At 34.1% G+C, this 139733-nt stretch overlaps 18 protein-coding genes, 2 non-coding genes and 2 pseudogenes across 28 annotated transcripts in view; 17 read left to right on the forward strand and 5 right to left on the reverse strand.

Annotated features, from left to right (window-relative positions):
• Positions 1-4812: 4812 nt before the first annotated feature.
• On the forward strand, positions 4813-5673 carry LOC145593839 (uncharacterized). Its single transcript, XM_081650208.1, has one exon. It carries the CDS (start codon positions 4813-4815, stop codon positions 5671-5673), a length of 861 nt encoding a protein of 286 aa, XP_081506334.1.
• Positions 5674-23273: 17600 nt separating this feature from the next.
• LOC145596337 (small nucleolar RNA Z105) lies at positions 23274-23345 on the reverse strand. The gene has a single exon (XR_014103182.1). It is a non-coding gene; the product is annotated as a small nucleolar RNA Z105 (small nucleolar RNA).
• A 68-nt stretch (positions 23346-23413) lies between these two features.
• LOC145596361 (small nucleolar RNA Z161/Z228) lies at positions 23414-23514 on the reverse strand. The gene has a single exon (XR_014103204.1). It is a non-coding gene; the product is annotated as a small nucleolar RNA Z161/Z228 (small nucleolar RNA).
• Positions 23515-24959: 1445 nt separating this feature from the next.
• On the forward strand, positions 24960-29966 carry LOC145593831 (indole-3-glycerol phosphate synthase, chloroplastic-like). The gene is made up of 10 exons (XM_081650200.1): positions 24960-25192; positions 26255-26515; positions 26587-26763; positions 27421-27495; positions 27584-27628; positions 27709-27873; positions 28340-28418; positions 28550-28632; positions 28752-28820; positions 29448-29966. The coding sequence occupies exons 1-10, from the start codon at positions 25019-25021 to the stop codon at positions 29529-29531; spliced, it is 1212 nt and encodes a 403-aa protein (XP_081506326.1). The 5' UTR covers positions 24960-25018; the 3' UTR covers positions 29532-29966.
• Positions 29967-31460: 1494 nt separating this feature from the next.
• LOC145594555 (allene oxide cyclase, chloroplastic-like) lies at positions 31461-33412 on the forward strand. The gene is made up of 3 exons (XM_081650871.1): positions 31461-31993; positions 32083-32207; positions 32782-33412. The coding sequence occupies exons 1-3, from the start codon at positions 31777-31779 to the stop codon at positions 33184-33186; spliced, it is 747 nt and encodes a 248-aa protein (XP_081506997.1). The 5' UTR covers positions 31461-31776; the 3' UTR covers positions 33187-33412.
• A 1068-nt stretch (positions 33413-34480) lies between these two features.
• LOC145595643 (uncharacterized) lies at positions 34481-41438 on the forward strand. Of its 3 annotated transcripts, none has more exons than XM_081652060.1 (8): positions 34481-35588; positions 36880-37164; positions 37919-38044; positions 38373-38453; positions 38798-38855; positions 39053-39124; positions 39201-39346; positions 40998-41438. In XM_081652060.1, exons 1-5 carry the CDS (start codon positions 34646-34648, stop codon positions 38824-38826), a joined length of 1464 nt encoding a protein of 487 aa, XP_081508186.1. In that variant the 5' UTR covers positions 34481-34645; the 3' UTR covers positions 38827-38855; positions 39053-39124; positions 39201-39346; positions 40998-41438. The 3 variants fall into 3 exon arrangements, with proteins under 3 accessions (XP_081508186.1, XP_081508188.1, XP_081508187.1); XM_081652062.1 differs by having other exon boundaries at positions 38382-38453; XM_081652061.1 differs by lacking the exon at positions 39053-39124.
• Positions 41439-49862: 8424 nt separating this feature from the next.
• On the forward strand, positions 49863-53233 carry LOC145593829 (uncharacterized). 3 transcript variants are annotated; one of them, XM_081650199.1, is made up of 5 exons: positions 49863-50184; positions 50351-50395; positions 50510-50836; positions 50918-51126; positions 52838-53233. In XM_081650199.1, the coding sequence occupies exons 1-5, from the start codon at positions 49971-49973 to the stop codon at positions 53048-53050; spliced, it is 1008 nt and encodes a 335-aa protein (XP_081506325.1). In that variant the 5' UTR covers positions 49863-49970; the 3' UTR covers positions 53051-53233. The 3 variants fall into 3 exon arrangements, with proteins under 3 accessions (XP_081506325.1, XP_081506324.1, XP_081506323.1); XM_081650198.1 differs by having other exon boundaries at positions 50921-51126; positions 52826-53233; XM_081650197.1 differs by having other exon boundaries at positions 49864-50184; positions 52826-53233.
• Positions 53234-55308: 2075 nt separating this feature from the next.
• Positions 55309-61136, forward strand: LOC145594465 (uncharacterized). Its single transcript, XM_081650771.1, has 9 exons — positions 55309-55670; positions 56627-56673; positions 56761-56863; positions 57144-57230; positions 57411-57494; positions 58971-59024; positions 59282-59362; positions 59577-59622; positions 60907-61136. Exons 1-9 carry the CDS (start codon positions 55395-55397, stop codon positions 60960-60962), a joined length of 834 nt encoding a protein of 277 aa, XP_081506897.1. The 5' UTR covers positions 55309-55394; the 3' UTR covers positions 60963-61136.
• A 2094-nt stretch (positions 61137-63230) lies between these two features.
• Positions 63231-64310, forward strand: LOC145595778 (transcription factor SRM1-like). Its single transcript, XM_081652199.1, has one exon. The coding sequence runs from the start codon at positions 63246-63248 to the stop codon at positions 64170-64172; it is 927 nt and encodes a 308-aa protein (XP_081508325.1). The 5' UTR covers positions 63231-63245; the 3' UTR covers positions 64173-64310.
• Positions 64311-66482: 2172 nt separating this feature from the next.
• LOC145593841 (uncharacterized) lies at positions 66483-72258 on the reverse strand. The gene is made up of 12 exons (XM_081650209.1): positions 72033-72258; positions 70953-71050; positions 70754-70840; positions 70430-70595; positions 69705-70313; positions 69060-69220; positions 68779-68976; positions 68612-68702; positions 68362-68530; positions 67479-67586; positions 67247-67343; positions 66483-66552 (listed from the first exon to the last, which is right to left on the reverse strand). The coding sequence occupies exons 1-12, from the start codon at positions 72243-72245 to the stop codon at positions 66483-66485; spliced, it is 2067 nt and encodes a 688-aa protein (XP_081506335.1). The 5' UTR covers positions 72246-72258.
• A 1565-nt stretch (positions 72259-73823) lies between these two features.
• LOC145594567 (RHOMBOID-like protein 9, chloroplastic) lies at positions 73824-76695 on the forward strand. 2 transcript variants are annotated; one of them, XM_081650885.1, is made up of 7 exons: positions 73824-73887; positions 74433-74959; positions 75153-75342; positions 75437-75602; positions 75744-75914; positions 76006-76160; positions 76260-76695. In XM_081650885.1, the coding sequence occupies exons 2-7, from the start codon at positions 74470-74472 to the stop codon at positions 76528-76530; spliced, it is 1443 nt and encodes a 480-aa protein (XP_081507011.1). In that variant the 5' UTR covers positions 73824-73887; positions 74433-74469; the 3' UTR covers positions 76531-76695. The 2 variants fall into 2 exon arrangements, with proteins under 2 accessions (XP_081507011.1, XP_081507010.1); XM_081650884.1 differs by lacking the exon at positions 73824-73887 and having other exon boundaries at positions 73976-74959.
• A 1391-nt stretch (positions 76696-78086) lies between these two features.
• Positions 78087-79505, forward strand: LOC145595989 (membrane protein PM19L-like). Its single transcript, XM_081652418.1, has 2 exons — positions 78087-78231; positions 79016-79505. The coding sequence occupies exons 1-2, from the start codon at positions 78099-78101 to the stop codon at positions 79417-79419; spliced, it is 537 nt and encodes a 178-aa protein (XP_081508544.1). The 5' UTR covers positions 78087-78098; the 3' UTR covers positions 79420-79505.
• Positions 79506-80640: 1135 nt separating this feature from the next.
• LOC145596186 (protein PLANT CADMIUM RESISTANCE 2-like) lies at positions 80641-82011 on the forward strand. Its single transcript, XM_081652613.1, has 4 exons — positions 80641-80779; positions 81027-81098; positions 81223-81435; positions 81929-82011. Exons 1-4 carry the CDS (start codon positions 80641-80643, stop codon positions 82009-82011), a joined length of 507 nt encoding a protein of 168 aa, XP_081508739.1.
• Positions 82012-86469: 4458 nt separating this feature from the next.
• On the forward strand, positions 86470-88390 carry LOC145595566 (cell number regulator 10-like). The gene is made up of 4 exons (XM_081651980.1): positions 86470-86623; positions 87012-87083; positions 87289-87501; positions 88087-88390. Exons 1-4 carry the CDS (start codon positions 86542-86544, stop codon positions 88158-88160), a joined length of 441 nt encoding a protein of 146 aa, XP_081508106.1. The 5' UTR covers positions 86470-86541; the 3' UTR covers positions 88161-88390.
• Positions 88391-91921: 3531 nt separating this feature from the next.
• On the forward strand, positions 91922-92774 carry LOC145595212 (protein PLANT CADMIUM RESISTANCE 2-like). Its single transcript, XM_081651593.1, has 4 exons — positions 91922-92060; positions 92156-92227; positions 92338-92550; positions 92698-92774. Exons 1-4 carry the CDS (start codon positions 91922-91924, stop codon positions 92772-92774), a joined length of 501 nt encoding a protein of 166 aa, XP_081507719.1.
• A 3035-nt stretch (positions 92775-95809) lies between these two features.
• Positions 95810-97080, forward strand: LOC145595211 (cell number regulator 9-like). The gene is made up of 4 exons (XM_081651591.1): positions 95810-95999; positions 96144-96215; positions 96364-96576; positions 96770-97080. The coding sequence occupies exons 1-4, from the start codon at positions 95885-95887 to the stop codon at positions 96841-96843; spliced, it is 474 nt and encodes a 157-aa protein (XP_081507717.1). The 5' UTR covers positions 95810-95884; the 3' UTR covers positions 96844-97080.
• Positions 97081-99959: 2879 nt separating this feature from the next.
• LOC145595210 (protein PLANT CADMIUM RESISTANCE 2-like) lies at positions 99960-101096 on the forward strand (annotated as a pseudogene). The gene is made up of 4 exons (XR_014102924.1): positions 99960-100196; positions 100305-100379; positions 100504-100716; positions 100855-101096. The product of XR_014102924.1 is annotated as a protein PLANT CADMIUM RESISTANCE 2-like (transcript).
• A 97-nt stretch (positions 101097-101193) lies between these two features.
• LOC145595209 (ultraviolet-B receptor UVR8-like) lies at positions 101194-105529 on the reverse strand. The gene is made up of 11 exons (XM_081651590.1): positions 105407-105529; positions 105164-105308; positions 104847-104957; positions 104687-104747; positions 104231-104346; positions 103903-103988; positions 103532-103733; positions 103039-103092; positions 102565-102675; positions 101843-101899; positions 101194-101535 (listed from the first exon to the last, which is right to left on the reverse strand). The coding sequence occupies exons 1-11, from the start codon at positions 105433-105435 to the stop codon at positions 101329-101331; spliced, it is 1179 nt and encodes a 392-aa protein (XP_081507716.1). The 5' UTR covers positions 105436-105529; the 3' UTR covers positions 101194-101328.
• A 1695-nt stretch (positions 105530-107224) lies between these two features.
• On the reverse strand, positions 107225-110658 carry LOC145595213 (14-3-3-like protein). Of its 2 annotated transcripts, none has more exons than XM_081651594.1 (5): positions 110581-110658; positions 109075-109582; positions 108852-108974; positions 108276-108392; positions 107225-107554 (listed from the first exon to the last, which is right to left on the reverse strand). In XM_081651594.1, exons 2-5 carry the CDS (start codon positions 109552-109554, stop codon positions 107501-107503), a joined length of 774 nt encoding a protein of 257 aa, XP_081507720.1. In that variant the 5' UTR covers positions 109555-109582; positions 110581-110658; the 3' UTR covers positions 107225-107500. The 2 variants fall into 2 exon arrangements, with proteins under 2 accessions (XP_081507720.1, XP_081507721.1); XM_081651595.1 differs by lacking the exon at positions 110581-110658 and adding an exon at positions 110534-110555.
• Positions 110659-112196: 1538 nt separating this feature from the next.
• On the forward strand, positions 112197-116001 carry LOC145595422 (uncharacterized). The gene is made up of 3 exons (XM_081651832.1): positions 112197-112343; positions 113148-113295; positions 115462-116001. Exons 1-3 carry the CDS (start codon positions 112289-112291, stop codon positions 115538-115540), a joined length of 282 nt encoding a protein of 93 aa, XP_081507958.1. The 5' UTR covers positions 112197-112288; the 3' UTR covers positions 115541-116001.
• Positions 116002-120296: 4295 nt separating this feature from the next.
• On the forward strand, positions 120297-121373 carry LOC145595688 (putative carboxylesterase 17). Its single transcript, XM_081652103.1, has one exon. It carries the CDS (start codon positions 120301-120303, stop codon positions 121327-121329), a length of 1029 nt encoding a protein of 342 aa, XP_081508229.1. The 5' UTR covers positions 120297-120300; the 3' UTR covers positions 121330-121373.
• Positions 121374-123040: 1667 nt separating this feature from the next.
• Positions 123041-139733, forward strand: part of LOC145595219 (protein SWEETIE-like) — a 31065-nt pseudogene continuing 14372 nt past the window's right edge. The window contains exons 1-25 of the transcript XR_014102925.1: positions 123041-123219; positions 123484-123691; positions 124282-124388; positions 125443-125679; positions 125753-125842; positions 125930-126017; positions 126246-126310; positions 127126-127230; positions 128018-128107; positions 128202-128282; positions 128911-128979; positions 130573-130698; positions 132255-132358; positions 132881-133013; positions 133091-133197; positions 134221-134331; positions 134437-134604; positions 134739-134825; positions 134992-135085; positions 136922-136990; positions 137098-137220; positions 137311-137379; positions 137475-137579; positions 137742-137830; positions 138871-139027. The product of XR_014102925.1 is annotated as a protein SWEETIE-like (transcript). The remainder of the gene's footprint in view (positions 123220-123483; positions 123692-124281; positions 124389-125442; positions 125680-125752; positions 125843-125929; positions 126018-126245; positions 126311-127125; positions 127231-128017; positions 128108-128201; positions 128283-128910; positions 128980-130572; positions 130699-132254; positions 132359-132880; positions 133014-133090; positions 133198-134220; positions 134332-134436; positions 134605-134738; positions 134826-134991; positions 135086-136921; positions 136991-137097; positions 137221-137310; positions 137380-137474; positions 137580-137741; positions 137831-138870; positions 139028-139733) is intronic.

Consider the following 139733-nt stretch of genomic DNA (forward strand, 5'->3'; position numbering starts at 1 on the left):
TTGCATTTTACTTAAAACAACGAGAACATAAAACTAACATAATTTTTTTTTTTTTTTTTAATTTTTTGGTAAATATATAACTAACATAATGACATAGTGATATCCAAATATAGAATATCATTTTTATAGTCCATGTCATGCATGTAACATGTTTGATAGTTTGGTCGATATTATGAAGAGCAAAAACAGTAACGTGTGATTGGTTTAAACCCTAAACGAATCAAGAGACGTATAAAAACAAGGGCCCGGGCCGGGTGGTCGGTTCTTGGATCAATGATTAGGATCATACACCCACACCCAAATCTACTTGCATCATGTTATGCATGCATCATCATTTTATTCATATATGCATGTATTTTACTGTACTATTGCATTTAATTTCATATGCAACTATATGGCATTCCATACATTCACCAAACCAAACCCCCAAAATAATATTATTGATCCCTTTTTTTGAAATTTGTAAATCTTCATGCTTGTAGGCAGGGAGCATATAATTTAATAACAAAAAAAGTTAATAATATTGTAACAATAATAATGAAAGTACGAAATCGATCATTCGATCAAAATTATGACAAAAAAATCCCAGTAATATGTTATCAATACAAGTTGAATTGTTTAATTTAATTTATTGCATATTTATATAATACGGAGTATTTATTAATAAGTTATTAAAAATATTAATAGTCAAAAGTACCTTAATTGAAGACCGTATAAATAATCTCTTATTCTAGAAAAAGGTAAAGCCCTATATGCACAAATAATTATGTATTGAGATGTATGGAGTACATATATATCCATATCATATTTAGATGTTTTGGTATGTTGATCAACTACAAACATTTAGTAACTAGGTTTCTCTTTTTTAATAATCAACCACCTAACATACGAAGGGAGATTTGACTAGCTTAAATTAATTATCTTTAAAATCAAGTAGTACTTGATTTAATAGTAAGAGTAATATTTTATGACATCATAGTTGTTGAATCCCATTGTAACCCACTTATGAGTGTCCCACATTGGAGAAAGAGGAGAGAAGGTTTCACTTTATAAGGTAGAGGAGTACCTCCTACTATTGCCAATTGGTTTTAGTATGGAAGCTCCAAAGCCTTGTTTGTGGCCCAAACTCTCCTCATCCTTGTTCGGGTTGCCCAGTCCCATTTCATATTGTTTCGAAATTTAACAATAGTTGGTGACCTTGTGAATAATATCGTCCTAGTTCATGCATTTTGGGGTGGAGTTTCTTTACATTTAATTTCTCCACCCCTCGCTCAAAAATATGGGCCTTAGCATGCCCACTAATCTAAGCAAGTTTGGCTTGTGTAGGAATGTAAGATACCAGTTCAATAAGACAACTTCTCCTTATAATATGTCATATACGTATAAAATCTCATATCATTTCATATACATACAAAATCTCATAGCATACATATACGGAGTATGTACATTTGCACATGATTGTCTACGGTAAGTTGATCAACATGGAAAATGGTGGACCAAGTTATGGCCGAACTGTTATACAGTAGGGGTAAAATAATAATGGTAGATAGTTTTAGGTTTATTAGTGCTAAAAATATGTGGTGTTGGGTAGTTTGATGAATGATGATTGAAGCAGAAAGAAAGGAGGCGCACGTGGGCATGACAACAACGCTATCTAATTTGACTAGTCGCTATTTTGTCGCCACTCACTCAATCACACTACTATCAGCCTATACTACTAGATATACGAGTGTTAATCTAATTGGATGGACCAATTAATCAACTACAACTATGTTGTTTTCTTTCTTTTCTTTCTTCATCCTTTCTTTCTTCTACATGTGAGAATGTATGAGACATTATCATCATGTTTTTTTTCCAAGTGTTACATCAATTATCTTATTGGATCTCTTTGCTTTATGCTTATCCATAAATAATTAATCAATCTAACTTAACTAAGGGTCTGTTATCATTAACTGAACTCAGCTGAACTGAACTTATTAGAGCTGAACTGAAATGAATATTTTGTAAGAGAAGGAAATTAGGAGCTAAACTAAACTAAACTTATTAGAGCTGAATTGAACTGAACTGAAAATAAACATATTAGAACAGGCCCTAAAGACATTAACTGATTTATTGAACTAAATTAACTTGTTTATGAGAGAAGAAAATTTATAACTGAAATGAAATAAACTGAACTAAACTGAATTGAAATTAAGTAATTTGGTGTATGTAAGTTTATGAGATAAGAAGATAAAAATCAGGCTCTAAAAGCTTCAAATCAATATAATAGTGGTACATCTAAACGTCAATTATTTTTAAATTTTTTTGACACACAATTATTTTTAGTTTAGTTTGCTTACCTTTAATTTTTAAAAGTTGAATCTAAAGTCATGTCTACATCTAGGGTACCTTTATGTTTCCTCATACATCAATTATAACAGCAGTGATATTGATGATTAGCATTTACTTAGAAACCTAGGGTTCTTGTAAGAGCTTTAATTTGTTTTCATCAATCGACTTCTACTATTTCAATTAATGAAATAAACTATAATTTACTTTTGATAAATGTAACATACTTTTGCCGAAAATACTTACTTTCAATGAACATAATTCGAACTCATTACAAGTAATGATGAAATCGTAAATTATATGTACATTTTCGTAAAGCTACTTAAGGATTTTACTTAATTATTCAAATATTGATGGATACCACTTTATAAGATCATGAATAATTATGATCCTCCATGCCCAAACACATTAGAAGAAAAGTATGATACACGATATTTATTTGTTGACATAATTTTCTGCAAAATAATAACTGAAAGATTGACCTTCACAAGCAAAAGAAGCCAAACCATGTGAAATTGGAAAGAAATTCCACATAACATTTAAGTTATGGAGGGGCCAAAACTAACAGTAAACAAGTAGAGTGGGTTTACCTACAATTGACAAGCTATTTGCTGCAAAGAATGTGCACGTGTGAGTGGGTTGTATCCCATATAATTTGGGAAAGACCTACCCTTAATTATAGAGGTCTATAAAGATTCAAGTCCCACAAATATAAAAAATAATGAAGGAAACAAGCAAAGAATATTAATTAGCTTAGGGACCTTCTTAATTACCAAATTTAGATAATTTATGGCCTACTTGTTTTAGTAATTATTGGTTGTCATTTGTTCTTTGTATATTACAATAAAATGGTGTGTAAATTATATAATTAGACCTCATATATAAATAGATTAAAGTTTGTTTTAATTAGCTTATAGGAAGACTCACACTTTTAATAGATTGTGACATACATATAACTAAGTAACATAATAAAACATACAATTCATGACACACACACACACACCAAAAAAAAAAAAAAAAGAAAAAAATAGTTTACAAAAATGGCAAGAGCTAGAAGTATTAAGTACTTAGTATAATTTAAGTTTTCTGATGATAAATAATTTACACACACGTGTACAGCACATTGTAGCTTGTAGATATGACTAATTGCACGCATATTTGATCTTAATCGGAGCTTCTTTTATTTCTTTTCTTCACTCAAGCTTGTAACATGTTTATTATTGCAAGTTACAATATCACTTTTGTCTCCAATATAATTCTTGGAGATGCTCTAATAAGATAAAATTGTCCAAACTCGTGTTTGAAAAAATAAAAGGAATTACTACCCAAGATCTAAAAGCTCAACCTGTTGAAACCCATTGTAGTCCACTTATGAGTGTCCCACATTGGAGAAAGAGGAGAGATGGTTTCACTTTATAAGGTAGAGGAGTAACTCTTACTATTGCCAATTGGTTTTAGTATGAAAAGTCCAAAAACCTTGTTTGTGGACCAAACTCTCTTCCTCCTGGTTCAGTTGCCCAGGCTCATTTCACATTGTTTCGAAATTTAACACAACCTTTAGCTTTATTTTTATGCTGCATGCCTGTATGTGTACCTAGATTGCAAAGAGAATATGTCCTCCACTAAGGGCACCATATAACTTAGTAAGCTATTCCTTATTATCAACTCACTTTGATAGTATTCCTTATTTTGATTGATTTAAAAACATGGCAAAATTAATTTTGAAATTTAAAGCCAAAATATTTACTACTATATGACAAATTATCGGGCAATAGTGGTTTTCCTAAAACCTTTATTATTTCAATGGCTAATTTCAGTTTGATTTGACAATGCATTTATTTTTGTTTAACAAAAAAATAAATAAAGGGTGTATATTTACTTGAATATATGTAATGAGGGAGTATTTCAAATCATCTGCTGAATAATTAATGCTCTTATTTTGTGTTATTGACTTATTGGTCACAATGTTTTAAACTTGCAATGGTTATACGTAATATTAAATTTTATTTCATGAGCAAATTTAGGGTAAAAACATCTCTCACACACCACGCACCAAAAATTTCATACTCCGTATCTGTAATTGTTTTTTCATTGTGATTTTTGAAATATTAATTAATGTAATACATGGTTTCAAAAAAAAAATTTAATATAATACATATCAATTACTTGCATAAAAAGTCGATCTAGCAAAAGAAAAAATGAAATTGTAATAAAGTAACACATTATTAATATAATTAATCTTTGGAGTTTTTTTTTTTTTTTTTTTTGACACAAATCTTTGGAGTTGGTAACCCCCATAATAATTATTTGTGATGTTAGCTTAAGTAATGTAGAGTATTGCTTCTTCTAAAGTGAGGAGGTAACATCGGCTTTTAGGGAGGTGAGGGATGACATGGACATTGATCTTCAATTCTCTATTCTTGAATTGGTGAAATCAGTTTCGAAGGGTGAGGAGGCTGCTCCTAGTCAGCCCCCGAGGGAGATATGAGTGTTGTGGCGTGGAATTGTAGAGGTCTTAATGATCCACACTCTCTTGCAATTCCCTATCTAGTGTGGCTCCAACGTTCTAAGCTTCCCATGTTTTTGTTTGTATCGGAAACTAAAATGAACTTTGATGATGCGGCGGATAGTTTAAGTGTTCTAGGCCCTACTTCCTATTTTGGTTGGAACTCGGATGGAAGTAGTGGGGGTCTCTTAGTTTTAGTATGGTCTAGTAATGTCGTAGAATGCTTGTATTCCTCAAAAAATTTCATCCTTTGTAAAATTTATGAATGCAATGGAAGGTTTAAGTATGTACTGTTCTTTTATGGCGAGCCTAGAGTAGAACATAGAAGAATTATTTGGGAACAACTTCAATGGTTCCTAGAAGAGTTTAAAGATGTCCTAGTTATTGGGGACTTTAACCAAGTAGAGAGTTTGAGTGATAAACTGGGAGGGTCTACTCATATTAGAGGGATTGATGCCTTCCTAGATTGGAGGTTTAGTAGCAACGTCACGGAGGTTCCTTTCTCGAGGCCTAGGTTCACATGGAGTAATAAAAGGGATAGTAATGAGCTCATTTTGGAAAGGCTAGATCGTGCCTATATTACAGAGGATTGGTTCAATCACTCCCCTGATGGGAGAATCATACATGAGCCAATTGTATGCTCTGATCATGCAGCTATTACCTATTATGATAAGGCTATTTCCTCTATTTCTAATAGACCCTATCAGATTGAGAATTGGTGTCTTGCCTTCCCAGAAATCAAAGAACTGGTGAAGACCTCTTGGATGGAGGAAGTGCAGGGTTCACATATGTTTCAGCTCTCGAGTAGGGGTGAGCACGGATCGAATATCCGATCCTAAACTGAATTTCGGATCGGATATCCGTATCCGAAACTGAATTTCGGATCGGATATCCGTATCCGAAAATTCATATATTTGATATCCGTATCCGATCCGAAATTATCGGATATCCGAATTTTCGGATATCCGAAATATTCGGATCGGATAGCTCAGATATCCGAAATCTGACACTTTCAATAACTTTTTATTTTTCCTGTTAATTTAATGGCTAAATTTATTTTTTTAAAAGACAAATTGATATTATATATGCTAAAATTGAACTTGAGCAAGCAAATCTGTACATTTCAAACCAACAACAAAAAAAATTCTGTAAGCCTCTAACAATTCTCTTAAATAAGTAAGTTGATTGCAACTGAACAAGAAGAAGATAAAATTGACTAAATATATAAATAAAAAAACCCAACAAATAATTTTCACAAAAAAAAAATAAAAATAATCTTTACACAAATCAAAGAAATTTCAAATAAATATGCAAATAAATTTCAATGGACTGAGAATTTGTCGACTTGTCCTTGGTGTTGCGGGTTGGAATCTCGAGGATGTGACCACCCTCAGTTGCGTTTCATATGACGGCGGCTGGAGGAGGGTGGTGCGTGGGCCGAGGGGTGAAGCGACCGTGAGGTTCGAATGAGAAAGCCGGTTTGTTGGTGGTTCTTGTGGAGGAAAATTGAGGAAAATTCAAGAGGATGAAAGGTAAGAGATAGAGTAGCTAATAAGGGCAGTGGGGTTGCAGAGATCCAAGAGAAATAGAGGATGAAAGAGGACAAGACATGGGTTTCACTGGTTTTTAGTGCTTGAGGAGAGAGAAGATAGTGGAGAGAGGAAAGAGTCAAAGAGGTCAAAGAGAGAGAGGAGGGGGGCGGTAGATTACTAGGTTTAAGGAATTATTTAGGTTTTTTGGTTTGGGTTTTGGGCTTTAGGGCTATTTATTTGGGCCTTTGGTGGAATTTAGTGATTGCTGACAGGGTATGTTTTCGGATTTCGGATCGGATATCCGATCCGATATCCGATTTTTTTCGGATATTCGGATATCCGAAATTCGAAATTTCGATATCCGATATCTGATCCGATATCCGAAAATTTCGGATCGGGTATTCGATCCGAAAATGTTTTCGGATCGGTTATCCTAAATTTTCGGATCGGGTGCGGATCGGATCTTCGGATTATCGGATAATCAGATAGTTTTGCTCAGGCCTACTCTCGAGAAAGCTGGATAAGTTGAGATCCAAACTCCAATACTGGTGTTTGGAGAATAAAAAGGTTTGGGGTATCAACTGGAGAAAGGTTACTAAAGATCTCCAAAGCTCAGGTATGAATGTCAACACTCTTCAAGAAGGGGTTAGGTACATCCAACGCATAAATATGCTCATTCCAGAGAGTCAGCTGAATTTTAGTTTCTGGAAACAACGGATGAAGGCTAATTGGGTAAAGTTTGGAGATTGTCCAACCCCGACCATGTATAGAAAGGTTAAGCAATGGCAACTGTCTAACGAAATCCTTACTCTGAAAGATGATAATGAAGCCTGGGTAGAGGGACAAAAGGAGGTGGAAGAGGTCATCCTAACCTCAATCAAGGATATTTACAACCCCGATACTAGTGCTAGTCATGGGGAGGACATTGATCTTCTCCTCCGTCAGCTGTACATTCCCTCTCTTTCCGAAGAAGATAGGGCTTTGTTGGATAAGGGTTTTACAGATTGTGAAATCAAAAAAGCAATGTTTGACATGCATTGCTCTAAATCTCCAGGTCCTGATGGTTTCACGGTGGAATTTTTCAAAACTTACTGGGAGGAGGTAGGGCAATTAGTGGTTGATAGTGTGAAGCAGTTTCTGAGGTCAGGAAATATGCTGAAGGAATGGAACCAATCTCTGTTAGTTTTAATTCCAAAGGTGAAGGTGCCAGAAGTTGCCAATCAGTTCAGACCTATCAGCCTTTGCAACACAGTGTACAAGTGTATCTCTAAATGCCTCGTGAATAGGCTAAAGGTGATACTTCCTAGTCTCATTACAGAGAACCAGAGTGCCTTCATCCCAGGTAGGTATATGGAGGACAACATCCTCTTGAGTCACGAGCTTATGCACCTCATAAACTCAAAGAAAGGTTCAAACTTCACAGCAGTAAAGATTGATATGTCAAAGGCATATGACAGGGTGGATTGGCTCTTTCTTCTTAAGGTCCTACAGGCCTATGGTTTCTCTGATCACTGGGTAAAAATGATTTCACAGTGCATCTCAACGGTAAGCTTTAAATCTGTTATTAATAGGAAAACTTCAGATTACTTCTCTCCTAAGTGCGGTCTAAGACAAGGGGACCCTCTCTCCCCGTATCTTTTTATCTTCTGCATGGATATCCTGTCAAGATTGTTATCTCTGGCAGAGGATATTTACCTTTTTCAGGGGTTGAAAGCTTCACGAAGGTCTCCCTCGATCTCCCATCTTTTCTTTGCAGATGATATTATGCTCTTTTTCAAGGCAAATGAGGCCTCTTGTGAATGTATCACTGACATTCTTCAAAGATTTGGGAAAGCTTCGGGGCAACAGTTAAATCTTCAGAAATCTTTTGTCAAGTTCTCTTCAGGGGTTAACAATGAGAAAAGGTTAGCCGTGAAAGAGAGCCTAGCCATGCCTGAAACTGGAAATATGGGGATTTATTTAGGAGCTCCGGTTGATATACAGGGGAAAAAGAAGTCTCACTTCCAATTTTTGGTGGACAAAGTGTCGGAGAAAATTTTATCATGGGCTTCTATGCGCCTCTCTCAGGCGGCAAAATTAATCCTTATCAACACTGTGCTTATCAGCATGTCCGCTCATGTCATGAAGTGTATGAAACTCCCTCAAAGCATTGTAAACAAGATCGACTCCTTAATTACTCGGTTCTGGTGGTCTAATAATGGTAATAAAGGTTTGCACTGGGTAAGTAGGAATGTCACCCAACTCCCGAAGAGTATGGGAGGGTTAGGAATTAGAGGCTCCTCAGCCCTAAATGATGCACTCCTCTTCAAACAAGCAACTAGGATGCACCAAAATCCTCAACTCCTTCTTTCGAGGGTCCACCGGGGTTTCCAGGCATGTGGTATTTGTAATATCTCCAGCCCTTGGGTAAGAAAGGGGACTCTCTCTATGGGTAGGTCGAGCCTACATAAAGTCACCCGAGTTTTTAGAGAAGGGTTTGCTTGGAAGGTCGGGAATGGGGAGAAGATTAAGGCCATTAGTATGCCCTGGGTTAGGGGGGAAATCCCTATTGCAAACTCAAATCAAACTCTACGGGCAGCCTTAAATTGGGAGGTGAAAGACTTCATTGATGAGAATTCTGGCTCTTGGAAAGCAGGGCGGGTTAGGGAGTGTTTTGAGTGGAATAGTGCAAAGTCTATTCTTTCGTTGGAGCTCCCGCATTCTAATGAGGATGATTTTCTCTACTGGAAATATCACCCCTCAGGAAAGTATACGGTAAAGACTGGCTATTACTTCTTATCAAAAGATATGGGGCTAGGAACTTCAGCTTTCCAGGAAAGGGATCAAGATTTCGTAAAGCTAATCTGGAGATTGGATATTCAACCAAAGTGGAAGATTTTCTTATGGAAACTCTTCCATGATGGCATTGCGGTCAAAGCAAATTTGACCAGGCGGGGAATTCAAGTCAATGAGGTTTGTGATCACTGTGGGGTGGGTTTGGAGGACAGCCAACACCTCTTTAGATTCTGTACTCTGGCAAAGGAAGTATGGGAGAACGGCTCCCTTACTATTTGCCATGACTCTCTTGATTCCAGCTCTTTGAAAGGTTGGATTCAGCACTATATCCTGCTCATTTATAGCGAGGATGGTAAACATAGTCACTGTTGTGCTTTGTTTATAGCTACCTTATGGGGGCTATGGAAGTCAAGAAATGAGAGATGCTTCAAAAGTGCACAAAGCACGAGAGGGCAGGTGGTGGAATTCATAGGGCTGGCAATGAAAGACCATGAGATTTTCACTCAACAAGGAGTTTTGACTAGAGAGGTAGAGATTAATAATGGTAACGACCCTATCATACCTCCAGGTTTCAACTATGTTCAATTGGGGAAAGAAAAGGTTGGGTTTGAGGATTTCATAATGGAAGTGGATGGTTCGTGGGACAAGAAGACTACAAGAGCAGGTATTGGATGGGCGGTTAAGGACAACTCCCAGGGCTATGGCATGGATGAAGGTGGAAGACATGGAACGACGACTTCAGCTCTTCATTGTGAAGCTTGGGCTTGCCTTGAGGCAATGAAATGGGCCCAATCTTAAGGTAAGCATGGGATCCTTATCCTAACTGATTCAACCTCCCTTATAAACAATTTACAGGATAACCAGGGAAAAGAGGTTCTAATAACCTGGATGTTAAAAGAGATAAGGAAGGTTGGCCCAATTTTCCAAAGGTGCACGATCCTAAAGGTAAAGAGGGACCAGGTTCAAAGAGCGGATGACATAACTAGAATTTGTCGGATTAATTTGTCTAGTTATTTGTAGTTTCCTTTGCTATTGTCAAAAAAAATAAAAAAATAAAAAAAATAAAAAATAAAAAATAAAAAAAAATAAAGAATTTAATTAAGTGAAATAGTGAATGGCTTCACATAATCACATACACTCCAAAGGACATTCTTAATACGAAGTATATATGATTCATGAAGTATATTACGTAGTACTGCGTAAGTACACATGAATGTATGATGTGATGTATACTCCATTCTAAGCAATCATCTTCATTTATCCAATCAAATCATGGGCTACGTGATTTCCTCGCTTAATATAAGTTTTCTTCATATATTCAAGGCAGATTAGTCATATTAATGGATTTAATATAATATGCTTGATTAATGTGATCGCGACTCTCGATCAAAGCTAAGTGAAGAAAAAACATTAGAGAATACGGAGTACTACATAAATAAGTTTTAATCAATAAGAATAAGACCCCTATCTATTCACCTTATTTTTGCTGAATTGAAATTATTTTTACTGAACTGATGAAATTATATTTGCAGAAGTTAAAATTATTTTTACTGAACTGAAATTAGTTTTACTTGACTGAAATTATTTTTGCTGAACTGAAATTATTTTTACTAAATTTCTATTATATTTCTTATTTAAAGTTACTAATTTTTACTGAACTGAAATTAATTTTACTGAACTGAAATTAATTTTACTGAACTGAACTTATTTTTATTGAACTGAAATTATTTTTACTGAATATTATTTGTTTAAAGTGAAGTGAACAAGACATATTTACTATAATAATTTCGCGTCATTATTTTTCTACCAGTGTTATTAATAGGTGATGTTAAAAAGAAATGCATTATAATACCAAACTTGTTTTTAAGGTGATGATCAGTCAACTATGTAAGGTAGGTTTAATGTATGACAACACAACAAGAAAGCCATAAATAGCCAAACGACTACTTATCCTAAAATTCACCAAGGACGGTGCCCAATAATTGAGAAGCTTATATCATCCACACTATCTTGGAGCTATAATAGTCGATTACAAAACTAATTATCGGTAAATTAGATATACAATTAATACAAAGAAAGTTTATATAAAGTATATACTTAACATATATAGTTAACAAATATGTAATCTACTCGTAACGCATTACGTTTTACTTTTACACCTAATAAAGTAATTAGAAATGTAATATTTTATCCCTCCTCTAATCCAACATCAGTATTTTAGTTCATATTAGAGCCATTTTTTTCAGTACTGACAAAAAATTGCGAGGTATCAAACAATTTAAGTGAAGCATTAAGCATTTACAACTTAAATATATTTTGGGAAATAATTTATGGCATGGGTCATATCACTAGCTCATATGGGTCATACCACTCATACATGGAAATTAAAAAATATAGAAATATATACCTAATTAATATAATATGAATTATATGGGAGTTCATAAGTGAAATTGTTTGGTTGATGAAATTATGTAAAGTGCAATTTAAGAAAATTTTACTTACATAATGAAAGAAATATCAAACTCTATCTCCTGAATGAGCAATGTAATCATGTAAAATACAACTTTATTAAAAGTACTCTCTTCATTTAAATATTTTCTCGTTCCTCTTATAGTCTTATTTTTACTTTCTTAATAGAGTTGTATTCGATAAGTAATTAAGTATGATAGGTAGTTTTGTTCTTTACTTGTAGGATTGTATATATATAGAGTAATTAGAGATGATGAGGGTTAAATTGACTAGAGGAAATTGATCAAACTTTGTGGACAATTTAAAATAGAAAAGCAATCTCTTGTAAACAAACTAAAATAAAAAATGATATCCTGTTTTAGGAATGAAGTGAGTCCATTTTTTCATTTAATTGTCAAACCAAGGAAATACGCGATTATGACATAACGGCATATTATCACCATGCAAAATAAGGTCAATTTTCATTAATTTCAAGTGCCATTCAACACATCCATAGATATACTAGGCCCTTATTAGTCTCATTAGTCCCGACTCATATATTTTGCTAGTATAATTATTGTGAATCCGACTCATATATTCATTAAAACATTAACGTGAAGATCATTTTCTCCATAGATGGGACCATTTATTGGGTTTCCACATTTATTTTTCCATTTGCTACGAGTAGAACTTATAAAATTTAAACATAAGAAATACAGTATAAAATACGTTTTCTCTGTCTGCTTGCCAATCCCAAGACCATAAGCCACGAGCATGAATTACATAAATCACATAATGAACCCATCATCACTGTAACAGTGAGCACGAGATTTACATAATGATGCTCTCTTTTTCTAGCTATGATTGCCATGAAAATTTGGAATAATAATCACAGTAACTTGAATCACAAACTTTGACAGTCTGAACGTACAACTCATAAGTAACATCCAATACATACACCCGAATGTAAAATAGAATTTGTATATGAATTTAGAGTGAATATTGTAGTAAAACTGAAGTGTTTTGAACAACCCACGCTAGGTTTTAGATATATCCGAATGTATAATATTAGTTAAGGAAAACCAAAGTGTAGTACGAGCATAGTTTTAGATACACTTGGATGTATATGTATATAGAGCGGATCTTATAATAAAATAGTGGATAAATGAAGTGTTCGAAAGCAGAAATTAGCCATTGTTACTGAGATATTCAATCATATACAAGGAACAAAAAAGAGTCAAAGGAGCTAAATAATAATAATTTAGCAACCTTTCCTAAAAATGTAGCAGCTAGCTAGAATCACTCTTTCCATATATACAATTGGAAATTCTAAATTAGACAAAAATCACCCCCTAAAAATTAAGAAAAACAGAGGAAAACAGAGGAATTAATCATGAGAACAAAGGAGCATAACAATACATCTTCTGATAATATAAAGCCTTCCTCTTTGTTCACTCAAAAATCTTCCTAATTTTCTGCTTGAAATTCTTTTCTCAGAATCCTTCATCATTCTTGAATTACCCATAATAATAATTTTTTGTTGTCTTGTAAAGAGAGAAAAAACAGAGGAAAACAGAGTATGTATGTAATGTGAGAGAATTTGTTTGTGTTTGTAATTGGTTTGGTTAGAAGTAATTTGAAGAATGAAAGGAAAGAAGGGTACTTATAGAAGAAGAGGAGAGAGAAAGTGGTCCAAATGACAAATTACCTAGGGCCCCTACCCCCTAAAAATGGAATCTCTTACCCTTAATTATAAAGACCCCCCCTTCTCTCCTTCCTTTTTTTTCTATCTCTCTGTCTTTCTGTCCCTGCCACATGAGATTTTTATGAGCTTTTAGTGGCACCATTTGGATTTTAATATTAGGGATACATTTCACCTTGACAACTTTCTTACTTCCATTTTTTTTTTTCTTTTTTTTAATACCTATTATTTTTATAACTTGTAGGCTTATGAAAGTATAATAAAAAAACGGTAAAAATTATAAAAAGTCGGTATATATTATGAAAGTATATATTAATCGAGATAAATTTGATTAGACCTCTATTTGAGTAATAATGAGTCATTATGATATATGGTAATATACGAAGTAGTTACTGTTAATAATTTATCAAACCAATTAATACAATTATCTATATCAATTAGCTATTTGTTAATTTCAAATATGAATTATTTCTTTTGGATTGACTAAGGGCTTGTTTTGATTGACTAAACTGAAATTAATGGAATTGGACTGAACTGAACTGAACTTATTGAAGCTGAAGTGAACTGAACTGAAATGAATATTTTATGAGAGAAGGAAATTAAAAACTGAACTAAACTTAAGAGAACAAGCCCTAAGCATGTTAACATAAGTTTGTTGTATATAGTACAATTTTTATTCCTATATTATTTACCTAACAAAACTTATTGTATTTTTTCTTTTAATCTTATTAATCTAGGGTTGGGAAGGAGTTGAGATATACTTAAAATGAAGAAACAGGGTACATTGTTTGCATGAAGAAGATAGTTTGATATTTCCTTATCAAGTCGTTTTACTTATTTTTTGAAATTACTTCACCTTGCAAAAACATCATGGGACCATCGTAAATGTGTAATGGACTAATGGACCACTCAGTAAAACTATTAACCGATTTAACCCTTATCACTTAGGGGTGGTAAAAACATGTACTTTAGTCCTTCACACACATAAATATAGGGAGAAAATTAATGGTCTTTACCCTAATTTTATACTTGAAAAACATCAAATATGTGGAGTAGTAAATTAATTATAATTGTACTTAATCACAGTACTTGAAGGTGAATTGATCGTAAGTATGTTTTAACTTTGTTAATTTTTATAGAAGATGACAAAAATAATTTAATGCATACATCTCAGGTACAATTCAAGGCTTCAAGCGATGAAGAATCAAATGTATGAATGTATGATTAATTGAATTTTTTTATATAGGACAAAATTTAATCTTGGTTACTCAAAATACACAATGCATTATTCACGTGTGTATCAAGTATAATAGCATAGGACATACAATAGCAGATTATTAACAGTTACGTTAACATAAGATACAAAGAGCTACGAGATGAGACATACTTGTTATGTCCACACCTTTTGTTTCTAGTTTAAGAATGATGGTTCAATGAATAGTAACTAGTTTTAGGTACCAACATTACCTTATGAAGGCAAACCACCAAACTATTTCAAACTATCAAATTAAATGCATACAAAAGATATATTTGCATATGGATCATGGAATGGGCATATCCAAAACTTATTTTCTTAGGTTTTGGTCCCCAAAAGCCTTGCTATGCTTGAGTCCAAAATTGACCTACTAACTTTATTAGATGGGTGATCCATGAATAAATATTGAATACAAATTTACTACGAAGTGGCTTTTAGGCTTAGCCTTAGACTACTACCCTACAAATGTCCTTTATTTAGAGGTTAAAATTAATGAAGGGTACCCTAATTTTTTGCCAATAAAGAGTCAAAAATCTCGGCTAAATAAATTATTTAAACTCAAAAAAATCTATTTATATGTATATACTAGTATATTTTTTAAAATTAAAACTATTTTTAGTCTATAATATCTTAAGTTAGTTAATTAGTGTCGTTAGTGCAGTGGAATATTATGTCATATGCTCAATGATTGAAATTTAGATTCCTAAATATAATTTAAGATTATGATATTAATCATAATATAATATATAGTTAAAATAGTAATAGTGGTGGCATGGACAAGACCAATTTAGAGGAGAAGACATGGAGAAGCAGAAGTCATCAATGACAATATAAGAGCATAAAATGAAAGATTCTACGGTTTATTAAGTTGTTTAATTGAATAAAAGTTGGGGGTATTTGCGGCTAAGGAAAAAGAGGCTTTTGACCCTTTGTTTTAAGCTATCAAACCGTTGCATTTGCTTGATTCCCTCTTAAAATTTAAATACTAATTTTTGTAACGTTATGCAAAAATAATTGTAGTTTGTATACGTAACTTTGTGCAAGTACAGTCATACCATACCTCATACAATACTGTATTATGTATTTATGTCGTTGCAAAAGATTTTTAAATATAACAATCGCATTACCATCATCTTTTGAAAGTGATTACCTTTTCGGATTGAATTAGGTTTGCATGACTACATGAGGTATCATAGACGATTATATATGTCACACTCATATATCATATATTCGAAAATTAAATTGAATATAAAAAATAATATTAAATCACATACAATAATATAGATATTTTGTCATCATCGTTATCTATCAACTGTAGATTTTGTGTGACTTTTATTAATGAAATTTAGTGTCCTTTTGAAATTTTTTAAAATTAAATATATTTTGATATATAAAGAGCCACAATATATAATGATGTAAGCGGAAATCGATATAATGATCCTATTGTTCGAGAGTTTACAAACAATAAGGGCAATAAGACAGGGAAAAAACTTAACCCACAAAATAAGTATGCATGCAAATAGTGAAGAGTGTAACTCATTTACAACAAAAATCAGATTCTCTCTCATTCCCATGCATAATATGACGACGGCTACAAACATATAACATATTTAATCAAACTTAGGATTATTTAATGAAATTTGCCTTAGAAATGCACACCCTTTACCCCCTAATCTCTAAACATGTTTTTACCTCGTGCTTAACCCAGTAATTCAGACGTAGCTAATTACATCCCTCCTTATTACATGTAGATATGATGTAATTAATTCACTTAAGTTTTAATCTAGGGTAAAAGGGGATGCCACTTCTTCGATTAATTTTTTATTTCCCATTGTATCTGAATTTTTTTTTTAAATTATATTTTTGTTCCTTTAAGCTAGTACTATGCAATGCATGATACGGAGTACCTCATAATTAATTTGTGTAATGATCCCAATTATCGGGAGGATCAATTCATAATTAAGGTATTTTGAGAAGAAAAGGCCTGCATAATACTAGTATTATATTGCGGGAAATAATAATAAGTAAGGTAATTGAGATGTAAAATAGACTATAGAGTATGTACGAGTAATCAAGGTTTAGTAACTACGTACGACGTACGTGTATAAAAGCTATACTACGTATATGAAATACTTTATACTTCGTATGTATGAGCAGTGTTTTTTATATTTCCTGTCCAAAAGAATGATTCCCTCTACTCCTAAGTATTTGACCCGTAAATACTGGACCGAAAAAACCGTGAGAATTGAGGTATGATTAGGGTCCTTCTTATCATTAAAAAAAAAAAAGTGATTTTAATTCTTTTACATACTTGATACTTCGGTATATGCTACTCGTACTATGCTAGATAGAATGCAACATGAACGAGCTATTTAAGTACATATAGCCCTCTACCTCTTCAATGAATACCGATATAAATATATAGACAGTATATTGCATGAATCATACAAAAAACAACTTGTTATTTACTTTTTGATTACCCTGTTCAAACTGGTCACTACATTAATTAACCATAATATAATATCATGGGAATTTAAAAGTTTATAAATTCTTTTGTGATTTGGGGTAAATAAATAAACTATACATCCATTAAGTTACAAAACATATTGTTAATACTAACTTTCAACCATGGAATAATACTAGTATTAATTTTTTTCCGACTTAATTATTAAATGCAATCAGAATAGCTTTTAAAGTATGCAGGAATTTTCTAAAAGTTGGATATATATTCTCTATATATAATGGTACGAAAAAGGATTAAGATTGTACTTACATCATAATTTCCTCGAACCATGTATGCATGTGTCTTGTTATTTAATTACTATACATTGTTGACGACAAGCTAGTACCAATGATTTGAGAAGTTGCAATACAAGTATACAACAATATTTTATATGATATGAACTTATACGTACGGAGTATATTATTTTGTCAATAATACTCCCTTCGTTCCTAAAAGTTTATAATTTGACTCGAATTGCCTTTTTAATTTAATATAAACATATCTTTAATCATTAACATTCATGGGTATGTAATTATGTATAACATCATAAGTGAACGTTATTAAAAAGAAATATTTACATTATTAAATCTTATAATACAGTCTAATTTTATATATTTTGACCACATAAGTAGTAAGTGTTGATAAATTAATCTTCCTAGTTTCTATATCGAAATGAATTGTAATTTTGAAATTGCATGTGTAATATATTGAAAAAAAATCAATAACCATGTCGGAATGAAGTATAATTATGAAATTGCATGTATAATATATTGGAAAAAATCAATTAAAAAAAATTAAAAAGTAGTGGATGAGCAGAAAGGGAGGAGACAATGGAAATAATAAGAAGACAATAGAGATTAGATTAAGATAAAAGCATGTGCATTAGCAGACAGTGGGGTAGTTACGGTCCAAAGATGTTTCCTTCTTCTACTACTAATGTTAATTTTTGTTACCGTATAATAATGTTAAGGACATGTCAGCACGTGATTACCTCGTGATAGACAAATCCCTTTTGCCATCCTTATATAGAGTATAAAACCATAAGAAAATGACTTGACACTTGTGTGGTGTAGTTTGCTCTATCGATCGAGCTATTCATTTGATAATCTACCCATATATTATTTATGTAAAATTATTAGTATAAAAAGTCAAACATTACACAAGTCATACTAGAGTAGATTTACAGTCTAAGCTATTTACAATGTAAAAATTGAAAAAAAAAAAAAAAAAAAAAAAAACCTAATCAAACCTCAACGTAACCCCCACAACTTAGGGCCTGTTCACTTCAGCAACCAGTTTAGTTCAATTCAGTTCCTAATTTCCTTCTCTCATAAAATGTTTATTTCAGCTCTATTCAGTTCAATTCAGCTCCAATCAGTTCAGTAAATGTGAACATACCTTTAATTCATTTGATCTATAAATTACAAGATAAACACTTAATATTATAAATAAGATAAGAGGATCTCTATTCGGATCTGCCGATCTAACACTGAACTGCAGCTGAAGACGAGCTCGTCTTCGGCACGGGCAAGGTCCCCCCCGAGGGGGCTAGGGGGGTAACGGTCCGATTAATCGGCGCGCCTATTAATTGTATCAATTTCCCCTCCCCGCCTTTCTATTCTATAATGGTAGTTTTGTAACCAGTATGGAGCCGCTTCTTCGCCCGACTTTCGTCGGTAGCTTGGGAACCCCCTCCTAGGAGGGGACCGATGATCGGCCACCTGTGGGACCGACTCCCGACCAGGAAGTACCGGCAGCTACTCGGCCTTTTTCTGATCAATCTCCGCCTTCTTGTGCCATAATCGGGTTTCCTCCTAAGCTGCTCAACTGAGCCTTGGATCTTATTGCTGTTTTTGCAGCTCTGCCAAGCATTTTGTTGAACAAATTAGGGACCTAGATTTTGAATTTTTCCAAGAATGTCTACTCCTTTTCCGAATCCCCACAGACCTCGCATGCCCCAAGAATCCTTATTACGGTTTCTTCAACCCGACTGAGCTATTGTTTTTGCGAACTTCCTTCTTGTTTGCTGTTTTTTTAAAGCGGAAGTTCACCTGCTCATTTAGGGAAAGGAATGCTTGGGGGGTCGTAGGCTTACAGCACAAGGATGGGGACGCTACTCCCGCGAAACATTCGGGCACTCCTTTCTTCTAACTCCATGTTAGCAATCTTCCTCCTAGTCGTGAGAATCTACCCCCGCGAAGTAGACTCCTCCCTGGTTCTCTATCGAGATCTACCGCTTTTCCGAGGTAATGGATACCGCCCCTGGCGTTCGCTTTAACCTAGATGAATGGTTGAGCGCGCCCCTGATAATTGCGTCGTGCTCGTAGCTCGATCGGAGGTCAAGAGTGTGGTCCGGCGGAAAAACAGAAGTCGTCCGTATCAAGTGATACGTGAATTGCTCAGTAGTGCTTCGCCACTACCGTCGATTGTGCCCCACACCCATGAGTCACTTCATTTTAGGCGACATTCCACGCACAACTCGCAGGGCAGGTTTGGAACCCTACCCCAGACCTGGTTACACTCAATTGACAGGATTCGAATCCCATACATCAAGGATATGAAGTATTAACCTTAATTACTAAGTGAGTCTATGTATCGCGCCTGGCCCATATATGATAGGTAGAGTCTTACATGGTCTTGTTGTATTAATTAGTTGTTTACTTTGCTTCATATGAGAACTAAAGATTAGGCAATCTTCTTCGTTTTTAGTCTCCAAACATCATAGTTAATCAAATTATTATATCCTAATTAATCTTGCATTGTTTAATTAGAAGATTTGTTGTACCAACACATTCGTACAACACCGTATGATTCATTGAACAGAGGTTTTCAGCATCTCTTGGTATGAGAGCCAAATCCTAATAAGTGTTTAACACATATTATAATTGGACGACTAATCTTCAAAACATAAAATTTAATGATGTAAATCCCAAAAGATTTGGCATCTAAGGAGGGATTTTCTTTATAAAATTGCTAATTATTTTGTTTAGTAAAATTTTTTAGTTTGGGAATGTAATGTAGATTCACTAGATTGCATGTTTATAGTTTTCTATGGATGGCTGGCTTATTAGACTTGTACAATAATACAACTGGCAAAGATTGTATATATTTGAGTTTGCTTGTAACTCAAGTAGTCAACCTATGGTTATTGATGTTTTTGGTTCCACGTCAAAATGATGAATAAAGGACTGTTCTTTTCAGCTTATTTTTAGTTCAGTTCAGTTCAATTATTATCTTAATTTCCTTCTCTTATAAAATATTCAGTTCAGTTCAGCTCCAATAAATTCAGTTCAGTTCTTATCTTAGTTTCCTTCTCTCATAAAATATTCTGTTCAGTTCAGCTCCAATAAGTTCAGTTTAGTGTAGTTCAGCTTAATTCAGTCAATCAGAACAGACCCTAAGTTGTTTCTTATCATAATATTTAAATTACATACTCATTTACATGAAATTCATTGTTATGTCGTCTCAGTCTCAACTCTCTATAATTTATCAATAAGGTTGATCTTTTAAAAGGAGTGAAAATAAAATCACAAAGTAATGAAAACGTATTTATGTTATCGTTATTACACTTATCTCATGTCTTTTTTTTTTTTTCTTTTTTTTCGATTTTTATTTAAGTTAGAATGCTATTCAGTTTAATGTCACTCTTAAATTGATTAAAGTTACCCAATAATTATAATTTGATGTACATTAGCATTATTACACACCTAATGTACACAAAATTATTGGAGAAAATTTTATTTGTAATTACTTGATAAGGCTTTAAACTCATTTATTCTGTTTTCGAAATAAACGGCTCATATATCAAATATACTAGTCTTTTCAATAATATACAATTGTGAAATTTAATATAATTTTTAAATGTTATCACTTATCAGAATAGAATCCTTTACAAAAGTATTATGTGACATTATTGGAAGGGAAACAAAAATTTAATAGGAAAATATATCCCACAATCACAATGACCAAAAAGACATAAACAAAAGTGCATAATTTAAAATTAAGCACACAATTACACATGATAAATACAATAATAATGAAGTAGAAAATGTTTAGTGGATGGATCTATTTATTAGTCCGTAGTTTATAGGAGTACTTTAATCTTTATTAGTAGCTCCTACTTCATTAATTCATTGGAGAATCTAATTACGTACAATATATACTACTATAAAAGAATCATAAATCACAAAAGAGTTGTCAGAATAAGAACATTCTACTTCACAGTAGAGAACTAGAGACATACCTGTACCAGACTTGGCAATTTTGACAAAAACCCGATGATCCGACCCGAATGATCCAAAAACATTGACCCGAAATCAACCGATCTGACCTATACCCGACCCGAAAAAGGACTTGGCCCGATCTTGACCTAATACCCGAACTGACACCACCCGAAGTTGATTCGATTTGAAATTGACCTAAAGTGTTTGACCCGAACAGACCCGGTACCCAAAATTGACCCGAACAGGCACTATACCCAAAATTTCTTGAACTAAATTACCTTGTAATTGAACCTAAAATGTCTTGTACAAAAAATAACTCAAATTGTTCATCTTCAATCGTAGCTAAGCTCGTAACATGAATTGATAGTTTTAATTATAACAATAACAAAATATGTAGGGTTTGTTCATATTTACTTAATTTCAGTTCAGTTCATTTCAGTTCAGCTTTAATCAGTTCAGTTCAGTTCAGTTCAATTCTGCTCCTAATTTTCTTCTCTCATAAAATTTTATTTCAGCTTAGTTCAGTTCAGTTCAGCTCCATTTAGTTCAGTTCAGCTCAGTTTAGTAAATGTGAACAGGCCCATACTCCGTATAAAATTATTAATTTGAGCATGATTCACAAATGAAACAACCTGAACATGACTTGACCAGATTTTGAACTAACCCGAATATGACCCGAACATACTTGACCCGACCCTAACATACCCACCCTGAAATTGACCCAACCCGAACTCAACCCAAACTCGAATCGACCTGACCCGACCTATATGTTAATCGACCCAAAATGACCCTACCTAAACCCGTCCCGAATGACCCGAATGTTACATGATGTACTTATATTTTGTATTAATGTATGGTATATAATACAACATTTGGCCCAGTTTACTATGTGTAAAATACATTTCTTTGGGTTGTATATTTATATAGGCCCAACCGGTGATCCAAATATTAGTACTACTATAAAGAAAAGCTTTAAGCAAAATTTTAGCATAATGTCTTACTGGCTACCCCTGCAGCTTGGTGGCATCAAAGTGATGTAGTTCTGAGCCTCAGGTCAGGGGTTCAAATGCTGGTGAGTGGTGGTGGTTAAAAGGTGGTGGTGTTTAATTAAAATAATAAGAGGTATTTCTAAATACCTTTCTTTTTCCACCCAAAATCAAACTTCACTTTTAAAATTTACATTCGTTCCTCTATCAGTTTACTTTTTAACTTTACGTTCGTCTTCGTATCAGGTTAATTATTTAATGTTAAACGTATCAATGAAAACTTTTCTATCATGACGATAAGATTGGTTTAAGCGATTAATGTTACAAGTAGAATGTTGGATGCAACAATTTAGGGTTTTTTCTCATACGTTGAACTTCAGTTCAGCTCCTAATTTCCTTCTCTTATATTCCAAAGTTCCAACTAATATATAACGGAGGTAGTAAAATATTCATTTCATTTCAGTCAATGAAAATAGACCCTTAGCTTGTGCATCATATACTTGTTTTAACTTGATTGTTTTATTAAAAACATTTAAAGGAAAGGTAATTGATACTAGTAGTACTTCACTTATACAGTTATACTTCATACGCTTATTAATTTTAGATTTATATAATTATGTATAAGTTCATATTTTATTACTGTATTATTTAAATTAATCATAATTAGTTTATTTTGTTAGATTCGTCGTTATTATTTTAGCACTCGACACTCGTATACAAACTATACGAGTACAGTATTTGATTACAGACTACAATACGAGACGTTATTACAGGTAACAAACCCAATCATGTCCTAAAAAAACGGAAGTATAATTTTCATTTCTTGTAAATTTATAGTTAAACGAAGTTTTTTTTAAAAAAATGGCACTCAGAATGAAAAGGACTTTTCAATGTAAGTTTAATATCAACGATCCATTGATCTCATCCAACGAGTCGATTTGATCCTCATCGTGCCATTTTCTTTTATGTTTTTTTCAAAAATTTCAATTAAATTAAAATGAAATAAAAGGAGCATTCAGTATGAGTAGGAGGTTTGAATCCATTCATGAATTTGTCGGATTTATATATAAATTCATCATCACTATGCTCAATCAAACTATAAAGTTATAATCAACCCAAAAAAAAAAATAAAAAAAAAAATAAAATAAAATAAAAAATCATCAGAAAATAGGATTGAATGCATCAAAAGACGAACACATAAGTTCTTCCTTCAGACGACCGTCGTGAGATGATAATCCAAAATCATCACTTGATTTTAACTTAATTAATCTTAAATTAAATGAAAATCGAAAGAAAAGGGAGTAATAAAATGCGATTTGCAGACAATGAAGAAGATGAAGATTGAAATTGAGAAGAGGAAGGAATATAAAGAGAAGAGACGGCTAGGGTTTTGGCATTGAAATTATATTTGATTTGGACTAAATGAAGTTGGGCTAACCTTTGGTTGTTGAGCCCAATTACTTGAGTGAGTTGTCTTTTGGTTCAGTCTTTCGTCAATTTATTTTATGTTTGGTCTAATCTAGGGTATAACCAAATTCTAATATGGCTCGTCTTGGTTCAATGGTTTCATAAAATATTAAGGAAACTCGAACTTATAAATCAAGTTCGGGTTTGGCTTGATAAGATCATAAGAATAATCTAAGGGTCTGTTCTCATTGACTGAACTGAACTGAACTGAAATAAATATTTTACAAGAGAACGAAATTAGGAGCTGAACTAAACTAAACCGAATTTCAACGTAAGAGAACATGCCCTAAGTTTGGACTGATATTGTACATAGTGTGACAAAGCGTGTTCCGAGCTTCTAACAATTTCCTCTACTCATAGATGTGATGCACGGAATCTCCCTCTTCCTTAATTTACACAAAAATAGAAACATCATTGTGGAATACATTGTGGAACAAAGGGAGTATGTAATATCAACGCTGTGTTATTAGAGTTACTCATGAGTCTAATTATTAGAGGCACATAATTACTCATTTAAAAATCAAACATCACTTGGAAATTAGTTACTTTTATACCGAGTACATAAAAAAATGACTTCACATAACCATGGAGTAGGACTTTAGGAGCATCGGGTCTACTCACCTTCTTCCCATTCTCGAAGTGCTTAGCCCATTTACAATTTTACATACTTCGTATATCGGGCTAATTTTGAAGGATTCTCGGTACAATAAGTTTTTGTATCTTTTAGAGCCATTTTCCCTAAATAATGTTGGGAAATTATCTAATTCCCAAATTACAGCTACTCTTTTTTTAGTTCCCATCATGCCGTCCACATCAGTTAAGGAAAACAAACCCGTTTTTTTTTTTCTCGATCCAGCAACAAACCCCTACTTCAAGTGGCGGTTTTCCTCAAAACACCAACAACCCCACTTTTGAGTAGCACACCCAAGTAGCGGTTTTCTAATAAACCCGTTTTTAAAAAAAATTCCCACTGAACCGGTGGCGTGGACGGTATGATGGGAATTAAAAAAAGAGTAGCTGTAATTTGGGAATTAGATAATTTCCCAACATTATTACATTTACAGTTGTTTTTATGATTTTATCTAGCCTGTCCTAAATTAGTTTGCCGCCTAACAGTAGCAAGATTTTGCTGAATATATTTATTTAAATTGATACAATGTCGAATTCTTTAGTATTTCAGATTGTTATTTTAGCAAATTATCCCATAATTCAAAGATAAAATCCATAATTTATATTAATTAATCTCTTAATTGTTCATCTTCAGTTGCTAATCAGCGCAGATTTTCCAGTTCGATGGACTGTGGTTCAGTATCATTGAGGCAATCACTTGTACCAAATTCTAGGGTTTCGTTTCAATCCCTAAAACCCTCCAATGTAACGCCTAATTTCTTTAATTCAAGATCAATTCCTCGTATTTCGATGTCTGATCACAAATTCAATGCTGCCCTCCATGTCCAAGCTCAAAAGGTATCTAATTTTTTTGATTTTCTCTCTCTTACCCTTCATTTGTTTCATTTCATACATTTTTCTTATCCCATTTCATGTAACTTGTATATGTTATGAATTTGTTATAGGAGAATTATAGTTTAATGTTTACATTTTTATTTTAAATTATGGTAGTTAGATTTGGTCTGTTTTGTTATAATTTAATTTGAGAATCATGTCAATTAAATGATTTATTCAGACGCTAAAATAGGGGAAACTATTGCTGCATTAGCTGAGTTTTAGATTGTTCTGCAGTTGTAGTTGATTCGGTGTTAGGTGGCCGAGTAATGTAGCTATGTAGGCTGGATTGAGGATGATTAATTTGGTTTTCTTCTATGGAAGTTGGAGGAATTTCACAAAATAGGGTTTTTCTTCTATGCATTAGCCGATTTTTGAGTCGTTCTGCAGTTGTAGTTGATTGGGTGCCCAAAGGGCGAGTAATGTAGGTTGGATTGAGAATGATTGATTTGGTTTTCCTCCATGGAAGTATGGGAGTCTTGCAAGGATAGCCGATTTTTGGGTCGTTCTGCAGTTGTAATTGATTGGGTGCCTGAAGGGCGAGTAGTGTAGGTTGGATTGAGAGTGATTGATTTGGTTTTCCTCCATGGAATTATGGGAGGAATTTTCCAACTTAGGGGAAAGTCTTGCAAAAATTGTCAAGTTTTGGATTGTTCTTCAGTTGGCAGTTGATCACTTGATTGGGTGCCCGGAGGGCGAGTTATGTCGGAATAATTGAGGATGATTGGTTTGGTTTTCTTGTGAACCTCAATATGCCTTTATTTATTTGCTTTTCATTATTTTGCTAGAGAGCTGCTAGGTTTTAGTATGAGATAGCTAGGTTTTATTATTTTGCATATTGTGGGCGTTTGGTGATTTTTTATGCCACAGAGGAAGTGTTTTGGAAGGAGGCATTTTTGAGTTTTTATATCCTATACTCGAGTTAGTTAGTACTTAGTAGGAGAGTAATCATGTCCAAAATAGAGTTTGTAAGGACATTTAAGGTTTTCAAAGCCTGATTTTTTTGTTTGTTTGTTTACTCTGTAGTCTGGTTCTGGGTATGTATCTGCGGCAGTTTCATCAGTTGGTGATGTTCAAGAGCGTGATTTGAAAATCAAAGAGTGGGAGGCTAGAATGCTACAAGAGGAAATGGCTGCTAGTCAGGGCATAACTATTAGAAGACGGCCACCAGTTGCTCCTCCTTCGGGTTATGATGGTCCATTTGAGGTTCAAATACAGGATATGTCAAACACTCCTCGTAACATTTTGGAGGAGATTATATGGTACAAGGATGTTGAGGTTTCACAGGTATACTAATTTGCTACTTCCTGCCTATAATGTTATTATTAAGTGGTCTCTCACACTTGTGCTCTTATTAGTTCAAGGAAAGAAGACCTCTTGATGATTTGGAAAAGGCAATTGTTGATGCTCCTCCAGCAAGAGATTTTATTGGCGCTTTAAGAGCGGCTTACCAACGGACAGGATTACCTGGTTTGATTGCCGAAGTTAAGAAGGCTTCACCTAGTAGAGGCATTTTAAGAGAGGACTTCAATCCAGTATGGATGCTTCTTTCTCTCTGTTGTATTTTGTTTCATATTACCTTCAATACCACCCCCACCCCCACCAAAAAAAAAGTAAAAATAAATAAAAATAAAAATAAAAAATCAGGATACGTCTCGTATGAGATTTTGGACATTCTTGTTGCTGTGTGTTTTCCTGGGCTTCTCATCTTTTCCTGAGGGTGTGTCTTATTAGATGTAAGGATGCACAATTTCTGCACAGTGATTTGATTTCATATTTTCTGGCAAGATTTCATGTGCTCTTTTCTGAGCTGTTTATTAACTACTTAATTTGGCCTCAGATTTCAAGAATGTATGCTTGTTAACTTTGTGATTAAAAGACTAGGCTTGTTTCATTTATTTAAGAATGTTTTAGTATGACAGTGAGCTACATCAGACTTGGTCACATTGCAATGCCTTTTGGTATTGAGAACTAAACATGGGCTGCTTCTGTAAGTTTACTACGCTGATAATTATTGTCTTTGACTATGTTTAGCTAATTATCTTAATTGGATGTCACAGAGATCGGAAACCAACTATCGACCCCCATTTTCTCCTTGCATATTTACTATTCATTGGGCAGAGTAGAAGTGGATGAATGTAAAAGCTTTTTCTTGCAACAATCAATATATTGACTATCAACTTTTACAATAGGTAGAAGTTGCTAAAGCCTATGAGAAAGGTGGTGCTGCATGCCTCAGTGTTCTGACAGATGAAAAGTTTTTTCAGGTTGAACTCTTGTGGCTCTATATCTCTACTCTTTGTTTATATTAGCTATTTTGTTGAGTCATTGATTTCCTTCTAACTTTATGAGCAGGGATGTTTTGAGAATTTGGAGGCTATACGCAGTGCTGGTGTAAAGGTTGGTATATGATTGTCCATTGCGACTTATGTCCATAATTTGAAGTCATTCATCAATTTAAACTTACTTTTGCTTTGCAGTGCCCTCTTCTATGCAAAGAATTTATAGTAGATGCTTGGCAAATATATTATGCTCGCACCAAAGGAGCAGATGCTGTTCTTTTGATCGCTGGAGTTCTGCCTGATCTGGATATTAAATACTTCCTGAATCTATGCAAGAAATTGGGGTTGGCGGCTCTTGTTGAGGTTTGTTTGCAACGTTCATTTTCGCTCTACCACCGTTGTTTTCCATGATTCTGCTCTAGCTTTAGCTGTTGCAGAGCCTGATATGAGCTGTTATACAGAGTAGCTATTTGGTCCCTCCCATGTAAATCTTGTTTGCACTATGCATTTTAAACCAAATACTGTTTGTCTCTAAAGCTTGACATGGCACCTTTGCATTTCAAAATGTACCAAAAAATCCAAGATAATCATTGTCCTTAGGTTTGAGTAACACTATAATAGGAAGAAGGTATTGTATGTTATTTATACTATAAGTCTTTTTTTTTTTTTTTTTTTTTTTTTAATCAAATACTGAAAGTCATGTTGTTTCCATTTGTTTAGATGATTATTTATTGGTTGGCATATTTTTGTGGTAAATTTCAATTAGATTGCATGAGTCTTTTTGCAAAACACATAAAAAATTCCCTTTGTGTATGCTTTTGCTCTTAAGGTGCATGACGAAATGGAAATGGATCGTATGCTTGGAATTGAAGGAATCGAACTTATTGGAATCAACAATTGTGACCTTGGTAATACTTTCCTTATCATTTTAACTTGTGTTTTTGATTAATTGTCATCTTATAAGTGAAGTGCATAGAATATCCTATGATCAAGAATGTTTTGTCATTCTAAACAAGTTGTACAACTTGCGCCTGTCCAGAGACGTTTAAGGTTGACATTGGCAACACCAGGAAGCTTCTTGATGCAAGACGTCTAGAGATACTAAGTCAGAGAGATATCATAGTAAGTGTTTTTATTGATTCTCCTGTTGCCTGTGTAGTGACTACACTGCTTGTCTTAAATTTCCATCTTTTTTTGGGTTACCCCGGTTTTTTCTCTTATGCCAAACTCCTTGATTTCAGGTGGTTGGAGAGTCTGGCTTGTTTACACCTGCTGATATTAATTATGTTCAAGAGGCTGGTGTGAAAGCGGTTAGTTCTGAAAATTTTGTTGCCATTTAAGTTGATATGTTCCTAAATATTGGGTGCATATTTTTGTTTAAGTAGCTTTGTTTCCTGCAACTTTCTTGCTAGGCCTATATCATGTATGCGATGTAGAGGCTTTCTTATCCTTCCAATCTATAACAGTAGTTAAAATATATATTCTCCCTTTAAGATTATAAACAAGTGCTGTTGATTGGAACCTTTTTTCTTTGAGGAAGGGGAAAAGAGGGGGGGGGGGGGGGGTGATTGTCGTTGGAAAGATCTGTGACCCATAGGGCACACCTCTTCGAAAGCTACAAAAACATAGTTTTCACAATTTCACACCAAACTCATGGTAGCTCAGTGAATATTATCCTTTAAACCTTTTTGTAATTAAGCCACTTTGTGTCATTAAGCCAAACTCATGGTAGCTCAGTGAATATTATCCTTTAAACCTTTTTGTAATTAAGCCACTTTCTGTAATTAAGCCATACTCAAGGTAGCTCAGTGGATATTATCCCTATAACCTCTGTAATTAAGCCAAACTCAAGGTAGCTCAGTGAATATTTTCCTTGTATCCTTTGGTACATTATATGAGTTGTTTTCTGTTTTAAAGATAATTGTTTGTCTTTGTAGGTCTTGGTTGGGGAGTCCCTTGTCAAACAAACTGACCCTGCCAAAGGAATTGCTACTCTATTTGGTAGAGACATATCGCCGTGAGTTGCTAGTCACACAATGCCGGCCAGTGTCCACTCCGAAGCAAGAGACATTCGCGCTGTCTTCTTTAAACTCCCTACAGTGTGCATTGCCCAACAAATGCAGAGCTAATGGTTGTCTGTTTGCCCTGCATCTCAAAAATTCCATGCTGTTGCAACTCTGATTAGATAGTATTTATAAAATTGACGCATGTAACTGGAAAATAAGACAATGCATTAGAAAATAATGGAGGGATACTATTCTTGATGCCTTAGTTAGGTGTTGGACACACTTGAGCTGACCTTGTGTTCTATAAAAACATGTTCTGAGGCGTCACATTTTATTTTTACATGTAAACTATGCATGTTTTGTTTTGCGTTCTAGATTTGTAGCCCTAATAACCCATAATATGTAGCCTCAATAAAGTAGTGTTGTAAAAAAGCATACTCCACAATAAGCAAGTTTTCATATCAATTTCTTCAAGTTTTTTTTTTTTCATTGTATTGTTAGCTTAAGGAAATGATATATAGAACTCTTAAAGCTACATATAGAGAGCTAAAAGTGAAAATAATATATTAAATAACCAATATGTATGAAGTAATTTTGTTATAAACTACTACAAATCTACAATGATATGGTGTATTGATTTATAAAATGGATTAAAATGCTTATATGTAGTACGAGTACTCCGTAATAAGGACTTGATAAGTATGCCTTTCTTTCAAAAAAAAAAAAAAAAAAAAAAAAAAAAAAAAAAGGTTGATGAGTTTTAGATTTTCAGTGGTATTGGGAAGAGGCAAATTATAAGTTGACCTTTTGGAAGACTGAAGTCTATGCATTAACTTAACATAGCTTACGAGAGCATTTATCGCCAATTGGAAACCTTTCTTTATAATCATAGATTCATAGGCTTCAGACTCGGAGTATGTTCAATTGACCTTTGAGTTTTGGTTTTTATTTCATACTTTCATCTTAGTTTTTGAAAAAATACTTTTCAAAAAAAAAAAAAAGGTTTTGAAAAAATAGTAAAATACGGAGTACTTTGTAAGTTTTACTTAATTAATCCCTTTGTGTTAAAATAAATACCATAATTGACTTTTTATACAACACGGAATACTATTCTTATACACCACTTGAACTAATACAGAGTATTGAATATTATTTTATAGTACATAAAATTAAACGTAGTTACACAGATAATTGTTAGAATCTTTCAATGTACAATTTTCGAATATCAACTTTTTTAATCTATATTTATCGGCGATTAAAGATACGGAGTATCTTTGGTTAAAGTTCTAGCTTTACAGTATGTCAATCAAATTAGGATATAATTTAAAACAAAAGGAAATAGAAAATTTCATACAACATAAAATTAGAAAAGAAAAAAAAAGATTTTAAACACAACCGTTTAACTTTCACACTATTTATATAGTGTCCTTATTTATTTATTTTTTTTAATTATAAAGGTAATAAGAAAGACCATACTGAACCGGCACTGTCAGCGCTTGAGTGTAGAGGGGAGAGTAAGGGAATCCCCCTACACCCAAGCATTTTGTAGTTAGTGGGGCTCGAACTTGTGACCTCAAAGTCAAAAGATGAGTTTCCCACCAACTCCACCAAGCTTTGCTTGGCTTTGTCCTTTCTTATTAATGGTTAAAGTTGTATTTTAACACCTATGCCAAATAAATGTAGCCCTTACGAATATTATAAAACGAAGGGAGTATATAAATTATGACAACGGCCGTTTTTCGTTACCTAGCCTAAAAAACACTGTACATTTTGCGAGCACCGGAATCAATAGTGTGCATGTGCTAAGAATGATCCATTTGGCCGGTGTAGAGCCTAAAGGACACCCCCACAAAAAAAAAAAAAAAAAAAAAATCATGCACTCAACCAATTCTAGTTATACAAATTGAATTCAACCATGTTTTTTTGTTGCAAACATAAAATAAAGGTTTTGATTACTGCATTTTACAAATCCAAGACCACAGTCCACCAGTCTACCACTATAATATTAAGTGGGTACTTTGACCATGATTGAACTTCCCACTTTTTTCCTGTGTTTATATTGGTCTGTGCTATTTTGCAACTTTCCCAGATCATCTTTACATTTTTCTCTCTCCTCTATTTATACCTACCTAATTCCACTCTTTTTTCTTCACCAAAATCATCAATTCCTCTGTTTTTCTCTCTCAAAAATTCAAACTTTTTACAAAGTTTCAATCTTTACTGAATTTTATTTACAAAGTTTCAATCTTTGCTGATTAAAATGGCTGCATCATCTTCTCTTTTATCAAATGCTATTTCTTCTTCAATCAAAACTTGCCAAAAGTCTAAATCTTTTGCATTTTCTCCTGCTAAATTTGGTGAAATTGGGTTTAAATCTTCTGGGTTTTCTCTCACTAACAAATCCCTGAAGTTTAACTCTGCAAATCAGCAGTCCATCAGATCTTTTACTTGCAGGAACTCTTCTGATCGTTCAGAAAGTATGCATAAACTTCAATTTTTTCTTAATTTATTAAAATTGATTTTAGACTAATGTTGCTAATATTTGATTTTTGTGGGTAACTTTCAGATGATAAAGTTCATGAATTCAGTGTTTATGAGATCAATGAGCGAGATCGTGAAAGTCCTGCTGTTCTGAAACTTAGCAAGAAGCCTGTTTTTGCTCTTGGTGACTTGATTCCATTCACCAACAAGGTATTAATTTATACTTTGTACTTTTTTCCCTGCATTTTCTGTTTTTAAAAAGAAATTAAATTTGTGTGGAATACTTTTGTTCATGATATAAGCTTTGATCATACTATTTGTGTTGATTGGTTTAGAAATCTAGAACTGTCACCATTCTCACTAGGAATAGTTTGTTTATGGACAATGCACAACACTTTAACTTTTACACTAGTTTACCGTACTTTTAGACTTATATTATGCTTGTTAATGCGCACTTTAATCATTAATATACGAAGTATTTAACTATCGAGAAACTTTTAAAGAAATGGTAACAATTTGTGATAATGATTTTCCTAGCAAATTTTCCTGGTATATTTCTGACTTAATTTTGTATGGATTGATGTTGTGCTTGATGAAGTACTACTCATTTGAAATAAAATAATTTTACCATTTCAAGATTTATGCTTGTTGTTAATCCTTGTTACACAACCTTGGGAAGTTGACTATTATGACTATGTTTTTCTTTACGTAGTGTAAGTAACAAGAGACGGTTTAAATAAATTAAATTGACAAAAAAGGTTACTCATAATTTGTGATGGAACAGTTATACACAGGAGACTTGGAAACAAGGCTAGGAATAACAGCAGGAATATGCATCTTAATCCAAAACAAGCCGGAAAAAAATGGAGACAGATATGAAGCAGCATACAGCATGTACTTTGGAGATTATGGTCACATTTCAATCCAAGGACCATACTTAACCTATGATGAATCTTATTTATCAATCACGGGCGGTTCAGGGATCTTCGAGGGAGCCTATGGACAGGTGAAATTGCAACAAATTGTGTACCCATTCAAGATTTTCTACACATTATATTTGAAGGGAATCAAGGGTGATTTGCCTAAGGTGCTTCTATGTAAGCCGGTTGAGCCTCACCCTGGTGTTGAGCCTTCTCCTGCTGCTAAGGCTACTCTTCCTGAAGCTGCTATCCCTAATTTTACTGATTAATTAAGTAGTTAGTAAATATCATGTGTTAAATGACTTGAGCATCTATCTATGATTTGTACCTTTAGATTTAAGGGTGGATCTGATTTGGTTATGGACTTGTGTTAGTATGTATGTTTTTAGTGTCATCGTTTCACTTAGCTTGTTTCTATTGAATAAATTCGTAGTACTCTGTATTATATGTACCGAATACTTTATTAGAGTATTATTGTTGAATCTCTCTGTTTAATTCTATGTCGTTTCTTCATTAATTTGGTTACAAGTTTATGATAGCTCGATTTTTTTTTTTATGTTATTCTCGATTTGTTCATTATAAATAAAATATCTAACGTCACTAGGATTCATTTTTTTACCCTTATAAGAAAAAACAAGCCTTATTCATAACTATAAATTACGGAGTATAATTGTAAGTTATGAAAGTGAACCTTAGTTCACTTAATTATTCAGGAAGTACTTTCATGTGTCCGTACAATTTTGTTTGGAAAATCAAAAACCAAAGTGTTTGAATCATGGGGAAACGATAGTGGACCTGTGTCAAGTTTATGATTTCATTGTCTTTGGGAAAAAAAGTTGTAGTGCTTGAGAATGATGTTGATTTTGCAATTACAACTTATCATAGGTCTTTTGGGAAAATGAATCTGTGCCAAGAAATATAATGGATTGCCTATGCTGCATTTTTTCAAAAACAGTTATTAAGGAGGAGCCTATTGAAATGGTATTTCTCAAAGGTCAATCTAGTCAAGCTTTACGGTTTAAACTCATTGAGATAGAGGGAGAAGGAAGGGAAGCCTCAACTCCAAAGAGCCTCTAGTAGTATTGATCTCATAACCTTTAAGTCATTATCTTTGCTACGGATGGAGTACATGAATTTACTTAGATGTTGTATGCATACATTATGAACATTATGCTAGGTAGGCGTTTCTTGAACTAAGTAGTATTTGGTATGAGTTTCTATACAAGGTCATGGGTTCAATTCATATTGGATTACCTACGTATCTTAAAACACCCTTTGATATCCACCTTTTAACTAAGGGTCTGTTCTTATTGATTGAACTCAGCTGAGCTGAGCTGAACTGAATATTTTATAAGAGAAGTAAATTAGGAGCTGAACTAGATTGAACTGAAAATAATCGTATGAGAACAGGCCCTAAGTTAAGTTAGTTGCAAAAATTACTCCACCAATAATCAATGTCCATTTGTCCTTAAGCAAGATTAATACAAAATCAATGAAATCCTAAAGAACAAGCTTGACTACAATCAAAACTTTACAACTCAAATCTCACTTTGTTTAGAAACACTGTGTTCTTGAATTACAACAACAAGACTTTCACAAGACCTATTTTCTCTCTCCTTGTTTTTTTCAGATCATCAACAACAAATCAAAATAGAATGTCAAAACCATGTTCAATTTCCTTCTTCATCTTCTTCCTCTGAACTTCTGCAAGAAATCTTGATCAAATCAATGGTTGTTGCAGTAGAAGCTCGCAAGTTCAGCCTTCCTTACCTTTCTGTCTCCTCTCCTAAGGTTACTTCTTTTCTTTACGACCCCAATTCTCTTTCTTTAGCTTTGATGCATTCTGACTCTACTTTCTCTCTCTTCCCTTCGTTTTCCCCCTTTTCAATTTCCAATTTACCCCCACCTCAAACCCTAATTCCCCCTCCTTCTTCTTCTGCTTGTTTTGTGCCCCTTAATTCTAACCCTAACCCTAATATTGTTGATGGGGTTTTGCCAGAAGATGATAAAAGGGTTGTTTTCGTTACTGCTGGGCCTTACAATGGTGGGTCTAGGGTTGTTTTGAGATTTTATTTGTTGGGTTTTGATGGGAAATTTGTGAATGTGCCTCAGATTGTTTGTAGTCAAAATGGGATTAGTTTTGATAGGAAATTGGGTGTAATTGTGGATGTAAGTCATGGGATGAAGGTTATGATTTCTGGGTCGATTAATTATTTGGCTTTGTACTCGGCTTCTGGGGGGAAAGTATGGGTTTTTGGGGTGAAATTGATTGGGGATGGGAGGAGTTTGAGGTTAGTGAAGTGTGCTGTGATTGATTGTAGGTTGCCAATTTCGTCGATTTGCCTTTCGTTTGGGTTTTTGATCTTGGGGGAGATGAGAGGGGTTCGGGTTTTTCCATTGCGTGTATTGGTGAAAGGGAGGGTTGGGAGTAAAAGGAGGTTGAGAGTAGCGAGAGGGAAGGGTGAGAATTCGAATGCTGAGGAGCGGGAGGTTAGTGTGAAAGCCGAGGGGCGGAATTCCAATGTGTCGAATGGGGATATGAATCTTGTTGACGAGAGCAATGTGATTGATAAGAGCATTGGGAATTCGAGTTTATCTAAGGTGTTGCCTAATGGTTATGGTAATAGTGTTCTTGATGGTGTATCCTCAAGCTCATATGCTGATGGAACTGGTGAGTATACAATTATGCAGCATTTATTGGTTAATTTGGTGAATTATGTTTTGGATGTGCACTCTAAATTTAGAAAGATATTGATTATTTAGCTAATTGCTTATTTTCTTAACTAGTAGAGTTTGGTTATCGTAAAAAGAAGAATTTGTGTCTGAATGGATTTTTAGCTTATTGCTAAGCTAGTTAACGCAAATGGCAATGTTCAAGGGAACTGAATTATAACTGTAATGATATTGATGACATATAAAGAGATCAAATTGTTAATATTATTTGAAATTTGTTACTTCTTTGTATTTCGCTTTGCTGTTGCTCTCATGAGATATTGTGTAAATGCTTGCACGATCAATTACTCTTGCTTGTTTGGTTGTGCCTTGTTGGCAACTTGGGATGTATAGTTGTATACCTATGCTGTTGACTGATGCTTATTTGTCATTTATGCCCCACAGTAACACTCTTTTTTGAACTTCCGTTGTTGAATTTTCTGTATCACCAAACTGTTAATCTATTCAGCATCTATTCTGATTGATTTGCAAACATGGCAATAGCCACCAGTTTTTAACAATTCTATGTTTTGTTTGAGACTTTTTTAGCCAATGAAGTGGTTATTGAAATCAGAACAGTTAAAGCTTATTTGAGGAAAAGCGAAAAGGCTTGATTGGCTGTGTGTTAGGGACTTAAGGTGGAATCAAATTAACTTATATAATGGGATCTCTTCATTAGTATGTTCAGGCTTATGAGTTATGACTGAAATCTAGCTGTGGTACCTTATATATGTGATGCAAATTAATTACTCTTCTTGATGTGGTTTAATGAGCGTGCATGCTACCTGTATGTTCAATAGTGATCTGCTAAAGCAGTTATTCTCCATTCTTCAATATTATAGCTTCATTCTCTAAACTGGATGCCCGTCGTATCCTCCAAGCTTCTGTGCTCTGTGTCTCTGCTTATTAGTATTTCATCTGCATTTATTTGTGGTTTAGATTTCTTTACTCTGTTACCTATATTAATTTATTATTACCTTATTCTTTGATTAGTGCTGCCATCCGCCTTTTCTTGTTTTAGTATATTATTATGATTTCTAATGCATTCACAATTGCATCATGAGATTGAGCTTTCAAACAAGCGCTACATACTAACATGCCGATGAAAAAGTTATGTCCTTTTCATCTACACTTGCTACAATCTTGATCTTCATGGAAATATCTTAAAGAGTTTTATTGTTGAAAATTAAATGTTGAAAGTCTTAATGGTGCCATTGGCTACAGCAGCTGATGTTGTTCTGTAACTCCAGTGAAGCCGAGGTCTTTAAAACTTCGTCAAGACTCTGGTGAATGGGGTATGCAGTTTTTTTTGTTCAATGATTATGTCCTTGAAGGGGTTAATTTCAAATTGATGCCATGTAAGAAAACAAAGGCTATTTCTATCCAAGCTATTTCAAAGGAGAAGTTTCTGATTCTGGATTCAAATGGAGTTGTGCACGTACTTCACGTGTCAAACTCTGGCTCTTCTCGAATGAGACAGTTAACTTGTACCATCCAAGTTCAGCATTTGGCTGCTTTTCCTGATGCATCTGCTGGTGTGCTTCCTTTCTACTTCTTTACGCTTGTTTGTTGTTTAGAATTTTTCACAAGGTCTTTCTAAAGTCTTCATCCTCACCCTCACCCTCACCCTCAGACAAGGATTTTTTTTTTTAAAAAAGGAAAGTATGAAAGGGAAGGTAAGAAGGATATTATGAATTTATTTAGATTTTGATAAGGAGAACTCTGAAACTTGTATTTTATACAAGTAAATGATTTCAATTCATTTAAATTAGTAGGAAATTTGGAGGGTTCAATAAATTTATAGCAATATACTGTACGTAATATCATAGTCTTTTTTGTCTTACTGCATAACCAATTCATGAGATATCTCCATTTTAACATTATAAGGTGTATCTTTTTAAACTTCAAAATCCTGAACTAATAAGCTCTAAACTGAACTTTTCGTTACTTGTGAATTGACTCAAGTGAGTTTAAACCCTCTGCTTGGAAATTATTACCCCTACATGAACTTATATGAATCGATTACGGGTGTAATGTGATTTATCTCAACCAAATTTGTTTTGTAAGGTGTCTAAAAAAGGCCTTAGTATGGGGTACAATTAATAGTTACATGTGTCCATCAATCTAAAGCAATGGCATCTGTTTAAAGAGTGTTTATGGTGATATTGTGATAGCAACACTATTTGAAGGTGACATGATGCAGGGTGCTAGTTCCCAATTCGATTAGGATGACATATGCACCCTTTTTTTTTATCCAACTGAAAGTTGTCTTCATATATGATCGTGCAGATTCTCACTCTCTTTGGATATCTGATGGACTAAATTCTGTGCACTTGATGGTTATACCGGGTTCAGATACCGCTGATGAGGAAAATGACAGGAGCAATAATGAAGGAGAGATCATTCAAAGTTCAGGTTTGCACAATGCCACCAATTTATCTTATAATTTCTGGTGTGGGGAAATGAAAGTTATTTACTCCTACTAGGGTTGAATGGATGATGTGTTTATTGTGATTCTCTTTTCATATTGGCCTTAATTAATTAGAATTTGCCTTTTTTTTTTTTTATTTTTGAAAACAATTAAAATTTACCTAATTATGCTCCATAAGCTAATTATTATGATCTCGTGAAGATTTGCTTGGTGGAGATATGTTTTCCCATATACTCCAAAGGCAAGTAATAGAAAATAAAATATTGTAGAATTTTTTTTAAATAATTCATTCTAACCTTCTCGTTCTGCTAGTTACTGAAGTGATATTTACAAGTGAGAGCGTTCAGGATATGGTGCCCTTGGCTGCAAACAGAGTCTTGATCCTTGGTCAAGGTAACTTTGGCTTAGCAATTGAAATACTTTCATTTTGGTGAATGAAAATGTGACTATATGTAATTTGTTCTCAGAAATTATGCAATATCGTTTTTACGCACCAACTCATGCTAGATTTTTTGAAGGAACTTAATTTATTACGTGGTTAACCAGCAATCAACTTACGCGAATAGTTTGCTATATAATTTGCTTGCTCCGCTTGTTATCATGGTATCCACTTCTTAGTAACTGTAGTTATATATAGATTTAAGTAGTATTGGTACTCATTTCATCCATAAAAGGTGGTATATGAGATTTGAGAAGTGGCTTATTCATAAGTACTTTTGTAATTTTCACTTTTTCAGGTAGCGTCTGTGCTTATGGAATTTCGTGAAGTTTCTTATGGCGTCTTTTTTTGTGATGGTAAGCCATCTAAGTATCATATTTGTCGGGTTAATAAGGGGTTTCTTTCTCTTTTGGGTATGGATGTACTTGCTTTATTTTTTTCAATCTTGTTTCCTCTTTCTATCTTTCACAGGATGGAGGTGGTTGAAAGTAGTTTCTTCAGTAATTTATGACACCACTACGTGAATTAATTTTTTTTTTGTTTTTTTTTGTAGGAGAATTTGTTTACATGGTCAAATATCAAGTCTTTTGAGTAATGGGCTCCACAATAGCTTTCTGTTTAGACTGTAAGTTGTTGATTCTAATAGTTCATATATTCTCTCACTTTTGTCTTTGGCTATTCTTATGTTATACTTGTTTCAGGAATCAATCAATGCACTGTATGTTCCAGTGTCCTTTATAAACCTCTGATCTGAGCATCTGACCTTGACTTAAAGTTACTGAAGTTACGAGCTACAGTTGTCATATTTTTCTGCTAGTGTGGCCTTCAGGACTGGGAGCTAGTTCAGGTATTTGGACTATCTGTTCTGCTTGTTTTCCATGTTGGTTAATTTTTTTTTTTACTTGGAATTAGACAATTATTAGCCAGTGGAACTGATGGTAAAGCACTACAGCTGTAAAAGGGTAGGGGTGCTTGTACTCAAAATATTCAAATTTGCAACCTAGAGTTTTGATAAACTTTATCATATGAGATGCATGTATAACTGTATCAGGGACTTAGATGCCATAATGTCCATAAATGCTGGATAGTGCATACTGGATACTATAGCTTAATTTTTACCTTTTCTGGTTGCTTTTTAAACTAGAAATTTTTGGTGGTACTTTTATGTTTGCTGCACCCATCTTCTGTTGGTATTCAGTCGTATCATTAAGCCTGCGGATCTTCGATGAGTGATATGCAGGCTTATTTATAGCCCTTCTGGCACAAGATCTTAAATTAGGTCGATTGCTATGAATTAGTGAGTAAATTATATACTCATTTTGTTTCGTAAAGATGTTTTGGTTTCCACTTCCATATTACTTGCATCTCCAATGTGTAACTTGGATCATAAATACCTTTACCTCCATATAAATAAAAATAAGGAAGTTATGATGTTATGAAAATATACAATTAAATAAATGCAACAAGATTCCACATGATAATTTTTGTCTTATATAATTCACCCTAAGCAAGGCGATTAAAGTTTTATATTTTTGACTACATGAATTGTGATAATTCTTATATACACCTGGGTGCACCCTAGGTAATTAAGTAATTTCCCGTCTCATTTCCAAATCTTCAAATGAGCCATAAAAACAAGGGTGCACCTACCTCTGTGTGCTTTGTGTATGTTAGAATCTCACCGTGTACAGTAAACTGGAAAAATTATAATGGAACGGAGGACATTTTATTCAAATGTATCTGGTAACCTATTCTTCATTGATTTTTTATACTACATATTACTTCCAAAAGGTATTGACGTCAGTAAGTTAAGATCAACAAAGAAAGACATTGTATTTTGTATGAAAGATGCATTTCTACTTCACATTAGACATTTCAAGGAAAAAAGTTGCACCCAAATAATTATGACCTTGAACCAAATGACCTGTTGAACCATCAGTATTAATTTATTCATACTTTCCTGCTGACATGATTCATTTATATTTATTTATTCATTTCGTAGATGCTAAGAAATTAAGAATGGTACTTTGGACTTTTTATTTAAAATTTTACGAGGAGATGAAGTTCACATAAGATTTGTTGTTGGTTTAATTTTTGGAAAAGTCGGTGATTACACTTTTTAATTTGCTTGGTGTCTTTAGGCATTGAGCTAGTTGCAACTTACACTTTTTTGGATAAGAGGAAATAGAGAGAAATGGAGGGGAACAGGTTCCCTTGTTTGGATAAGGAGTTGGGAGAGGTGAGGGGAGAGTGATAGAAGATCCATTTCCCCCCCCTCATTAATTTACACCATCCAATGGAGGGGCCACTTCACCCCTCCCTTTCTTTTACCTCTCCTTCCTTTCATTCTATTTTGCTATCCAACCAAAGTGAGGCTTAGCAGGCTTTCTATGAATGCTGTCGACATGGAAAAGTGATTACTTTTCATAAATTGTTGCCTATAATTTGCTTAGATTACTTGTGTTTTTTTTCCCCTAAACATTCGTGTGCCTTGTCAGGGGAAAGATTATCTGGTGATCAGTTGGATGCCTGGAAATGGAGCAGATTCTAATTCTTTCCACATACTGAGCCCTTATTCCTGTGACCATATGTGTGTGCATCTGCTTCTGGAAAGTTACATATTACAGAAGGCTCGTGGAGAAGAAAGGAAAGGCTTGCCTACTGCCAAATGCCAATGAACACCTGTTGGTAAATACTTCACATCTGTCGGCTTGTCGTTGAAGTAGTAGTATGGGGCTTTGTAGCCTGTTGCTGGCAATTGCTTCAAGGTACTCCTTAATTTAGATGAAACTCCAGATCTATATAGTTGAACCAATTTTAAGTAGTGGAAGTTTGTATCTTGCCTCCCTTTGTATTTGGGGACTCCTTGTTTGTGCTTCACCTGAAACAAAGCTTCATACTTGTTTAAGTTGTATTGGATTGTCATTTTGATTCTCTAATGCTCTTTGGTACATTAATGTTTTATTCAAATTTGGCATAATTTTTTTTCTATATATTGCATCATAAAGATTACTTTATAGCTCTATGCTTGAGAGAGAATGCTTATGGAAACTCAATCAATCAATCAAAGCCTTAATCCCAAAAGTGGGGTCGGCTAACATGAACCAAATTTGATTATTCCGTGTAGTCATCAACATAAATCTTTCTCCTCCATCCCTTACGATCCAAAACTTCATCCTCACGTAAATCCATGCACTTCATATCCTTCCTCACTCCTTCCAACCAAGTCATCTTTGGTCTCCCTCTTCCTCGTTTAATCCCTCCATGGTCCCACTCTTCCACTCTTCGCACCGGTGCACCCTCGGGTCTCCGTCTTACATGTCCAAACCAACGCAGACGATTTTCCCTTAATTTATCTACAATGCCCGCCACACCTACTTTCTTGCGAATAACCTCATTTCTGATTCTATCTCTTAAAGTGTTTCCACACATCCACCTTAACATGCGCATTTCCGTAACCTCCATCTTTTTAATATGCTCTTTCTTAGAAGCCCAACATTCTGTACCATAGAGCAACACTGGTCTTATGGCAGTCCTGTAGAATTTTCCCTTCAACTTTAAGGGAATGCTGCGGTCGCATAACACTCCCGTGGCCGCTCTCCATTTAAGCCACCCTGACTTAATCCTGTGGGTCACGTCTTGATCAATGTCACCATTCTTCTGGATGATCGACCCTAGGTACTTAAAACATTCACTCATGGTCAAATCCTTTCCATCCAAACTCACCACTTCATTGCTTGTCCCCCTCTGAGTGCCAAAACGACATACCAAATATTCAGTCTTACTCCGACTTAGCTTAAACCCTCTAGATTCCAACCTTTGCCTCCATTGCTCCAACTTGACATTAACCCCATCCTTAGTCTCATCCACCAAAACGATATCATCTGCGAACAGCATACACCATGGAACCTCATCTTGAATTGGTCTAGTTAATTCATCTAGAACCGTTGCAAAAAGAAAAGGGCTTAATGCAGACCCTTGATGCAATCCGATTGTAATAGGGAAATCTTTTGTCAACCCTCCGCATGTCCTCACATTTGTTGACACATCCCGATACATATCCTTAACTAGGTCTACATACCTTCGTGGGATACCTTTCTTCAACATTGCCCACCAAAGTATCTCTCTTGGCACCTTGTCATATGCCTTCTCTAAATCAATAAAGACCATATGAAGATCTTTCTTCTTTACCCTATAAAACTCCATCATTTGTCTTATCAAATGGATTGCCTCCATAGTAGATCTCCCAGGCATAAAACCAAATTGGTTATCTGAAATGCTTGTGCATGCCCTCAACCTTTGTTCAATCACCCTTTCCCACAACTTCATAGTATGGCTCATAAGCTTAATTCCTCGATAGTTAGAACAATCTTGAGCGTCTCCTTTGTTTTTATAAACCGGGACCAAGGTGCTCTTCCTCCAATCTTGTGGGATCCTTGTAGCCGTCCATATCTTGTTGAAAAGGTTTGTTAACCAATCAATACCAATCTTACCCAAACACCTCCACACCTCTATCGGTACCCCATCAGGGCCAACCGCCTTCTTAGGTTTCATCTTCCTCAGTGCAATCTCCACCTCTACTCTCCTAATCCTTCGCACATACTCCATGTTGATTTCTTCATCACTCATAGAGGTATCTCCTATCCCAACTCCATTACTTCCATTAAATAATTCATCGAAGTACCCCTTCCACCTGTCCTTGATGCCCTCCTCTTGCACTAGGACCATTTGGTTCTTATCTTTGACACACTTCACCATGCCAATATCCTTCCTTGCCTCTTGTCTTCTCTTTGCCATCTTATAAATGATCCTTTCTCCCTCCTTGGAATCAAGCTTTTCATAAACCTCCTGATATGCCTTTTCTTTTGCTTGGCGAACAGCTGCCTTTGCCTTACTCTTAGCCTCCTTATACGCTGCAAAGGTTTCATCACTCCTACATTTTCCTAAGGCTTGATAGCATTCCCTTTTTTGCTTAATTACTGCTTTCACCTCTTCATTCCACCACGAAGTATCTCTCTGTACCGAAGTTCTTCCCCTTACTTCCCCTAAGACCTCTTTGGCCACTCTTAGGAAACAGTTCTTCATTCGTAACCAAGTCATGTCCGGATCCACCTCTCCATCCCAATCCGCTTCTTCAATTACCTTTTCTGTAAAAACCTTAGCTTTTGCATCCCTTAGGGTCCACCATCTTATCCTTGGTTCTTCTTGTCTAACTTTTTTCTTCGCCTTCTCTTTCAGACGAATAGTTATTGTACGCTCGGGTCAAGACGAATCCATGTGTCCTTGTGTGTGATCATGCGAGCCTGTGAAAGTTTATATTATGCTTTTGTGTGATTGTCAATATGAGGGTTTATTCATGCGTCGTTGTGTGTGACTGAATCGGTGAGGGTTCATCAATATCATGTGTATAACAGCGTATGTGCATGCTGTGCATTGCTCAGGGCCTCAGGCATGCAGAAGCCTGGGACTATGATAGGCAAGCCAAGTAAAAATGTATCTATTTTGCCTCACTCAATGTCTTTTGGCTATAGCGGTTTAGTCCTTGGTCTAGCAACCAGAATGTTTGTTATAAGTTATAAGATGTGAAGACCTAAAGACTCTTAGTCCTTGGTGTAGCAACCAGAATGTTTGTTATACTATACTGCATGAATTCTCGCACTTGCTGGTGCGTTTTTGGGATGTACTCAATTAGTCTGTTGCACCTTTGTAACAGTAAACTGATCTTGCTTGTGCCTTGTAGGGATATACACTATTACTCCTTTGTTGTTAACTGATGCCTCAATTAAACTTCAGCTGTTAATTTTGCATCAGATATCTCTGAAATTATCTGAATATGATATAGCTTTAGGTGCTCCTGAAACCCGAACTTATTTGATGAACTGAACTTATTAGAACTTACTAGTCTTGAACTGAGAAACTTAGTTAGCTGAACTTATTACCATTAAATTCAGATTTATTTACAGTTGTTCCTGAACATAACTTATGAGCCATAAACTAAACTGACCAGTATGCATAATCTGCCACTTTTGAGTTTTGTGGTTTGCTGTTGGTTCAGGAATCAATCTCTGCACACAGCTTGTTCCAGTGTCGTCCTTTACGACCGTCGTCTGATCTGACCTTGACATAAAGTAACTGTAAGTCATGAACCACAGTTGGTCATATGTTTCTGCTAGTGTGGGCTTTAGGACTGGGAGCTCATTCAGGAATTTGGAGTTTTATTTCTGCTTGTTTTTTTCCTTATGTAAAAGCTGCGAAGGTTTAGCCACTTTTAAGACTCAAATTTTAAACTTTTGAACTGAGATGGTTTATATCTGATAAACATCATCAACATCGTTTGAGAAATTTTAAATTTTTAAATTGTGGATTAACTTAATACTCACTATTACGTCCTCAGTTTTTTCGTGAACTGGACGCTTGGGGATCACCATGCGCATGATATATCTGGGTGTATGGTGGATTCTCTGACTCGTGCATAAATGTATAGTGAAATTTGGGTAGCGAAAATACTATTTCTGTGCTTTGAGGAGTTTGAGATAGGTAGGGTGAAAGAAAACAAATGATGTGACAGTAAAACTTACCAACGTATACTACTAGCACAACATTAGCATGGGGTGAAGTGACATGAACATTCTCATACCTGAATTTTCAAAACTTACCCTCCGATTCCCAAGGTTTTCTTTTCCATCATTTATGAAATGTGAGTAGCATAGTACTCTGTTGTCTATCATGTTATTCGAGAATCGATTCTAGGTCTCGGGTGACAGCATCTTAGATTTTAACTAACTGGTTGACAACAGAAAAATAAAAAATTGGGTTAATTTCAAATTTTTTCCTAGTGCCTTTTACATGTGTTAATGTGTAGTAACTTAAGTTGTACGTGTGATTTTCATGAACCGTCTGTTAAGAAAAAAGAGTATAGCAAGATAATCGATTGAAAAAAAAACACACGAGAAGAGGCATTAACGACCAGTAATGGGTCATGTCTAGATAGAGAAATGATGCCGGATTTTTTATAGCAAGTTTATGTTCAAAGTTGAAGGCCTTGAATTACACATTGTTTTAAAAGAGGTCCCCTCCATAAACAATAGGGTGGAATCTAGAATAGTAATCCATATAGATAGGTAATGGGGACAGATTGCATGAGAATCCTTGGTAATGAAAAGGATGTCACTCTTAATAACTTCACTCCGGGTTCCCTCTAGGTTTTCTCCTTGGGAGGGTTTTTTGGTTCCCTCTAGGGTTTCTCCCTTGGGAGGGTTTTTCTAGCCTCCATTACTAGATTTTTCTTCTTTTTTTAAAGGTTTTCCTTCAATCTTCTCCTTCTCTCTCTTTCTCTTCATCTCTTTTCTTCTGATCTCAATTGTAAATTTTTATAGGGGCTTCCATCGGTATTTTTACCGGTGGTAAGCTCCAAAAAACTTTTTAATTGCTTTCAATAAAAGATCACATCTTTATGATGAAGTTTGATCTACTATTAGGTTTAATTTATTTGTTTGTTCGTCTGTCAAAGTTTGAAGATTTAGGGTTTCACAATCTCCAAAAGTGTCTAGAAGGCCATATGAGTTTTTTCACCCAAACAACTATTCATATGTGGATCTCAAGCCGAATTAGTGCTAACTCACAGATTGTATTGCTTCAGATGAAGATTTTTATAAAGGCGATCGTTGATCAAATCTGCAATGTAACTAGTTCTAAGGTGAATTGTATTTGTATTGGAATTTTAGATTTCCTCGGAATTGTTTGTAAGTGCCGTTTGGCTATCTTTCATTAATGAAATCCTTTCTCTTGTCAAAAAAAAAAAAATAACTTCACTCCAATCTGGATATGGTGATTATTGGGTCCATCTTATGGCCTATTTGATTGAACCACTACATTAGACATCCATTTCATTTAGGGACCAATTTCTTTTACTTGCTCTTGTGTGGATCTTATTCATTCTTCTTTTTCTTTCTCGATCTTTTTCTCTCTCAATCTCTTCCCGCATCATTTCTAACCTAGAAAAACTAGGCGGGAATGTCTTTTTCTCAGCTCGTTTGAATTACGAAGCATAAATTTGAAATTAGATTAGCAATGGGCGTACTGAAAAGAAATTAAAAATTCATAGAGTAGTTATTTGTGATCGATGCTTATTAATTAAGTATTACTTTTATGAGTCCGTAATGATGATGACTATTACGTGTTTAAGTAGAGAATTTTCAATCTGAAAGCCACATTAATGAGTGTTCAGTTGGATATTGAATATCATTCTCTTTTTTATTAGCAAATACTCCAATCCCAAACCTTGTACTGTCTACGTAATCTTTAGATCATTTGTAGGTATATGATAGTGAAATAGCAAAACTTCTTACTTTTTTTCAAAATTTGAAGTACCTGGGGAAATTGCAAGAATAACTCAATTATATTAACGTATATAGTTATTAGCAACTTATCACAGGTAAAACTGTAGAATAACATATTCATCCACATGCCACAAGATCTTTATTGAGTTATACTTACATACGTGTATTATGTATCTTAAGACCTTCATTATCTCAAATGTATATGTGTTTCGTTCATTATATCATACACACGTGTACTTGTAACAATTAGACCTCCGCTTAATCAAATTTATAACCATCAAATGATACTAAAACTAGATTAGTTAGTACTTATGATAAGTGACAAATAAAACTTGTATGCAAGGATGCATGACAATCATATCAAAATGAGTCCAATCAATAATAATGAGTGAGTCAGAAATCAAAGAAAAAAGCCTTTCCAGATTGAATGAAGGCAGTAAAATAGCCTGGGGTACATAAATTTCAGAAATCCCTCCTTTATTTCTATTTTAGAGTAAAGTTATTAATTTCACTGAAATTTACATTGCATGTAAAAAATATATGGAGACAAAATTCAACGGTCCAGATCTTTTGATCCTCCAACATAATCGAGTATCAACCACCCATATTTCACTATCATGATGATGACAATCACATGATGCATCCACTTGGCCACGTTATATATTTTTGGCAAATTTTACAACTTTTTTTCTTTCCATAATTTTGAAAACTACTCTACATGAAATAATGCTGATGATATATATATTGCAGGGGATGAATTTATTGGAGCTTATTTTTAAAAATTTATTTTCCACGTGTCATGCTCTAAGCTTATCTAGTACATGATTTAAATTTCCTCTTATCCAACTGAGAAGAGATAACAGATTTCTATAAAATATCACTAAGCTAATGAAACAACAACAATAACGATAGTGTCCTCTCAAACCTTTAATCATGGTAGAATAGGGTTGCAACCAAAAATTGTATCTTCGGTGAAGGTCGATAATATGGTAGTATGATATCCAACCAAAGATTATTATGTTGTTCATGATACTACCATATTTTTTTTTTTTGACAAATAAGATACTACCATGCTGGATAACCAACTTAGGACCTGTTCTAATTTGCTAAATATGAGCTGAACTTAACAGAACTAAACTGATTGAAACTTAACTAAACTAAACTGAACTAAAATAGACTGATTGGAGCTGAACTGAATTGAACTAAACTAGATTGATTAAAGCTGAACTGAACTAAATATATTATGAGAAAAGGAAATTATGAACTGAAATGAACTGAATTGATTGGAGCTGAACTGAACTAAATTGAAAACAAACTGAAGAAAACAGGCCCTTAGTTAAACAATTAAATTTATAATTGAAGTTTCATAAATGATAGTATTTTATCAAAGTGAGGGCTAAAAAACTAATAATGCGTGTAGGTGGCATGTTTGTTTGGGTCTATCTAATTTAACTACACCTAAGAGGCTAAGAGTAGTAAGTTAGGTTATTAAGGTTTTAATTAAGTTTAATTTATTAATTGTTTGTATATATACTATAGTCCATTTATTAAATTACGTGTCATAAGAATGTTGCAAGTTCGTGTATATATATATATGTATAAAAGTATGAGAGTTTAAAGCAAGGTAAAAGATGCTTTTCAATTCATCAATACCCACCTCACAAATTTGTAGCTTAACTCTAAATTTTAATTTATGTCTTATTTTGGATAATTGGATATATGGGTTGGTCCACGTCTGTGTAATATACACATGAATTACATGATTATTAGTACGAACTCTCTATTCGTGGAACACTATACAAATTCTTTTAATAAGATACGAATACATGAGATGTTATAATCATTTGACGTTAGTTATTTTAATGCTATTTATACCTAACTAATTCATTATAAATTTACAACAGTTGGTGAATATTATTGCTTCACCTAAAATTGATAACAGAAAATGAGTTATCATCAATCTATCTAGAAAACAAGGCTCCACCAGCTTAAATTTCAAGTCTTTTCGTGTTTTTAATTAACCAAGATAATTATTCGTAATGTACAACTTCTAGTACAATAATTTAAGTTTCAGAAAGTTCATTTTTTGTTTGCTTACACAAAGAACATGTTGTGCAAGTTTGTTCATTTATTAGATTGCTCAAATAAACCATCACGACGTACAATATATCAAATCATGTCTATAACAGTCACAATAGTTTTAGAGAAGTAAATTAATCCAACTGCTATTAATAGGAATAATTCTTAATTATCTCCCACGTACAAATTGAGCAAGTTAATCATAAATTCAGCAAAATTGAAAGAGATCAAACAAAGAGAAAATGACAATGTAAATTTGACACTTGAATAGTTAGATTATTGAATGCAACTCCGTTACTTGCTTGTATATGTATTATGTTATTCTAAGAAACAAAGCCAAATAGACAAATCTGAATTATTACTAGCTTAGCTATATGTCTATTTTGTAAATATAGGCAATAGGCATACCTATAACAAAACCGATTTATATTGTGTTACAACTTTAGGCCGGCTCAGCTCATTGCATGACAAGATTGACAACAATAATATTGCATGTGGACCGGTGATTCGTTAATACGTAGTGCATTGATTTTTGACACTATTTACCTACTTTTCGATCTTTGATTGTTAAATATGAAATTGGAGACTCGGAGTATATAGAACAACATAGTCAATCAAATCATGTTGGATAAATGGATCTTGTACATTCATTTTAATTAATGTATAACTTTCAAATTATAAACTTTTTACAATAATGTTACTATTAATTGATAACTAACGACATTAATAATCAAAATCATGCATTTATTGAGTAAAATGTACAGTACAAAGTGAAGCAACTAAAATAAATATTGAAGCGAGTACTATATTTACAAAGTATATATTATGATATATAAACAAATATCGTTCTCATAAATGTCATTTTCAGGACCATATTTTTGAACTCAATTTCCCATAGGAAAAATACCGCCTTTTAGTAGCTGGACAATAGTTAAAAGGTAGAGGATTCTCATAACAAACATATACAATACATATTCTCTCATTTCTCTATTTCAAATCATTTCTCACACTCAAAGAAACTAACACAAAAACAAAGTAGATTGAACCCAATACATGGAAGGCTCCCCTCTAGGCACCCAACACCCTAAGGAGCAAGAGTTTAATCTAAGAGAATGGCATCTTCGAGCTCGAATTAGTCGAGAAAACACGAGCTCGAGGAGGTATTCCGCCTCGTATATTAGAAGTTTTAGAGAGGAGTCGGGGACATCGTTCAAGTCCAATTTTACCGTCTCTAGCACTGCCTCCTCCCCCGGCTACAACTTGAAAGGTACGTACATACTAGACTAGTATTCACGTAACACGTTATTAACATTATTAAAAGTTAAAACGACTCTCATTAAGGTTGAGTTGTTTATTGTTTATACTATCTGTCTAACACAATGTATATTATTGGACCGTCTAGTCATAATTTTGAATTTGTACACTATACACAGATGAAATCGACCCTTCAACATACTCGTTCACCACGGCTCTCAAAGGTACGTACATTAATCTAATTAATTCTAATTCAATCATATACATACATTTACAATTACAATTAATAAAATAAGTACTAGCTAACAATTTATTTAATGTTTTTTGGGGGATAAAAGCGTTACAAGCAAAATCAGGATATGTATGGGAATGTTTATCACCAGAAGGGTTTGCATTAAACTCAAAATGGAATGATGCAGAGAGGTTTATATGTAATCCATTATCAGGAGAAGTTCCAATGGAGTGTTTATCAGCTAAAACATTAAGCGCGCGGTCGTTTCGGAGCAATATGGCTAGTAGAGTCACCATGTCCGCACCCCTTGTTTATACTATGCAACCAAGAAGAACAACATACAACAACAACAACCAACCTTCTAAGCCACCTCCCGTGGCGACGACTACCGTGATTAAAGAACAACTTATTAAAATTCCCTCTCTTAAACAAGGTAATTATTTGTATATCTTTCATGTTTAACTAAGTATTTAATTCAAGTTATTTAATTGATTTTAATGATTTTGAAATAAAGAAGAGAAGAATATAATGGGAAGTAAAACAAGGGATGTTGGAACACAAAGTACACCTCCAGAGGGAAGTTCAAGTAGTCCAAGTCCAACATCAACTCCTTCAATTAAAGATAGAAAAATGAAGCATAATTCTGAAGAGACTGAAGATGGAGATGGAGAAGATACTCAAAATTCAAGCTCTAGCATTAATAAATTGAATCCCGTGGAAGAGGTACGTACCATCACCCTTGATCGATCAAATATTATTTTGTAACAGAGGCAGTAAATAATCTTGTTACTATTTTTGTTTTTTGGTTGGTACGTATTTTCCTTTAATAAAGGCGTACCAACATGATAACTTCATATCTGTCTATGGAGTATTTAACAATACAACAAGTTTCATTTAAAAATAAAATATAATTATTTTGGTAAAAATATTTAGACAATTCACCAAGTATATCAAACGTGAAATTTTGATTTTTTTTTTTTTTAAAAAAAGTACTTCATATTAAGGTGATAGTTTGACTTTTGAGTAGACAATTTAACTTCATTTGACATTTCGTGACAAAAATAAACAGCTTGCATGTTTAATTATAGTACGGAGTAATAAAATGTTGAAAAATATAATAATAATATTTCAAATATATACACACTTCAAACAAACTGGCATAAATGAAGAGGCAGACATAGAAATCACTTGATTATTCTCGCATGCCAGTAATCCAATACTTTGATGGAGAAGTGTCCTAAAATTTTAAGGTGTATTTCTCAAGATAAACAAATTTAGGGTGCGTGTATTTCATGATACTGTAGTTCTTTGGGACAGTGTACGTTCTTAATAGGATGGGGACCTAATAATGTTTGGTCCCTAGCTACATACTACTTTGGCCATAAACTTATTACGGGGGCCGGGGGTAACGGCAGTCGGCAGACATGACGTTTTTAATTATCCCATGCTGCTAAATTTTTTTAGGGTTGGTAGGTAAGATGAATGACTCGATTCATTATTATTAGTCCTCACGACCTCACAAATTCCCAATCTAAGAGGAGGGAAGTAATTAATGGTTAGTTTCCATTGACTTGATAGTATCTATAAATTTACGGGAATATATTTGAGAATTGAGGTGTTATACTTATTTCAAATGATCATGTCCCATAAAAATTTTGAAAATTAAAAGAAATAAAATCAAATTTTTTCATCATGTGATGATAAGAAATACTCATTTGAATAAGTAAATACAATGGCTAGAAGTTAAATTTTCTACTGGTACCACATACACTCTATAATACAGTGGGTATTCTAATTTTCTTGTTGAAAATGGAGGGACCATTTATTTTCTCCAATTTTGAAAAAGATTTGGTAGTAGCACCCACTGCACAAATATATGAACCTTTAAGAGAGGGTATCAGTAATTGAAACATTTTCTTATCAAATTATCGATCTCTAATAACTTAATTAATCCGGAATATATATCATATAACAAAAAGAAAAGTGGTAATTATAAAGTGAATATCTCTCTCTCGTCTTTCATCAACATATAGAATGTATGATGTTTTATGAGGTCAATTAGTGCTTATTACGTACGCCGTATTAATATTATTATACTAATATATGAAGAAAAAAAATTATTAGAAGTATTATCTTTATGCACATCACATGCATATGCATGATAGAAATTACACGTAAATAGTATCCATAAAGTAGTTTCATAATTCAAGTTCCTTTCTTTAATTCAATTATCATAGGCTACTTTTATGAAACATTCGAATGAATAATCTAAAAAGAAACTATATACTAATATTTAATGTTACATTTTTACTATATTTGTTTGTAATAACATTAAAAAGCCTGTAACATATAAAACATGCACAGAAAAAGTAAAAGCACGTAACTAATTATTATTTATTTTATTTTTACTGTACTATTGAAGCGCACGATGCAGGTGGAAGTGAAAGTAACAAGAGAGGGAGAAGAAACAAAAAGAAGAACAAAAGAAAGCGGGCAATTAAAAATGAAGAATTCAAAAAAGAAGAATGAAAAAGGGCAAAAATTCTGCTGCCCTTTTAATGTATGTTTACAAATTTCATCATCATGGAGCTGCTTTTCGATCAATAATATGAGAAGAGAGAGACAAATTCAAGCCTCGAGTAATTAATTTCTTTGTTTGAATATAATATATATAAATCATGTCTTATACATTTTGTGATAAGACCAAACCTAGCCCGATCAATATTGTATATTATTATGTATTCAAATTAATCCACTTGGTTACTTGTAATGAGTCTATTGACTCAAATAATCCTTATTTGGATCTCGATAATAAAAATAAAAAGTAATAAGACTAATTTATATAATATTGAGTATTGATTGTTTAATTTTTTATATACATGCTTATTTAATTATTCTACTTGAAGTACTAATAAAAATGTGTTCTATTCACTTAATTTTCAATTATTAGACCTTGTTTTAGTTTATACAAGTATTAAACTTGAAATGTTCTTAGTAACTTTAACATAAACTTATTAGAAATTAGTACTTACGGATAATAAAATAATTGTAATTTTTCTTGAAATATATGGAATACATATAAATCGGGCCAATTGGTTCTTAGAGGAAATTAATGAATGTAGTAAATACATAGTATTATACCTTTATTTTTCAATGATTTTTGAGGCTGAGAAAGTTTGTTAGGTTGGTCAGATAAATTGGAGCAAGAAAAAGGAAAGAAAGCATAAACAATTAATGGGGGGATTATATGAGTGTATGTCTGTTGTAACGAAAGATGTAACACTTTTTGTTGTTTACTAAGTTGGAATATACTCATATACTATTATTTGAGGTCTTCACGTGCTTCTCTGTTACATTTGGTTTGTTGATGTAGAGACTAGTGATTGCAAAAAGATGTTATGCTTTCTTCATCAAATATTCTTTTGGTTATGATTTTATGGATTTATTATTATATTTTAGCCTATGTTTTTGTATTTGTCTTGTTTTAGGTCATACTTATTGTTATTGATTGATCCCTATATTTGTATGCCTTTTAACAGCTTTAGGTTTCTATTTAGCCCTAGTTGATGGTGCTACTTTTTGTATCATCAAAAGGAAGAACATGAATTGCTACTTCTATGTTAGCTAATTTGTCATGTAGGAATTGTTTTGGGACAAAGTTTGTCTCCTTGTTTTAGTGGAGAATCTATATTCTACTCCTAGCCACCTATAAGATCCGAGTGGACATGCTTGTGACTTGTATCGGGGTTGATCATGATCGTATTCGATTAGTACTCATTTTGCTTACGTGTGTGTTGATCAAGCTAATAATAGAATTCTTAGTGTGGAAATGATGAAGGTTTAAGGTATGATGATCATTTTTCTAAACTACATCAAAATTTTTGTTTACAACAACTCACTTCGAAACAACTAACACATATTAAATAGTTATTATTCAAGTCCATGCTACTATACATATTTGATTGAAAAATCTCTTTGGTAATTAAATTTGGGGTTATTGAAAACCTTGTGATTATATATTTTTTTTTTTTTTTTTTTTTTTTTTTTTTTTTTTTTTTTTGAGGAAACCTTGATGATTACATAATGCAGCCATTTACAATGAAGTGACTATAATAATAAACATAAAAAGTATAAAATGGTACTCCCTCTGTCCCTAAATTACATTCCTCTTTCTAGCATTAATTCCTCACATAATAGAGAGAAAGAGGAATGTAATTTAGGGACGGAGGGAGTAATGGACAATACACAATTAACCCAACTTAAGACAGAATATTAATTTGCCTTTAAGACTTGCCTAAACAAACCCATATTCAAGATTTGGTCTGAATATGAAGAGACTCTCCATTTCAATCAGCTAAAGATGGCTCTAGGTTATATCATACGTTAGAGTTGGCTAATTACATCAGCCGTAGTAAGATTAACAGCACACGAAGGACTATACGTTGGCCAATCTCCCAAGGTTGAAATGACAACCCAAGCTCACAGCATAACCATCGTATCAGGTCATCTCAAGCTTATGTGCCTCAATCAACTTCCATTTACATTGACGTTTGAGTCATAGTCATGCCTTATCGTACTTCTCCAACAATAATACGGTCTCTAGGCACGATCCACAGCTTGATACATCATCATACATGGAGACATGGAGTAACACCATCTTCTACCATAGTTGGACCTCATACACTCATACGCATACCTTTATAAAAAAAAACTTTTTGAAACATGAAAAACTCACTGGACTTCCCCAACTTCCATACCCATACAACCCTAAGTCCCTAACCCAAAAACCTAGCATAACAAAATGGACTTTAAAAAGCCCAATTTATTTATTTATTTATTTTTTTTCCAAAAACACAAAAATGAAAAATGAGTAGAATTCCAAGTGACAAGTAATCAAATATTGGCGGTTGAGAGCCGTTAGTAAATTAATTTTCTCTCTCCTCATCTTAACATTACAACCCAACTTGAACACAATCTCTGTTACTCTCAAAATGCCTCTAAGAGCAGCGTCAATGGCGGCTGCTCCGCTTTACGTTCACCGGAGCAATTTTCTCTCTCCTAGTCAGCATCATCATCTTCCTCCTCTTTCTTCATCTACTCTCTTACTAAAAGGTAGTAGACTTAATTCCGACTCTAAACGACGCCGTTTTGTCCTCGTTGCTCAAGCCGTTGATTCTTCGTCTACTTCTTCTTCTCCACCCTCCGCCGTAACTTCCGCCGCCTCCGAAAAATCAATCGTTCCTGATGATCAATTTTCTCTCTCCAAGGTTTTATTTCGTGTTTTAATTGTTAATTTTTCGAATTTGTTTAACCTAATTTGTTGTTGTATTTGAATTTAATGTATTTGGATTGCATTAGTGATGCGAATTTGAATACTTCGTATTATATTGGAAAAAAAACAAATGAATTAGGGTTGATTTTTAATTAATTGTATAAATTGTTTGCTTTTTCTATTTTAAATGATCATATTTCTAATTTTGTACTGTGATGCTAATTTATGCTAGTTGAATTACATACAGCTCGGTTAATTTGATTCTTGAGAGTGTTAAAAGAGGAATTTTTTTTTTTTTTTTTTGATGCAAACGAGGGTAAAAACCCAAAAACAAAAGAGGAATTATGATTTTAGGAGTAAAATTGTGGATAAGTGGTGATGTTTCTGTTCATAGGAAAATTGAACTGTGAATCACTGTAATATATTTGGTGCTGCGTGTGTATACTTAAAATTACTCGAGTAATCGAGTTCATTGTTGATCTTATTGGAGCATTAGGTTGTTCGGACGATGTAGGAATATATTAATATTGAGTTTGGCATGTTTGGAGGGAACAAATGAAATGGAATCAAATGAAAGAGGGAAAGCGTAATGATATTATTTACTTTTATGGATTGTTTGAGTTTTACAACGAATAAGAATGGAAGATAGACAAAGAGAGAGAGATTGCAGAGAGTAACATGATGTGTTATCAACAGGTTGAAGAGGGTAACAAGTGGGTGAATCAGTTACCCTCATACAATGGAAATGCTTTACAAATTCCATTTCTAGCCCTTTTTTTTTTCTTTATGGTTAAATACTTTGTATGCTCTATGATTTTGAATGCCCAAAATCAGCAATGTATTTGAGCCTTTACAGTCATTTAGTGTTAAATTACTGAATGTTGTCTACAATGTACCCTTTTAGAGGATATTCTCCACATAATCTAACTGGCATTACCTTTTACTTTTCAGATTTCCTTTGGTGTCGTGGGACTTGGAAGTGGAGTCACATTACTTGCGTGAGCACTTTGGAGGCCGAATTTATTTATATTCTGTCCAAACATAATGAATTATAGTTTCTTCTAAATTGTGTTTTCTTCGTACAGGTATGGTTTTGGTGCCTACTTTAATATCCTTCCGGGATCAGAATGGTCGGCGTTGATGTTGACTTATGGTTTCCCTGTTGCAGTTATTGGCATGGCTCTCAAGGTGAAATATACTGCCTTACTCAGCTACTCTTATTGGATTGAATAACTGCTATATTTTGGACTTCTATACTAAATCATATTGATAAGTTGCTAAGGGAGTAGATAATGTGGTTGAAATCTAGCATTGTGTTGTAGTTACAAGTTACATCAGTAGAGTTGCAAGTTTTGAATGTTTCAGTGGACCATTTGACATAATTATCTTTACTCAACTCTAACTAGCTTGGAAAATCATGTGTATGCTCTATTTTTTAATCGTGATGTTTGTCATTCCCTTCTTGCAGTATGCAGAACTTAAACCTGTGCCTTGTGTGACATATTCTGATGCTGAAATGGTGCGGGAAAAGTGTGCCACTCCAGTCCTTAAGCAGGTTAGTTTTAGCTGAGCAGAAACTTAAACCATAACTGCAGATTTCCTTTGCAATTTTCATCCACCTTGTGCTGTGACAACCAATTTTCTTTGTAGATCTATGCAATTGCCTCTGAATGGCTAGTTTATCTGTTCTTCCCTGAGTGATATTGGATGAACTGACCCTGCCAAACAATTCTAGGTAAAGACTGATGTTACCAGATTTCGGTATGGGGATGAACAACACCTTGATGAAGCTTTGAAACGGATTTTTCAATATGGCCAGGTGTGCTTTCTTACTTATATCTTGACCTAACACTTTGAAAGACATTGATTAGGATTTCATTTGCTAACTAGGGCAAGGTCACTTGTAGCAGTATGAGCTCTCTTTTATATTGCTATATTTCTTTGTCTGCACTTTATTCTAAATTCTTTCCTTTCTTTTCCCTTCATTCCTGTCCGTGACATGTTGACAAAATACTATACCTGACCTGTGCATATGAAACACCCCCCCCCCCCAATAGACTGTCTCAAGCAGTCCTATGCTTAGTTGATTGGTGCAGCCAAATGCCAGTCTGCATTGTCCATGAAAATTAGAAATCTTCAATTTGATGATTGACATATATAATCAAGCTTCAAGTAAAAAGCGGTTTAAGTCAAAATGAAGCTTTTCGTAAACAAGAAAATTGGTATTACTAATAAAGCTTTCCAGACCCCTGAATATGGTTGAAGGGATGCTATCAGAGTCTCCAAGTAAGTGGATATGATCAGAATATTTCAATTGTAACTTGTAAGGACATATGAGGTGCAAACATCAACTTTATCCTTATCTGGATAAACTGATCTTCCCTATCCATTTACAACCTTATAGAGGGTTTGGCTACAAATTCATTTGTGCCATATGATACTTTATTCAATCACTGGAAAAAATAGTGTCAGACATGTCAATCCCTTACCAGTTATCACACATTAAAGTATTACTTATCTAGCTTTGTTTCCGACTTTCCTGCTGCATGCCTGCATCCAACTTCTATCATATTGGTCGATGGTTTTAAACATGACCCTCAAAAAGCTGTCCTCTGTTACTTTTTGGGGGAATTCTGCTGGGTTGAGTTTGGAGTTCTTTACCTAGCTGAAATTATGAGCTTCAGGTATGGGAAGTCAAAGAGGGGAATTCTTCACAAGATACCATCTATCTGCCAGAACTTGCTTCGTTCTCCATTCTGCCCAATGCAATAGTATCTTTCAGTCCTCTAGGACTTGAATATTTTATTTTATTGCAGTCAATCCAATATGAGAGGCTAGTAAAGATGAAATTTTTTTTGCAATATTCATTCTGAAAACCAATACACATTCTTTTTCTCCCTTTCTTGTTTCTTCGGCCCATAGTTCATTTCCTGCAAAGTAAGCAGTGGTCTCCCCTCCTCGGCTCCTCACCCCCCCCCCCCCTTCTCTCCCACCCACACAAATTTTTTTAATAATTTCGCACCATCAATTTTTCGTTGAAACTGAAGTCGTAATTATTTAGTGTCCCCTGACAGCTTGATTAATGTGCTGTATCCATAAACCATCACCTCCATGGTTGATGTTTTGGATGATCAGGCTAACATGTTAATGTACAAACATCTGCGTTATTGACCTCAAACCGTGTCAACCTGATTATGTAATCCAACTATTGATTTAGCTTTCCAATTCAGTGGAGAGCTTACAAAATTGGACCTGTCACCATATGATCTGTGACTTTTTTTTTTGCCCAATTTAGGGTGGAGGTATAGCAAGAAGAAGTGCCCCTGTCCTTCAAATGATACGTGAAGAGGTATGCTATACATAGCCCTTGTAATGATTGGATGTCTTCTATTGTTTATTTTGAATTTTCTTACTTATGTTTGCAATTTCCTTCCTTGATTGAATTCATCTTCACTACTATGTTCCTTGTATAATAACAAAGTGACACATTGGCTTTTTGGGGCAGTTTGTCATACTATAAGGTTGTATTCACCTATAGGTGGATCCTACGTGGAATCAAGTTGTAGTCATTTTACTCATTTTGGCTGCTTATTCTAATTATCCTAGGTGACTGAAGATGGCAAGTATTGCTTAGTTCTGGCGTTTAAGGCAAAAGATTTACAACTTTCAGATTTTGAACGAAGACAGGTAATAATAAGTGTAATTTTTTGTTTTTCATGGAAATTGCCAATAGTGTTATGGATTTGTACAAACCTTTCAACTCTTTCAGCACATGTAGTTTCTGCTTGAAACTGGCAATCATGTGACTATGAGCTTCTATCTTCTTGCATCACGCTCCAAATCTGTTAGACTGCAAACCTTATGGCTACATTATAGACTAACTCATTGCTTTATTTCTTAGGCAAAATTTGCTTCATTCTTTGGACCAGGGATCACTGCTGAAGTTGGTAAGTGATGCATATCTTTTACCCTTTCTAGTCCAATTTTGAAATCAACTTGAATTGTTTATGATGTTTCACTCATTAAAATACAAAAATAAAGTCTTTGTAGTCACAATGATGAAGTGGTTCTAGCAATTTCACAAAGATTGTGCAAGATTATGGTTTTGGCCTCGCCAAGAAAACTGATTGTTACAGACTCACAGAGGTCTGAAATCTTGTTCTTGGTCTGAAATAAGCCTAATAAAACACCTAAAGACCTAAATTAGGTTTAAACTTCAATAGTGCCAGTATTTTAATCTAAGTAGATACTTGAACAAAAGCTGGAATATACTGAAGTATATTGTCCCACACTCACTAAAAACAAAAAAAATCAACTTAAGTAAATTCTTAAATGCTAAACAATGTCAGTAGTAACGTGTAACTAAACCATGCTTGAAATTTGTAAAGCTTGAAATTATCTGTCTTAAATGCTAAACAATGTCAGTAGTAAAGTTTAACTAAACCGTGCTAGAATCAAGTTCAATCATATCAGAACCAAGCCCCTGGGTCTGGCCATATGTCAACAAAGCCGTACTGGAACTAAGGGGCCTGTTCTGATTTACTGAACTGAGCTAAACTGAACTGAATTGATTGGAGCTGAAATGAACTGAACTAAATTGAATAGAGCTGAAATGAATTGTTTATGAGAGGGAAATTTGAAACTGAACTGAATTGATTGGAGCTGAACTGAAATGAAATCAAGCTGAAGAGAACAGGCCCTAGATTCAACCAAATGTTGTTTAATTACAGTTGTAAGGAACAAATCCTTACGAAGAACTTATACCCTGCATCAATAATATTGAATTTCCACTTAAATAATCTGAAAAACAATAAAGTATTCTGTCCCATACACACCTAAACAGAATTAACCAACTAAAGTCAATCTGTTTACTAATTTGTAAGGTGTAATTATCTGCTTTAAATGCTAACAATGGTAGCAACTAAAGTGACCAGGTTTTACCATATTGGATCCAAGCCCCTGTGTCTGACCATATGTAAACTAAGTAATACTAGAACCAGATCCAACCATGTATTATTATCGTTGTCAGGACTATATGTATAAGTCCTAATGAAGAATTTTGTGCCCCTGTAATCCTGTACTAGTGAGATCTGACTTCCTCTAAATACTTCAGATTGTGCCCAAAGTTTTTTGACATGCTACCTGTACAATGCTTCTGTTAAAAACAAGAGTCTTGAGTTGGTTCTATAGAAACCCTGCATAATGATGTGCTTATTTTTCTTCACTTACAGGTAAAGGAGCGGATGATCTCTACGAAGTTCGTCTCATATCTAATACACAAGCATAAAGGAGTAACCAACAGTTAAGGAACTAGTTCTTCTAGCAGCCTGATCATGAGCCTTGTAAGAATTTTGTATAGTTTGTATACATACCAGATATACTAGCATGTTAATAAACCTGCAGATTATATAATTAACGTTTCATTTATCTATGATATGGTCGTTGAGTTCGCTCATAGTCATATACTTATGTGTTTATAAAATTGTATTACAAGTCTTCAATTATAGCTACTCTGCAATTAGTATGATTTGTTCAATATAAGTACGCCTACAACAGCAAAAATTCTATAGTAAGTGACGTATTGCTTTTTATCAGTTATCACTAATGTAGCAATTAAGTGTCATGTATCACTATGCCTATGTATGCACTAATGAGTCTGATTAATTATGCTATGAAGTTCATTAGTACAACTTAATTATTTCATGTTGTTTTAGCAAACTATTGAACACTATCCATGGTGTTATTATCTGAACAGATTGTTATCATGTTTGATAATGATCTAGGTACATAATAGGAGAGATTTTATACGTATCAAAAAGGATGGGGTTGTGAGTTTTTATTTTTTTAATTAGAATAATGCAACAATAATATTTTATTTTTCAAAGAAATGCCACTGTAAATTGATTATGAAGTAGTGCTAAAAGGGGGTGTTTGAGTTAAAAGGCCTTAAGCATTTTAGAGTAGATAAGTAGATTAATGCAGGATCAAACTGGATTTTCCCTTAATTATGTCTCCAAAATGCATTATTATCTTCTTTAAAAAGAAAATCTAGGTATTTAGCCCTATTCCCTACAATAATTCAGCATTTATATGTTTTCTTAAAAAAAATAATAGAAATGATAATTAAAATTAAAAAAAAAAAAAATCAGCATTTTTATGAAAGAATATCAAATAAGATTAGTGTCTATAGAAAGAATATCAAACAAGATTTTGTGAAATTAAACATGAGGTGTAATTTTTATTTTTATTAAATTTTTTTATTATAAAAAAAAAGTATCTGTAATAATATTATAAATCATAATGGATATTTTTGCAAATCCCAAGCCCACCTTCCAAAATGTTAGGAATAACATTTTTTGTCTGACTCAGACAAATCTCATAACTTTTTTTTTGTAAGGATCACAATTCTAAGGATTACAATATTCTTCTATATTCACTTGGTATTATGATTTCTTACCTTAATTAATAATCTTATGTATACCCACTTTGGACTATAAAATTAACATTTATTCTTAATTTCATTTTCACCAAAAATAATTATCATTATCATCCAAAACATTATCATAAACACATTTTATTTTTTTCAAGTTGTTCAGTGGGAAGGAATCCATCCATTTGTTTAAGGAGAGGTTAGTGCTTGTTTAATTATAATTTGCTTCTATGTTGTCTATTCCTAAAAACAATTTGGGAATTTGTTAGTAAATTCTTTTTTTAAAATCACTCCAACAATCCTTTTTGCACATTGTTTTAAAGCGTAAGAATTTTCTCTCTCAGATTACAATTTACGGCGCTCTAGGAGTAAAATAACATAGTATGAGTAATTGTCATGGAGTAATTTTTTTTTTTTTGGCTAGTAACTTATTACAGTAATTTATATGGAGTAATAGCACTGTTAATTAAATTTTTCCTGTCTTAAATAAGCAGAGTAAGAAGTTTGGTTGATTGAATTGTAATGAATGTTAAAATCAGTACTAATGTTAAGTAGTTTGAAGCAGTGTTAGTATTACTGTATTATTACTTTTTTTTAAGGAAAAGTACTCTTGATAATATGGATAAATGGATAAAAAAAACATGGGAATTAATTTTGAAATTATCATAAGAGTATCTCTTCTAATTGTACTCTTCTAATTGTACAGGTGATTAGTCTGATTACTCATTGGTCTGATAGTCGATATATGTTGATAATTTTGTAAATCTCTTAGTATCTTTGTCTGATAATAACTTTGATAATAACTTAATAAAACAAAAAACATGGTTTTGTCTTTATTTTAATTAAACAAAAAAATAAAGGATGCTCTCTTCACGTATGTTCTTTTCTGGTATATGTAATGGTAGTCACCCAAATTTTATTTTTCTTTTGAAAAATCATCAAAATCTCTTAATTTATATAGTATACATCGCTATGATTCTTATGAATGAGGTAATTAATTAGATATTAGGCTAGTATTCAAAGAATGTGCATAACACAATTACTTCAATTGATAAGAGCCTAATAATCAATTAAGGCAAATTTTAAAAAAGTACACTTTCTAATGTATCGAAATTAAACGTTTGCATCGAGATGGATTAGATGGTGTTGTGCACCCGAGTACACCTTCTAATGATTGAATATATAAGGCAAATATCGAAAAGTATATATCTTAATTTGTTAATAATTTATCGTAACTTTAAACATTATTGTTCAAAAAATTATTATCAGATGGCAAATTTAAGCTCTGTATGGACATGGGAACAAGACAAGGCATTTGAGACAGCTTTAGCAATGCATTTTGAGGACTTCTCTGAAGCTAAGTGGGCGAAAATTGCATCAAAAATCCCAGGAAACAAAACCATTGAAGATGTCAAGCAACACTATCATTTGTTATTTGAAGATATCATGGCAATCGAATCAGGCATGGTCCCTATACCATCATACACCCCTACTGCCAGAGCTAATAATTTCGACGTCCCTGTGACTGTCCCTGTGGCTGAAGAGGAATATGCGTGGGAGTCGCGTAAAGGGCAGGCGTGGTCAGAGGCTGAGCACCGCCAATTCTTGTTAGGATTGGAAAGGTATGGCAAGGGAGATTGGAAAAGTATATCTAAGGAGTTTGTTAAGACAAGGTCAGCTACTCAAGTTGCAAGTCATGCACAAAAGTATTTTAAGAGGCAGGCTAATAGACTGAAGAAAGACACCAAGAGATGGAGCATTTTCGACATAACTGCTCCTACTAATGCTCAACCAGGCATACAAAATTACGGTAGCAGTAGCAGTGGCAGTGGCAGTGGCAGTGGCGGTAGCAACTATGAGTATGCTCCTAAGGGAAATGAAATGAACTCTGCCATCAACCAGGCAATGTTTCAGGAGAGTTTCGTCGAGTTGCAGCCCATGCAACAACAAGTTCCGGTGGTTGTACCACAGGAATATATGTCACCCCCTGAAAGCTGGTGTCTCGAGGATGAACTGGCTGCAGATTATAATGTACAAGAATGTTTGTCGCAACTTCCACCCCTGTGAATTTGTGAGTACCTTAGTTCAAAGTGTTAAGCAGGGGAAATTGGTAGTTTAAAGTGTTAAGCAGGGGAATGGTAGTTTAAAGTGTTAAGCAGGGGAAATTGGTAGTTCAAAGTATAAAGTATGTGGGTATGAACAGAATATGTAGCTTCTTTGAGTTTATGTTTCTAGTTTATTAAGCACATTTTCTTTTAGTAAAATTGTACTTCCTCCGTCCCTAAATTACATTCCTCCTTTCTATTTTTGGTATTCCAAAATTACATTCCTCCTTTCTATTTTTGGTAAAGTTTTTTTAGTAAATCAACTCTCTTTTTCTGTTTTATATTTAATGCTTTCTCACTCATCCTTACCTAATCTCACTCATAATCCTTGTGCCAAATTACAATGAATATGATTGGTTAAAATTTTTTAATTAGGAGCATGTGATTGGTCCTTTTTTTTGGCAAAGGATTGATGACTTGTCATGAGTAATAACCAATCTATCTTTGTACTTCCCATTACATTATCTAATTATTGTTATTTGTTTTATTCTTCCCTCCTTAATTCCCGTGTATATTTCCAAAGAGGAATGTAATTTAGGGACGGAGGGAGTACTAGTAAATGTAATTAGAAGAAATATCAAAGGAAGCTATTGGATTTATGTTGCCAGAATTTAGTTTGTGCATGATTGGTTAAATTGGATTGGGATTAATTATATGTTAAATTGGGCATATTTAATCTATAGAATGGTTACAGGATAGGTAGTAGCTTGTTTGAATCGATGCAGCCCACGAAAGGGTGAAGGGAGTTACAGACGGAAGGAAATTTGTAGGTGCGAACTTAGCAAGACATGTCCAATTGACCCCAGCTTAAAAGTTTATCTAACTTAGAAGTTATTTTACAGGAAAAAGACTTAAAACTTAGGCACATAATTCTGTAAATGATCCTGCCTCATCTGAAAACCGTCATCTCTTTGCTGGATCTTTAAAGACTGAAAAACAAAGCAATGGTCTCTTCTCAAGATCAAACTTTTAGAACTTGTTAGTAATCAAAACTTTACTTGGTGTCATGTTTGCTTTCAGACATCTGAGTTGGTGACTATGAGAAGTGGCTTACCAGCTGCTCAGCGTGATAAGCACACTGACAGCTGAAAACAGAAAAATCAAGCAGTATGAACTATGAAGTATGATTAATCATGTACTTCATAATACATATAACATTTGATTAAAAGAAAGAGAGTATTAATTTACAATCTATATACTCGTATGTAATATTTGGTAGCAAGACATGATAAAAAAAAAAAAGGGGGATATATTGAAACATCTGAAAGTTGATTCCTGTTACGAGTTTTGGAAGCAATTACATACAAAAAGTTGGGAAATCTTCCTGCCCAACTAGGATCCTTAGCCTCACAAAAGCCTACACTAAAAATGGCTGTGCTATTTAGCTACAAGCATATATGAAGTCTAACAAAGTCCTAAAACTGTACTATAGCATCGAGACTAGAAAAGTAATAAGCAAAATAATAAATCTTCCAGAATCATCTCAGGATCATCTTTGATCAGCTATCAAGACTAAGAAGCAAAATAATGTCTTCCAGGATCATCCCAGGATCATCTTTGATAAGCTATCGAAACTAAGAAGCAAAATAATAAGTCTTCCAGAATCATCCCAGGATCATCTTTGATAAGCTATTGAGACTAAGAAGCAAAATAATAACTCTTCAGAATCATCCCAGTATTATCTTTGATAAGCTATCAAGACTAAAAAGCAAATAACAAGTCTTCCAGAATCATCCCAGGATCACCTTTGATCAGCTACCTGCTGAGTCACTGACAAGCAAATATACCAAAATAGTTCATCAACTTTCCATATCCAAGAGACCAAGACTAGCTCAATCTTTTCGTCATTAAAGTGCAGCATTAAGAAAATGAATGTAGAAACTTGTAAGAAAGTGGGATCCTTTTCATTCAATAGAAGGTCATGCACTCCAGTTACTGGGAAAAATGAGTACATATTTTTATAATTCCTAGCTCCTAGCTTATTGTAATACAGAGTAAGAGGATAGTCCAGCAACAAAAGATAATCATGCATCTTGTATGATTACAGTTAAGCAAAAGTTGTTCAATGCTTAAGGTTGCAAACATGATCAAAATTAAGCCTTTTTTTTTTTTTCTGTAGGTAGGGTTAAGAAATAGTTTTCAAGGGAGAGACCATGAAGGAGCATACAGAAGACTATTAGTGTAAGATTCAATAATACAGTTAACAATGCACAGAAGAATGCATCAAAATAAGAATTCATACCAGGTGGAGTATCATCATTGGAGCTTGATTCTACTTAATTTCAGAATCGCTCTTCACCCTTGTTTGATCAGCAAGCTTAACGCGCTTGTATCTATTAAGTCTGCAATCACATTCGATAATTTCATGAAATTAATCTGCTGTTTGAAAACAAGCATCATCCAAAACTATCGGCACAAAATTAAGGTAAATCTTTCTCGAAGGAAAAATTAAGCCTCAACAATCAGAATATACAAGTTTGAAGGTTGAACAACTGTACATACCTTTTGTGATCATGAACTACGAAATACTCAATTATTTGACTAGCTAACAGCCAATTGGTTTGAAGTTTTGAGCACATACCATGAATTTTTTACAAGAATATCATTTGTAGACAACTATCTAACAGTAAAAACAATGAAACAAGCATTCATAATGTATAAAGGAAGCAGATGGTAAAATCCACATCTAACCTACTTTTATGAATGGAGCAACAATCTGTTTATCTAATCTTACCGTTTACATATAGACTACCAGATTTTCACAAAGAAGTTGCTTAACATACAATAGAAATGCTTAGATGTAGATGGAATATTAATTTCAGACAATAAATATAAGGTGCTCCAATTGCAACACTTACACTAAAACCTCCAAGGAGGTAAAACATATTAAGAACAATATTTATTAAATTTAACTTCATTCACCTCAAATGCTTGTGTAGAAGACAAGATAAAAGAACACCTAGGGTCAAGCATTTGATTTAATTGAAAATATGTTGTAATTTCATTTGACATATTAAGCAATAAACTATGATTTACCTTACAGAAGAAATATACTTTTCAACCAGCTCTATCTCTTCAGCATTATAACTAAACCATTTGTCCTTGAAGTCAATTTGTCCTGGACTTCCCACTTCTGTAAATTTGAAGAGGTAAGCAGTCATTCTTCTGAACAAATCACTCAAATCAAGATTTAAACGAGTCATATGCAATAATTCAAAAGACAGCGAAAATATACAGTGGAAATAAAGTTCACAGTTTTACAACTGACCTTGAAGAAGTAAGTTTGAATCACCGTAACATGTAAGCCTCCAAAAAGCATGGCCACAGTCATCTAAAAAGACTGAATCTGTCCTTACAGCATCTGATCTTCGTCTCTCTGTAAAATATTGTCAACAGAAGAGATATCAGATATCCAAAGTTCATACACATATCCCATAATCTGGCAACTGGCTATCAAATACTTTGTATAAACATTTATACTTACTGTGCAACTAGATTTGGCATCTGATTATCTAATTTTCAATGCAGAGGTGAGGTGATGGGGATTTATCAAGCCATATATAAGAACTATTTATCAGACAAAAGAATTATGCAAACAAGGCAACTAGCTTTTTTAGCCAAGCCTATTAATGGAGTAGATATGCTATATAAAAAAAATATTGATCGTTATTTAAGATTACAATCCCACGACTGTTAAGTGTAATTTTTTAAAAAACATAGATTCCACATGAAGACATCATCCATCCAATGAAATAGCTAAGCTGAAGTCGGCTACAAGCCTACAACAGCTGAAATACATACCATCTGATTGAAGCCTCATGTATATATTACTGTCCTTTGGACTCACCAAGTCATTTAAACACAAATAACTTTGAAATTAAGTATTATGAACAAGATACAAGATTAAAAAAAAAAAGTGCTGAAACTTTATAGGAAACTATAATAAACAAGACATAATTAGCGATCATTGCATTAATGTGGATTGTGGAGTACTTAGATATATCTCCATCGCAGTATGATTTACTAGTGTGCATCTGTGCAAAACCATTGGAAAGACATGTGACATTCCCTGAACTTATGTCCAACCATAAAATCCATGGCAGATAAATTTAAGAAAAAGCTAGACTAATTGAAGCCAAGCAAAGTCATACTTTTAGTCATCGAGTCCATAGCTTCCAACAACTCTGCACGTGCACGCTCTGTTTCTTCTTTTATCTTTGAAATAATAGAATCATGTTCAGAGATAGTAAGAGGTACACCATTTTTTGCAAGCACTGCTGTGGCAATTTTCTCCTGCAGCTTGCGCTTTGCCTCCCTTTCCTGCATAAGCTACAGAGCTTAAATACAAGCATACAACACCAAGCTCAGCACCTATTATCACAAAGTTGCTGAATACAATACCTTTTCCCTAGCTGCATTTATACTTTCTTTTGCTTCCTTCTCTCTTTCAACAAACTTCAACTTTTGTTCATCTATCCAAGTCCTCATTTTTCTAGAAAGGTGAAGACACAATATTAGCTAGCACTCTTCTCTTCTAGAAGTATGAAATGATAACACACTCCACTTACTTGGTAGAAAGTGACTCATCACAAAGAAAAGTTAGAAGCCTGAGTTTTTGCGAGGATTCCAACATCTCATACCCATCACATCCTTTATCCAAGCAATCCTCAGGGAAGTCCTCCAATTCAAGCTCAGATTCAGAGAGGCATCTTTTTAGGGAATGTATCCAAGAATCTTTGTCATTAACTGGGCTTAAGGAAAGGGATCTGAAAAGGTTACAAGGGCAATCCATTACCATGTTGATATAATTAATTTAACAAGCACCAATACTGGGAAGAGAAGTTCTTACTCTTCGTCTTCCTCTTCCTCTTCATCCATTTCCTCCAGGATAAAAGATGATAACTGGATAAGAAACTGGACAGCAGAAGAGCATTTTCCCTTGCGCCTACTCCGTCCGCACACTATATCTCTCAGTACAGATTCAGGCTGTCCTTTCCTAACGTTCAGAACCTAGGCAATAAGAAAAGTTAAGTATAAAAGAAGAAAAAAAAGGCACTTAACCTTGTCCACCAGTACTAGTCAGTTGTAACTGTACTGATGAAGCGGAAAACCACCACATATATCATTGTATCCAAGTAATCAAACACAGACATCACCCACATAGAACAGCTAAGAAATAAATGTACACGCTGAGGAGGAGAAACAAAAGATGAAAAAAAAAAAAAAGAAGAAGCACAAGTACAACCAAAAGTAATGTTGGCTTATGTAAACTGTACAGTAAATAACAGCTTGCTAGTGACCCAGATCACAAATGCAGCTATACTGCGTAACACCTTATACTCTAAGATCAAAACCTTAGTAGCTCGATCTAAGGACTTAAATCCACATCCATGTGTCAACAAAGTTCAGCAATAGAGTTGAAAAATATACCCTTTACCAAGAAAAATAGTTTTTCTAACAATAAGTCAATAAGAAAGATATTTCAATATACTACCTCACCAAAAGAAGAGCAGAATTCCAAAAATTGCAAAGCATGTCCAGCATCATCAGGAAGCAAGTCAATCCCAGCCACATTGGTCAACAAGCTGCCTGGGGGAAGTGGGGGCAAGATAACATCCACTACAATATGATCAGTATCTGTTTCTTTCTGGCGTTTGCGAGACTTCACCTTTGGCTCAGCTTGATCTTTGGCCTTTTTAACTTTCAAACTTTCTTTCCCACAATTGTAATCACTCGTCTTCTCATCTGTTTCAGTAACTTCCTGAGGGGCATTGAATTTCCTAGGACTTCTTCTCACATTATGCTTGTCATCATTACCATCCACCTCTTCCTTTTTGATGACTTCTTGGGGGATGTTGAATTTTCTCGGACTTCTTCTTAGGGCAATCTCCTCAGTAGTTTTTCTGGGGCTACATACAGCACCATTATCTTCAGCAACTTCAACCCTCTCCTTGAGCCCTTCCACCACTCCCTCCTGCTTGGCTTTTTTTGCCTTCTTATCATTAGGACTTGAGGGTGGAGATTGAGAATTTAAAGTTGTAGTACAAGATCCATCAAAAGAATTTTCCTTCCCTTGTTTTGTTGTAGAATTCACCACAGCCCCCTGCCAACAAATATTATATTCACAACAACAAGCCAACAATCCAAAAGTTAGTGTCCACAACACTAGTCCAATTTCAGTAGAAAACTATAGGATGCCATAAAATACATCACATCCACCTCAGTCAAAGCTGCTGATTTCTTTGAAGCAGTTGCCTTGCATTTGACAATCCGCTCCTGACACACATCATGACCCTTGACAATCAATAACTCTGAAACTGAGGAAAACCCAGTAGCTTTTGCTGTATGGGCAAGAATGCCAGTGGGCTTGTGGCCCTTTTTCTTCCTGTCATAGAAATTGCAACATTAAAATTTCACATTCAGAACTGGTAATGTCTCACCACCTTGAGCAAGAATTCTCCTAGAAGCTTAAAACAATGTTGACACATTAATATACATATAAGCAAACTATACCCTGGGGATCAAAGTTGGTGAGAAAATTACCTGCAAAAACTGCAGTTACATATGTCTCTGCACTTAGGACAATTCCAGTTATCAAGAGTTGCCATCTCTTCTGCATTCTCTCCATACCTAAGACGACGACACAAAAAAAATATTGAAACCAACACAAAAGTAACCTTTTTATGGTTACATTAGATCCTCTCGTTGTAAACTTAAAATTCCTTTCATCTCCATAGCATACCTATTTAGGAGGCACTTGTGGCAGAACTTAACTGGACATTGCTTATCTCCCTTCATGTTCTTGCATCCTGCAGTGAAGTCCATTGTTTTTTGACGGCACTATAGAAACATTTTGTCAATCATTAGAACATAATAACAGCAAAAAGAAAGTCAATTGTGAAAACTACTTCAGAATTCTGATGATTCACATCATCAGATTATCAGTTGAAATTTGATAAACACGTATATTCTCTCCGACAAGTCCTACATGTTACTTATATGGCAACACTTAAAATTCAGGCATGTCATCTGAGAACAAAATACCACTTGAAAAACTGCAACAAACATGATCATCTCTTACATTAAACTTTACAGAAATTATACCATAGTTGCCAACTTTCCATCTGATTCTCTCATAAACACACATATTATTATCCTCGACGACTAAGTTAATATTATACCGATGCATTATTATAAATTAACCTCAACTATACAATCGAGTTAAATCTACACATTCCAGCAGCATGAAAGCCTTGAAAACCTAAATTATATAAAGTACTCCGTAATATACTTCACACTAACAATTAAGCTTAACCCATATGAACATACATTATACCATTTTATACAAAGTGTAGAGAACTCGAGCACACGTCTTTCAAAGTACTAGGGCTAACACTTAATCCAAAATTATTGTTCTAAGATCACCAATTCATGAATTGTACATTGTAACTTCAACCATTAAGACCCAATAAACACATCACAAAAACAAATGAATAAATAATACCCCATAAAATCTAGGGTATATTCTATCTAATTATCACCAATTTATACAAAATAAACCAGTGCAACCCCAAAATTTTCAACCCATTTCCCGCCTAAACCCTAACAAAAATTATCTCTCTATTAACATAAAGTATTTATTATCGCAAAAACCAACAGCGCTTACATGATACAAAATCAAATCTAGGGTTTATCTGCAATCAATTCAAAACCCCAAAAACCCACAAAAACAAGATTTACCCAGAAAAACTTCAAACCTAAGAAATGATAAAAACCCATTAAAATTAAAAAGAGGGGAATTATTAATTATACACAAATATACCTGATGACATGTCTTGCCATTTTGAGAATCATAAATTCTACCACCAACAACCCGTACACCAGGATCTTTACTACGCTTAGGTTGTTTCAGATCTTCATCTTTCTGGGTATCCATTTTCATCTCCACTTGTTCATTGTTAACCTCCTTCTTCTTCTCCTCTTTCTTCTTCTTCTCAGAAGCAGCAGCAGCTACAGGACTAGAAGGTACCGCCATCAAAATCTCTCAGCAAAAAGCTTGGTGCTGTAAGGGAGAGAATTGAGGAGAGAGAATTATTCAGAAAGATGAAATGGGGTTTTGGAGAAATGTGTTGCAGTATTAATTGTAGAGAAATTGGATTAAAGGCGGGACATTTTTCGAAGTTTTTGGGAAAGATTTTTGGAGGAAGGATTTGGGCGCCAATTTGATTTATTTCGTACCAACTTCTTTTTGAGGCCAAAACTTTGGGCTAGGGTGCCATGTTACATATGGGTTCAAACTTCAAATGTTCAATTTTAGAATTTTTAAAAATACTAGTATTCCATATTTCCATCTCTTTATCCCATCTCCTTTTTAAAAATACTAGTATTCCATATTTCCATCTCTTTATCCCATCTCCTCTCATAGTCTCATGTAATGTTGTAAAGTGAATACTCGTATTTCGTAGTAGAAAAGTGACATTAAATTACATGCGTTAAGAAACATATCCATATGTCACGGCAAACTTTGAGAGCAAGCTCCTTTTCATTCAATCAAACTTTTAGAGATTTTGTGATGGCACTTAAATCAAATTTAGACCAACCTAACAAAACATCCACTAAGGAACAAATGCAATAACGAGGGTAAACACACAGTAACACTTTTATTACTTTCAACGAGAGTAAAATACAAGGCAGATTGCTCAACTCCATAACCGAGTAACCGCGCATAGTCTCTCATGGCTTTAAGGGGTAGCTTTTTTCATTAGTCCTCAAATTTTCCCGTGACACCAACTTATTATCCCCGTAAATAGCTAATTTAGGGGCAATTTTTGAAAAAGGGTTGTTTATTTCGATACTCCTCCAATCGAAATAAAGGACCTTGCTTATTTGGGAGGACGTTGTTGGGGTTACTACTCCTCAACTTATTATTTAGTTTGTGTTTGTTTTAGTTTGTTTGGCTTTGGCCTTCTTATGCATAATAAGAATATTAATAATAACTAGTTATAAGAGTACAAGAAGTGTGCAGCCTGGGTGATACCTCGTGTTATTACTTTGCACTTGCTTAGATTAGACTTATTTGATGTATCAATGTATCATCTTTTTGAGAAATTTGGTTCTAAATTTTGTTGGGTTGCTTAAATTAAAATAAAATAAAATACAGACATTGAACTCTTAAAGCGAGTACAACAACAAAGTTGTAGTCCCAAAATGATTTATGGTCGAGTAACATGAATCGTCATAAAAAATCGTACTATGGATATATATAAAGAAAATGACATGGTAAAATAATCATTTGAAAGAATTTTAAAAGGTAACTTAAGTGAGGAAATGAAAGATCATTCAACCAGCGGAAAACATAATCACATCTTAAATCTTATGGACATGAATCGAAGTCTTTTTGGGACTAAGGAGTATTGCCTAAAAAGGTTTAATATATCACTCCTACTAAAATGTCTGGCCATTAAGACTCGAAACATATGAGATTCCATTACACGTGGCGGTAGGCGACAGGACACCATGGATAAGAGAAGATTTAGTTAATTGGATGCATCCCTTAGCTGTATCATTTAGTCATTTAGTTTGATTTTGACAATCCATTAATACAATCTTTTATCGTACTTCCGAGCTTCATTCTCCCACTGTCCCCCCTCTCACATGTAGTACTATGATTTTACAAGGTACAATACATTATTTCATCTGTTTTCTATGATTATTACATTTTTTAGAAAGTTTCAAGTTTCTATTCTTAGACTGTCTTTTTTTTTTTTTTTTATTTAACAATCAAATGTTTAACGTTGCATAGCATATTTATCAGATATATGACGAATTATTGTTATTTTATTATTATCATTATTGTTTTATTATTATTGTTAAACAACAATCTACATGGTATTGGTTTTAATTTATAATTATAAAGTGTTAAACAATCTACATAATATTGGTTTAAATTTTCATAAAACCATGTTTTAAGGTAATTTGACTGTTAATCATGGTGGATATTAGGTTGCGCCATAAATAATCTTTCCTAAACACTAACATGGACTTGATAAATTCAACTTGATTTACGTGATGATGAATTCATATCAGTTCACCTTATTTTTTAAAAACTCGATCTTTTGAGTTTAAATACTCATTAACTAGTTTTGAACAGAACATGTTTTAGAAGTTATTTTTTACTTTGGTGAAACACATTTATATCCTTTGTCTTTTGATGAATGTTTAGGTAAGCATTAATAGTGTGTTCGAGCTTCGAATAATATATGCATTCTTTGTCAACCAAGAGTATGGCCGCGCCACTACCTATGTCCAGGAGATTCAGTTCAGATTTCCATGTTGTTCAAGATGGTTTCAAGTGTTCATCTTCAACTTCAACTATCAACATTAGTATGAAAAACAATAGCCTTTTACAATCTAAAGATAACATCTCGAGTAAATCGAGGACAAAGATAAACAGAAGGTTTAGTTTTTCAACAGAAGATGATCTTAGAAAGAGGTGTTACCAAGCTAGTAGTGCTGAAGGATCACCCTGCAAGGATGTTTTAAGTCCTGTTTTTTATGCCTCAGAGTCCGATTTCACGGAAAAGCATAAGAGTTCATTAGAATTATACTTGGAGAAGCTTCAGAGGCAAGCCAAACAGGTGTCACAGGATTATGCTAGTGATGTTTCTGATGCAGATGATCAAACCAGTCAACTGTCAGCAAGAAAAGAACTCGGACTACTCGAGAAGTATTTTGAATCAGTCGAAGAAGGTAACTAGATGTTAAAGGTTTGTTCGTTATATTTGTGACTTACCAATTTAAAAGATTTTTGAAAGTGTTCTGTATATGACTTTAGTAAAGGCTTGATTGTTGTAGTTGAGAGTTTTCAGTATATCTGTGTCTTGCATAAAGTTATGAATCTTCAGAAAAAATATGAAATCTTACTGTCCTCTCTTCCTTGCAGATGGAAAGTCTGAAGATGGTTTGACATCTTTTCCTGACAGAAATTTATCAGGCAAGTCTGATGACTCTATTAGCATGAATCAAATTAAAGGCATGGCAATACAAGAATTCGAGAAAAGCAGTAATATTGCTAGGAAGGCTGCATCATTTCCTATGTACGACGAGAAAGAGAGTGGCAATCTATACCTGATGTAATTATCTGCTAAGATTCTGCTGTAATTTTCTGTTAGTCTGATATTTTCATTTGGTTGATTTAACAATTTTTCTGTACTTTCTTACATGCAGAAGTACCTTGCTGTCTATAAATATAGCTGTGTTTCTGTTTGAGATAGCTAGTCCAGTTAAAGGTTCAGACTACAACCTCTATTCGCTGCCTCTAATGTACGGTGCCAAGGTTAATGATCTGATCATGGTTGGCCAATGGTGGAGGCTTGTCACACCAATGTTTCTGGTACAAAATTAGTGATTTGGTTCGTAGTTCCTTTCTGTTTTGTGTTTGATTGAAAATTTGAAACTATGTCATAAATTAGAGACTTAAGGTATGCTCATTTTTTTAATGCATACTATTAACCAAACTAGTTGATGTATACAGCATTCAGGACTTCTGCACATAGCACTGGGTTCATGGGTGCTTCTTTCTTTCGGACCTCATGTTTGCAAAGGATATGGCTCTTTCACATTCTTCCTAATATTCATTCTAGGAGGCATATCCGGAAACCTCTCAAGCTTCCTTCATACATCAGAGGCTACAGTTGGTGGATCAGTAAGAATTTGTCTCTCTTTGTTTTCTTTTCTTTACTCCTATCAGCAATTGCTGCTGTTACTGACTTACCAAGCCTGCACGCCATTTCTAGGGACCAGTTTTTGCTGTCATCGGAGCTTGGCTCGTTTATCAAATTCAAAACAAAGATGTAATTGCAAAGGAACTGTCTGATAGTATGTTTCAGAAGGCAGTCATCGCTACAGCTTTTAGCTTCTTTCTCGGAAACTTTGGGCCTGTGGACAACTGGTAAGTTGCTTGGTTCTTCAATTCTGTAGATCACATTAACAGACCTGAAATTTGTCAGAAAACAATGATCTGAAAGTCTGATTTTGTTAACTGTGTCAGGACAAGTCTTGGTGCAGCAGTATCAGGAATCATATACGGGTACTTTACATGTCCTGTGGTTCAAGTAGATGATGCACCTGCATCTTCCCTGCAAGAAAGAAATAGTGGGATGAAAGACGAAATCACACTTAATAGCACACAAGCAGCTAAACCCTGTAAATCTTTTCTCATTTTCACAATTTTTGTTTCTGCTTTAGGCTCCTTGCTGTTATTTGCTGAGTTTTCGCTTGATAAACTGGAATTTGAAGAGCTTATCCAGATTATCGAGTAATTTTCTTCCTTTTGCTGTAAGATTACACCTATGTATACGTTACCTACACAGTTCTGTAGCATAAATAAAATGTTAGTATGTTAGTTTATAGAGATTATACTATACTTTGTACTTTTTATGAGCAAATACAAATATATGTTAGTACTTGTGAGTTTTGTGACTGTATATGTCAATTACTTGTATCTCATTTTTAAAAACCTGTCGATCCTAAATGGGAAGCCGTGGTCATCAAACCCAATCGATATCAAGCAAGGTGGCTAAACCTGTTTATTGATGTTAATTTGTGGTTAAGTTCACAACCGTAGGGACAATGTAGAGTCATGTTAATGACCCTTCCAACGAGGTTTGAGGCAAGATTCTAAACCTACCCTATCCCTTAAAGTCTTAGTTTCTTATAGCTCAAGGTCTATGACTATTACTCCCTAAGTACTACTCCGTAAGTACATAGTGTGAGCAATGGATTGTTGTCATATACCTCAACGACGTTAGGCTTAAAAAAACAAAAAATTGAATTAGGAGGGCGATCTCGGGGTGAGCTTGACCGTAACCAATTGACATATGCACATAGCTTGCCTTGCTAGTTGCTACCATTCTTGATGCCAAGTTCTTTTCCTCATCATTAGTCAAGGTGAGTGAAAAAGAGGATTTCATATAGCCTAGTTGAGACAAATTTGGGCTGGACAATCTACCCAAAAAGGTTCGAAGCTTGAGTCGATTATAAGCTGTTTCATTGGGCTTTTCTCTTGCCAAACCCAGCCCAATATCCTAAAAAATTTCTAACAAATTTATGACCTTGGCCTCTGACCCAATCTACAGTCCAGAAATTTAATTTCAGACCTTCATAGCTTATTCAAGTGATACCAAATTCTACACAAACCAACCACAAGTCAAAACCCACTATTAAGTCTATTAAGAATCCATAACAATTAAGGACATTGCCACCGTAAAATGATGCTCCATACACGTAAACACGTTGTACATTCAAAGTACTACCACAAATACGTACCACCATGTTATAGGACTATCCATTGCAAGGTATGAGACTTGAGTCCCACATCGTTCATATGGGGGTTGATGCAGGATTTATATAGGACAATGGGCTCTCCTCCCCTTGAGCTAGCTTTTGGGGTGACTCTCCTATTGTTCTGTATTAACCATTCACGACAATTTTTCTACTTCGTAGAATATTTGATAAGTTGCCAAATATTTCGCACTTAGTACTAATCTCCCTTTTCCATAATAGAGGAAGCCATTAATCACTTCTAGGACATACTAATGCTAAGAGGAATTTCATCATATTCCTTTTCTTTAGTGAAGTAAAGTGCTCTTACTCTTTCTCTCAAGCTATAATAATTCTTTATCTTTATGTAAAGCAAAGAAAGATGACTCAAGAACCTTCCACATTTAGTTGCCATCTCATTAAAGAAGTAAAGTACTAAAACACCCCCACCTCTTTTTATTTTATTTAATAATTTGATATAAATAACAACTAATAAATCAGGACAAAATCCACCGTTTGTTCTTTCTCTCTCCTCTTTTTGTGATTTAGTAACAATTTTACAAAAAAAATGGAGCATGGAAAGCTAGGAAGGAAGTTTATGTTGCCAATATTGGTGGTAGATTTGGTAGTCTATCTTATAATATTAAGCCTTGCTTCTTGGTCTCTTAACAAATATATTGATGGTCACCAAAATCACCATTGTAAGTCTCACTTCTTTCATTCGATCTTATGTATTACGAATTTAATTAATTGTAACGTTATTAGTTCGTTTATGCTACCTTCAGATTAATCAACTATGTTATGTCTAATATCTTTCTCTTAATAATTTTATTTGATTAGAATTTGGATTAATTTTATTTTGTACGCTTATTACTTTGTTAGTTATCCGTACAAGAATACATGTTACAAAATTGTTTTTTTTTTTAGTCAAAATTTGTTGATTTTTGAGCTGCCGGTGCTACATACGGATAAGATTATAAATAGGAGTAAATTTCAAGTGCCTTTTCTATGTTCATAAAAGTTGTTTATTCATTAAAATCATTATCCAAACCACCTTTGTAATTGTAGGATTAATAAAATACAATCTTGATGCATTTTGGAGGTGATAAATGTTGTTAATTAAAAGCCCTATAATAGGATATACTCATTGTCCAATAAAATTATTTACAATGATATTTCCTTACAAAAATATACTTGTATATACAATATATATATATACAAGTCTATGACTTGAGACTTGAATACAAATCTCGCTAACATTATTGTCTCTTGTAGCACGACTTGAACACAAAAATCTCGTCAACATTATTGTCTCTTGTAGCTTCTATACCATATATGATTAATTGATAATGTAATCAATTTATTCTTTATAAATAAACTCATAAGCAATATACCCTAGTGTTGTAACACAATATACACGTGTTAGAAAGTGCTCTAAAAAACAAATGAAAGGCTTATTTACTTATAAGAGTTGTTTGATCACAGTGTTAGGTGGAAATGCGGCTACAAACTACATGCTAATGTTTGCACTCTTAGCCGGAACCACCGGGCTCGCATCAGTCATGGCGGGTATTGCACACTTTCGATCATGGACAGTGTCAAGCATGGCAGCAGCCACCTCAGTCGCGGTCATCTCATGGGCTCTTACGGGACTGGCATTTGGGCTAGCTTGGAAGGAGGTGAGGTTAGGTGGTTATAGAGGAAAACGTTTGCAAACACTTGAAGTATTCATAATAACTTCTACATTGATCCATTTGTTGTACATAATTCTACTTTATGCGGGCCATTTTAATCTGAAATATGGGCTGTGTCATGGTGGGCCTGGCCCAGAATCCTCAACTCGTGAAGCCCAAAAGACTACTGAAAGCGAACCTCCTGCTGCTGCTTGATTGTTTGTTTTTTTGGTGACATTTACTTCGTAATAGTATATTGTTAAACTTTTTTTTTTGACAGAATATATTGTTAAACTTTGATGTTGCGTATACTTGTCGTATTAGTTTAACTACTTTTCTAATTTATCGTAATTTTGCAATGTACGGTGTAAATAAGACATTTGCGTCATTTTATTGTCAAATCTAAGCTCAATTTGGAACCTTTAAGCTCAAAATAGCCCCCAAAACCTTTAATAGAACCATTTTCAACACGCAAATCGATAAAAAAAAATTATTATTAAGTGGTGAGTGTGCTCCACTAACGGAATTTGTTAACGGCAAGATAACGGCAAAGTTACCGTATAGAAGCTAAATGTATTTTAAGGTTACAGTGTATGTTTTTCAAAAAGGGGGGCATATTGTAGAAAACGAAAAGTTAGAGGGTTAAAATGTAGAAAAACCCAAAATTGTTTGTTTGAAGGAACTAATATTTTGTGTGATTTTATAGTTTTTGATAGGATACTCCTTACACAAATAAAAAAAATTTCGACAAAACAAGTAAAAAAACTCTAGTTTTTAATTTCATTAATAACTAGTGTTAGGCTCGTGCGATGTCCCGAGTTACTGCATTATTTCTATGATAAAATTTTTTATTAATATTTAATTTTTATTGAATGACATGTAATATGATAATAGTTTAGTGGTTAACATGTTGGAGTTGAAACTTGAGGTATGTATCATTTCCTTGAACTACAGAGTGTTTTTTTATAATTTTTATAATCTCTACTGTAACATTAGCATTAAGGAGCATATTCTCATTACTAATTGTGTGAAAGCATTAGATTTATAATTTTAATTGAAGTCTCCATAAGACCATAATCAGATGAGTACTTTATGTTCAAAGGTTAGTTGACTTTTCAAAACTAATTGAAACTTTGAAAGTCAAGACTATGACCAGCAAGTTGTAAAAGTTTTAACGCTGTTGTTACGCAATTAATTTGTCAAGTTGAAGTAAAAACAACGCTAAATAATCATAATCGATGAATTAAACCTATAACGACTTAATCCCACATTATTAGTGGCTATCTACTAAGTAAGATATCATCATCCAAATTTTTAATTTGGTTTGGAAAACAAACATTTGGTGTGAAAAATTGATTCATTATATAAAGTAGTCATCATACAATACAATTCATCAAATCATCACACAACTCTAAGCTAGTTTCTCCAAGAACTAACATGGAGAAGCCGGAAAGTGTGATTCCGATAGGTTCACCCGCTGTTGAACCGGCATATGCTCCGTTGATGGGGACACCATCTCATGATCACGGTTTATGGTCTAGTGGTCTTCTTGACTGCACCTCAGATATCCAATTGTGTAAGTTTACATCTGCACTACTTCAATTCAATCCATCAATTTCGTGTTCACTATACATACCATACATATTTAAACATGTTATACATACACGTATATACATATCAAATTAAGTTGTGGAAGGTTGTACCGTGTTACAAAGTTGTTGTATATATGCAGAATATGAGATTGTTGCACAATAATTTTATAAGATCTTAATTATCTGATATATGTAAGTACGTACTGACCATCCTTGTATGTTCTTGTACAGGTTGTCAAACAATTTGGTGTCCATGCATTACCTTCGGGCAAAATGCAGAGATAATTGATAGGGGATTATCATGTACGATGTCCTTAAAGTTCTTATTATTCACTTTAATTAATTTTTAAAATTTTAAACTTAACAAAATTAATCGATTCAAAAAGCTATTTCCAAACATGACCTAAATTATGAATGATGATGACAGCGTGTGGGGTGAGCGGAGCTCTATATGGCATAGTTGGATTTCTATCGGGCTTTCATTTTGTTTACGCATGCGCCTATAGAACCAAGCTCAAACGACAATATGGAATATCAGCAAGTCCTATTGAAGATTTGTGTACCCATATTTGGTGCCACCCTTGTGCCTTATGTCAAGAGCATCGTGAGCTTCAACACCGTGGTTATGATGTTCCTCTCGGTACGTACACAGTTTTTCTATTATGTACGAGGACTTATTTTCGTGAGTACTTTTAATAATTAATCGACTTATATGAAAATGGTTGAAACACCTACAACTTAACTCTTGAATAAGTAATTAAGTATTGCTGTATTGATTAACATCTTTGTATATAACATATCATGATCTCACAAGAAATTGATTTTTTTGTCCTTTTTCTTATATACGAAGTACTTTTTTTTTTTTTTTTTTTTGACGGGTATATACGAAGTACTTTGTAGTACGGAATTACATTACCTAAAGAATATGCTAAAAAAATATACAAAAATAATGTTAAAGTCAATAACGTAGAGTTTCCCTCAAAAAAAAGTCAATAAGGTAGAGTTTATTTTAAAAAAGAAAGAAGAATCCTTTATTTTAAAAATTATCTTAACAATTTTGTAATTCAACTTATATAATGAATAATTTATGAAATTCTTACTATTAAAATATTACCACTCGGTTTTGTTTACAGGATGGTATGGTAATTTGGAGAAGCGAAACGGGGGAACGGGTATGGATAATCTCCCTGTGGTGCTGGGCGGTATGACCCGTTAGATCAAATAAAGATGCATCTGCTTTTCTACTTTTCTAGTTTTCTAGTTCATTTTCTTTAATTGGTTTTCTTTGTATGTTGTGTTTTATGTAATCCTATTTATGAACTAAATTATACCTTCATTAAGTCACAATGTTTATGAGGCTTAGGGCCTAGGGGAGCTAAGTTGTTAGTTTAAGGTTGTTTCCTTACTAACAACTATACTAAGAAAAAAGGCTTTGCGTGTGCATGTATATTGTATGGAGTGGTTGTGAATTGTGATATGTGAATTACAATTGTGTTTGGTTTTGATTTTTGCACCCTATCGTACTATTAATACTATCATGAGCCAAATTAGGGCTTCTATTGTATGATTATATATAAGAAGATAAATTAAGGAAATGCGGTCAAAATAGATAATAAGTTATTAGGTTGATAGGCTCTTGAAAAACCTATAGTATCTTATACGTAGTATTTGAATAACTAGGAGGAAACATGGTCATTTTTATCTGTACTTCACCTTTTTTTTTTTTTTTTTTTTGACGGACTGTACGCTATAAAAAACAATGGTATCATTATTTCAATAATTCCTCCTTGAACTACTATAAATAACTTAAAAACTATGGATTATATGCTATAAAACAAGATATATATCTAATCATCTCCTAGCTAAAACCCTAAAGAATAAAAAGAAAAATTGTTAATTCCTTTGCATATTGCAAATGATAACTTGGAGCACTCGCATATACGAAGTACTTCATATATAATAATCCACATATTCTAAATAAAGCTTTACTGTTACATGATTGAGCACCGAAACCCCAACTTTAATCATGATGTCAAGCATAATATTTTTAGTGGAACCTTAAGAATATGTTATTCGTGACCAAAGTATAAGGGGTTGGTCCAGTCATGATCTATTTTATCCGGGCCCTTAACCACAACTACATACAAGGTGGTGACTTGGTGATGCATGTGTGGTGAATTTGGTGCGAAAATGTGGACAATAATAAATTATCATCATACGACTAAGTAAAAAACGAATCAAACAAGCCAGTGCCGGAATTTCACGGAACATTTTGTGGTCATATAATATTTTTTCGACCCATATATGATCATTATCAGGGTACGTACAACCGATAGCCAATACAAGAGGCGTGTACGAAAACGAGTAAATTGACCGTTTTAATTCAAATTGGATGGTTCCACCCACCCAATTGGACTCCTGGAGGATATTAGGGACCATGTTATACATCTCGGCAATTTTTATTTCCAGGCGAAAAAAAGGTAAAAAAATTTCAAAATAGAAGACTATTATCCACATTTTTTGAGGAATTTTTGATGCTACGGGCCCGGTGGCGATAAGTCTTGAGACCCTAGGGGATACATCTTAGGGTCATATAATGACGTTTGGAACCATATATGACCAATATATGTTGTCAAAAATGTCCGTGGTAGGCTTGAGTTCACGAAATCGGTGCAAGTTTCGAACGGTTAATTGACCGTTTCAAGGCCAATTGGATGGTCCCACCCACTCAATTGGACTCCCGGAGGGTATTAGGAACCATGGAAAACATCTCGGCAACTTTTATTTCTGGGCGAAAAAAGGTCAAAAAATTCCAAAATTAAAGGCAATATCCACGCTTTTAGAGGAATTTTTGAGGTTAGGGGGCCCGATGGAAAAAAGTCTTGAGACCTAGAGGATACATCTTAGGGTCATATAATGACGTTTGGAACCATATATGACCAATATATGTTGTCAAAAATGTCCGTGGTAGGCTTGAGTTCACGAAATCGGTGCAAGTTTCGAACGGCAAATTGACCGTTTTAAGGAAAATTTGATGGTTCCACGTACTCAATTGGACTCCCCGAGGGTATTCGGGACCATGATAAACATTTCGGCAATTTTTATTTCTGGGCGAAAAAAGGTCAAAAAAATCCAAAATTAAAGGCTATTATCCACGCTTTTTGAGAAATTTTTGAGGTTACGGGGCCCGGTGGCGAAAAGTCTTGAGATCCTAGGGGATATATCTTAGGGTCATATAATGTCGTTTGGAACCATATATGACCATTATATGTTGTCATAAATGTCCGTGGTAGGCTTGAGTTCACGAAATCGGTGCAAGTTTCTAACGGGTAAATTGACTGTTTAAAGGCATATTAGATGGTTGCACCCACCCAAATAGACTCGCGGGGTGTATTAGGGTCCATGGTAAGCATCTCGGCAAATTTTATTTCCGGGTCAACATAAGTGGAAAATTATCTAAAATTGAAGATAATACACGATTTCGGATTAATTTTTGACATTTTTCAAAAAATGAACCGAATGTGTTGGATGACTCCTGGAGTCATTTAAGGAGGTTTGAAACCATAAGACACCGACGATAAAGATGTCCATAAGGTATTAAGAATGAGTTTTGACTCTATTGTAAAATTTATATAACGGCTAGTAAAAAACGAATCAATAAGCCGGTGTTAGACAACAACTTTTGGCCATGAGACTGAAGTAATGGTGCGTTCTATTCACTTGATTTTTCCTTATCTTAACTTATCTGATCTTATCTGAACTTATTTTAATTATAAATTGAACTTAGTTATCACAATTTATCTGAACTTATTTTTCATGAAATAAGTGAAAATAAGGTGAACAAAACAGGACCAAAGTGTATAACCAAGTTCAAAGAACTTAATTCGTCTAAACTTATGTTATACTCATCATGCTATATGAATTTACATTGTTAATTTTAAATAATACTCTTTCGTCATGGTTAATAATTACTGATTTTAGACCAAACTAAAATTAGATGGTAAAGCCCATGCATACCGACCGATACTAAGATTATTCAATAATGGTGAAAGAAACTAATTTGGAAATGACTTGTTGATTATCGTAAAATAAATTTAGTGAAAACAAGAACTTGTAATAATTATAAATTGAGTCACACCAAGAATGAAAGCGGAAATTTTATCCATGGAGTCATTTGATTGACAATCAATAGCACTAAAAGTAATTAAAGTTACTCCTTTAGCGTCCTTTTTCCCTTGGAATGGTTGGTGGTTAGTACAATTATTGACATGGTAAATCATATGAACTTTATGAATATCACTATCAATGTTTAAAATCACAACTATAAATGACCCAAATTCTCATTAATTAGTGTGGATTGTCTTAGAACCAACTAATTAAACACCCTAATTAATGAATTAAAACGTCTCATAAGCCAATCCGACTCAGGTCAGTGTAATACTCCATGGGAGGAGGAAAAGTAAGGGAATATAATCCCCACTCCAAAATTGTTCCTAGTGAGAATTGACCCATGAGCTAGACACAATCTTTACCATTAGACCAAGCACTATTAAATTAATTAGCAGATTATGTGTTTGGTTGCGTCCAAATTCCCCCAATCAAGCTAGTCGGATGCTCGATTAAGCCCCTGTGCACTAGTGGCCACCTACCAAATTACCAAAATGCCATCGAATGCACTATTGCACTCTCGACATGTCTGTAGGACCAAGAAGAGCCTATATGGCTAAAGATTGTCACTTCGTGTGTATGAGTGTATGACTATGTTCGTTGTCTACGCTTCAAACCAAAACTCTTCCTAACTAACCGGGTCCGACGACTTAGTACAATTTTTGCATGTGGCAGACAAGTAGAACGCTCTTTTTATTTGGCTTTCCTACTTGTTCATATGCTTTGGGCCTTTGGATATAAACTAATTAGCATGTAGCACAAGCAACAAAGTTCCAATCATACATCTAAAAAAACACTAAACAAACTAACAAGCAAAAGAATGAGCCTACAACAATTGCTACAATGATTAGACGTGTCAATACCTTATCCGATCTGAAATCGACACAAAAGATATCCGATTCTAATTTCGACTCATACGGACACAATAATTTAGCATGACTCAAGTTCAAAAATCAACCTCACCGAACCTGACCTGAACACTCGAATTAAAACCTCTAATAATAATCAAAATTGTGTTTTCTTTGACTTATATTCTATCATAGTTTGATAAAACTTATTTATAGTTATACGATTTATTTATCTCATAAAACTTGTGAATATATGTCTAAACTTATTTTGTATAATATTACATATGTTAATCCGTCGCTTATAAAAATGTGATCCAGGTCATACTAGTTATCAAGTTTATTCACCCCACACACCTACTATACCCTTTTCGGCTAAAGATTGAGACTTGGTCCCATTTTAAAAATAAAGTTAGAATTATTATGTTTATGGTTAAATGGGTTACTCATTCTATTATCAATTACTTCCTAATTTTACATGTTTGATTTGTCTTTATGTATTTATCTCATTCTTATATGTTAATATATATTTGGAATTCTATATAGCGTAATTTAATTTGATGGACACATAGAAGACCCTACCTTCCACTACAAATGCATTTTAACCAGCACTATATATAAGTATGTGCTAAATATCCCCAACTTTATCAGTAGAAATTAATCTTTTACTTTTTTTTTTGTCCTTCAATCAATAATTTTAGTTTGATTGTTTAATCTATCATACATTCATCACCATGAAACAGGCTGAGCATCAACAACAAGCTACTAGTGACTTTACTACTGGTGTTTGTGATTGTTGCTCCGATTGTTCAAGCTGTAAGTTCTGCTCATCAATTCATGATTTTATTACTTATTTTCGATTTTTATCTCACAAAAAGATTTCAAATAGGAATAACCAAAAAGAACATAGGAGTAGCTTACTGTATTGATTTTAATTTTATCATAATTATTACTCGTAATAATTATTTTTATTAATTAATGTAACAAATTGATTAAAAGTAAATACAAATACTTCGTATATATTTCAATTTCAGACCAAACATTAATTGAACAAAATTTTACATGATAATTGTACGGAGTAGCATGAAATAATGCTACTCCGTATAAAGCTAAAGTGAGATTGAATTAATTTTGAAGCAGAAAAAGTTATACTAGAACATCATTTAATCTGACCTTATTCTAAAATTCAAAAATTTCATTGCAGGCCTTCTTACGTTTTGTTGCCCCTGCATTTCCTTTGGCCGAATTGCTGAGATTGTCGACCAAGGCTCGTTATGTAAGTTTTCTAGGACAACCTTACATTGACATCGATCGATATGCTACTATATATATGTTACATATACAAGTACTCCATATGTGATTAATCACGTACAATAATCGTACATATGTTTTTATGTTACTCTGTATATGATTTTATTTTCCGAATGTTACTAGTAAAAATTAATTAATTATAAATGTTTAAAATGATCTTGGTGGTGCAGCATGTTGTGTTGCTGGAACCTTGTACTTGGTACTTGCAACCTTTGTAGGGTTTCAATGGATATACTCATGCACATACCGTGCAAAGCTTAAGGCTCATTTCGGGATCCCGGAAAGCACCTGTGAGGATTGTTGCATCCACTTCTTTTGTCAATGTTGTGCCTTAGCTCAAGAGTACCGCGAGCTTAAACTCCGCGGCTACAACCCTGCTCTTGGTAATTTTCTATAACCCATCTGATCTCTCTATATACATTATTGGGTTTTGACAAAACATTCAACTATTGAAGTTATTTGGGGATTCCCTTACCCTTTTTCCTTCTGTCGCAATAATCTTAGCTATTTTAGGTGGGACCCGGGGACATGATACGGGTTAGGTTCATTGATTAGTCATTTATATATATATACTTCCTCTGTTTTTTTTTACTTGCAACACTTCTCTTTTCACGCTTGCCGATGCATTATTACAATCGTTTATATCTTTAATTAGCAATATGTAAAAGTTATAAACGTTAGATATTAAAATAGTATAAAACGAGACGAATCTAACAAGATCACACATGACTATATTTTTTCTTAGCTATAAATCGTCAAAGCTAGTCAAAGTGGAGTACATGAATAGTGTAAAAGTCAAACTGTTGCAAGTATAAGAAAATGGAGGAAGTATATATATATATATATATATATATATATATATATATATATATATATATATATATATATATATATATATATATATATATATATATATATATATAAATTATGTGATAATAATCAAAGTTTGTCATTGTATTTGTGTCTAGGATGGGAAGGAAATATGGAGAGACAAAAGCCTTCCACTGTGCCTCCTCAAATACCTGTGGGCATGATTAGATAATAAATCTCACGTACAACAAAAAATACAAAATGGAGGTTGAGAAATTATCTTTGCAGTCTCGTATTTAAATACGGAGTATATTGTATGATACTCGTAATATATACTCGGTATTTTGTATGTAGTTTTAATTTTCTTTGATATATTCCTGGCCTATCTCAATTTCTGTATTAATGCCTTAGTGGTGTATGCCCATCATCCACTTTTATATGAATAGTACACATATAATAATGTGTTAAAGGACCATCTGAACTAAAAAGGTTAAACTGATAGTTGAATTTCAGGAATATGTGTTATACTTTATTATAATGAATGCAAATATATTGTAACTAAGCAAATAAAGTGATTATTACCATTTGATATCAATTGTGTATTTGATTTGTATCGCATTATACATACGGATTAGTAAAATCAATTGGACCAATATATAATTGGTAACAATAAGTGTGATTGCTTTTAAAGGTAAAGACGTAAAGTGATATCTTTTGTCTTCTTTCTCTAATAAGAAATTGAACAAGAACAATGCACATGTGATTAACAGTGAGATGTACTCAAAACATACGGTGTACAAATTCAAATATCATCAAAGAACTATGAAGTGGAGTATGACTCAAGTTTCTTATAATTACAATTATTTAACAAATCAGCATGGTGATATGACAAAAAAAAATAAAAAAATAAAAAACCAAATAATAATTAAAAAAATGGTTGATATCTTTCGGATTTAAAATATTATGATTAAATATCATTTAATATATTCATATCTTTACTCTATGTAATATATTCCTTAGGAGACCCTCAATTAATCTAAGAGGGCCGGCCTAAAAAAAACACAAACACACATAAAAAGGTGTTGAAGAATAAACCTCTTAAGTGTCACCACATGTAAGTGTCCCACATTGGTTGAATAAGAGAGAATTAAACACTTTATAAGGCTAAGGGGCTACTCCTCCTATTGCCATATGGTTTTGGGATGGAACCTCCTTGGACTTGTGAAGTGGACTCTCTCTCTTAGTTTGCGGGTGCGGCTCAGGCCCGCGTTTATCATGGTATCAGAGCAAGGCCCACGGTATGGGACCTCTAATGGTTTGAGTATATTGCCAGGCCCAAAGTTTGGGACCTTTAATGGCATCAAGTATTTTGGGCCAAATTGAATTGGATCAAGTGATCCTTGAGTTAAAGGGACCTTACATGTGAGGGGGAGTGTTGAAGAATAAACCTCTCAAGTGTCACCACATGTAAGTGTCCCACATTGGTTGAAGAAGAGAGAATTAAACACTTTATAAGGCTAAGGGGCTACTCCTCCTATTGTCATATGGTTTTGGGATGGAACCTCCTTGGACTTGTGAAGTGGACTCTCTCTCTTAGTTTGCGGGTGCGGCTCAGGCCCGCGTTTATCAAAAGGAGAGAAAAATAGAAATTGTGATTAATTATATAAAAATGGTGAGGTTTCTTATGTGCATGGTGACTCTATTCCGTACTGGATTGCTGGTTTTGGATTTCTTGGAAGCATTGGGAGTGTGTTAGTCACTTACTAAGCTCAAAGACGACGCACGCACGCGTTGTGGCCTGGTTGTGGTGGTGGTGATGTCGACGATGGAGATGGAGGAGGAGGAGGGTATGGACATGGTGGAGGGGGTCTTAATTAGAAAAAGTCAACCCCGTTGGTTGTGTAGTCTCTTTCTATCCTACATACTCTTGATTATTATTTGGTCTTGTATGTTGTAATCTTGTAATGTAATTATGTAAATGATAGATATCATATGTAAATACATACACTGTACCCTACTTGTTATTTTTATCTAATTTGTACAAAAATTGATAATAAAATCTATCTACATATCTATTTCATTGTCAAATATATATGGATCGATCTTTAGTTAATATTGATTGATCTAAGACTTAATCAATGTCTAAAAAATTTGCTGAACTTTCAGAGAAGGTAGCACAAAACTATTAATATACATTACTTTGATTTAATATTTTTTTTTTTTTTTTGAAACATTTGATTTAATATTTTTAATTAGTCAAGAACATATATATGATGATATAATAGCCCATATATATAAATAACTAAACAAGGAAATAGAGGAGCTAATTAAGTGTGATCAGATCAAATGGTGAGGTTTCTAAGTTCTAAGCATGGTGAGAATGCTTTAGTATGGAATAGTGGTTTTGAGTTTCTTGGAAGCATTGAGGGTGTCTTGGTGTTTGTATGTTTGATGGTTTTGTCCATTTCAATCATGTCCATGATTTTAGCTGCTTGTGCTGATCACTTTGGTCATCCGAGAAGACGGCAGCGTTGGGGTCGTGGTGGTGGTTTCGGCGGTGGAGATGGAGATGGAGGAGGAGGAGGAGGGTGTGGCGGTGGCGGTGGCGGTGGTGGGGGTGGTGATTAAAAAACAAATGGGATATATAATATTCATGCATCTGTTGTATGAAGAATTATTGAATAGTTCTTTGTTTGTTTTGTTTCTCAACTCAATTATTTTGGCATTGTAAGCTGTAATTTGAAAAGAGATTTCTCATATACTAGTAATAATAAATATATATTTGCATAGACTTGGTGTTGTATCCATCTTTTTAATTTCATTCCATAATCTAGCTAATTTAATAATTTTACCTATTTGTTTGTCTAACAACTATGTCATCACTCATCAATCACATTGTGTAATAATGCAAAATTGCAATGTAATACCTAGAGGTTCAATTACAAAACTAGCCCAATTGACATACATTGGAAAGAGTATCTCCTCAAGCCTCTTACAATGTTAAATCTTACTTCTTTTTTGTTTTGTTTTGGACATAAAGTAGCCCATTATACTAATCAATCAAACTTGCTAGCTACTTCAGCACAAAGAATTTTGTTAGTTGATTATTAATATGATCATCACAATTTAGCGCGAGGTCTAGTTGTTTTGTGAACTACTCTTATAGGGTGTTCAACAAATTATGCGAATAAGACTAGCTTATTAGGATATTCAGGATTTATAAAATAGAGTTAGAGCTAATCATCAATGACCTAGCCCAAACATTTTGAAAAAAGAAAGACTCGAAAAAACAATTTTTCGGGGTTGAACATAAGTTTCTTTTATACTTAAGCTTGACCTGACGCGATTATAAGTAGATCAAACAAATAATCTCTAACTGAGTAGTCATAATATCAGGCTAACTTACGTAGGAGCCGATGGGCTCAAAGAGTACAAGCTAAGTCTTAGCCCTTAAACAAGCACTTTAAACTTTGAAGAAAAAAACTTAAAAGTCAAGCCAAAAGCCTTACCCTTTCTAAATAAAATTAGAAAAAAATAAAAACAAATAATAAAATATAAAAAGGATGGAGACAGTGTATGCATCCATGTTGGTGTCATTCATTATTTTAATTATAGAGTATGTTTTGACAGTCCATTCATGATATGTACGTCTTGACTAAGCTATTAAGCTATATTTACTATGTATAAATATCTTTATTTTGTAGTTTAATTAAAATTATAAATAAGAAAAATACATTTTAAAAATTAAATTAATAAGCCGCACCGTTGATTAAGTACCGTAGAATTAAATTCAGTGACTAAGTACATATTCAATTGTCCTCTTAGACCAGTAAATGTACGACATATTCTTTGAGGTTACAAGCCAATACACTCTAACTATATATATTCTCCTATTCCTAAGTAACTTTGTCATTAAGCAATTAATCCATAAAAATAAGCCAACAATATAATAATTATAATTTGTGGCTAATTGCTTAATTGTATCGATAAATCATGAAGCAACAACAGCCAGCAGTGGGAGTTCCGGTGGCCCAGCCGAACGCTCCTCCATTTCAACACCTGAATCAACCAGGTGCTGCTGTTGGAGACTTCTCTACCGGTCTTTGTGATTGTTTCTCTGATCCTTCTCTTTGTAAGTCGTCCCCCTTTTGGCCTAGGTACGTATGATATTATACGCTAATTTAAATTACACCTTCTTACATTCTACTCGTACGTGTACACGAGCAGGTTGCATGACTTGTTGGTGCCCATGCATAACATTTGGACGGATAGCTGAAATAGTTGACAGAGGCTCCTCATGTAAGTATACCGCAATATTTAATATTATCAATTAAAAAAATTACTACCTCCGTTTCCAATAAATAGTTTACATGCAACATGTTAATTGTATGTTTTGTCGTGAAATGTAGCATGTGGAGTGAGTGGGGCGTTATATTCACTACTTTTGGGCCTCACGGGGCTTCAATCCATATATTCATGTGCATATCGAACAAAAATGAAGGCCCAAATGGGAATGCCAGAGAATAGTTTTGGAGATTGTTGTCTCCATTTTTGGTGTGAGCCTTGTGCATTATGCCAAGAGTACCGTGAGCTTCAACGCCTTGGCTATGATCTTCCCCTTGGTAATTATTATTAATAATCTCTCTTTTATATTTTTATTTTTATTTTTATTTTTTTTTTTTTTGAGGAAAAATCTCTATTTTATTTGATTGTTCAACATTTATCATTATAAATTTTCAACAAATTATAAATTATGTTGTTTATTATAGGTTGGCATGGTAATATGGAAAGACAAAATCAAGGAATTGTGATGCCTCCATCGGTGCCAGGTGGCATGAGGCGATAAGTCGGACGATATATTTCATGAGTAACCTTGGGAGATAACTTGAAAAGGAAAATATATATATATATATATATATATATATATATATATATATATATATATATATATATATATATATATATATATATATATATTGTAAAATAACATAAAATGAATCTATGTTGTTCTGTTTTTATTTCTATCTTCTGGCCAGTCTAATTTGAGAGAGAAAAATATCATCTTGTGATTTATTCAAGTTTTCATTATAAAGTATGAGTACAGTTTGCTTACTCAACTTGCTTATGTAAGAAATAGTCTTTTTTTCATTTCTGAGAATATACGACTATATCACTATATGAGCTTGTATAGTTCGTCTATCTCCCAAGCTGTTATAAATATTTGCATTGTTGATTTTCTTATATTTTGATGAATAAATTAGCTAGTGTCGCCTTTTTTTTCGAGGACGGTAAGGACTAAGCCCTGTTCAACAAAAAAAAAATCATAATAATATAATCAATAAATTTTATTCCATAAATATATTTAAAACTTACAAATTAAAATGAGTCAAGTACGTAAATGAAATGACAATCCCATTATCCTAAGTCCTAAGATGATTTTGTTCGGTTGTTCTTCACAGTTCACACAATGTCCAAGGTTTTAAACAATTTAAAGCCTATCAATTCAAGACAAACCTAATCACCCATTCAGAATGGAGCATCCATTATAACAATTAAGAGGGAATTGAAACCTAATCATCCAAAATAAAGTCCCAAATCCAAATTTTGGGTGAACTTGATAAAAAAAACGCACGCGCACACAAAAAAAAAAAAGGACAAAACCATGGTAATACAAAACTAAATACTATAACCATCCAAAAGTCAACAAAAATGAAGTACATGCCATCACACAGAGATGTACGTACATAAGTACATTAGTTATCCAATTAGTTGCATTATTATCACCTTATAACATACAAGTAGTCCGTAGTAAATTAATGTTGGAAATTAATCAAGAAAAAGACAAGCAAACTTTTCAAATAAGAAAGCAAAAATAGTATAATAAAAGTACGAAGTATATTCTAAACGCACCATTTGAGACTGAAAGTCCGATGATGATGATGATTTTGGCGTCTATAATATAGTAGAGAACGTGCCTATATTTGTTTGTAACGACTAATGTGGAGTCCAATGATTTACGCTAATACTAGAGCGAGCAGCCACTTCCCAATTTGCCATGTGTTTAAACCCTAATAATACTATTATTACTAGCTTTAATAACTTCTTAATGGCGGAAACTATGCACAATTAGCCATCCACTCAGGAATGTTTTTAGGTTGACTTTAGTGTATGTCTATCGAAATTTGGGTGTCTTCCCATCATTTTTGGGTCAATTATTATTTATTAAATCAAAAGAAATTGATTCCTATCATATACGAAGTTCTCCTTATTACGAGTACCTATTTGCTATCATAATATAGTGCCTATTTCATTATACACAATTTTTAAGACTAATGATTAATCATTAATATCTTTTACTCCGTATTATATACGCCTTAATAATAAAAACAGTAAAACTGCACATTGAGATGTATCCAATGATATCTCACATGGTCACATGATTATTATGGATCGTATTTTGTAATTTCACTGTTTATTTTTGGTTTACACACTTACCTTTCATGGTTAATTAATTACCATGAAATACGTGCATTTAAGTTTAAGAGAGGAGAAAATAAAGAAAATGTGAAAGTGACAGTGTAAAAAATATACAAAAGTAAAATGTGATAGATCCTTATATTTTTTTATATAAATGTAAGTTAGAAGTGAAAAATTTTAAAAAGAAATGAAACATTCAAAAAAGAAAATTAATGAGTAAATAAAAATAAACAAAAGGAGTATGTACATAATTATTGATGAGAACTTGTGTCAAATTTAATGCTTTATAGTTTGATAATAAACACATGATTACATGAATATGCACTATATTATGGGACGATAAGAGTACTTGATGTATGATACGGAGTACATATTATATATTCAACTCATTGATCCATAAATTAAAGTATGTAAATATTTTTCGATGTGAATACTTTTTTTTTTTTTTTTTTTTTTTTTTTTTTTTTTTTTTTTTTTGAGGAAAATTCAATATGAATACTTGAAAACACTGCACGTACAGTCGTACAATAATATCTATGTCAATACCATTTTGCTCCAATCCATACTATACTTAATACTATCCCTGAATTTTCGACATAAACACTTTGGAATATTACATTGTAATATATGGAATACTAATTTAATAATTTACTTGATGACCCAATGTATAAATTTTCATAAATATTTATACTGTACCTATAATTTTTGAAATTCCATGCATACATGCATACAACCTACAATTTTATAAATTTATACAAGTAATTTTATATAATAAATAATTCAAGCTATCAATCATAAAATTAGGTACTCCATAGTAATAATTTCATAATTTACAAAAAAATGAATAATTCAAGCTATCAATCATAAAATTTAGGTACTCCATTTCCATAGTAATACTCCTTGAAATTAAATTACAGCTGCTACATCTTAAAAAGGGATGTATAATAGATTCAATCCTACGGTACATATAAACTATAAAGTATAAACTAAGCTTGTGTACAAAATGTCAAGATGGCCTACAACTTGCCAACAAAATAATTTTATTTTTAATGTATTTTTGACAGGAACGCAATAAAAATCATAAAAAAAGATAATAACACGAGATTATTATTATTTAATTAATTTGTTGACCAACTATGAATGACGACTAATAATATGACCACTATCTTCCATTATCGCATTCCAGCGTGTTATTCAACTTGTTAACATTGAATTGACCAATAATGATAATACAAAAAATTTAGATTAATACTACGTAGTATATTAGTATCTTCCTTGAAATTTCCAGCTTAATTTGCTCTAATATCAGCCTGCCAAGACTACTATAAATATATGGACTTACTCTAAGTTTTATATATCCATTGATCATATACTTGTATACATTTTTACAAAGAAGAACACATACATAACGTTACTTTTATTTTTTCGAGTACCATTATTATTATTTGTTCGTTTATTTCTTATTAGATAATTAAAAACATGAAGCAAGATCAGCATGCAATGGGTATTCCAATTTCAGCTCCACCAAATCAATCAGTTGTTGCTGGAGAGTTCTCTAGTGGTCTTTGTGATTGTTTCTCTGATTGTTCTCTTTGTAAGTCCGTCTCATTTCTATCATATATTTGTCAGTTATCTTTAATTATCACCATATATTAAATTACTATACCACATGAACAGTTCGTGCATCCTTGTAATGTTTGTTACTTAAAATTTAAACTATATACATATACACGCGCAGGTTGTTTGACATGTTGGTGCCCATGCATCACCTTTGGACGTATAGCAGAGATTGTTGACAAAGGCTCATCATGTAAGTATACAAGTCCTACCTATATATATACATTATCGAGCAATCGATTGATTGACTCAAATTCATCAATTATAATGTAGTAACAAGAATTATACAAGTATATATTTGGTTTAATTTTGATTTTGTGTAACTTAATTGATTAATGCAGCATGTGGTGTAAGTGGAGCATTGTACTCACTACTTTTGGCCTTCACTGGTTGTCAATGGATATATTCATGCACATATCGTTCAAAATTGAAGGCTCAACTTGGAATGCCAGAGAATAGTTGTGGAGATTGTTGTACTCACTTTTGGTGTGAAGCTTGTGCCTTGTGCCAAGAGTACCGTGAGCTTCAACATCGTGGCTACGATCTTGCCCTCGGTAATAATCATTCATCTAACTAATTTCTCTTTACTTATTTATTGAATTAGGAATCCCCCTCGAGACAAAGAATTCTGCCAGTAAATAATGTTCATTTTTTTTATAGAGTTGACTCGTGTCTATATTTAGATAAAGGGTCAATTTATTGACAATTAAACATTGAACTTATGATGGTTTATTTACTTAATTATAGGTTGGCAAGGTAATGTGGAGAGGCAAAACCAGGGGATGGTACCTCCATCAATGGCAGGTGGCATGACACGATAAGCTGATGAGCATTTATTGAATTAATTCAAAATCAAAGAATCAAATATTGTGTTGTATATTTGTATTGTACTCGTAGACATGAATAAATTTGTGAGTAATTTTTAAATTCGTTTGTATCAAAAGTCTAATTTTAGCTCATTCCTTTGTTTGATTTGTTTACCTTTTTTTTTTTTTTAATCATTTGTGTGAGGGTTTCACTCTTTTTCTATATATAGAGAATAATTGAGGTTGTGAGCATGTGTACGATTCTTATTTCCGGGTTGATGAATAATGAAATAAATCTATTGTTTATTACTATTTTGTACATACAAATTTTTGTTCTTCTATTATACTCTATTTGTAATTTGTTCCTTTTATCATATACTTGTAATTTATCATGTAATTGAGGTTGCAGGATTTTTGTAATCCTACACAACAAGCTAACTTAATTGGTTATATATATGAATCTTGTATTTGTTTACTGATTCTACGTAGCCAATCTACCATACTAGCATCACCTTTTTATACTATTCCACATCAATTTTACAATTTTTCTTAGATTAGATTAGGTAAACAACTAATTTTTGTCGGACTAGATTATATCTATCATTTAAAAGAAAGATTATTTTGAGGAGTGGAATATCAAAAATAATCCAAGTTTCTAAATTATTTTGATGCAATACAATGCAAGAAAATATTCACCAAAGAATACATGATAATTAAGTAACAATACTAATATATAGTATGTATACTTTGACCGTTAATATGTTTAGTTGTCTATTAATATTAATGTAGATTGGCACATTGTAATCGATCCAACAACTTGTTAAATAATATTTATACATTTGTGAAAAAGTATACTTGGTACGTTGTAAGTTGGTAACTAATCCAACAACTTACATTTGCAAAAATATTCAAGTCAAAACCTCTACATAAATAATGTAAAAAAGTTAAAGTGTTACATTTAAAAAAAAAAAATTCATGTTAAAATGTACTGTAGTAAAAAACAAATTATTGGCAATACAAATTCTTTTGAAAACTGTGCTTTAAGTTCCTCCCAAAATAGGATAGTTTTTCAAATGGCTACAATAAAATTGTGGGCATTGTAACTAGTGAATCACAAGCCTCTAATTAATAAAACTCATCATATCCATCCATTTAGTTGACTTTAAAACACACCTTACCAACTACCAAAAAGAAAAGAAAAGAAAAAAATCAAAGGATATGGAATTTATTATTTATCTTACTTGATGTTTTCAATTTTTTTTTTATCTTTATTGTCAATTGATTGGTTTCTTGAAAACTAGAGACAAATTTCTTTTTATCATCTTCTTCTTTTTTCCTCCCTTTTTCTGGTTTTTTTTAATGGAGGATGAACTATTTTTTGATAAAAATGATGAAAAAAATTGTGGACCTTGTAATGTATAATGCGGTAGATAGGTTTATTGTTAATAAACTATAATCAACTTTTTAATTTTATTGTAGATGGACCATCATCTGAGCTTATAAACTGCAAGATCGAATATGCATCAATGGCAAAGTTCAGAATTTTTGTTTTATTAACTGTTTATTTTTTTTTTTTTTTAATCATAATCAAGAAAACGTTTTTTTTTTTCATTCCTTATTTAAAATTAAAGTCAATTGGATGAATGGACAAGATTGGACATTTAAAAATATAGGGCCAAGATTAAAACTAATTACAATAGCATTGAATAGTCCACATAAGCTCTTCTTTTTACCATCAATTATCGAATTTCTGATCGCATTGATCTTGAAACTTCGTACCACTTTCTTCGTTTTTACTAGTTCTACACATCAAAAGTCCATCGTTTATACATAATTACTACCTCTGGTCCAATTTACTTGCAACAAAGGAATATTTATGTCTCACAAATAATAACCCTTTGTTGCGAGTAAATTGGACCGGAGGTAGTATAAGTTTCTATATGAAATAAAACAAAATAATAATCATATTATATAAATAAATTATACAAGTACTACCTCCGTCCCCTATTGATGATCACTTTTGCTAAAAAATCACGGGAATTAAGGAGAAATAAAGAAAGTACATTGAAAAAGTATATTTACATTGGGTATGCAAAAAAAGTAGAGAGATAAAGTAATTAAAGTACATGGGAAAGTTAAATTTGCACAAATATTTTTGCAAATGTTAGAGAATTTTGGTAAAAAAATAATATTAATGGTACTTGAAAAAAGCAAATGTGACTAACATTTTGAGTCGCCAAAAATGACAAAAGTGACCATCAATAGGGGACGGAGGGAGTATAATTCAATTCACATATCTACTAGCTAGGATAGGACCATGTGCATATGAAGTATGGACCATCTCCACTTTAAATGGGCTTGGCGGCTTTAGCAAGACCAAACCTCTTTCGTGTTGACTTTGTTAAATTTGGCACAATCACTGTATCCTGCCTTTTCTTCCATTATAATCTTAATACTTCTTACAAGATAAGTAAGATTGACTTAGAATACAGACATACAGTACAGTATTAATTATTGACCAATTCATTTTTTTTTCCTTTTTTTTTTTTTTTTTTTGAAAGAAAGAATTATTGACCAATTCCTCGTCACAAAATAATACTCACAATTACATAATTTACGAGTATTTTAAGATGATTAAATAGTTTTAGGAATATGTTTATATAAGTATATAACTTAAAAATATACTTGTACTCCGTAGTACTTAAAACTTGATAAAAATTCTGCCTAGATCATTAGATTTAATATATGACTTCCGCTAATTTAATATACACACAAAACGAAACAAAATTTAAAAAGGCTTCATATATATCATTATATCCTATGCACTTCTTGACCTTAAAAACCTTACCTTAATCTTAAGCTTCTATTACAAAAACAAAGTTTTCTTGTTTTTTTATCAATGAATAATTAGTTGACCAATAATGACTAAGAAAAATCATACCAATTTCCTATCGAAATTCTAACGTGTAAATCAAGCTGATAATAATAATGACTACACATAGTAAGGGGACCCTCTTAATACACTTGCTAAAACCTTCTTCCTTGAATTTTCTATCCTAATTAAGCAGCCACCACTCACTTTTGATTTACCACTTAGTCACTTACTATATATATACTCATAATTCTAATCTTTTTTGTTCATTCATCCTCCAATACAACAACTTACTCTATTCTTAAGATTTGTTTCTTTGAACACATATACATTTTTAAGTACTGAATCATGAAGCAACAACAACAGCCTGCAATGGGAATTCCAGTGGCCGAGCCGAATGCTCCTCCATTTGTTCCCCTGAATCAACCAAGTAATGGTGGTGCTGTTGGAAAGTTCTCTACTGGCCTTTGTGATTGTTGCTCTGATATTCCTCTTTGTAAGTCCATCTTTTTTATATTAAAAAATACCAAACTTCAAATCTTATTGAATTTAATTGTCCTACATGATATATAATAATTGGTAAATTTATTTCCAAATAATGCAGGTTGTTTGACATGTTGGTGCCCCTGCATCACCTTTGGACGTATTGCAGAGATTGTTGATAAAGGCTGATCATCATGTAAGTAACAGTACAAAATGTTACTCCTTTTGCGACTTATTTTTACTTTAACGGTAATTGTCTCACACAAAAAAAAGTCGATGTGGGATTTAATGATCGAATTTGTATAAATTGTGGGATGCAGCATGTGGAGTAAGTGGAGCGTTATATTCATTAATCATGGTAGTTGCGGGATGTCAATGGATATATTCATGTTCATATCGATCAAAGATGAAGACTCAATATGGGATACCAGAGAGCAATTGTGCAGATTGTTGTACCCATTTTTGGTGTGAGTCTTGTGCATTATGCCAAGAGTACCGCGAGCTTGAACATCGTGGCTATGATGTTTCCCTTGGTACGTTTTCAATCCTCCATTACAAGTACTCCTTACGTCCACAAATAATTTTGACGACTAATCATGCCATTTGAAATTTATAGTTACTAGAACTAGAATTTGTAGAATTTATGTTGTTTGCTTGTTATGTGTCTATAGGATGGCATGGTAACATGGAGAGGCAAAACCAAGGGATGGTGGTTCCTCCACCAATGCCGGGTGGCATGACCCGATAAGCTCAACACCCATGGAAGATTTCAAGATCATACATACATGTTCATATGTGAAAACACTCCATTTGAATACTGTATTTATATGTTATTTTTTTACTTTGTATATCATTTTTGTGATCCTAAAATGGATGTCCTATATTTTGAGAATTTAAGTGTATTACGCCTTCATATCAATGTGTAAATTTTGTGTCATATCATAGCAAAAATTTCTAAATAAAAACAATATGTTTCATTGTATTTCATTCGTGTTTAAATACAGAACTGATTCATCTCCTTCAACCAAACATAAACAGAGGTCAGGGCAGCGGGAACAAAACCACTGTTTATCATTTTCGGAGTAACAGATTATTACAATTGACAATAAACGGTCCGTGATAAGAACATTAGTTTCATATATAGCTTACAATTCATCATCATCAGCTTGCCATTTAACAATAGCCAAAGTATGTCGACCACCACAAGCTATAAGGTTAGCCCGCCAACGGGCTTCAGCTTTCTCCTCCTCACCAACATTTTTTGGAGGTGGGAGGTTTATTGGTACTTCCATTGGATGACCGGTTGTGACCTTCCGTCCATATCCTAAACGGCCATGGTCACCTCGCCCGAACTGCAAACAGAAAAAGAAGAAACAGCTGACAACGAAAACTGGGAAATGAAAGACTGGACTCTGATACTGAAAATTGGCATAAAATCCATAATCACTCAAAATGATCTTATGCAATGATCTGAATACTGGGGTTGTATAATTCTGATGTATTTAAGACGAACAGCCAAATAAATGAAACTGGGATCCACATATTGTGTGATGCATTAATTTTGAGTAAACATACAGCACTGTTGAACTTTTCAATCATATTGATCAAACACCTCAGAGTGTAGTAGTCACTCAAAGAAGAAGAGTGAAGGGTGCTTACCGTAAATATTCGTCCATCTCGTGTCATTGTAACTGAATGAGTTCCTCCACAAGATACCTGATGATCAAAATTCAACGTCAATCTCAATCGGGTAGAAAATAATTGATTCGATGAGGTCATGATAAAAAATTCTTATTTATTCATATAAAATCAGCACCAGCATCCCATGAAAAATAAATCCCTTAAAAAGTTTATAGAGCTTTAAGTCTTTAGCTACTTTCTCAACACACTACTGTTCTACTGAGTATCTATTTTGTACTACACGTACAAGCGCCAAGACATCATCATAGTCTACAAAATCTTTAACCATTTAACTCTTTAGATTAGGATATCCACAAGCTCACATGAGGTATGAGCTCAAAAACCAAGCTCATAAGCATAATATAATCCATAAAGTATCAGATATCTTGAGCTTTAATGTTTTACAATTAGCGGTTCAATGCCAAAGACATAATGGAGCATGCACACTAAAAAAAGCTGAAAATCTGGAGAAACACCAGCAGTTAATGGATATTGTTATGGAAGCTATTGGGAAGACCAAAAAAAAAAAGGCGAGCAAAGGCTTAAGGTAGTATGAAAAAAAAGTATTAAAACCATTTACGAGGAAGATAAGGGTCTATTGCATTCTAAGCAATCAAGTTTTCCTAAAGAAAGTGATTCTTGCTGAATTATCCTAAGAAAATGTCATAAGGGAGATTGCTTTGAAGCTTGAAAGATCATACCTGAACTATATCTTCATTGGCTAAAAGCTGCACCTTCTGCGGCAACATTTTACTGCTCTTGTCATCTCCAAATCCAAGCCGTCCATGCTCTCCTCTACCCCAACCGTACACCTTGAAGTAGCATTCAATGAGGAATGTGCTTAGCAACCAAAAAGAATATAATAAAGAAAAATTTATGTCAAGTAAAGTAATGTAAAAAAAGTGTGAGAAGCATCAAGTTTTCCTGTGTTTTTTTAAGCCTGCACTACATGGCATATAAAATACGGAGTATAAAGTATCACTATCTAGGAATGCATGCACCTTGATAAAGTATCATGATTTATGTGCTAGGAGCATGGTAGTTACAAGACTTGAGGAATAAGCAGCAGTAAGAGTCACAAAATATCATGGCAGAGAGAACATGACAATATGAATCATAGAGTTGATTAAACATTTGCCAAAATGATTAAGTTTCTTGTAGATGAAAGTGCATACCTCTCCTGCACTCGTCAGAGCAGTAGAATGCCAACCACCAGCAGCAATATCAACCTAGTCCCTCACAGACAACAAAAGTTAGACTCAATGTATAAGTTCTTTCTTAAGCAAAAGCAGGAAGCCAGCAAAGCATCTAAGCATCATATATGACACAACGATTAATCCAAATGGACCAAATCTGACCAAAGAATTTATCACTCATTTGTCATTGCTGTCTACCTCAACCTTTGAAGTACTCTCTCCAACCTTTATCATAGCAGCAATACAATAAAAGTTTTAAGAGAAATAGTAAAGATGTGAATGTCATTAATAAGAACCACCATTTGGCGAAGAAGATGGTAAGGTACAATCCAAGAAATATTACGTCTCCAACTACCAGGAATACTACTCAATTGCAGTTATGCCAATGGCTAGGGAGAGAGGACAGAATTCATAGAAACACCAAAAAAAATATGATAAAGCAGTATGGACTATAAAAAACCATGAAGCCTACCAGTGTAAGACCAGAAAGCCCCTGTACACGAATAGGCTGTGATCTAGGTTGAGTATCTCCAGTTCCAAGCTGCCCATACTCATTATTACCCCATGCCCATAAGGTTCCATCTTCTTCAAGAGCCAAATTATGAAATGCTCCCACTGCAATCAATCGCACCTTTTCAGGTCCTTGTACTCGAACTGGAACAAAAATTTGCTTTCTGATGGAAATGGAAGACAAGACACCAGGATAAGAATATGAAAGAAAAGAGAACACAACACTTAAGCATGAACAATTTGTCTAGCATAACAAAGGGAGACTGGCATCTTCTGTCCTACAAAACAACAAAAGATTTATATATGCAGCAGAAGGAATTGAGAGGAACCTACATATCTCCAGGTGGCCATGGCTGACCCCAAGTCCATACATGTCCTTCACGTGTAAGGACCACTGAATGCGTCCCTCCAGCAGCCACCTAAGAAAATTGAACAGTAACTAAAATTACTAGGTCCAGCATATTAAAGACCATACATATTAGCAACTGGGCACAAGCTAAACGTGTAACACAAGATCTATACACGTATACAGCTCAGAAACAGAATTCTAAGTATCCAACAACCATCCTAGTCAAAAACAGCATCAAGAACATGATCATGAATATCTAACACAACCAAAAAAGCAAGAAATTAAGTGCCTGGCAAATTTCTACTATCCAACCTGGCGAACTTTAAGCTTAGGTGCACAACGTTGAGGAATCACAATATCTCTTCGCAGAAGCCTGCCAGTTTCATCCTTCTCAGGATCTTCACCACATTGCCCATACTCATTACCACCTACATCAAACAAATACATTTAAGCTCGGACATTTAGATGATTTTGCTTTGCAATAGCAAAACAATTTCGATTACAGATTTTAAAAATTCCCATCCGAACCTCTGGATTGCCTTATTCCATTTCAACAATGGTGTTTGTAATGATATCAAAGAACAGCTAAATGGTACACATACATGAGCTAATTCACAGCTCACTCAACAAGATTTGCTGTATAACAATTAAAGATTAAACAAATTTCTTACTTTACAGTCCCATTGGATAGATTAGCTTAATCCTCAACTATAAAAACCTTATGTATGAAACCAAATCAAAAACAAGAACTACAGAAAAAATATATACCCCAAGCATAAGCACGGCCTTGATCATCAACAGCCAGGCAATGCCACCCGCCAATGGCCGCCTGAAATCGAACACAATCCATCCACATTACTTCCACTAACACAAACAGAATATACCAAGACAACCCACAAAAAATTTCAAGCAAATTTATAAACTTCACCTGTACAATTTTCACATTGGCAAGAGCTTTAACCTGAGTAGGCACATTCTCAGCCTTAGTCTCAGGTGGTTGCCCTAAAGTCCCTCTTTGATTCCATCCCCATGTAAACAACTATTAAAAAAAAAACATCAACAAAATCCAATTAATTCAGCTGATTAAATTACTCCCAAATTTTAAATTTGTTGCATATAATAAAATCTTCAGCAAAACCCATTAAAATTAAGATCAACTTCAAACAAGAAATAAAAAGTTTAGCACAACCCAGATAAAAAAATCAAATCTTTAATCTAAAAAATTCTAATTAATAAAAAATTAACCTTTCCATCTTCACAAAGAGCAAGAGAGTTGCGACTACCAGCAACAACAGAGGAAACAGTGTAATTTTGAAGAGCTTTAACTTGACAAACCCATTCTTTATCTTCATTGTTGCCTATACCTAACTGTCCATCTTCGCCTGAACCCCTGCCACCATTAACAAGCAACTTCATTAGCATTTAATTAAAACCCAGAAAACAAAGTAGTTGAAATACACACAATAATAAGGGAAAAAGAAAAGAGACCAAGCGATGACGGCGGTGTCTGAAGGCATAGAGTTGAGGGGAGAGAAATAAGAGAACGGCGAGAGTCACGGGGTTTTTATGCGAGGAAGCTATGAAAAGAGTAGTGAGGTTGTTTGATTGAAGCTTAAACCTCCTCTGTGCTTGCCCTGCTTAGTATTTAGATTATGCACACGGGTGAAACATGCTTGCTAAGATGCTAACAGCCTAACATGTTTGTGCTTGTGCACTATAAGCGCCCGTTCACGTATACTGAACTGAGCTGAATTGAACTAAATTAAATTGATTTGAGCTAAATTGAATTGAGCTGAAATGAATATTTTATGAGAAAGGGAATTAGAAACTGAACTGATTGGAGCTGAATTGAACTGAACTGAAATTAAGCTGAAGTGAACAGGCCCTAAGTCTCTAACTGATACATTACTAGCTTTTGTTATTCATAGTTACGAGCCTACGATAAAACATTGCCATGTGAAATTTAGAAGGAAAAATGTACAGAGTTAAATAATAACTTTTGGATAGTATTTATTCATATAAATTGCTAATGTGAATTTTAACTTTATGTTCTTTTCTTTATGTCAAAAGAAAATTATATAATTTTTTTTTACATAATTGGTAGGTACTTATGGGGCACAAAATCACTTTTGTTACTACTTTCCTTTATGAACTACAAATTGATTTTTAAATGGAGTTTAACAAGATGCTGAAACAAGTTTCAAATCTTCATCCACAAGACCACAACTAACTAATTTAGCCAAAATCAACTTCAAAATTACAATATATTGTGTGCATGGGCAAAGCTACACTTGATTGAGGAGAGGGGGGCGCTCTAATAAAAAAAAAAAGGACCATAGGGGCCACTTTAATCAACGCAATTAGAGTGAAGCAACACAGGTTAAAGGTTATATGAAACCAATGATTATAAACTAAACGGCTTCAATATTTGCTTAATTATAAATGCTGTAAAATATAATCTTAGGAACCAAAATTTAAGGCACGTCTTAGATGAACAAACTTTGAGACTTGAAGTCATTAAAATTTTTTCACAAAAGTATTATCAAAAGTTGGTTAATGGTGTCTTTTTATACCAAATCATTTGTATCAACAAGTGTACAATTTTTTTTTTTTTTTTACAATCTAACAAGTCATTGGTTCTAATTAAGTTAGCTTTAATTTGATTCAAAATACAAAACTTCCCATCAAAACAAGCATAATTTCAATGTACTCATATGATTATTAGGTCATTAATTTTCTATACTCAATTTGTCTTATGTAGTGATATTGAATTATGCTGTATCAAGGCCTAACAAATGATTATTAGGATTATTGTTAATAATAATGACATTGAAGTCCAATTTCTATCAGCAATTGATGGCTCAATTAAGAACCTAAATTATGTAGTGGACAATTGGACATACCACATATCCTATCAATGGCTCAAACATAGTCGATGCCAGATGCCAGATGCCCAAATCCATCTACACCTAAAAAGAAATTGGTAGTGGACATCAAGTCATCAACCACCTTATACTAAATGTTATCACAACATAAAGCTAAAGCTAAACCCAACCCCATTGAAAAGAACCCGAAGAAAAGGCCAAAAAGGCACATCCGAAAAGAAAACTTAATTCTCTCGAGGATCTTGATCTTTACATAAGCCTTGATTGTATCATGCACAACGTACAATCGATTGTACATTTAAAAGTTGGTTCTTATGTTTGTTTTGGTTGCGGTACAGGATGATTAAATTCAGCTAGAAACAAAAGCAATTAATTTATTAGAAAGCATATAATTATTAAACATTGACAAACAATCAGAGAGTACACCAAACCTTGAGGATGACAATAATCAAATACTCCCTCGCCAAGCAAAGGTTAAATATGCAACTACACACATTGAACATAAAATAAACATGGCACAATGCTGTGTTTTTAAGTGTCTAAGATGAAAAAGAGAACACTAAATTCGAGTACTTATAAAACCCAGAACTAAAAACCATGTGATACTAATATATATTAACCTAGCTACTACAATCCAAATAACAACTACTATACTGGAGTCTCATGCCAAAAATACATAGCACAATTCTCCAACTTATCACTGTTCGCCTGATTTTCCAGTGGTTTCCTTAATCTCGTCACCACCCTCCTCCTGAATAAATAAATATTGGGGATGGTCAGTTAAACAGAGGTGTAGGTATCACAATTAAAGCTTAAGATTATAATAAGAGTATGTAATAAAAACAGCAATAAACTTCAAAGACAAGCCAAAACAAGAGGTGAAAAAGGTTGCCTGCAAGCAAGTATAAAGGCTTCTCAAGCAAACATGATACATGTTCTAAAATGATACAGAGGGTATTCATAAACATTACATACTAATGACAACTAGAATGGTGGAAGGGTGCCCTAGAATATAATAAGACGATCATTTCCCATAAGAAAAGTCCTACAGGCCATCCCATATTTGTCTAGTTAGCATTCCATTAATACTGACTAATTTAAACCAAGAAGATAGTATATAAAGAAATGTATGCTGCCAGATGTGAAAATTCCTAAAGTCATTCAAAATGCTTAAGATAAGGTTTTAAAATACTCAAAAGCCTCAAACAATGACCCAGGTTGTTTTCCTGTGTAACCACAAAGTCATAAACCATTTGGCAGCTTGTAGCACGTGTATGATCCTTGATAGCTTCAGAAAATAGCGGACTACTCCCAGCGATAAAGAAAACCATAAAAGAGCGATAAAGAAAACCATAAAAAGAGCCCAAAAGGAGAATCCAGCAGGCACATTGGGCAAGAATAAATCAGATATAAGTGAACCTAACAGTAGGCTACAAAAGGCAAGAATAAACTCGTTAGGAACAGATAGATACCGCATTGTCTGAAGTCCACAGGGTCAAATTGTCTCGCAGCAACTGCATGATCAATGTGCTGTCCTTGTATGAATCCTCACCCAATGTGTCCAACTCAGAGATAGCCTCGTCAAAAGCCTATATAGTACACAATATTTTAAAGACAGAATATAGGACACTTCACACCATAGCATAGCCAACCTCCTCATAAAAGGCAAAATAAGGGCCAGTCCAAGCTTAAATGGTAAAATACTTCTGATATTTAGTAATCTTTTTAGCATAGATCATTATGTTAGGGCTTGATACAGCATAACTCAATATCTTTACACAGTTACAATGCACTCAACAAGTTAAAAGGTTCAGACTATTTAACAAATAATTCTTCAAAATGTCAACAAACCAATTATTTGTTCCCTCTAACACAAAATAACTTGAATTCATTCATAACCAAACAGTCATATAAAGCAAAGCTTTAACAGCATATACAGTAATTGTATTACAGCATGTGAAAAACTATGTAAATGGAAAATAAATTCATCAACAGGAACAGTGACCAAACTTATACTAATAAAACAAAACTAGTGTACAATGTAATACCTGTTTGGCAAGATTGCAGGCGCGGTCAGGAGAATTCAAAATCTCATAATAAAATACAGAGAAGTTAAGAGCGAGTCCAAGCCTAATTGGATGAGTAGGAGGCAATTCAGCAAGAGCAATATCCTGGATGTATATTTAAAAAAAGAAGATGAAATAAGTCATCAAAGCTCCTCCACAAGAACATATGAAAAGTGGCAAAAAGGAAATATATTGAAGAACCAACCTGAGCGGCCTTGTAAGCCAACAGGGTGTTCTCAGCAGCCTCCTTCCGCTCAGCTCCCGTCTTGAACTCAGCAAGGTACCTGTGATAGTCACCCTTCATCTTCTGGTAGAATACCTTAGACTCAGCAGAGGAAGCCGAAGGGATGAGGTGTGACTCAAGAAGGTTCAAAATCCCATCACAGATCTTGCTAAGCTCAGTCTCAATCTTACCCCTGTACTCCTTGATGGTTGTAACATGATCTTCGTTTCCTCTACTTTCCTCCTTTTGCTCAATCGAAGAAATGATCCTCCAAGAAGCCCTCCTTGCACCAATCACATTCTTGTAAGCCACGGACAAGAGGTTCCTCTCTTCCACAGTAAGCTCCTCGGCATCTGTCATCTTTGCAACTTTTTCCATGAACTCCACCATTTCCTCATACCGCTCAGCCTGCTCGGCCAACTTAGCCATGTAAACACTGTCTTCCCTTGATTCAGTCGCCATTTCCACAACTCACAGAAAAAATAAAAATCTGGAAGCACCAAAGCACAACACATGAGACATACTGCTCTTGTAAGCTAATAGGAATAGCCAAAACAAATAAAAACCCTACAAACTAGAGACAAGTGCACCAGAATCATTCCATTACTCAAATGCAAATCTCAAAACACATTGCAGCAAATTTCATACCAAAACTAATCACTAACAAAACAATCAATCAAATCATCCAAAATATCATACAACATTATATTTTCCTTCTCTCACAAGCTAAAGAACTACAAATCGAACCACAAAAGCATTGCCTATACCGATTGATGTGTGATTTTGTCATAAATTCCTAAACTAATTATAATTCCTTTGTTTGACATTAGTCTTCCTTTATCAAAAGAACATAAAATATTACAATACCAACCCAAGTTTGATTAAAATAATTCTCTAAAATAAGGTAAATGATTTATTAACCCAAAAATTGGTGGCAAAGTATACATGTCACCCAGCTAATTAAAAAAAGATCAACTACTCGTACTTTATGCCAAAGCTTTTTAATAAATAAATTATGAAAAAAAAAATCAAAAAGCAAGCAAATATCCCAAAAAAAAAAAAAAAAACCCACAATTTATTCAATTGCCAGAATTTTCAGCGATCACCCATGATAAACCAACAATGGGGCAATTAATCAAATAATAGTTTCTGATTAAACATGATACACAAAATTAATCAACATAACATACAATTATTAGATTAATCATCATGCGCAATTAATAATCGACAATAATCTACAGCAATAACGTAAAAATTTACCAAAGTACAACACCAAAAAGAAAATCAAATAAATAAAAATTACAAAAGTCAAATATTCACACACATTTACAAAACCGGAATCTCAGATAAAGCGAAGATCTGAGACAAATTGAAAATCGCAATTACTTAAGAACATTTAAAAATTAGTTGATTCGATTAGAAGGAAGAATGAAGCACAAACCCTAAAAATGAAAGGGAAAAAACGGAGGAGAGAGAAAAGGGACGTACCAGAGAAAGAGAGGGAGAAGAAGAGGGAGAGTGGAAGGTGAGAAGAATAGGGAAAGGGAGATTAAATATGGGGAGAATATCATTTCAATTATAATTTCTTAATAATATCAATTATGATATAAAATAGGGGGTCCAATGGAAACTTGACACCTGGTTGGGAAATAGGGAATCCTATTTTTTTTTTTCTTTTTTTATTACAACTTTTTTTTTATTTGATTGCTAAATTTTTATTTTTTGTAAAGTATTAAATGTTTGTTAGGTGATGTTATTTTCAATTTATTTATTTTTAAAAAATTATTTTTATTAATTTTTTATTCACAAATTTTTATATGAATGGCTGGTCATACCGTGTGACCAGCAATTATATAGTTACTTTATTAGTAGGAATTGCCTATAAGAGTTTAAATGACCTCAAAACCTTTACGGGACATTTTTTCGGCATGCAAATCGAAAAAATAAAAATTTAAGTCACTGCCTCCAACAATAATGGTGGCCGAAAAACTCACTAAAGGTAGCCATTAGTTTGTGGTGTTCTGGCTACTACGCAAAGTACATGGTGTTGGGTGCATCCAAGTCATAGTTTAGACTATTAAGGCCAATTTTGCCTAATAAAATAATAATAAAAAAAAATTATATATCTTACCTATTAACTTGCGTAGTTGCATGATGCATGACAAAATTTAGGTAAGTGCATGCTAATATGCTATCATAATTAATTTTATAAAGCCATGGGAACACTAGTCAGGTCGGTTCATCCTTTATTTTTGAAGTCAAATCATCATTTAGTTTTATTCACTAATAATCACTTATATATCGTCAAAAATATTTGGTTACTCTTCAAAATGATATGTTAGTTAATCGTTTCCTTATTTTTCTATTCACTATGGAATTAGTTTTTTCAAATGGTTTAAGTTATATAGAGGTTTATATGATTATATGTTTCTTTCAACAAAAATACTTCGTATAACATTATATGTCGAATATTGGTATCATTCATATAATAGTTTCCCTTTGTATACAAAAAATCATAACAAATTAACAATAATGATATAATACCATGTGTATTTATTACTTCGTAATGGTCAAGTGATGGCACTGAAGATCACGTACAAGCAAAATGGGCAGAAGTTTATAGGACAAAGCTTTAATATATTCTTTATCGTACTTTAGGCCTTTGCTACTTGTTTTCGCAAAGATATCATTAATCAATTAGGAAAGTTCACTACAAGCTATACGACCACGCTAAAGATCCAAAGAGAATCATCGTCAAGACATCAAGCCTGATATCATCTCCAAACTGAAAACAACTCACTTCATGAGGCAGTAAAACAACTTTATTACATTTACAAAAACAAAAAAAAAAAAAAAAAAAAAAAAACCGAGAAATAGCTAGACTCCATTGATAATCGATGATCATTCGGCTAAGTAAAAGTCATAAAGTGAACCAAACTGATAGCCAAACCGAAGTTTTAATGCAAGTGAACCAGCCGATAGCCAAACGGGCAAGGCCCAACGGGGGCAACACTGAGAAAAATTGCACGTATTGTTGAAAACTCCGTATGACAGAAATAAACACAGAAAGCAAAACGCTGTGGTTCAACCATTTCTGAGTTTCTGACTTTCACTAATCAAATTCAAGCCAAGGCAAAAACATAATTGATTCGATCAAAGTGTTGCAATTTTCTTGCTGGAAATTTTGATCTGTCAAATGGGTATTCTCCAAGAAGCCAGAGAAAATCATGTCAAGAAGAAGGTTGAAGAAGGTGAGAGAATTGTATTACCCTTGAATTGCATTTTCTTAAACCCTAATTATCCCCTATTTTTTCTGTCCGCCCCCTTGATTTTTAGATAATGGGTGAAAATTGCAGTGTTTTAATTGAAAATTACATTTATTATAGTTATCTGGGTATTAAGGAATTTCATATTTATTGTTTGATTTGCTTAATTTTTGCATGTTTTTCTAATTTTCTTATTGTAATCAATCAGTGTTTATGATCCGCATTGGGGGTTTATTGTTTGTTTAGGTTTAATTGATTAGAAGGTAGAGTTTAAAGAGTTGGTAGATGAAGTGGGAGATAAAATGGTGTGATTTTAGGTTTGGTAAGAAGATTGTATGATTTAAAGTTTTAAGAAATGAAATTAAAAGAATTTTCAGATTAGTATTATGAGGAATGCAGCTTGTAGTTTAGAAAAATGCAGTGAAAAAGCCTGAATTAGATGTTTACCATGTGGGGTATTGTCCTATAATTTGGTCATCACAATTGCAACTGAGCAAGTAGTAGACATAGCCTCTGTAATCTGCACAGACTCGTGGAGAAATGAGATCAACGGTTGCGTATGCTATGTGTCTCTCATTAACTCTGGCCTAGATGCTCCTTGCATTAGTGACCTTGTGATATTTTTTTTTTTAAATGTTGATGCGTGCTTTCCTCGCACATTTGTAGTATTTGTTCCGAGGATTGTATCTCTATGTCTGATAAACTATGTAGAATTCATGAATTTATGTAATCGTCTTTATTGTCAATTCTTTTTTGACTTTGCTAATTGTATGTTAACCTAACTTCCAGCTTTACGCAGCAAAATGAAGGCTAAGGCACTAAAAGAATGCGATAGTTATACTTCAAGGTATGCTGAATGTGCTTATGGAAGGACGCTATCTGTTGTTTGGAAGTGTAGGCAACAAGCAAAGGAATTGAATAATTGCCTTCATCAATAGTAAGTGCACTTAGATTACGATGCTTGTCTATCAATTATCAAATAATGGTTGTAAAGTCAAAGTTGAAGTCGGTAGTCTTTAATGTAACAAATTTTGGAGGCGTATATATAGTTTAAATATTTACATCCAACATGCCATGTAATTGAGTGTGTTAGAGGTTGACAACCCTGTACGCCAAGCATGACTCTAGCATTTTTGTAAACAAACCTTTGAGTGAACTAATTGCAAGGTTATCAAGTTATGTCTTCTGGAAGGCATATTCATCACAGCTTACCTTTCTCAAGTATTCATTATCTTCATTTCCTTTATGCAGATGATGCTCTTATTTCCTATTGCATACTTTACGATAGAATTTGAGATGGACTCATTTTATTTTTGAAGCAATGTTTGGCTTTAGTTGCGAGGTTCTTAATTTGTAGATTTTGGCTGATTTATTGGCTGAGGAGTAGACTCTCTTTCATCTTCCTATCTTGGCTTCTAGTTGGGGCTGTGCTCCATTAAGTAAATCTGTTTGGTTGATTAACGTTGTTGAATGCATATTATGCTGTGTGTCGTTTTACTTTTTTGTCCATGTTTGGTATTCTGGCAAGTATGTGTTAAAGGCTTAAAGCCAAAGGATGATTGAGTGATACTTCATTGGCTATCATTGATTGAAATAAACAACTTTCATTGGGTTAGGTGGGAAGATGTGTGTCACCCCAAGCATTTTGGTGGTCTTGGTCTTAGGCCTTTCAGTACCATTTATATTGCTCTTGCGGCTAAGTGGCCTTGAAAGTTTGCAAAGGGAAATGGGCTTAATGTATGAATGTCAGTAAAATTTAATATAATGTAGAGAGGCTATGGTGGAAGATGAGGCCAGGGTGGTGGAGCAAGACGGTCTTTTTTCTTGCAAGAGTAGGCATTTGGAAATCCATATTAGAAGGTTTTGTCTTTTCATGTCTTCAACTGTTTGAGGTAATGAGTGGTTTAATGTTTAATTGTGTCATGAAATTGTACTGAGAGTGGTCTGAGACTCATCCTTAAATGCTCATTTATTAAACCAGTTCAAAATGAGCTTCTTAAGGAAGAAGGAAGTTTCTTTTTTCAAGATTTGTTAATGCTTGGGAAGATTATAGTCTTAAGATCTTGAGGGTGATGACTTGATGTGCTAGTGGCGTGATAAAGTGTGTCTTTTTTTTAAAAAAAAAATTAAATTTTATGTTAGAGTTTATGTTAAGAAATATTTCTTGTAGGATTTCCTAGCTTATAATATTGGAAGGCAAAGCTCCTCCCAAAGCATTTCTTAGCATGAAAAACCACAAAAGCTTAAATAGGATATTCTCAAGGATTATTGTTGTTGCAAGTCATTGTAGTTTATGTCATAAAGAAGAGTTTTGTAATCATCTTTTCTCTTCTGTCCTCTGAAATTTCCTCATAATCTCATTGGCACTTTGTGATGATTGGAGTGCAATGTTATTCCACCAAAAATGTTCTTGTGGCTTTTGAAATGTAGGATTAAGTTTGAAATGTGGGGGTGCTTACATAGGCAATCAGTTATGAGTAGCACTTGACGCTATACTTTTTCATTACTTATTCCTAAATTGAATCCCACTTATAAGATTAAGGCTTTAATTGATTGAGTCCTGAATTGAAGGAAATAAGTACTATTAGGGATCAAGCATTACTAGTTCTAGTGCCAGAAGGTACATTGTATAACATTTTATGGAGTATTATTTTGTTTGCAGCAGGTACCTGTAGTTCACTGTGTACATAAGCTTCTGCATTTTTTTTTTCTCTCTCTCTGCAATGCTATATGCTTTCAGAAAATAAGCTAAATAAAAATAAATAAAACAATGGTGAAGTTCAAGGTTATGATGGACTTGTGATGTAATAAACAGATTGTATGTAATAAGAATTGAAAGATTGAAATCATGCAAAAAAAAAAAAAAAAAAAAAAAAAATTAAGCTGTTGTTGAAGGTTCAGCCCTTTGCTTGTGCTGAATAATCTCTCATGCTGTTGTCGTGTTGTATTGTTGTGGTATTGGGAACCTAATTTGTTTTAATGATTTCAAGAAGTAATTCTGGTGTCCTTCGGGTGTGTTAGTAAATAAGATCAGCAAACTATCTTTGTGATATATTATCTTAATGACAGTTAAATATCTAACTTATTGTTACCGAATTTGCAGTACTAATGACTCTGTTCTGGAAGAAATGAAGAAAGAGTACATGATACAGGAGGAGGCCAAGAGCTCTGCTAGAGTCTGAGCTTATATCATGAGGTGTTGAATTTTGAACTGAGGAGCCAGGGAAGAGCTAAAGTGCAGTGTGTCATGAAACCGTGTGTTTGGAATATTAATGGTATGACAGCTACTTACATCCTTTTCAAAGTCCATTCCATAGTTATACATCAAAACTGAGTAAGAATGTGGGCAAGTGCAAACCCTGCTAGTAGGGATCTACTGTAATGAAACACTATTGGTTTTTAGGAATTTTGACAATAATGCACTGTAATTCAAATCCATTGGCTTTGAATCGAGCTTGGACTTTGGAATAGATTGATAATTGGCCAAATGTCTTTCTGTTTAGTTTTCCTCATCCTATTTGCAAGCATCTTTCATTGATTCTTTATATAAAAACGGATAATGGTGTTTGTAGCACCTGCGCACTGAATAATCTTGCTTATGTTACCTAGGCTTGAAACGCCCCCAACATGTTTGTTTGTGTTATTACAAAGACTTGTATACAACAGGTGCAATTGTATCCTACAAGTAGAGGCAACTTTGTCAAGGATGAAAAATACACCCGTTGTATAGACATACTGCATGTTTTTGGTATAAGCATTTGTTTGTGTAAAACTTCCGTTGACATGTTCTGACATGGTCTCTAGATCTTGTGGTGATGAATTTATGTTATGAAGGCTTTATTATGATGAATAAAATCCAGACGCAGAACTATGGATACAGGATGGTTATCTTTGATGCAACACTGCAGTTATAAACGGCATTTTAGACTTTTCATGTTTTATTGTTCTGAATCTACTGCTGCTAGGTACACACTAGGGCAGAAGGGCACTACACATATCCAAGTTTATTAAATTTCTCGTACCCTTTTGTTCACCAAACTGATATATCTCTGAGAGTGGGGATGTATTGCTCAAATTATATTTTAGAAGTTGACGTGTTGTTTTCTTTTATATTTCCAACAATCGTGGTTTTGTCCAATTAGAATATTATTTGATCCAATTTCTATTGTATTTGCTGGTTTTGATTTTTTATTGTTGATGGTGTATGACTATTCTATCAATGAATTAATTTTACTTTAAAAAAAGTTAAGAATGATGTTACAAAGCTGCACAAAGAAATTTGAAAAAGTTAAGAATGATGTTGCAAAGCTGCACGAAGAAATTTAGCTTCATAGCTGCCTGTTAACTGTCAAGTATATAATCATAATTTTGTTTGTAGTCCATTTCGTAATTGCCTATGGAGGTTAGAACACAGTAAGGTATATAAGCATATAACCTTAACTTCTATCGAAGGGCGATTGAAAGTAGGACACCTTATGGACATATGTATGGATATTCAGCGTGTCTGGTTGTACACTGCAATGAATAAGGTTTCCTAGTGTGTAATTTGAATCACAGTCTATTTCTACGGTAAGAGTTGATATGGTTAGGGCACACCACAAACAGATCTTAGAAAATCATCACTGGGTAATTTTTGTGATCCTCTAAGCACGTATCATCCTACTTGCAAAAACTAATTCTAGTAAGTCCATGGCTACAAAGCATGTTCCTTTTCGTCAATTTAACCTCATAATCTTATCTGTCAAAATTCTACTCGATTCAAAAACATGATCAGATTCCACCCGAAAATTTAGGGTCTTGAAAACAATTTTGTACATCCCAAAAAGCAACTGTATTGTGATTTGATTTTCGGACTTGACCAACTGATTTGACAGGCGAGTGAAGTATGTCCAATTAAAAAGTCGACGCGACCCTGGCATTAACTCAACAATGGTTGGACTGGAGGCTCTTGTAGCTCCCACAAAAACCAAAAACCTAAAGAAAAGGGCCACTGAGTTATTGAAAAGACTCGTGTTTAATCTGCTAGCATATGGATAACAGGAACATTATACTAAAGCAATCTAACTGAAGAACTAATATGCTTACATGCTGACCACCAGTCGTATAACAAATATGCTCTGCAGAAACTTCTTCAGAAAATATGCTACAGGGTCAAGATATAGGTAGAGTAAAAAGCTATTGTAAGAGATAAAATGTCTTTGTCTTGCTCTCGAATACATAGTCAAAAGGAGAACAATATGCGGGAGCATAAAGCTACAGAGATTTGCATATCCGCAGGAGCAATGAAAGATTTGTTTTTTGTGAGGAAGAAAAGGATAGAAAGAATCCAATCATATATCAGACGATATGGGTATGCCAGAGGAGAAGGTATCGCTGTTAGCTCAACCTCAACAGGTCAAATCGCAATCTTATAATCCTCATGGGCGGAAATCCATTTTTTGTACTTGGAAATTCATAGTCTGCATATCATCTTTAGAGGAATAAATCTATTTGGGACCGCTGAATATTGTACATGCTTGAAGTAGTAATAAAAGACTATAAGCGGACTTGCCTTGTCGCATTCCATGAATGTTGCTTTAGTGTTTGCAAAGCAAATTTCAATGTTGACTCTAACAACTCCGTTCAGAATCCATACATTCCATCAGAATATAACGCGCAGTCGTGCAAGCTTCCAGTCAGCTTAGACAGTTCTTGAGGTCAGGATATCATAGATTCTATCAAAAAACTAACTTTTTCAAGCATGCTTAGAAAAATCTATGTAATATGTATATATAAGCCATCTTCTAAGTACTTCGTACCTGCATCACGAGCAAGGGAGAAAAAAGTCTAGTTAAAGAATTTTGAGGAAAGAATATATCCCTCAGATTTCAGACTGACTGCTAGAATTAAAAAGAAGAATTTCAAAAGAATATATGGCTTTTTTAACCAAGAGATTACTCTGAATTGAGCAGGATTTTCCTCTTTGCTAGAATATTCATAAAACAAAATAGATGCATGGATTTATTGTGGCTAAATTTTTTAACAAAAAACAACAAGCTTGATCAGTATGAAAATGTCAGAGCTGAGAGTCCTAGAAAAAATTGTCATGCATTGTATTATGAACCCTCTAGGTGCTTAGGCAAAGTAATATTCTTGGACAGAGAGAGTATTATTTTCAAAGGTATAACTAACAAATATTGTTCTTAGGCACTTGGTTGACAGGTTTTCGTCCTCGGTCTTGTATTTGGCCTGCAGCCTAAACCTAACAGTAGGAAAACAAAGTATTTCTAGAAATGTGAAAAATGATTTGCATGAAGGATTAACCATAATGGAATATCTCCTAATATATTTCCAGGTCAAAAAGTCAAAAGCTAAGCCAGAAGGTCATGATGTAAAGCAATGGCTTAGAAAAATTCCAAGAAGATGCTAGCAAACACCTCAAATCCAGAATGAAGGATAAAGATAATTCCCTTACATTCAGTTTAGCATATCTTAAGAATTTACTAGCATCTCAAGAATAAGAACTTTAAGCCTTGTATGTCTGAATGCATGCACTTTGGCCATAAGCCGAAAGGGTAATTGCCCCCAGCACCATGTAGTTCCAAAAACTCATCAGATTCTGGTCAATTAGAGCAAGGATAACAACTCCGACTTTATAAACCATATTTATCACACTTTTAAATGACTACCATAATACCATTGATGTAGAAAGATTCATTTTGGTTCCATTCTTACAACCATTTTCTTCCATGTTAGAATTTGATACTGCTGAGATTTAGGAATCATACTTAAACAGTATTCTAACCACCCCCCCCCCCCCCCCCCCCCCCCCCAAACACACCTCCCACCCCTACCCCCCCAAAAATAAAAGCAAAGAGCATAAAAAATCATCTTAAATAGGTTTTGTGATCAACTATATTGGTATATTCATGTTGTTAATACTTTTTAGGTCAGAATAGCTTTACCGTATTATAATGAACTAATTCAAACATCTAATAATATGTTCTATGAGGCAGGTTGTTTGCTATGATTAGACATCACTGAAACAGCCTTTTCCAATAATTAGCAAGGTTAAACGCATCTGATCCCATCAGCTCACACAAGGCGAGCCTCATCTGAGGCACTGTCAGTAGTTATTGTACAGTATGATTGGCTAGATTGAGATTCATATTGTCAAAATCCTACTGTGGATAGGAATTTGCTAATCGATATAAATCCAAAATATATACGGTGCTAAAAGACAGAAATGTTATTCATCCAGACATCCAGTTACAACTTCCCACAGAAGCCTAAAGGATGATCAACAGATTCCATTTAGTGCCATTTGATAGACAAGTCCTAACAAGATGTGTTAGAGGTGGAATTACATTCTCTGTTCATCAACTTGTAACAGTCTCCTCCAATGAATTACTGATTAACTGCTTAAAGTAGAGCTAGAGTTGTTTGGACCCACTGCATGAAATAATTTTCAGAACTTATGGTGTATATGCACCAGTTACACCAAATAACAAATCACCGGCTAAATCTCGTCTCTGTTGACAAGATTTGGTGATTCCTTTCTATCCATCCAAACAAACAAATCAGTTAAATTCAAGTTTATCAGCAGCTAAGTATTGTTGGCTGTCAGTGCCCTGCTTGTACCATCAGATACTGTTATCATTATTCCATCATATTGCCTAGGTTGATTAGATGCTACGGAAACATCCAACGAAAGGTTTAACTATTACAAATAGTATCAACAAAAAACTAGATGCTGGACCCTAGCCGAAATTTCAATCCACCTCACAATAAATGGTGAGCTCCCAATTTCCCACTTGTCAGATAAAGAGAGCATCAAGTTTCTTTCTAGTTCGAAGTATTCACATTGGTCATCTTTTTTGATCTCTTCCCCTATATAAGGACTCAATGAAATACTGACATGCATAATAACAAATATTCTAATATTTTTAAAGTCAAAAAGAGAATGGCTGCCCTTTCTCTAGATCCGAGACTGAGTCTCAATGCAAGAAAACACCACCATCACGGTGCTTTGGTGGAAGAAATAGAAGGGCTCATCAGGGTATACAAAGATGGGTATGTTGAAAGGCCACCTATCATCCCAAATGTCCCTTGTAGCATTCCTTCTGAGCTAAGGGTGACTTCAAGGGATATTGTCATGGACAGATCAACTAATCTGTGGGCACGTGTCTATGTTCCGCAAGGACAAAGGAACCTGCCTCTACTTGTCTACTTCCACGGAGGAGGTTTCTGTGTAGGTTCAGCTGCGTGGATGTGTTACCATGACTTCATATCCAATCTAGCATCTAAAGCAGGTTGTGTAGTCATGTCAGTAAACTATCGTCTAGCTCCTGAAAACCGTCTTCCTGCTGCCTATGAGGACGGTTACAACACCGTCATGTGGGTGAAGGAGCAAGCTACCAATGGCTCAAGAGAGCATTCTTGGTGGCTAAGCTGCTGCAATCTCTTAGGTTTCTTCCTAGCAGGTGACAGCGCAGGAGCTAACATAGCTCATAATGTCGCTCTAAGATTTGGGGCCAGCAGATCAGCAAGGTCAACCCTTCTAAGGCCACTCTCTCACCAAGGCACTATCCTAATCCAACCTTTCTTTGGAGGTGAGGCACAGACTGCATCTGAAAAGGCCCCTCAACCATACGGATCAGCACTTACTTTATCAGCAGCTGATACCTATTGGCGGTTATCCCTCCCTATGGGCTCTACCCGGGAGCACCCATGGTGCAACCCTCTAGCCAAAGGTGCCTCTAAACTGAATAGTATAGAACTTCCAGCTACAATGGTGTGTGTGTCAGACATGGATATCTTAATGGATAGGAACAAGGAGTTCTGCTCTACCATGGCTAATGCAAATAAGAAGGTAAAAATGATGGTCTACAAGGGTGTAGGTCACGCATTTCAGATCCTACATAGCTCGTCACTCTCCAAAGCTCGCACACAAGAAATGATTGGCCACTTAAAAGCTTTCATTCACAGCTGAACAGAATAACCCCAGAGAATCTGTGATCATTACTTTTTCTAAGTTCTTCCTGTTTCAATTTAGGTCTTATAGTAGTATCTGTTATTTACCTAATTCATGAAAATGCTAATTTTGTACAGAATATGTATTGTGGAGTGATATGATTACTGATAAGAAGTTTGCTTCTTATTCTAGCATAATTTGCTGGATATTCCCATTGTTTTTTTTTTTTTTACATCCATTTAGATCCTTATATCAAAGTTTGAATCTTGGTGACATCAACCTAAAAATGCTTAGCACAAATAATTGGAGAATCATCTCACCCTTCGAAATTGATCAATCTTACACTCATGAACAATAAAAACAGCTAATTGAAACCTCTAATAGCAGCTCAAAAATCAAAGTGCTAGTTGCTAATACAAAACATAAGCAAATTCATCCAATTTTACACAATAATCCTGGCAATTAAAAAATGTAAACACACATAATAATAAATCACAAAATTAACACAAAATAACAAAGAGTGTAACTAAAGTTTCTAGTTAGATTACACACCTTTTGCTGTGTTACCAAAATAAAATCAGCAAATAAATCGACATCTTCAGAAAATTTGGTGATGAATTGCCAAATGCAGGGCACAGTGAAGATATCAGCAGGGAATTGGAAAAAGATACTTCGTAACAAGTATGAATAAATTGGACTTGTGTTTGTTTTGTGTAGGAAGTTTAGCACACTACCCTGAGGAACGTTATGTTATTATCCCACCATAAACTATAAAGAAGACTAGTTGATCTGGGTCTCAACTATCCGATTGAGTTATTGGTTGAGTTAGGCCCTGTTCTTTTCACCTTAAAAAAATAATATTAAGTAAAAATAATTTCAGTTCAGTAAAAATAAGTTCAGTTCAGTAAAATTAATTTCAGTTCAGTAAAAATAATATCAGTTCAGTAAATATAAGTTCAGTTCACTAAAATTCAGTTTTCTTAAAGAAGAATTATAATAGCAAATCAGTAAAAATAATTTCAGTTCAGTAAAAATAATTTAATTTCAGTAAAAATAAGTTCAGTTCAGTAAAAATAATTTCAGTTCAGCAAAATTAAGGTGAATCAAATAGGGCCTTAGTCTTTTAACATAATATTAGAGTAAATGTGATACTCCGTATAAAATAGAACATATTGATCGATCCTAGGCATCAATCAAAAGTTTAAACTAACTGTTGAAATCCAAAGATGATGAATTATTCAAATTTTTTTTGGTTATACTTTGTACTTCAATTATTTTTTTTGGTAGTATCTCACCTTCTTATGATTACGTTACTTTGTATTCGTACTAAATACTAGAAGTTCATATAAAGTACTCATACAAAACACGGAATAATGAATGTTCATAGTCAAAATTTTTAAAGTATGACTTTACAAATCGCAACGAAGCAATTTTAAAAATGAAGGGAGTATGTTCGACCTTATAACCAACTAATCTTAATTACATTCCCGTAACGCCACCCGAGAATCTAAACATCCGTACAATCATGTTTTTATCCTCCTAATTGCAGATTTACGAAATAGTTTGGCGACAACCTAGCAATTCAAATCAAAGTGAGTGATTATAACAATTCCATAATAGCTACTTCTTGAGCTTATGATTGCTCCTCTACAATGGGAGCTCTTGTAAACTGAACATTACTCTCTTCTACATTGCCAATTCTTCATCTTCTTCATCTTTTCTCAAGTTTCAACAATGGCGAAGAAGGTTTCGATGATAGAGAGTAATAATATTCCGCTCTCACAATTCGGCGTTCTCGTTGCTCAATTACAATCCATTGTTGCTTCTGCTGCTCACAAATCTCCCGATCCTCTTCTCTGCTTTGATCTTCTCTCCGATCTCATTTCCGCCATTAATGACGAACCTAAGGTTTCCTTTCTTTCTCCTTTTTATCTCTTCTCTGCTTAATTAGATCTATGTTGCTGCTAATTTGTTCAAAATCATTGAATTTCAGCATGTTTATGTTTATGTTTATGTTGCAATCAATTTAATTATTTTTAGGTTATTTAAGTTGAATTTTTAGCTTTTATCTTGCAAATTATACTGGCATTTGGATTATTTTAGAGAACTTTTATGATTTGATTGGGAATTCTTGCTGAAATTATGGATGGGCGTTGATGTTGATTGAATTAGGAACCTATTATGTTATGGCAAAGAAAATGTGAAGATGCATTGTTTTCGTTGCTGGTTTTGGGTGCCCGGAGGCCGGTGCGGCACTTGGCATCATTAGCTATGGTTAAAATTATCTGGAAAGGAGATCCTATTTCAATTTACTCAAGGGCTAGTGCTCTTCAAGGGTTTCTTGCTGACGGGAAGAGAAGCGAACCTCAATGTGTTGCTGGTTTGTCAATGAACTCTGAATCTCTTGTGCTAATTACCTGTATATATCTGGGTGATGTTGTTATTCGTCATAATTTCGTTGGCAAAACAATGCTCCTATTTCTTTGTGTATGATTTGGTTTGCACTTGCATTTCACTTTGAACAAATTAAATGTGAACTTGGGTACTAGCATTGATTTTACTTTTATTAGAGGACAAGAGAATAGCAAAAAAATATATAGGGTTGCCAATATGTTATAAAGTTATGGATGATTTGAATATGAGATAAGGCATACGGGAACATCAAGATAAAATGGTGGGAATACTATGACAAGAACACCAAGGGAACTCAATATCAGAGATTTATAGAGGACATGCTTGCCTGTCAGCAATGATTTATTCACAATCTAAACTTCCCAGTGTAACAAATAGAGAACTTTGCCAAAACCTTGTCTTTGCAAAAGGGATGATGTATAGTTGTATCTATCTCGTTCATTACAAACCATACATCCATGGCACATTCTCAAGTAATTTATACTGGATATTTTTTTCTTTTGTAGGTTTGAGTTACTGCTTAGTCATGACCTATTTCTCATTTTCTGTTAAATCAAGGTGTTGCCCAGTGTTTGGGAGAATTATATCGACATTTTGGTAGGAAGATCACTTCTGGATTTTCAGAAACAACAAGTATTGCCTCGAAACTTATGAAGTCTCATGAGGTATTTAAATTTGTTGATATGTAAATTTTTATCTATTTATTTATGATTTTGAGTACCACCACACTGAATTAGTATTATATGCAATAAGCACCTCATTACCATTCCTTTGGTGTGTACTGTGTATTGAACAAAGGTTTTGAATACATATTTATTAAGGCTATTGACGAATAAGATGAAAATGATTTCTTAGGTTTGTCATAGGTATACAACTATACATGTATCCTCTTTTGATTCTTTTGAAATTTTCCCATGGAAGGGAAAGCAGAGGGAGTTGAATGCTAAGTTGTAATGTATTAGATCTACTTAAACACTGCAAATGAAATATGCAGCCATGCTGGTTGGCCGAACTTGTCCGTGGGGAACATCTTTGTGGGGGTAATTTTTTATTTATTTTTGGATTGGTAAAACTAATAAATCAATAGAGTGTAATACTATGATATTTTTAGGATGTGTAAGTGGAATTACTCCTGGTACATATACTAGAAAGAGAAATTGTAAGGTTAGGAAAAGTGGAAAACATGTTGTTATCCTGAAAGAGCCATTTGAAATGCTTGATTTTCTGCACATTCTGCTGGCATTTTCTTCCAGAGTGACTAATTAACGATGTTATGCACTCCTAAAAATATGCTTCCTTTTTTTTTTTCTTTTCCTTTCTTTCCTTTAGGGGTGTTCTCAAATGCTTTTAATGATGAAGTATGTCTCCAGGTTCATGCACTCAGATCATACAAGAATACAAGATGGATTGTTTGTATTGACACCACTATGGCTACAAGATAAATTGTTTGTATTGACACCACTATGGCACATTGTACACACATCTAGAGACATTGATGTACGAGGTCGTTTGTACAACACGATTGTGTTGTTTTGCCAACCTAAATAGTACATATGCTTGGGAACTTAGGCTATGATGTAAGGAGCAACTTGTGTTTTTTAAAACTACAAAAGTTTAAGAATCAAGAAGTTTGTCTGAAATAGTCTTAAGAAAAATATAGTTGTTTGGGATTCGGGCTGGTTTTTTCTATTTTACTGTAATTAACATTAAAACTTACAGGAGTATGTAAGGAAAGAGGCTCTACATATGCTTCGAAATGCTATGGAGGGTTGTGGCGGTGCTTCTGCTGCTACAGCATATACAGAGGCATTTCGAATCATCATGCGATTCGGTGTGGTTGATAAGTCACCTATAGTCAGAATAGCTGCTGCTAGATGTCTAAAGACATTTGCTAATGTTGGAGGACCAGGTTTGGGTACTGCAGAGCTTGATAGTTCAGCCTTTACTTGTGTTAAGGTAGATCCTCCTCTCTTGCTCTATATAATTGCGTCTTTATTCATTTATACTAACTAATGCTTACCTCTATCAGGCTTTTAATGATCCAAATTCATCTATTCGTGATGCCTTTGCCGAAGCATTGGGTGCACTGCTTGCTCTTGGAATGAATCCCGAGGCGCAGGTTTACAGTTTTCAAGTCTTTGCGGGATATGTTTTTTATGTGTAGCTAGTTTTTAATAGAGATCCTGGCTGTCTTATACTGTTGCAGGTGCAACTAAAAGGAAAAGGACAAATTACCTCAGCAAAGAAACTAGAAGATGGTTTGCAGAGGCACCTGGTATCTTCATTTGTGAAAGGTATGTTTTCCCTGGGGTTTTAAGCTGTATCTGCCAAAAGTCAACAGGAAGAAGGGGGGTAGAAGTTGAATTTTTAGGTGTTGGGTCAATACAGGAGAAAAAGAAGAAAAAAATGTGTGAGTGAGAAGTAAACATATGAGGATCCTATTATGGCTACCCTTATCTGATCCACAGCTAGTTTTCTTGATCATTTGATCATAGCTATAACATCTCTAGTTCATAATGCAGCAAGTGGTGTCCGGTCACGGGATGTGCGGATCAGCTTAACTTTAGCATGGGTCTCCTTCCTGCAGGTAGTTATTTATTTATTATTTTGCTGAGTGAAGCTTATTTATATGATTGGCCATCTTCAATCTTCTTATGTACGAGTAATAGATTAAAGTAAACTTCAAACTATTTCCTGCATCTATTAAGGCGAAGCTCTAAAAATTTAAGACTAAAGCATCGTCGCATAAGCTTCCATTTAGACATTTACAAGCTTGACTTGTTCTTGGGTCTTGAGTTTTGTTGATTTGGTGTATCTTCAGTTCTCTTTTGTTATCTAGCAAAGTAGTATTATAATTATTTTAGTGGCTTGAGTGCTTGACAGCTGCTTGAGCTGTGTATGTAATTGGAAGCGCTGTTGTCTCTATCCTATTCTTTGATCTTGGCATGCTTTGGCTGAGAAATAATAATTTAATTGAAGGTGGCTTTTATAAAAAAGAATTGGAATATCTCACTTTTTGTTTAGAAGTTCTGGTAAGCTCAATATTCTATTATCCTATCCTCTCCATTTGATAGACTAAGAGATAGCCAGTTTATATCATGTGTTTCTTAACACACACATGCAGACATGCTAATAGGATTTTTTTTTTTTTTTTTTTTTTTTTTGGGGGGGGGGGGGGGGGGGGTGGGGGGGGTGGTGGTGGTGGTGGTAGAGTGATTAGATCTCCATTCATTCATAAACAATTCACAAGGAGATCAGATGGTTGACAGTGCAAGCTGCACTGTAACTGCTTACCATGTCTTCTCTGTAGCTGTATGTGTTGGAGCTTCTGCTTATGTGTTAACTTCTTTTTGTTTGATGTTACACTTGTGTTCAATTGGCTTCTTGAACTACGAATTTCAGGCCATTCTTCTCAAGTATCTTCATCCAGATAGTGAACTTCAAGACTTCACTTCCCAAGTGATGGACATGGTTCGAGTGGATACATCTGTTGATGCACAAGCTCTGGTAGTCCTTATCATACATGCTAAACCTATCTGTCCTTGTCCTCGCATTTTATCTTTCTTTGCAATCTTGCTTATCATTGTCTTTTAGATGGTTCTGAAAATAACTTGGTTACAGAAGATTTAAGTTCAAGCCATGTTCTGGTTGGCAATTGTGATACTTGCTTCACCTGCATAGTTTCATTCTGCTTGTTTCGGTTGCCCAGATATTATGTGCTTAATAAGCTAGAGTTTTATGAACTCAAAAACTAAAAGAGACACATGCGTAAATTGATAGAAGAATGCATTGGATATTGTGTCGGAAATCGTAATAAGTTCTGTTTATCTTTTCATGCTAAGAAGAAAATTAGAACTGGGGTTCGGGAAAAACATGTGATATTAAGTATGAGTGTCGTGATCTTCTTTCTTTTCTGATTCTCATAATATTTATTTGTACTGAAAAATGTTCCATCTTTTTTACTAGTTGAATGAAGAGCTAAAAACCTCGAAAGTTAGTTTCCTGTTGACTAGTTTCCTTAGAGTTTTTGATGCATGCAGCTTGAATTTTTGTTTTCCTGAGCTCAGAAGTGTTATGGACCTTATGGTTTCAAATTTAGTTAGTATCAACTACAAGATGTATTGCATACTCAATACAGTCAGGCAAGATGTTGTTGCGGTCTCCTTTTTTTTTTTTTTTTTTTTCTCTCTTTTTTTTTGGGTATGCAACTTCTTGAGATGAATAAGAAAGTGATGTCTGATACTGCTTTCGACTATCATATACTACTCACTGATAGATTAATGGGTTTTTGAAGGCATGTGTGCTATATATTCTTAGGGTTGGTGTGGTCGATCAAATGACAGAACCTACTCAAAGGAGCTTCTTAGTTATTCTGGGAAAGCAGGTCTGTTGGTTTAAACTAAGGTTTTTAGTGGATGTCACTGATGTTTATTATTGTCTATTTTAAACATGCTTATATAAATTCTGACATGTTGCAGCTTGAATCTCCTGATAGTAGCCCGCCAATGAAAGTTGCTGCTCTACGTACCTTGTCATATACTTTAAAAACTCTAGGAGAGGTGAGGCTTTGCAACAGTTAGTGTAAATTTTCTTTTGTTGATGATCTAATTGTACATTATGATGGATTAGTCCTCTTGAATGGCATTTTTATGAATAAAATTCGAAGGAAATCAAAAGAGTTTATATTTGGACAAGGGTTACGTACTTACGTGATGAAAGTAGTAGCATGTCCTGTAAATTCAGAGATGGAGAAGTAGAGTAAAAAGATCTCTTAAACTCAGGGATTCTTAAAACATTTATAGTTGAAACCAGTGGAGCATGGAGATGATGGTGGAGCATGGATTCTTTAAAATAAAAATTGTTTGTTTGAGTGTTTCAGATCTTCTGAAAGATGATTTCCCGTATTCAACTTCTCATAATTATCTATCGTTATAATTTGGAATTTGGATAGTATTTATTTGCAAGGGAGGTAGGGTTAGGTTTGTGAATTCCATACTTATCAATATAATTGAAGTACTATATTTTGAATTAATAGTAAAGGAGATTGTGGTAATGTGCTTGAGCTTCATCTGTTTCTTTTGTGGCTATTCATGGATGATATTAGGATATGTATATGTGTTATATCCGCGTACTTATGCGGTTGATAATATTTCAGACTTTCAGTGACTGATCTTTTCCACTGTGTAGGTTCCTTTGGAGTTTAGGGAAGTTCTAGATGATACAGTTGTTGCTGCGCTGTCACATCCTTCACAGATGGTAAATTCTTCATTTCTTTTTCACAGATTTCTTACATCTATTTTTATGTTGTGGGAAATGAATAATGTTTATGACCACAATGTGGTAAGGTTTTTACATAGAGGCATACTTATGGCAATGTCACATGAAGGGTCACTGATTCTGCTGCTTATATTCTACATCAGTCATTTCAGATTTTTTGGCTAATTCTTGGCCTAAACTGGTTATTAATAGAGCATATTGGCCAATAAGTTATTGCCATTTCAAATTTAAAAGAAATTCGGTTTGGCAAGATGAAAAATGTATAGATATCAGCAGATTGTATTTGCTGAGAGTTAAAGCCTCTAGTATCTGACATTGCACTTCTAGCTGTTTGTAAATTAATTTTCAACGCTATTTAGTATAGATTTTTTAAGTATCTTGGGTCGATCATCCAGAAGAATGACATTGATCAAGACGTGGCACATAGGATTAAGTTGGGGTGGCTTAAATGGAGAGCGGCCACAGGAGTGTTATGTGACCGAAGCATTCCCTTACAGTTGAAGGGAAAATTCTACAGGACTGCCATAAGACCCGTGTTCCTCTATGGTACAGAATGTTGGGCTTTTAAGGAGCACATTAAATAGATGGAAGTTACGGAATTGCGCATGTTAAGGTGGATGTGTGGGAACACTCTAAGAGATAGAATAAAAAATGAGGTTATTCGCAAGAAAGTAGGTGTGACAAGCATTGTTGATAAATTAAGGGAAAAACGCTTGCGTTGGTTTAGGCATGTAAGACGGAGACCCGAGGGTGGAGGAGTGGGACTATGGAGGGGTAAAACGAGGGAGAGGGACACCGAAAATGACTTGGTTGGAAGGAGTTAGGAAGGATATGATGTATATGGATTTGCATGAGGATGAAGCATTGGATCGTAAGGGATGGAGGAGGAAGATTTATGTCGATGACTACACGGAATAATAAAATTTGGTTCATGTTAGCCGACTCCACTTATGGGATTAAGGCTTTAATTGATTGATTGATTCAGTAGAGATTTTGACTTTGAGGTCAACGAGGTGTGAGAAACATTGATATTTTATTTCCTAGTTTTTGGTTATTTGCTGTTGTGATGGTTTGAGATACTCCTTTCTATTTCTAATAAGATCCACTTATGCCTCTATAGAGAAGCCAGAGATGTTGAACTTGTGATCCTCTCTATAGTTAAATTTCTTTGGCTTTTTAAAATGTATATCTAATGTAAATTGTTGTTTGAGTATTTTTATTTACTTATATATTTTGCTGACAAAATAAGCACTAGTCTATTATGGATATGTATTAGAGGTACTAGAAATTATTATTTATAACTTAGAGGTTGTTTGTGCTGTGCTATATGCCTATATTGTATGTTCTATGTTGGTTTGTGAATATCTGCATGTAACCCATTAAAAAAGGACTATGATTTTCCGTTGCCTACATGATTGTCGGTGTTATTTCTTGCCTCTGCTTCTATAGCTTGCTCTTGCTTTGGCAATGTGTTTTATGTCAATATGATTTGGTTTGATTGGATTATTGAAAATTTAATTATTATTATTTATTAATTTTTTTTGGCAAAACTGATATGCTTCTTATTTATAGGTCCGTGTTGAGGCTGCTTTGACTTTGCGGTCATTGGCTGAAGTTGATCCTACCTGTGTCAGTGGTTTGGTCTCTTATGGTGTGACAATGCTCAGTGCCTTAAGAGAAAGTGTATCATTTGACAAGGTTAGAATTGAGGCAATTGTTTGCTTCTCAAACTTTCTTCTATTGCAATTGTATGAATTTTGCTTTAAAGGTTGTGGTCACGCTGCTTCAATTGTTTTATAGCTCATTCCTTTGCATAATTAATAGAAGACTTACCAAGGCATAGCTACATGTATTACTGCTTGCTAACAATTTTCAGTCTAAACTCTAAAGTGGAAGTTGCACATCTAGACTTGATAATCAAAGAGAAATGTGATGCTTATGTTTGAGTAGGCTGTGATTATCTCTAGGTTCGATTTGTGAGAACATCTTTTTTATTTATTTTTATTTATTTATTTATTTTTTTTTTGGGTGGGAGTTGCTGGAATCTGGCATATTGGTAAATGTGTGGAATCTGAACTATCTAGCTCTCCTGTTGTGGATAGTTATTTTCAATCAGGTTTGATAAATGATATTTATTTTCTGCTGTCATGGTTTGAGACTTGAAGATGTGATGATATTTCAGAATGCTTCTTGTGCTGGGGAAAATGCCTTATCTATTTCCTTTCCTCATTTATACCACTTTTATTCACATAATGATACCTAATTTTGTTGTTCCAAAATCAAGAAACTGATATCTTTTGTATCTTTAATCTTCATACGAGGAGGACTTCAATAATTAGAGTTAGATAAGTTGACTAAGACTGTATGCTGAAGGTGTAGGAGGCTTTTTTTTTTAAAAAAAAAAAATTTCCTGACAGGAAAAAGTAATTTGGAGATTCTTTGGGGGAGTTTCACTGTAAACTCTTCTATAAGTGTTTACAAAATTTCCTTTGCTATCCCTTTCGGCCTTTAGCTACCTATTTCTTGAAGTCAGCTGTCATGAATGAGGTTGAGGCCACTGCATTGCATGGACAATGTGCTTGAATAGGCTCAACACATTCTGCAGGTTCAGTGATCATACTAGTGTTATCTTCAGATACGTGTGAATTTAGCAGAGTGGTGACTGGTGAGACAAGGAAAATCTCTTACTACACTGTGAAGTGGCAAAAGAAATTTGAATAGGATGCTTGCAATTACTGGTGTTCGTTGGAGTTTAGCTTGCTCGGTATTTTTTTGTGAGTTTGTTTCTTGAGAGGATTAAGAAGTTTTATCTAGAAATAAGTGTACTAGGAGTGATGGTGTTTGGGAATTGAGATAGTGTAGTCTACCTTTCCTTGCTTTGGTGATTTCCTAACTCAGGCTTCATATGCTGTAAAGCATTTTGGATCGTAATTGTCTAACATCTTCATTATGTTGATATATGCTTGATTGCGTGGTATTCATAATGAAACAACAAGAGGCTACTTCTTAGCAGAAGTTTTTTTTTTTTTATTTTTTTTTTTTGGATTTTGATTTTACTTGAGGGTTAAGTTATCCTTTTATTTCGACATATAGATATTCTGTTTTAAGATTAAATTCCTGTGTTAGGGTCTCCCATATTTTACTGCTTTATCCTCTGCTACACTTTATTTAAAAATTTTCTTGCTGTTCTAATAATAACTCACTTCTCTTAAGCTGTTAATCGAGAAGCTAAAATTTATCATTTTGCTCTGCAGGGAAACACCTTAAAACAGGATCTTGATTCCTTACATGGGCAAGCCACTTTACTTGCAGCTCTAGTTTCTATTTCGCCAAAGTTAGCTCTTGGTTATCCGGCTAGGTAATGCTCAATCAGTCAAGTTTGTATTACATCATGCTAGTGGTTAAAGTTTCCAAATGGCTATGGTTGTTGGAGTTTTTGATATTATTATGCTTAATCCACTGTGTACTTGTGCTATCATTACAATTGCTACCCTTTTGATTAACTATTTTCTTGGCCAATCACTATTTATACGTATTTTCCTTTTGGATCTAAAACAATGATAAACATATTTCAATTTATAAATTATATGCTGTATTTATGACTTGATGGCTAAGTTTAGCCAATTCAGAAAACACAATATAATTATGAGCTATATTAATGAATATCTAGATAATTATAGATTTTTTATAAAATAATATTTGTAGCAAGCATGTAGACATATTGTCCTTTGCTTTGTTTCTACTGCACAAATAATAAGTGCCTTTGTTTCTGTAGTAGCGGTTCCATCTTCTGACTTTGTGCTGCATTGATAGGCTTAGCAAGTGCTTTCACAATTTTTTAGAAAATGATTTTAATGTCTTGTGTGGTCATGCTTTTTAGACTGCCACACTCGGTGCTTGAAGTTTCACAGAATATGTTAACCAAGTCCAGTAGGAACCCTGGGGCTGCAACTACTGAGAAAGAAGCTGGATGGTTACTTTTAGCTTCACTTTTAGCATCTATTCCTGTAGAGGTAAACTGTCATGCCCTTTTATCTTCCTTACTCCAATAATCATTTTTTAGCAACATTTTATATTTTTGTTCCTGCAGGAGCTTGAGGACCAGACCTTTGATATTCTTGCCCTATGGGCTCCCTTATTTAGTGGAAATCCAGAACTAGAAATTCAACAAAGTGGAGAATTGACATCTAAAATATGGTGAGCAACAGGGTATGATTTTATTTTAAAAATTTTAATTGTAATTTTGATAAAAAACAGAAAAATAGTACAGACAAAGGATAGCCTGTCCTCATATCAAAAATTAAAATTAAGATTGACCCAGTTTCTTTGTTCCTACCCGATCAAGAAAAAGTTATCTTGATTCTTGTAGCTGCAAGAGAAGTATGAAATAATATACACTCTAACAGTAGCTGAGCTATCAAAACTCAAATATTGATATCCAGAATCACTTCTCAGTTTTTCTAGATGTAGTTTTCTATTGTATTCTTAAAGAGAACTCATAAAGAACTGATGATGTGATGGATTGGTCTTGGGAAGTTTGTGAGATAATCATGGTCGGGAAAGCCCAAATGCTCCTATCTATCTGGTCCAGTAAAAGGGGGAATATTGTCTGGGAGTCTTTATTACTATGGGCTTGACCTGTAGACTGTAGTTCATCTTTAACCTGGCTCAGACCAGTTGATCATTTGACCAGGTCAGACACTATTAAAGATTGCTAACTAAGTAATTAAACTTGTGTTAGAATATTCCACCTGTTAAATGATGATCAGAGAAGTTGTCAACTTGAAGCCTTGAAGGCAGAAGTTTAGTAGCTCTTATTCTTTTTTTTTGTTTTTCAAGGACATGTGAAGTTCAATTGTGTTAAATAGTACACAAATAATCAATTACTAATTTATTTTTTTTAGAAGATTTTTTTTTTAATATATTTTTTTCAGAGAGAACAATTTAGCATTGTACCGGAAGAGTGATACTCTCTCTATTTTTCTGGGAGTGGGGGTATAGGCAGTACAAGTAGCTAGAAGCCTATCAGAGAGCTCTTTTTCTCTCATGATTTGAGTTCATAAAGAAGGAGATAAGCATGTACAAGCTACACCTGTTAAATTTTGTGTGGTAGAATAAATTTCAGCAGTTGGCTCTGATTACCTTTATTTGTTTCTTACTTGGTAAAAATAATAGGATGTGAAATTTGTGCTGAATTCCCCTGAAAAATGTGGTTTTCAGTGTATGGTCTGCAGCTATTGATGCACTTACAGCATTTGTTAGATGTTTTCTTTCACCTAAAGCTGTGAATTATGGGATTCTGCTTCAGCCAGTGCTTGTGTATCTTAGCAGGTATCTAGTATTCCCATTGTATTTCTTTTTAGTCAGCTCAAAATTTCTGTTTGCTATTTTTGTCCAATGTGCTGACACTTATTTCTAATCATTCATTCTGAGCAGTGTATTATCACACATTTCTTTTATAGCTGCCAAAAACCTTCCTGGGACAAAAGCTGCCCTGGATGTTCTCGTCATAAGGACATTAATAACATTCCAGTCACTCTCTGATCCTATGACATATAGAAGTGATCATCCTAAGCTTCTCCAACTATGTACTGGTCCATTTAGGTAATGACGAGTAACATGTTTCTTACGATGTTTCTCTCTATATTCTTGGATGTAAAATGTTATTTATCATTGCCTTTTTGTTTCCATTTGTGCTGCTGTATGCTCATTGTTGTTTTTGTTAAACTCAATCACAGGGATCCTTCTGCTTATGAAGAGAGCTCATGCTTGAGACTCCTGTTAGACAAAAGAGATGCTTGGTTGGGGCCATGGGTTCCGGGAAGGTGCTCAGACTTTACGTACATCTTATACACACACACACACACACACCACTATTGTGTCTACACTGTTTAGACTTCACTTTTTGATCATCCTCTAACATATTCCATTTAACTTCACATGTCTTGGATTATGCATTTGTGCTATAGCTCTCTGATTGTAATTGTGCAGGGACTGGTTTGAAGATGAACTTCGTGCTTTTCAGGGTGGGAAAAATGGTCTGATGCCTTGCATCTGGGATCCTGAACTTCCTAGTTTTCCTGAGGTAACCTTTTTATCTGGAAATTTTTATGCATTAGCCATCAATTCAGGTGATGTTTGTGAAATTAGACTTTTCTACACCTGATTTTAGCGTATGTTGAAATGAACAAACTTTACAAAAATGAGAAGTTGGAAACTAAAGCTCTTTTGCATGACGTGTGGTTAAATCAATATTGGATACCCCCCCCCCCCCCAACAAAAAAAAAAAAAAAAAAGAAAGAAAAAAAACCTTAGCACTCGAAAGGATATAAGGGTGGTCTTGTGTTTTGTGCTACCAATATACCTAAACCTTTTGTTTTAATATTACAATTCCCAAAGTGAGGATACAAGAAGGGAATGAAAAATCGACAATAAATGCTTGTCACTAGAATAAAAGAACACCATCTCCGCATTACAATTGACATGTCTGGGAAAGCTTCATCAGCGTGAGTTGTGCGCTTAAGATGAAGCTAAATTCAACACCTTCCCCTATTTAAGTTTTTAAAAAACTATTAACTGAAATATCCCATCATTCCTCTCCAATCGTTCACCCAAATCTCTAGCTGTTCTACTTTTTCTTGTTTAGATAATAGTTCTAACTAGGTTAGGTCCCGTGCCATGCACGATGATCTACAGTTGTATGTAGTTATAGGTTATTGATTGAATAGAATCATTAATTAGGCGAGGAATAATATAATATGTGATATATTGATTTTTTAGTTGTAGCTTCTAATACACAAATAAAACAAAAGTAGGCAAATAATATGAGCATTATTTTTTCTTGGATTAAACAGGTCATAAATTATTTTAAGAATATGATTTTTGGTTTATGGTTGTCTTAAATTTTATAGAAAGATTCGTGAAATCTTTTTATTTTAAAAATAATAATTACTATGGATTAATATAGAATATGTATATAAAGTATACTTCCTCTGTTTCGTTATAGTTGCAACACTTCCCTAAAATGGAAATATCACAATAGTTGCATCACACTATAAAAGGAAAGTTTTTATGGTGAAAATTGTACTATTACCTTTATTTAAAGCACCTGATCCACTTGATTATACTCCTAACAAACTCTTAAGCCTATTTTAAGTGTATTATATCATGTGAGGTTTTCTTAAATACCGTGATAAAGTTTGTGTTGCAACTATAAAGAAACGGAGGAAGTATTATTAAATAATTTGTTTCCTTAATCAATAAACTTTTTTTTAAAAAAAAAAACAAATAACTAAGGACACACCAGGAGATGACATGTGTCATTGCTATTGTGCCTTTTAGTATATAGTTGTTATTAATTGATAGTGGTGGCCTGCCTTTGTCAAACATGTGGGGCTGTGCTGTTCAATGGGGTCATGCTGAAGGCATGGCAGTGATAGGGTTTGGGTTTCAAAGGGTTGGACTGCGGTGGGGTCATGGGGGAACCACATGAAGAGATAAAATGTAGTGGGCAGAGATAACAGGGGGCTGCAGGCCCTTGGCTGATAGCAGGGGGGTATGCCACTGCCTTTGTGGTTGGCTGGTTTTGTGTGCCCTACCCAAGAAAAGGTTGACTTTAAGGCTTGGTGGGGCGGATGGGGAGAGAAGAGGGCGAGAAGAGAATTGGATTCTGCTAGAGTGGGATATGATATCTCGGGAGCTTGTTATATCTGTTGTCACTCATCATATATACAATCTAAATTTGCCAAGATTGAGTTTTTTCATTCTTGCATTGGCAGTTTTTCCAATTTGGATAACTATGTTTTCTGTGATTCTGTTATTCCCTAGCAGTTTGCTCTCTTTTATATCCACCCCCTTTTTTTTTTCCAATGTTTTACTTATTTGTCCGTTGATTATCTTCTTTTTTTGTCCTAACTCGAAGCCGGAGAGTGTGAGTAAAATGTTGGTCAACCAGAAGCTCCTGTGTTTTGGGACAATGTTTGCAGTTCAGGTACATATGGTTAGGTTAGCTTCGCTTCTCTTTGTCCTAGATGTTGCTTCTCTTTGCTCACTGACCGTTATACCTCTTTTTTTTTTTTTTTCCTGTCTTGCTTTTAGGATACTGTGGGAATGCAGTCCCTGCTAGGAGTAATTGAGCAATCTCTAAAAGCTGGGAAAAAACAATCATGGCATGCAACTCTTGTCAACAACATATGTGTGGGGTTGCTTGCTGGTTTGAAGGTTCTCAATATCTCCTTTGTAAATATAGCATATATTATATTTAAGCTGCTGCTGTTTCAATTAAACCATTGTTGTGGATGTTGCCTGCAGGCTCTGCTTTCATTCCGTCCTCAACCATTGAGCTCTGATATATTAAGTCTGCTGCAGAATATATTTCAGGTAAATTGGTGATTATTTGTTTTTCTTGCTTGGCTGTCTGTAAGCATTGTTCAAGAGCTTTACTTTTGTTGTATTTTACTGAATCTTTTATGCAGAATATTCTGTCAGAGGGTGATATATCAGCATCCGTGCGTAGGGCATCTTCAGAAGGTCTTGGGCTATTAAGTCGTCTCGGAAATGATACATTTACTGCAAGGATGGTCAGTTTCACATCTGTCTATGCTGTTACTTGTTCATAGTTTTAAATTTATCTTGCGTCGTTTTTTTTTTCCTGACCCTTTTGCCGCTTCCTATCCTCTCTCTTTTTTTTTTCTTTGTAATTCTTTTGTTTTTTCTTGTCGGTGGTTGGGTGTCACTACCAGACAAAAGCACTGCTTGGTGATCTAGCTGCTGCTACTGATTCAAACTATGCTGGCTCCATTTCTGTGGCACTTGGCTGCATCCATCGCAGGTGAAACAGAAATTTTATATTTCATTCTTATCAAAAATTTCTTCTTTCTGCCACTCAAAGACATAAGTCCTTTTTTTTTTTTTTTTTTCTCAAGAGCATATCAAGCTAGCAATTTTCTTTCAAATGCCTAGAATTTTTTTAACGGATTATTTAGGTCGTTCGAGCTTTTGAAAAACCGCTAAGTGAGCTAGCTGCTTTGTGGTTCCAGTTTTTAAGTCACCAAGGAACGCTGATGCCAATTCGAAACATATGGTTACTAAGCCACATCTTATTCTGTTGCTGCCACCTAATTGTCCAATACTATGTAGGTTTTTTATACATCCCTTACTAAGCCCAATTGACCAACACTTTTCACCCTAAATGTGTACTGTAACATGGTTTCTCTAGATGAGAGCTAGCATGCATCTAATTATACTTAGCGTTGGTTTCAAACGCATATGTGAGCTAGTTTCTCTAGAAAAGTGTACTCTTTTCTCCGCTAGTTCTTTTATAATTTCCCTCTACAATTTTGGGGGTTATGCTCTTATGTTGTTGTATAAATAATGTTGGGCAACTGGTTAAAAACATAGGATGGTGTTCAATGAAATCGCATCTCAAAGTCCCTCATCATCACTGCACCCCAAACTACGACATGCATCGTGGTTCCGAATGAACAAAAAGTTCTAAGTTATGGACATATATCAAAGATTATGAACATACTTGCAACTGTATGTTCATAATCTCTAAACTATCTTTTCATTATCCATGAACTAAATGTTGAATGTTCATTAGTTTGAACTATTTGTTCATTTGGGACCATGATGCAGGATATAGTTTTCAGTCTTTTCACTCTTCTAGAGCTTGACAAGAATTCTATTATTTTGTGTAGAAAAGATATAGTGTTTCTGCTATGCCTTTTCCTCTGTTATTCCTTTAGTCTTACAACTCTGTTAAAGTTGTAAACATTTGTGGATGTATTTTATTGCATAAATTCCATTTTTTAGCACCTATGCCAATGTAAATTTCAATATATATATATATGCTTAATTATTTTTCTTCAGTGCTGGCGGTATGGCATTGTCAAGTCTGGTACCTGCAACTGTTAGTTCGATTTCTGCTCTAGCAAAGAGTTCAGTACCTGGATTACAGATCTGGTCCTTACACGGACTACTTTTGACAATATAAGCTGCTGGTTTGTCATACATATCTCATGTTCAGGTATCTAACCTCTTGTAAGCTTGCATTGTGTAGGTTGACGCTATTTGCGCTATATCCTGTTATATACCTATAACTGATAGCTTCCTATATATGTCTGAACCAATGTGGCTCTAAGTGTTAATCTAAGTAGTAAAAAGTATTGTCATTGTAATGTGGTTCATCTTAGAGTTCTTGATACCTTTCATTGTACTCCTTTTGTTTGGGAGTAGTTTTTTTGGTCTGCGACGCTGGAACCTTCCTGTTCCACAGTCCTTCTTCTATTATTAGCTGATTATTGGCAGTCTAGCACGGCAGCTTTGGCTGTTAAATCTTTATAAAGCTTTATTTCTTTATATTCAGTTTCTCAGTGTCTAGCAAAAGGCGTACTTGGTGTCCGGAACCATCTCATTCATGCCTTGGTCCACCCTTAATCATCATGTCTAAAGATGTCTTACTTTGTCTTGCCTTGGCCTTGCCACCTTGTCTTGGCCTTTCGTTGCCTTGGTTTGTGTTGCCTTGCCATGCCTTGCTTTGGCCCTAGGGGAAGGCAAGACGCTAACCTCAATTGCCAAATATAGGTGTTTTAAAGGATAAGGTGTTCTATGTGCATATGCCTTGTGCCCACACGCCTAAAACGTTCTCATACCTTGGCTTTGAAGCACCATCCAACGGTTCAACTCTTAAGCATTGTGCCTAATTTAGCAAATTTTAGGACCAAAAGTGCATC

The sequence above is a fragment of the Chenopodium album genome, chromosome 19, assembly GCF_948465745.1.
Source record: "Chenopodium album chromosome 19, dcCheAlbu1.1, whole genome shotgun sequence".
NCBI lineage: Eukaryota > Viridiplantae > Streptophyta > Magnoliopsida > Caryophyllales > Amaranthaceae > Chenopodium > Chenopodium album.

Bases quoted from the DNA above. Each gene is read 5' to 3' on its own strand.
- LOC145593839 (XM_081650208.1), top strand. From the start codon at position 4,813: ATGAGTGTTGTGGCGTGGAATTGTAGAGGTCTTAATGATCCACACTCT.
- LOC145593831 (XM_081650200.1), top strand. From the start codon at position 25,019: ATGGACTGTGGTTCAGTATCATTGAGGCAATCACTTGTACCAAATTCT. The intron at 27,629-27,708 runs GTTGGTATATGA...TTTGCTTTGCAG, and splicing joins TACGCAGTGCTGGTGTAAAG to TGCCCTCTTCTATGCAAAGA. The intron at 28,821-29,447 runs GTTAGTTCTGAA...TTGTCTTTGTAG, and splicing joins AAGAGGCTGGTGTGAAAGCG to GTCTTGGTTGGGGAGTCCCT.
- LOC145594555 (XM_081650871.1), top strand. From the start codon at position 31,777: ATGGCTGCATCATCTTCTCTTTTATCAAATGCTATTTCTTCTTCAATC. The intron at 31,994-32,082 runs GTATGCATAAAC...GGTAACTTTCAG, and splicing joins CTCTTCTGATCGTTCAGAAA to ATGATAAAGTTCATGAATTC. The intron at 32,208-32,781 runs GTATTAATTTAT...GTGATGGAACAG, and splicing joins TGATTCCATTCACCAACAAG to TTATACACAGGAGACTTGGA.
- LOC145595643 (XM_081652060.1), top strand. From the start codon at position 34,646: ATGGTTGTTGCAGTAGAAGCTCGCAAGTTCAGCCTTCCTTACCTTTCT. The intron at 35,589-36,879 runs GTGAGTATACAA...CTGTAACTCCAG, and splicing joins CTCATATGCTGATGGAACTG to TGAAGCCGAGGTCTTTAAAA. The intron at 37,165-37,918 runs GTGTGCTTCCTT...ATGATCGTGCAG, and splicing joins TTTTCCTGATGCATCTGCTG to ATTCTCACTCTCTTTGGATA.
- LOC145593829 (XM_081650197.1), top strand. From the start codon at position 49,971: ATGGAAGGCTCCCCTCTAGGCACCCAACACCCTAAGGAGCAAGAGTTT. The intron at 50,185-50,350 runs GTACGTACATAC...CACTATACACAG, and splicing joins CCCCGGCTACAACTTGAAAG to ATGAAATCGACCCTTCAACA. The intron at 50,396-50,509 runs GTACGTACATTA...GGGGGATAAAAG, and splicing joins GTTCACCACGGCTCTCAAAG to CGTTACAAGCAAAATCAGGA.
- LOC145594465 (XM_081650771.1), top strand. From the start codon at position 55,395: ATGCCTCTAAGAGCAGCGTCAATGGCGGCTGCTCCGCTTTACGTTCAC. The intron at 56,674-56,760 runs GTGAGCACTTTG...TTCTTCGTACAG, and splicing joins AGTGGAGTCACATTACTTGC to GTATGGTTTTGGTGCCTACT. The intron at 56,864-57,143 runs GTGAAATATACT...CCCTTCTTGCAG, and splicing joins TTATTGGCATGGCTCTCAAG to TATGCAGAACTTAAACCTGT.
- LOC145595778 (XM_081652199.1), top strand. From the start codon at position 63,246: ATGGTGTTGTGCACCCGAGTACACCTTCTAATGATTGAATATATAAGG.
- LOC145593841 (XM_081650209.1), bottom strand. From the start codon at position 72,245: ATGGCGGTACCTTCTAGTCCTGTAGCTGCTGCTGCTTCTGAGAAGAAG. The intron at 71,051-72,032 runs GTATATTTGTGT...ATGTTTCTATAG, and splicing joins ATGGCAAGACATGTCATCAG to TGCCGTCAAAAAACAATGGA. The intron at 70,841-70,952 runs GTATGCTATGGA...TCGTCGTCTTAG, and splicing joins CACAAGTGCCTCCTAAATAG to GTATGGAGAGAATGCAGAAG.
- LOC145594567 (XM_081650885.1), top strand. From the start codon at position 74,470: ATGCATTCTTTGTCAACCAAGAGTATGGCCGCGCCACTACCTATGTCC. The intron at 74,960-75,152 runs GTAACTAGATGT...TCTTCCTTGCAG, and splicing joins TTTTGAATCAGTCGAAGAAG to ATGGAAAGTCTGAAGATGGT. The intron at 76,161-76,259 runs GTAAGTTGCTTG...TAACTGTGTCAG, and splicing joins TTTGGGCCTGTGGACAACTG to GACAAGTCTTGGTGCAGCAG.
- LOC145595989 (XM_081652418.1), top strand. From the start codon at position 78,099: ATGGAGCATGGAAAGCTAGGAAGGAAGTTTATGTTGCCAATATTGGTG. The intron at 78,232-79,015 runs GTAAGTCTCACT...GTTTGATCACAG, and splicing joins TGGTCACCAAAATCACCATT to TGTTAGGTGGAAATGCGGCT.
- LOC145596186 (XM_081652613.1), top strand. From the start codon at position 80,641: ATGGAGAAGCCGGAAAGTGTGATTCCGATAGGTTCACCCGCTGTTGAA. The intron at 80,780-81,026 runs GTAAGTTTACAT...GTTCTTGTACAG, and splicing joins CACCTCAGATATCCAATTGT to GTTGTCAAACAATTTGGTGT. The intron at 81,436-81,928 runs GTACGTACACAG...TTTTGTTTACAG, and splicing joins TGGTTATGATGTTCCTCTCG to GATGGTATGGTAATTTGGAG.
- LOC145595566 (XM_081651980.1), top strand. From the start codon at position 86,542: ATGAAACAGGCTGAGCATCAACAACAAGCTACTAGTGACTTTACTACT. The intron at 86,624-87,011 runs GTAAGTTCTGCT...ATTTCATTGCAG, and splicing joins TTGCTCCGATTGTTCAAGCT to GCCTTCTTACGTTTTGTTGC. The intron at 87,084-87,288 runs GTAAGTTTTCTA...TTGGTGGTGCAG, and splicing joins TGTCGACCAAGGCTCGTTAT to CATGTTGTGTTGCTGGAACC.
- LOC145595212 (XM_081651593.1), top strand. From the start codon at position 91,922: ATGAAGCAACAACAGCCAGCAGTGGGAGTTCCGGTGGCCCAGCCGAAC. The intron at 92,061-92,155 runs GTAAGTCGTCCC...GTACACGAGCAG, and splicing joins TTTCTCTGATCCTTCTCTTT to GTTGCATGACTTGTTGGTGC. The intron at 92,228-92,337 runs GTAAGTATACCG...CGTGAAATGTAG, and splicing joins AGTTGACAGAGGCTCCTCAT to CATGTGGAGTGAGTGGGGCG.
- LOC145595211 (XM_081651591.1), top strand. From the start codon at position 95,885: ATGAAGCAAGATCAGCATGCAATGGGTATTCCAATTTCAGCTCCACCA. The intron at 96,216-96,363 runs GTAAGTATACAA...TGATTAATGCAG, and splicing joins TGTTGACAAAGGCTCATCAT to CATGTGGTGTAAGTGGAGCA. The intron at 96,577-96,769 runs GTAATAATCATT...ACTTAATTATAG, and splicing joins TGGCTACGATCTTGCCCTCG to GTTGGCAAGGTAATGTGGAG.
- LOC145595209 (XM_081651590.1), bottom strand. From the start codon at position 105,435: ATGCCTTCAGACACCGCCGTCATCGCTTG. The intron at 105,309-105,406 runs GTCTCTTTTCTT...TAATGGTGGCAG, and splicing joins GACACCGCCGTCATCGCTTG to GGGTTCAGGCGAAGATGGAC. The intron at 104,347-104,686 runs GTATATATTTTT...TGTTTGATGTAG, and splicing joins AGGCCGTGCTTATGCTTGGG to GTGGTAATGAGTATGGGCAA.
- LOC145595213 (XM_081651594.1), bottom strand. From the start codon at position 109,554: ATGGCGACTGAATCAAGGGAAGACAGTGTTTACATGGCTAAGTTGGCC. The intron at 108,975-109,074 runs GTTGGTTCTTCA...ATATACATCCAG, and splicing joins TGGCTTACAAGGCCGCTCAG to GATATTGCTCTTGCTGAATT. The intron at 107,555-108,275 runs GTATCTATCTGT...TTATTTATTCAG, and splicing joins TGTGGACTTCAGACAATGCG to GAGGAGGGTGGTGACGAGAT.
- LOC145595422 (XM_081651832.1), top strand. From the start codon at position 112,289: ATGGGTATTCTCCAAGAAGCCAGAGAAAATCATGTCAAGAAGAAGGTT. The intron at 112,344-113,147 runs GTGAGAGAATTG...CCTAACTTCCAG, and splicing joins CAAGAAGAAGGTTGAAGAAG to CTTTACGCAGCAAAATGAAG. The intron at 113,296-115,461 runs GTAAGTGCACTT...CCGAATTTGCAG, and splicing joins AATAATTGCCTTCATCAATA to TACTAATGACTCTGTTCTGG.
- LOC145595688 (XM_081652103.1), top strand. From the start codon at position 120,301: ATGGCTGCCCTTTCTCTAGATCCGAGACTGAGTCTCAATGCAAGAAAA.